Source organism: Lemur catta, chromosome 3, assembly GCF_020740605.2.
Source record: "Lemur catta isolate mLemCat1 chromosome 3, mLemCat1.pri, whole genome shotgun sequence".
Classification (NCBI taxonomy): domain Eukaryota; kingdom Metazoa; phylum Chordata; class Mammalia; order Primates; family Lemuridae; genus Lemur; species Lemur catta.
Window position 1 is genome coordinate 17903205 of NC_059130.1, and position 143274 is coordinate 18046478.

The window sequence follows — 143274 nt, forward strand, 5'->3', positions numbered from 1 at the left end:
TTTTGTTTGTATTTTTAGTTGCCCGGCTAATTTTTTCTATTTTGTTAATAGAGATGGGGTCTTGCTCTTGCTCAGGCTGGTCTGGAACTCCTGACCTCAAGCGATCCTCCTGCCTCGGCCTCCCAGAGTGCTAGGATTACAGGCATGAACCACTGCGCCTGGCTGACCCTCTTTCTATAATCCTCTGGCCCACTTGGCTTCTTTTTTCCTCCTCTCTAGTCCCCCCATCTCCTCTCGCCTTCTGAGTCACTTTTTCCCCCTGGTGCCATGCATCTTGTAGCATCAGTCTGAATAGCTTTTACCCTTCTCATTCCACCCATACCCTAATCGAAAAAATAGAGAGTAGGAGAATTTTCCTTAGAAAGCAGAGGGTGGGGGAAAAACTGAATACATTAATATTTATGTCCTTATCTGAAATATAAGGACTTTATTAGTTCTCAGGTTCTTTCAATACAAGTATCCAAAATCAACTCAAGCTAGTTAAAGTCAAAAGGAGAATTTATTGTATATATTCATGGATTAAAAAAATGTGTTGACTAATGAGGTGTCTGAAAGGGTGAGAATCAGGGCAGCTCTAGGGGCTTAACAGGAGATATTTGTGAGTCTTTCCTCTGGGGTCGAGGTCTCAAAATTTTCACTGTGACTCACAGAAGGAGGGCAAAAACCTTTTCAATTATTAAAAAAAGGAATTACCCCTATATTAATGAAACTGCAAGGGGTACTACGCATACATCTGTGCATGTATAAGAGCGTGATGATCCCTATTTGAACTATAATGTATAGTTCCAAAGTCTACTTACTGAAAAATAGTAGGCCCAAAAGATCACTACATAAAACAGCCACAACAAACTAAACTGATAATTCTGAAACTAAATCATCATGAAGCCAAATTCACAGCAATTTATAATTGATGATCAAGGTAATTAAGCTATCAAAACCCATAGTCAATTCCAAGCAACACTGGTGAAGCCCTGACGATAAAGTGCCATTACCCCGAGCTGCAGGGGTCCCAGCTCTCCGTGTGCCTGTGCACCGTGACAGCGCAGCCTCGTTGCTGCTCGGCCTGGCGAGCAGCCTCCGTAGCAGAATGCTGCGTTGGAGTTCTCAGGACACTCTTGTAGCAGTCATTTTAGTTTGTGAATTTCTAAATTTTAGCAACCCATAATGACCATTCAGTAGATTATTAGAAAATAGTCCCTCATGATATATAAAAATGTATGGCTTTATGTATAAAAATCATTTGCATGTAAGGATTTTCACATAGGGACTTGCATTTGGGGTCAGTTTGAGGCTCTCGAGGGAGTGCCTGTGGAAATTTGGGAGTCAGAGCTCTGGAAATCTTCCATGAGCATGTCTGAGCCCTAACAGCTCATCTACCTCGATCAAAACCTCTAAATCCTAAGGCAGAGATTCTGACGGACTAGCTTGAGCCAGATGTCCACTCTGGACCAATCCGTGGAGTTGGGGGAGCAGGGCAGAGAGGTGGCAGGGCCTCTTAGTAGAAAGGTGTTCTGTTTGTTAGGACTGCTCTGTGGGGGGGGAGGGTCATTCCTGAAAAAGGGGAACTCTACAGATGACAGTATCCACTAAGTAACAACAAAAACAAATGCTCTATCCAGGTCATACAATTTATACCATGTCTTGGACATTCAGAGGGAACTGGAATCTTTGTTTTTGTTTCCAGCTTCTGGGTAGCTAGAAGAAAAATCTAGATTTAGTTCAAATTAAGACAATGTAAACAATACCTCTAGGAAATATTCAATCTGTTTGTGTAAAAATACTTGGTCTCCCAGCTTTTGGAGTCTTCTGTCCACTCACCCCACCCCTGCTACCCTCTCGGAATCCTGCGATGGTGTCCCTGGTTCCTGGCGTCTCCAGGGCTCTATCTCTTATCCCTAAGCCAGTCACTGCTTGCACTGCTGAAGCCGGCAGCTAGAGGGATGTGTGAGCTGGTCTCTCAGCCTGGTCAGGGCCCCACCTGACTCCCTGGCTGACTCAGCTGCCCTTAGAGTTCTTGGCTGGGTGCAGATCCCCTGCATTTCTGTCCTGTCCTCCACCTGGCTCCCCTGGAGATCCGCTCATGGTCTTCTCCATGGGAGAACCCAGGAACGCTCTGGGACTGAGAGAAGCACAGGAAAGCACATTAGACCCTTGTTCTGCCTGACAGGCTGCTTGGTCCTCATATCTAGGCGTTGCCTCATGAGGTCTCTGGGTTCTTGGTCCTTTTCGTTTTCTGGGTATTTCAGAAGCTCAGTTCCAACTGTGTGGTGTGTGTGTGTGTGTGTGTGTGTGTGTGTGTCTGTGTGTTGCGGGGAGGTTTGGAGGGTTTGTGGGGTACGTGTATGTGTATTTGTGTTATGTGTGTGGTGTGTGTATGTGTGTATGAGTGTGTGTATGTGGCGTGGTGTGGTGTGTGTGTGATATGTGTTTATGATATCTGTGTGGTATGTGTGTATGTGTGTGGTGTGGTGTGTGTGTGTGATGTATGGTGGGTGATATAGGTGTGATATGTGGTATATGTGTGTGGTATGTGGTATCTGTGGTATGGTGTGTGTGGTATGGTGTGTGTGATATGGTGTGTGTGTGTGGTATGGATGTGTGGTTGTGTGTTTGTTGTGTGTGTGTTTTCTTTTCCTTCTCTTTTTCTCACTTTCTTTCCCCATAATCCCTTAGGACTGAAAGGAAAGGCTTTCCTCACTCTAGGTCCTGTCCCCTGTCTGCCACAGAGAGAGCGTCACGGTTTCATTGGCACTCTAAAAGCTGGTTCTTGGTACACTAAAAAGGAAGATAAGGGAATTTTGATGATGATAGCCTGTGTTTATTTAATACCCACTGTGTTCCAGATACTTCCTAACTACTTCTAGGTGTTATAGCGCTAGATATCTAGAAGGAATTCAATAAATATTTGTTGAATGTATACGTCATAGGTGTTAGCTCATTTTTTTCTCTCTTTTTTCTTTTTTTGAGATGGGGTCATGCTCTGTTGGGCAGGCTGGAGTGCAGTGGCTATTCACAGACACAATCATAGCTCACTGCAGCCTCAAACTCCTGGGCTCAAGTGGTCCTCCCACCTCAGCCTCCCGAGTAGCTGGGACCTCACGCAGGCTCCACTGTACCTGGTCTGTATTAGCTCATTAAATTCTCATAACAATTTCCTGAGGTAGGTACTATTATTACTCCATTTTACAGATAAGGAGACTAAGTCATAAAGAAATTCAGTAACTTACCCAAGGTCATACAACTGGTAAATGGCAGAACCTGGATTGGGCCCAAATATTTTGCCTCCAATTCTATCATTTTATCCTACTAACAATTCTACCTCTCTCAAGACAATACCTTGGATCTAAAAAATTAGTGTCTTGCTGAGAAATCTCCTTTTAAATGTCAGTAGCAAAATATTAGCTCTCTTTATTTCTTTTTGCATTATTCTGTAACACTTTAATCTCTCCCCAGGCAGAAGGATGCTTGGGAACAACCAAGGGAAAAGGTTATATTCTCTGAAAAACAAAAGAGAAAAGCATATTAATCATTTTCCCAAATATTGCCCTCTTTATGATAATAATAACAATAAAAACAATAATAATGATATAGAAGCATAAAAATGGGAATGTGACAGAAGCAAACATGGCGAGAAGCTCTGGGCCAAGCAGACTGACCACTAAGAGCTCCTTGGCAAGGCTACTCCCGATGAGCTGAGAGGCCCTCAAGTGACTTAGCTGAGAGGTGTGTCCTAAGATGACGAGAATGCCCTAGAACTGCTAGGGCCTTCACTGCTCACTGAAGGACTTTCTGACCATGTGGCCTTTCAATTTTCTTGCCTACAGGGAGAAGATGCCCTCGTTGGGTGTACTCAAGACTCTGTTTTGTTTGACAGTTATTAATGTTTTCTATGGTAATGAAATAAACTGGCATTCTGTGGCTTGGGTAATGTGAGCTGCCCTTTTGGTTCTAAAAAAATTTAAGTTTTTGAACCAGCAAGGCTGAGGACAAGACATGGGGGATGGTGAACTAACCAAGACAAACACGCTGTCATGGGACCCAACTGGACAGCCAGGCATATCTAGGGCTCCCCTCTCTGTCTCTGTCTCTGTCTGAGTCTGGGTTCCCTGGACAGAAGAGCCCAAGACAAAGGCATACATGGGAGGATTTTATTGGAGAGTGGGAACCCGACAGCACGAGTGAGAGCCAGAGGGAGGGAAGCAGGGTGGAGAGAGCAAATTCAAAGACGGACTAGCAAGTGGGCTACTTAGTGGTTGCTTGGTCAGGTAGGACAGCCTAAGAAGGCGTTTGACATTCATCTCAGAACAGTCCATCTAGAGAAAAGAAAGAGAAAGCATTTACTTGTCAGTTCCCATCCCATCCCAAACCTTTGGTCAGAGGTTTGTCCCCTCATAAATTAGCCAAAGTTAACTTCTTAGCATTTCTACGTTCCCCTTAACACAGGCCGGAAGCCCTGACTGGGAAGCAGTGGTGCTGGTTTGAGCATGAAGAGGGTCTCAGCTCACTGGCTGCTGCATGAAAGGACAGTGGTGAGGCCAGAAGTGTCCTAAGAGAGGCAAAAGAGGTGTATGGGCCATACTGGCCTTCTTCCAACTGCACAGTGACCAGCCTCGTGAGCACGGCAATGCATTTCAGCCCTCAGGGCGTTAGTTTCCTCACCCACACGGGTGGCGGCCTGGGGAGAAGGGGCAGCAAACTCAGTTTTAAAGCTTCTTTGGGTCCTGACATTCGGCATAGAACAAAACTTCCAAATGTGACCTGAGGAGAAAGGGTGGTCAAATACCAGACCAGCAGACAGGAGAAGACTTCTGGGGGCAGGTGTGTCTTGGGAGTCAGGTGAAGGAGGTGGGCCTGAGGCAGAAGATGTGAGAAGGCTCTCTCGATATGGGGACAGCAAACACGCAGTTTGAGTAGAACGTAGGTGATTTGGGGATTGAGGAGATGACAGCCTTTAAAGGCCAGTTGGTGGAGGTTTGGAAGATGTGTGATGCGATGGAAAGAGTGGACAGAAGTATGGGCCCTGATCCCAGCTCCACCACTGACAAACTGTGTGACCTTGGGCAGGTCATCAACAGCTCCAGGCCCCAGTTCTTCACCTATAAAGTGAGAGGTATTTAGGGCTCTTAGAGGCTTGGGTGTTTACTCACAGCAGAGGGGGAAGAGCAGAGGGGCCTTACTATGTGGAACTGGTGCTTGCAGCTAGCCCAGCCACGGGGGTGGATGTGGCCCTTTTATCCCCTCAGAACAAGACGTGGATGTCTTTACTGGCACGGCAGGCAGATATTCAGTTCTAAGACCCCTGATGAAATAGCAAGGTTTCTACAGATAGTAGAGCTCTGAGGGGAAGCTGAACTGAGTAACAGTGGGCACCAGAGAGGTGAGTCTGTGGTTAGCTGGGCCCAGGTATCTAGTTGAGGTTCATGGTCTGGGGCCCATTCTTCTGGGAGGAGGACTCATGTATACAAACGAGGCAGGTCTTTAGCAGTCAGTCCTTCTGGTGGCTGCTGTGGCAGCAGTGGTAATTGACCACCAACCATGTAAGTTCTCCTTCCACAGATGAGCGGTATTGTTAGGATGCAATTGTCCAGCTAGACACCATAGTTCTCAGTTTTCTGACTTTAGCTGCACCTGTAGGACTAGTTTTGGTCAAAAGAATATAAGCAGAAATGATGTGTGTCATTTTTCAAGCTGAGGGGATTAATTACCACCTGTGGTTCCCCCACTCCTTTCCCCTTCCACAGTGATCTTAGAGACTGCGTGTTAAAGATGGTGGCATTACAACATGGAAGGATCCTGGACCCCTGAGTCATTTTTTGGAGGAGAGCTGCACAGGATCATTCTTGTTGGATTTTTCGTGAGCAAGAAATATACTTGTTTTCTGTTAGCCCAATCATATTTTAGGGTTGTTGTCATAGCAGTTAGCTTATCTTATCTAATAGCTATCCTAGAAACTTCCAGTGACCCAAAGCAGAAGCTCATTATTTGGGGATCTGCAACTTGGGGAACTGAAAGACGAGCCTATTTACCAATCTTGGATGATATTTATTTTAAAATATGTATGGGGTGCCTTCTATACACCAGACCTTCTTCTTGGTTCTGGGGGTACAATGCTAGGATGACAAAGTCCACAGTTTTGTGAGGCTTACCTGCCGGTCAGTGGAGGGAGACAGATAACAAGCTGACGTACTAAGTGCATGATTTACAGGTTCAAAGCATAACTCACTCTTTGTCATCCTCTGCCCATTTGAAGGATTTCCTGTAACGGGAATATTGGCAGAGCCCATGATTGTTCCGTCCACTCGTAGTGACCTGGAAGGACTGACTGCTAAAGGCCTGCCTTGCTTGTATAAATGAGTCCTCCCCCCAGCAAAATGGGCCCGAGACCATGAACCCCAACTAGATACCTGGGCCCAGCTAACCCCAGACTCGCCTCTCTGGTGCCCACTGTTACTCAGTTCGGCTTCCCCTCAGAGCTATACTGTCTGCTGAAACCTTGCTATTTCATCAGGGGTCTTAGAACCAAATACCAGCTTACCACATCAGTATAACTCCTAGGCTATAGACAATCCCTTGGTCACTTTAAGTTATAAAAACAGACTCAATTTAAAAAGTGGACGGCCTGGTAGAAGATAATGATTAAATGCTTCAATTTCATCCAAAGGTTGAATTCGGACTTTGAGTTATGGCCTGTAGTTGATGGCTTCCTGACTCCAGGGAAGGGGATATAGCTTTTGCTGTCTCTTGTTTTATTTTCTCCCACATCTCACTTCTTCCTGGTTGGTATTTTGCTTCTTTTAAAGGGTAGGGGTTGTGGGCGTGTGTGGGAGGTGGTGGCCGTGGTGGTGATAAGGGGATGGGACAGTTCTTACTAGAATGGGAGATTTTGTGTTCTTTCGGCCTGGCAGACGGTTAAAGCTGACTCTTTGGCCCAGGCGGCTGCATCTTAATAGTGATGTTATTTGTTATTCTTTAGCCCCTAGGAAGAATAGACTTCACTTTCAGTTTCTTGTTGGGATACAATGGTATCCTCTAGGTGCCCACACTGGGCAGAATTCAAGATAACCCCTCTCTGATTTTTATCACATGGTCCACATTAGTCCATAGGACATATTCAAACTTCTGTCATCACAACAGGCTCTGGAAGTGCAAGCTGAACCCAATGTAGCACCCTCTGTCCTGTTTTCCCAGGCTCACCACTTTAGTTTTCTCAGGTGAGAGTCAGGCACAAGTTCAATTTCTAACACTCCTCCTCCCATCTTGCCAACTTGAGAGAACACATAGTGTGCTCTCTAAATGGTCCTCTGAAGCCGTCTCTCTCCAGGCTTGAAGGAGGTAGCACTCCCCATCTTGCCCCTGCCCCTTGGGTGGAAGGAGTTGGCTTTCACAGAGCAGCACCAAGTCCTTCCAAAGAAACCTTCTATAACCCCCTCCTTCGTTCTCTTACCTCTTTTTTATACGCTTGATTTGGCCGAGGGGTCCAAGAAGCATCAAAAAGTTCTTGACAATTTCCTTTGTAGATTTTGTATATGGTTATTTAGCTTTTATTGCCTCTTCATGTTTTGTTGAAAACTTGTATTTTCACATCCTGTTACACAGGTAAACAAATAAAGAAGATAATTTCAGATAGTAAAAAACTCCATGAAGCAATGAAAATGGGGTGATGTGAGGAGAACAGCCTGGGGGATGAAGAGGTGATTTAGAATGTGTAATCAGGGAGGGCATCTATCTCTGAGGAGGTGGTGATTTGAGCTGTGACCTGAAGGATGGGAAGACAGTTCTGCCAAGATCTGGCACACATGTGCTGTGGGGGAGGATGAAGCATTTCTGGCAGTGGGACCAGCGGGTGCATAAACTCAGGTGGGAGCACGGTTGGGGTGTTTAAGGCAGGCCACTGGGGCTGGCTGTGTTGAGCTAGTGGTGAGAGAGGATGCTGGAGTGGCGGGCAGGGCCTGCACTGTGCAGGGCCTCAGGCCAAGTCAGAGTTTGGGATTTCATTCTTAACTGCAAGGAGAAGCTGTTGGGGATTTTTAAGCAGGAAATGACCTGATCTGATTTATATTTTAAAGAGAACAATCAATGACATGAAAAGAAAGAAGAAGGGAAGACTATGATGGAATAAAAGAGTCTTAAGGGACATTAACAAAAAGCTGTGTTGGGATCCAGTTTGAATTCTTATTCAAACAAACTAATTGTAAAAAGAAGTCTTTGAGACAACCTAGCAAATTTATATATGAAGTTAGTATTAGATGATATTAAATAATTTTTATTTATTTTGTTAAGTGTGATAACAGCATGATTCTTAGGTTAAAAGAAAGTTTGTATTAGTTTGAGATGCATAACGCAGAAGGGGTTGTGAGAGATGTGTTACCATGTCTACGATTTACCGGGATATTTCAGAAAATAAATAACTGAGGCTTCATTACACTATGCTCTCCACTTTTGTGTATGTTTGAAAAAAATGTATATTACAAGTTACAAAGAAAAAGCCAGGCGTGGTGATGGGCACCTGTAGTCACAGCTGCTCGGGAGGCTGAGGCAGGAGGACTGCTTGAGCCCAGGAGTTTGAGGTTAGCCTGGGCAACATAGTGAGATCCTGTCTTTAAAAAAAAAAGTCACAAAGAAAATAATTTGGCTATTGCATGGAGAATGAATTGCAGGGGAGAAGAGTGAAAGTAAAGAGACCAGTTGGGAGACCTTTGCAGGAATCCAAAGAGAGGTCAGAGGTGAAGGTGACTTAATAATGTAGGGCTGGGGTTAGAGATGGCAGTGTGGAGAGTTTAGAGGTGGAGCCAACAGAGCTTGCTGGTTGGGTGTGAGGGATGTGACAGTAGCTCAGGTAGGACTAACATGAAAGTGACTATGGGGACAATGTGGGGCCCATTTTTCCACACCGGGGCTTGCATTTTCAAATTAGTACCCACCAGATTGAGGATGAGAAAATGGGGAACTAACACTCCTCAATTATTTATATCTCCAGTCAAATTTACATTTTTGGAATAGGGGCTAGGCTGAGCTCAAGGTAGCAGGGCAATGGCTAAGAAGTTTGGAATAGCTGGAAATTCTGTAATTCTACATGGCAAACAACTGGAAGAAATCCCTTCCTGTTAGAAATTATAGTTCTCAATCTTCAGGTAAAACCCTTGGTTTATCAGCTCCTGGAATTGTTTTTTTCCCACACTATGCTGTACCATTTCAGCGGTGGGTCCCAGAAACACAGATCTTAAATTTACTCTCTGTCAGGTCAATTATGCAAACACATGAGCTGCTAGAACTACTATGTCAGCATTTAGAGAGCTTTAATTCAGCCACAAGTAGTGGACCCAGCAAAGGAACTCCTGACTGCCTGAGATCTGCCCCGAGGCAAAGCTCTTTGTTGTAGCCATTTGTTTTTGGTGTCACTCCTTTCTTTTCCTTTCTGTACACCTGGTAATACAAATGGAGATGTGCATCTGTCACTGTGGATCTGTCAATGGCTTGGCTTTCCTGGATATATAATCTTATTTAATGAAGACACGTTTTTTTGCTTGAATTTTTCACTACGTGTGAAGCATTTTTTGTTGCTAAAGTGCTCCAGTGTCCTGGCACTAAAATAATAATAAAAATGGCAACAGTAACAAATAGTGCTTTTATTGATCGTCAAGAGAGGAGGCTCTAAATGGTACTTGGAATATAGCTGGAACAGCGCATGTAAGGCAGGCAGACCTCATCTCTCATGGGCAGCAGCTACTTAGCCTGTTCTGTATTCTATTATCCTCCCTGACCCTTGATTTCCTCCCTCTACTTGCCTACCTTGTCATGTTGTTCTCTGGAAAATCAGGTCACCCTGTACCTAACTTTTCCCTGGCCAATGATTTTTAGCAGCTTACTGAGCTTGTTGTGTTACATCTAATCCTTGTTTAGCTCAGCCATGTGCATTGCCATTAGGGAACATCATAAATCATCACTTAGGGACCATAATATCCACTCTAATGGTCAGAACACCAAGTCACCCCCTCCCTTGTGTCCAAGTGGCAATTGCAAACTCCGGGAACAGGTCCCTCATTGTCTTCCTATCAGTTTGAGACCCTAAATTAGGGTCTCAAATCTCACTACACACAGCACATTTTTCTTTAGAACATGCTCATTCTTGTGCTTTCTCTGTTACCAGAGATTGGTACCTGCTCCCCAGGTGTCACTTATGGATGTCCCCAATAGGATTCATACCTAGCCATTTGTCATCAGGCAAGTCACTTAATATATTTGAATCATATTTCCTTCTTAGGGAAATAAAAGTAACATTCCTCCATTTCTGCTTTCTTGGCATTGTGCCAGGGCTGGGAAGACTGTGTTATGGAGTTTATTGGGATGATCCAATGAGATAAGACTTGTGAATACCCTTTAAAAAATAGAAGACCCTCTACAAAAGCAAGCAATTATTGTAATAACAAAAAAGTGCCTACAGGTCAATGTGTCTTCTTTATTCAACAAGCCTGTGTTGAGTATGTGTCAAGTGCAATGATCACAAAGACACAGTCCCTGCCTTAAAGGAACTTAAAGTCTTGGGGTGTACGTAGATAAAGAAATTGGCACTTATAATACTTATGCAGTGTATAATACTTATACACTGTATAATACTTATACAGTGATAGGAACTATGGTAATGCTAAATCCCTTATGAGAGTGCATAGAAAACACATCTAATGTGGACTACGAGAGGTCAGGGAAGGCTTCTTACAGAGGTGCGGGGCACAAGCAAAGCTGAGCCAAAAGAAAGACTGGAAAATGTGGCTTCTGGGAGCTGTAAATTGTTTAGACTGGCTCTATCTAAGAGTGAAGTCAAGCGGCAAGGCTGGAGAGGTAGGGAGAAGCTAGATTAGGGAGGGTTTTGAACATTGGAGCACTGTTGAAAGGATTTAAGCAGAGACTGACATGTCTGAATTTGTCTGAATGTAATATGGGGAATGTTTTGGAAGGAGGAAAGATGGAAGGAGGGAGACCAGTTAGAAAGCTAGTGTGGTAAACTAGTGAAGAGACTATAATAGCATGATCTAAGATAATGCTGGAGGGTTGAAGAGAAGTGGATGAATTCAAGAGATTTGGGATGTTTTATATTTAATGACATATGAGGAATAGGGTAGAAGAGATAGTGACAGCCTCATTTCTAGCTTGGAGAACTATATGGATGGTGGTACCGTTCACTGAGATCAGTATCAGGGAAGAAGGAAAATGGTTGGGACATAGAAAGATGATAATTTCAGTTTAGGTTGTGCCTCCTTTTCAGGGACTATGGATTCCATGTAGAGATATATATAGCCCTTGGATATTCTGCTATTTATGTTTCATGATGCTTGGCTGCTCATAACTCCAGTAAGGGATAGAATCACAGATTGCTTGGTTCTCACATGACTGCCTATGCTGACCAGATATGGAATTGATGTCAGACACAACAGCAGTGAACACACTGGTTGGCCAGTAATTTTTCATACATGGCCTGGTTCAAACAAATGAGTTATGCCAATCAAATTCTGTCTCTGGAGAAGTTCAACCAACTAAGCCACCGACTACTTCCAGCCAGTAATGGAGATAGGTGTTGGAAAGTCTTATAGACTTGGGGTAGCCATTGGGCCCAAATGTAAGTTGCTGAGAGGGCAGTATATATATATATACACATATATATATACACATATATACATACACACAAACACATATATTTAATGTTAAATATTTAATTTTTTTTACTTTATTTCTTTTGAGTATCTAACCAGAAAGGCTATAATTAGAATAGAAATTGGTATCAGGAGTGGGGTTTCAAGTGATAGAGCCTTAAAATGTGAGCCTAGCTATATATCATTGGGATGAGATATAATTTTTAAAAATTTATTAAAGGATGGGAAATTTGCAGTCTGTGATTTTTTTTTTTTTTTTTTGTGGGAAAAAACCTAATTAAGTGTTACCTGCAATCCCTTGAGATTCAGATCATATGCATACCAAAGGTGAAGCTTTGGGAAGCTTAATGACTGAATGTAAGAATATTGAAGCAGATTGTTTATTGCTTACAACCTTCAATAAATGTCAGCATCAAAGAGGTCTCTATCCAGAATGCCTGTCCATCAGCAAATAAGAAAAACAGGGTGATTATGTAACTCTAGTGCAGGAAGCTCATTTTGCCTGTAGCTGGAGCTCTCTGATTACTTCGAGCGAGGTCCAGAAACTAATGGAACTTGCCGAACCATGGTCTAGTCCTAATTTTCTGTCTCATTGAGTTTCTACTGCCAAAGCTAACTCTCTGATTGACAAAGATGGATATTTAGGCCATTGGAAAAGGATTATTTAGGAGGAGAAGGAGTTGCTGGGGAACATGATACCCCCACAAGCTCCTCTAATGCATTTCTCACTCTGCATTCCTCACAAAACAAGAAGATATCTTTCCACTGAGAGGCAAGTCTCACAGCTAGGGTTAGATTATGGATAAAGAAAGACAAATATAGAAAGATATCCCTAGTACTTTTCAGCTATATCTCTCTTGTACCCTGTGGCATCAGCCGTTAAGAGAAGGACAGTCAGATTGAAGAAGCTAATCCTGAGTTCTAAACAATAGAACATTTATGGGCCTGGTCCTCAGGATTCATTTTACATATTAAGAATAGGCAGCCTCCCAAGGACACTGGTCTTACAGTGCCAGCCAGGGTCCCCTATAGCTTCAGCATTAAATATAGGCTTGGCAAGGAGCCCCTATATGGTTCTTGTTCTAGAGATTTCTTTTCTTTTCTCTATTTTTCTAAGTACATGATTTTTTAATGCTGTCTCCCTGTTTTTACTCCATTGTTGGATGTTGAGGGTATGGCAGAGGTTAAATTTGTCATTTAGTTCATAGATTGCAGGAAGATGAGAAATCACTTTTGGACAGGATCTCACAGAAAACTAGAAGAGGAATGGATACAACTTGAATATTGTGGATTCTGCGGCAGGCAAGCAACCTTTGAGACGGCCTAATGACACTCACTGCCTTTGAATGAGGAGCAGAATACGCCTTCATGTTGTTTCCTGTGGGAAGAAGAAATATGATTTGTAGTTGTAAATGTGATCAAGTTAGATGAAAGCATCTTTGAAAATGTCTGAATAGGGAAAAAGGTATGTGTGCCAGGCAAGCAATAGAATGAAACTGACAGGCTTTCATTATTTGTCCTATCTACTGATGCTGGCAGGGACAGCTTTATATACCACATGGACCTGGGATGGATACCTAACTCAGGGCAGCCAATCTTATGACTGCTGCTGTCTGGGTTGAATGCACAGTCATCCAAGCAGACTCTTTTGCCCAAAATTTGAACAAAGAGACATGGAGTCTATTGCCATTTGGAGTGGGCTCGTAGGTTGGATCCTATGCATGAGGGGATGATAAGTAGACAGAGGAAGGTGGTGGGGTCCCAGAGGAGAATGGAGCAGACCCTTGGAGAGACCGGTGACTCCTGAGAGGGAGAGACAGAGTTGCTGCTTCTGTTCTTAATGGGTTTCCCTTGATTTCCACATCCTCTCAGATCTGCCAATGTTTTATTTTTCTGTCCTTGGAGTTCATTGAATTTCTTCTTTCTTATAATAAATCCCAAACGGTAGCAGAAATCTAGAGTTTAGGAGAGAGATTTGGATGGAGATGTTTTTCAGATCCATCTACATTTCCATGGAATCAAAACCCTGGGAGTGGATGAAATCACCCAAGGAGGATATAGAGGAAAAGAGAAAATGTTGTTCTGATCATTATAAATACCTTACATTATATAGTACATCATAAGATATTAAATGTTTGCATATATTATTTTACCTGCCCTTATAAACAACTCTGTGAAGTAGCTATTAATTTTACAGATGAGGAAAGCTGATTAAAAAAAGGGTTAAATTACTTTGCCTGCGTCACACAGCCTACAGCAGTAGTGCTGATGGGCGGGGCTTCTGACTGAGTCCATTTTTCAGTTTCCTCCAGGAACAGAAAGGACTCAGAATTCAGAGGGCAGAGCTGTATACCCTCGGTCAGAATTCTCCTCTTGGGGTGGGCACCACTTTATAATTGTAAGGACCGGTATTGCTTGGTATTTGCAGAGAAGTTCGCAAGACAGTAAATGAATGAAACAAAGGATGTTTATCCCAGAGCCCCTTGTCTCCCTTTGAGGGTTTCCTCCTCCCCACACCCTTGACTTGCCCTGCTGCTCCCCCACTTTGGGGGAGATGACTGACCTCCCCCTGCCATGGAGCAGGAAGAGTACTGAGCGCTGAAGTTGTCCCTCAGTATGTCCAATTCCTGGTCCCTGGGGCTGTGTTTAATGCCCCAGATTTTACTACTTGCCGGTGGGGAGTGGAGAGGATGATAAATGGTATTTTGTGGAAAAGAGGTTGCACAGTCAAAGGGTTTGGGAAATGCTCAGTTAAACAAACAAAAAGGTTCTTCTCAGAGCATTAAATGTGTTAATGTGCATCTCCCAGCAAGGCATATTATGGGAAGAATTTCCCAAACTTACTTGACTACAGAACAACTTCCTAATGTGGTAGCATTTTAAGCAGTTAATGGGGAAGGGGAAAAGATTGTGGAGGTGGGCAGTGGGAGGTGGGAAGCACACAAGAACGTCGCAAATCCACCTCAAGGGTTAGCAACCGCCTACTCTCTATTCATGAGCACTGGCCTTGGCTGGAAATCTCAACTGATAAGTGGAGGTTTGTTTGTGTGCCTGTGTGTGTGTGTGTGTGTGTGTGTGTGTGTGTGTGTGTGTGTGTGTGAGCATCTGTGTTTGTGTGTCCGTGTACCCAAGCACACAGGGACAATTCCTGGCTATCAGCTCAAAGGCAGGAACCGGATTGATTTTGATCACTTAGCTCTTAAGGTTTCTTATCCCCTAATATTTGCTCAGGCCTCTTTGGGGACTCCTGGTTAAATAAGGCATAGCCTGCCTCGCAGTGGCTCCGGTTGGCTGTTGTGGGCGGTGGTGAGGGGGAAGCTCATTATCATTTTGAAAAGTCTGGGAAGAAGAAAAGGCAAGTTAAGAGGATCCTTGTGTCTTGACTCCTTGGGGGCTCTCTTTCTCTCTGCCCTGCCCTACCTACCGAGGACTTGATGGAGGAGCCTTTGCAGGGAACTTCTCTCAAATTGACACCCTCTGTTTATTTTTGCACCCCTAATTACCCTTTCAACTTGCCATGGTTTATTTTTAGAGGTTTCTCATCCACCTCATTAACAGCCCATAAAAGCTCCTGTCTCATATTTCTACCATTTATACCCTTAATTAAACACAGTGGCCTTTGTTATCTCAGAATACCGGCCTTGTTAGAATTTAAATGGGATGACTCCAAGCTACTACCTAACTGGTTTTTAAACATTCCTTCCTTTTCCTCCAATCCTTTTGTCTGTCCTGGGGTTGTCTAGAGCCCTGTCCTCAGGGTTCTCTCTGTTCCCTTTTGGTTTTTTTTTTTTTAATAATCAAGGGCTGAGAGCGAAGAAAAACGAGGCTTGGGATTCTGGCCGCTCTGTTTTGTGTTTTGTTTTTGTTTTGTTGATTTGGGCGGGGGGGGCTCCTCCTTGGCCTCCTTCCTCCACCCTCCCCAGGAGGAAAGAGGTTGGTTGGAATTTTTTCAGGTTTTGCCATCCAGTGTGTGAAGAGAACAGTGATACTTAATTAAATGCACACCAGGACTCTGATCCCTAACCTTATACCTACCTGCTAATCCTCCTCCCTCATCAGGAAAGAGCCACCTGATTACCTTTTCCTGCTGGCCCAGTTTATAGTCAAACCTTCTTAGTGAGACTGGCCAAAATATTGAAAGCATCCATCATCAGAGGCGCTTGGCACCAGGTACAGCCTAGCAGAGGGAGGAAGGCTGGTGCGGGGCAGAGGTAGCATGTTCCGTCTGGGGACACTAAGCGGCAGGGCCTCAGGTTTCTAGGGTGGAAAAGATGATGTTCCTGGGCAGTGTTTGGGGACCTGTGGGGGAACCTGCACTTTGGCCAGGACAGGGCAAGCCCAGTCAGCGGCCTGTCCTTTGTGGCCTAGACATGATCTGCCTTGTGGAGCTCACAGGTTCCTGGCAAGGGACAAACCTGTTGTCTGAGGTGTCAGCACAGGCAGGGGAGGTGGCCATGCCCTCCAGAGGCAGGACAGAGCAGGTAGGGTCAGACTCATCCAGGTTTGAGTCTCAGCTCCTCCCCTTGGCCTAGGGCAAGTTACTTTATTTCTCTTGCATGTTTCCTCGTCCATATAAAGAGGTGGTACTAACAGTACCACATCATAATCATTTAACAGATGATGGTTGCTGTGATTAGTATTAGTATTATTGGAAGATAGTGGCCATTCTGGTCCCATGTAGCCACTTGAGACAAGAGGGGCAGTAAAGACTTAGAGACTTTTCCAAAGATGTATTCTTTTTAGCCTGTTTCTCCAGAAATGACCCTGTGGTCTGTGGATGGTACAGGATAATTCTGGGTCATTATGATGATGTAGATTTCATCCTGTAGGAGAAGTCATCTACTCATTCATTCACATTGCTATTTATCCAACAAGCACCAAATATGTGCCAGGTACTATGCAAAGTGGGGACAAAGCAGGGATGTCTCTGGGGACATCAGCTCTCAAGCAGCCTCCACTGTGATAGAGGAGACCTTAATTATAATGTATATCAGAAGGAAATATGTACTAGAAAGATGATACAAGCATTGGACTTACAGGGACAGAGAAAAAGGAGCTACTGAATTTTGATCTGGGAGGTACAGAACTCAGGGAAGATGAAGGGGAGACATTTGAACAGGACTATGACGGGTAAGAAAGGTCTCAAGGAGCAAAGGTGGGATGGAAGAATGTTCTAGCATGAAGGAGCAGCACTAGCAAAGTCATGGGGAAGTGGGCACGCGCGGGTGTTTAGGAAATGCAGCCTGTGTGGAGAGAGAAAGTGAACATGCAGGGCCCAGTGGTGGCGGGACTTGAATGCCACAGGAAGGAGTCGGATGGAACAGGAGTCTTAAGAGAAGTGACATTAGACCTTTGTTTTAGAGAGCGAGCTAACAGGGACTGCGTGAAGTAGGTTGGCAGTGGGTCCCAACATTGCGCTACCAGGAAACACTTTTCATTAATTTACCCCCATAGATCTGAGAGTTTGATTTTTTACATTTAACACGTTACATTTATTAATAGTCCACGAGGCTTCAGTGAGATAAATGTACAGTTTCCAGTAGTTCTTTCAAGTACTGAAGATCCTTCGATATCTGAGAGTGCCAGGTTGGGAACCAAAGGAGGAGGGAGGTAGAAGAGCAGAGATCTGAAGACCCCTTAGGAAATTCCTGTGTCACCTGGGCCAGAAGTTAAGAAGACATGAACTAAGATAGGGTGCAGTTTCTGAAAGGCGGGGGCAGGTCTGAGACATTCTGTCAGTAGAATGGACATTATTGGTGAGTGGTTGGGGCCAGGGTGAGGGAGGAATAGAAAGAAGATGACTCAGAGGCTCTGGGCCTGGGGATGAGAATGTTCATGGTGCCATAACAAGAGAGGGGACACAGGGGGACTGGTGGCTGGGAGGGAGAAGAGTCAGCTGGGAGTGGAAGCATGGAGTGTGAGCTCTTGCAGCCATATACACGGAGTTCTCCAGCAGGGAGTTGGGAGCTTGGGAGAGAGATCACTGCTTTGGGTAACTCAAGACATTTTCTCATGGGCAGAGAACTCAAGGCTCGGTCAACCTCCCATCTTCAGACCCAATGACTAGGAGTGGTGCCCTCCCAGGCCTCCACCTTTTCTCTTGCCTTCTACCCTGTCAGACTCTGGTCATCTAGAGTCTGCTTCCTAACAGTCTTCTAAGGCCCTTTGGAGTTTAGGCCATGTTTGTTGACTACAGGAAATAAAAGATTGCATTAGGGAGAGGGGTGGGTGGAGGGGCTCCTGAGGAGGTGCCCAGGCCAGGGCAGCACTCCACCACCGCCTCCTGTCCCTGCTGTCCCCAGCCTGCAGTCAGCCTGTGTAGGACAGATGCTCTCGGTCTTCATCAGCCTGTCTGCTTCTGCGTTTGCTCCATGGAGACGGAGGTAGGAAAGTGGTCACGGGAAGCAGATGGCTCACCCTGCTGTAGTGGGGACTGAATTGCAGTAGCGTTCGTGGCACTGGGCAGAGCTTTCAGAGCACATGCCTTTGCTAACACCCCTCCTGTGCAAGTTAGCAATGTGCTGCCCACATGCCTGGCAGAGGGCAGTGGGGGGGATAATCACACCCTAAGACTGTCCATGAACAGACCAGGGTAGACATAAGCCCTCTGTGACTGCCCTGTCATGTGGAATTCAGAGCACGATCCCTCTGTGAGCTGGGTCAGGGTCAGGGTCAGGGTCTTGTCTTGGAAACAACCGTCTCACTCCCACTCCAGGTAAAGCCAAATCTCTAGTTCTTGGGACTAAATGTTTCTCTATGTGTGAGCCTGGATTTTACTATGCATCAGAATCACCTGCCAGCTTGTTGAAATACAGATTCCTAGGCTCCAATCTAGTGCATCAGAACTTCTGTGGGTAGCAATTTACTCTTTTCTTTTTTTTAAGAGACAAGGTCTCAAATTCCTGGGCAGAGTAGCTGGGACTGCGGGCATGTACCACCACGTGCAGCTAATTTTTTAGTTTTTTGTAGAGATGGGGTCTCACTATATCCACCAGGCTGGCCTGGAACTCTTGGCCCCAAGTGATCCTCCCAAAGTGCTGGGATTATAAGTGTCCACAATTTGCATTTTAAACAAGCTTTAGGGGTGGTTCACATGCCCAGAAAAGTTTGAAAGTCGCTGCAGGAGATCATCCTCTGCTGAGTTACAAGGAGACTTCACTCCTCTTGCGTTGTCCACCATAGAACACGTTTGTGGAGTTACCGTTAAGCTTGGTTCTCTAGAAACTGTTTTCTGAAGCCCAGTTCGGTATTTCAGTCTGGGTACTTGACTCTGGTCTAGGCTCATCCATCCTACCCCTTCTGGCAGTAAGTGCTTCCTCTCAGGCCGCCTGGCCAGGATGGGGCACTTGGATGTGCAGGGTAGTGGGAAGAAGCCAGTTGAGAAATGGGCGTGAAAGAAATGATCAGACACCAGCATCTACCAAGGGAGCGTGCCCAGTGCTGGCTTCGGATGTGGGAGGTAGAACACTGTTTCTGCAGGGCTCTGAGAGGTTTTTCTGGGACAGGCTTGAGTTATGCCCTAAAGAATGAATGGGATCAGGTATCCTGGGGCTGAGGAGAGGGGGTGCATCCTGGGGGCAGAGAGTCTGCACAAGCAAAGCGTGGTGAGAGGAGGAGGTTACATTTGACCATAGGAACGGCTGGTGAAGACCCATGAAGTGCCCTGAATGCCAGAGTAATGCACTGTCAGTTTCACATAAGGCAAAGTCTTTGGTAATTTTATTTTTTTAATTTTAATTTTTTCCGATTCTCTGAATTGTTTGGAGTTTGGCAATTTTTAAAGCTCTATGCAAACATTAATCATTCTTTTCCCCTCCTGTGGGCAAAAGGGAAGTCAGTAAAATTGTTTGAGTAATGGTGGGATGCATACCAAAGGTATTATAGTGATTAAACTAGCAGGGAAGTGGAGACTGGCTTTTTAGGGATTCAGAAGTAGTTGTTCAGGGACTGAATCTGATTAGTTTGCCCAGCAGTGTTGGTTTTTTTTTTTTTTTTTTAATAATTTGAATTTGAATGTCTTTAGATGGAGCTTTCACCCTCCAGTTCCCATGATCTACCACCCTACCTTTGCCTCACACATTTATGCCACCTGCTTAGTTCTGGAATGTGTTAGAGTTTTCAACCCCTGGGTTGGTATGAAGGATGGTGAGAAGGGGAAATTCCAAGTAGGAGAGACAACAGCAGTAATCCAGGAGGGACATGATGAGGGTCCAGAGAAAGAGTGGGGCAGCAAGATAAGAAAGGAGATGACACAAAAGAAGAATAAATGAATATGACCGAATGAGGGAGAGAGGGAGTCAAGGACTAAGCCAATGGGACAATGCTACTGAAGTCCAGGGAGCTGAGGAGCTGGCTCTGAAAGATGTTTGCTTTGGGGTATGTAGGGTTTGGGTTGGGACGGGACTCCTGGGGCCTTGTCTAACAGCAGCTGGTAAGCTGGTGCCCCAAAGAGTAATGACACTGGGGACACGAATTGCTGGGGACATGGATCAACCATGGTGCCGAGCTGGTATGCAAGGTGGAAGCGGAAGCAGAGGTGGGTAAGAGGGTGCAGGGAGGGGGTGGGGGCTGGGGAGAGGTCATGGACTGGGCCTGGGGCCTTCTCACTTCTAGGAGTTGTGTGTAAGAGCTGGGGTGGCAGCAAAACTGGATCCCCTGAAGGAGGCCAGAGCCGGATGAGAGGACCCCAAGGAAGGACTGCAGGAGGCACTCTGTGAGCCGTGGAGAAAATGGAGTGAGAATGCATCTGTCGATAAGCCGTTGGCTGAGAGCTGCTGAGAAGGCAGTGGGGGTGAGTGTCCATGGGGTCTGGCTTTGCTCCCTAACGAGGGTGTGCTTAGATGGTAGCTCTGGCTTTGCCTGAGGGGCTGGCCTGGACTCCCTGCGCAGCCTGGCTGTGAGCTGCACAGTGGAAGGGCGGCCTCTCCTCTGACCTGTCTCTGTGTGGTCCCTGAGCAGCTGTGCTTGGCCACGGCTGAGCTGTTAACATTTGTCCTGTGCTGGCTCACCCTGACCTTTTCCCCGGGTGGCCTGGAAGACCACTGGCCTCTTTACTCCTCAAGCCAGAAGCTGCACTCCGGTCAGTGAGCTGGGGTTGCTGGGACTTTAAGGTTGCCTAGGCCACGTGAACTTCCAGGTTGGCTGAGCACCAGCCAGTTTTCTAGTTGGGCTTTAGCTGTCCCTCCTCCTCCTCCCTCAGCACCCTGTGAGGTTAAGGGACTGGCTGCTCAGCCGTGGCTGCAAGTGGGGAGCTCACTTCAGGGGGTACGGATTGGAGTTTGGGATGAAAACTGTTTGGTGCTGCTTGGCTTCACGTTTTCCCCAAAAGTGAAAATCCAGCTGGTTTGTTCCCCTGGTTTGTCTCTGAAGCAGTAGCTGGTATTTATAGAAGACCGAACCCAGGGCCAATCAGCTCAGAATGGAAATTCCTGAGCCTGGAGTTCTCTGGAGCAACTGTCTCCTGGCTTTCTCGCTCCCTGGAGTTCAGCTAAGGTTTTCTCTTGAAAACTTTCAAGCTCTGAGAAGTTTGAAGAGGCACAACTGGGGAAATCGACACTAAAACACACTGTCTTTCTCTTGGTGTGGACACCTTGTGTGTTTTTTATAGCTGATGGCAAGAAGGTAGGTGAAGAGCAAGGAGAATGGCCGAGTGGGGGCCCGAGGAACAGCTGCAGCGTCCAGCTCTCTGGGGGTCATGGGCATTGTCTGCTGTTCCTGCAGCCTCGAGGACCTCCTACCTCTGAGACTACGTGCCCGCGCTGACCTACTGGGCAGCAACCACAATTGCTGCTAGCACATACCTTTCCAGCTGCAAGGGAAAGGAACTGTGAGATAGTTGACATTTAAAAAGACAGCTGGAATGAGTGAGATACCGACTGACACATTCATTAAATGTTACCACTTTTGTTTCTCTTCAACGTTCAGTGCTTGAGTTATTCTAAATTAATTACACAGCCACTTGATTTATTGCTTACATCCCCTCCCTGCTCCTTGCCACCCTCTCCGGGCTTAAGAGGAGCACAGTGGCTTCTGACCCCTGTTCCCAGGTTACCCAGCTGAGAACGGTGAGCAGGGCGAGAAAGGGGAGACTGTCCAGGCAGCGGGGCTGCGATGTGTTCTCTGGGGCAGGTCGGAAGCTGAGCCTGACCACTGCCGTCAAAGCTGGCACCGTCCTGCTTTACCGAGGAGCAAAATGGAGCTCGGAGAGGTTAAGTGATCCATGCAGCACAGAATGGGGAGGCTCGAGGAGGCAGAATTTAAGCCAGGTCTTCTGGCTCTAAGCTCCTGAGTTTAGCAAATCTATTAGGGTCCGAGAGAGGAATCCATCTTCATGTGGCAAATCTGGCAGGAAACAGCATTACATGTCAGGTAGCCACTGGGATCAAATAAACCGGAGAATTAAATAAACTCTCGTGCTTCACTGCCAGGGAGAGGGGAGCAGAGCAGGAAGGCAGCGAGAGTCCAGGAGACACGCGGGGACTCTCTCTGCATAATAAATCAGGCATATTTGCATCATTTGGAAAGGAAAGTTATTTCTTTCTTTATTTTAATTTAATTTTAAGGAAGATTGTATCTGAAGCTTGTCTGGTTCTTTGATTTCACAATCCATTTTAACTGCTGCGTGTCATTGTCGGTAATTTCTCCAGGGAGATGAAAGACCGTGGTACAAAGGGCCATAGCCCTTTCAACTGTGATTAGCAAGTCCTCCGTCATCTCAGGGACTCGCATTTCCAAAAACACTTAGAATTTCCAGCCGCAGGTTTTCCATCCCTTTTCACCCTAACCTGAAGAGTTCCCGCAAACCTGGCTCAGGCACAGACTGCCAGGTGAAGCCACAGAGAGGAGAAAGAAATGCTACACGACTCAGCAAAGCCTGAGGCACCACCCACGTCGTGCTCTCTGTCTCTCTGGATAATCCCTGATGTGTCACCAAACTTCCCCAATCTGTGTGGAAAAAAGAGCCACCTCAGGGAAAAGAGTCACATATCCCCTCCGTTCCTGCCCCCAGCACTAATTTACTGCAAGTTAGTCATCCTCAGCTGAGATCCCTGCAGGAAGACTCACAACTGTGGTACAGAAGCCAAAGAGATTCGAGAAGGCAGGAGAGCTGAGCCAGCCTGTGGGCGTGCCTGAGTGTGCAGGGTTCCTCTGAACCCTCTCAGTTCTGTCTGCCCTCTCCCAGGGCAGCTCATCACTGAAGTTCTCTTTTCGTCAAGTCTAATGGCTCAGGTTTGGTTCGGAACTGCCTATTGTAGCCTGATGAGCCCACCTGCCTTCACTGAGCTCAACACTGCTTTTCAGTAGAGCTGCTAAGTTACACGAGACTTGACTTTTCCTTGTGTTGTCTGTCACAGAACATGTTCATGGGGTGACTGGCTGGGGTCTGAAGGGCAGATCCCACAGCTCGTTAGCTGTTCCTGGAATAACTGACGTGGGGGGGTCAAATTAGTGTGCATGCCTGACGGTTCTCAAAGAGGCCGCTGCAGGGCCCTCTCTGGGAAGGGGTGAGGCTGAGATTGCAGAGGGTGCAGATGCTGGTGCTCCATGAGGGAACATGCATAGATGTCTGGGTTAGTTAATTCTTCTCTGGGATGCTTTAAATCTCTGGTATATCTCTAGCTTTGCCCTTACCATATTATAATTCTTCATTTATGTGTCTGTCTCCTCCTCTGGGCTGTGAATTCCTTAAAGAGTTGTGTTTATTAGAAGGCAGCTTAGCGTCATGCTTGAACATGTGAGCTCTGGGATTTACCTGGGTTCAGTTTTGTGACCTTGGGCAAGCTCCTTAACCTCTTAGAGTTGGAGGGAGAATTAAATGACATTATGTATGCACGTAAAGCACTCAGAACAGTGCCTGGCATATAGTAAGTGCTTAGTGTATGTTAGTTATTATTATTATTAATTTGCATGTCCTCAGCCCTAGCATGAGATCGGATATACACTGGATGCTCAACACGTTTGCTGAGTGAATACCTATGTGCCTGCTGAAAAACAGGTGAGCCTGCCATAATGGGAGTAAACCCAGCTGAAGTTCTTGAGCATTCTTGGTCTGAGGTAGGGCAGGAGAGAGAAGTTGGGCTGTGGGTTTGAGCTTGTTGGCAGGTTGAGAATTGGGCCAGGACATTTGCAGTTGTGGGAGATGACTTCCACAGGAAATTGGCAAGAGTTGAGTTTAGTGTAAAAGATCTGGTTAGCTGGGTTTGAACTCCATGTTGTACTTGGCTCCGCACTAAGGATCACAACATGTGTATATTGGTTGGGCCTCCAGAGATGACGTAGACAGAATGTCAGCAAATGGCACCTTGTGGGGTGATTATAGTGTCCTCAAGAGTTGGGTCCCTGTCAATACTACCCAAAGCAATCTGAAGCTTCAGTGTAATCCCTATAAAAATCCCAATGATTTTTTTTAAGAAATAGAAAAATTCATCCTAACATTCACGTGGAATCTCAAGGTACCCCAAATAGCCAAAATAATTTTGAAAAAGAACAAAGCTGAAAGACCCACACTTCCTGATTTTAAAACTTACTATAAAGCTACAGTAATCAAAATAGTGTGTTACTAGCATAAACACAGACATGTGAAACCAATGAAATAGAATAAAAGGCTCAGTAATAAATCCTTGCATATAGAGTTAAGTGATTTTCAACAAGGGTACAAAGACCATTCAATGGGGAAATATCTTTTAACAAATGATACTGGGAAAACTGTATATCCATATGCAAAAGAATAAAGGTAGACCTTTACCTTATAGCACATGCAAAAATTAACTCAAAATGGGTCAAAGACCTAAATGTAAGGAGCTGAAACTATAAAACTCTTTGTTCATCAGCATTTTCATTGATCATCTTTGCGTGGGCACCTCTCCGTTATTATTCACATCACTTTCTTTTTCCTTGACCTCTAAATGTTGATGGTTCCCGAAGAACCTCTTTTTGAAGCTCTCCTTGTCTACTTGTGCTAGCTTAGCCGTGTCGGCCTCCTGCCTTCACATCTCATTCTGGTGTGTACGCATTCCATAAGCTAACGTCTCATGCCTGGCCTCTCTGCTAGCTGCATCTTGAACTGCAGCTGTCTGCTAGACAGCCCTCCAGCATCTCAAACTCAGTATGGCCCAAACTGGACTCATTGTTTTTTCTTGCTCTGCTGAGTTTCTGGTTTCTGTGGAAGGCACAGAACACTCAGCTAAGGCATAGAAACATACGGCGTTTATGAATCTCCCTGCCTTCTCCCTGTCTTCCAGATTAGCTCAGCTGTCAGCCCTGCTGCATTTCCCCTCTGTGACTACCCCATCTCGTGCAGGTGCCCTGTGTCCAGTGCACTGCCTGTGCTGGGCTCAGCCCTCTGCCCCCTCTTGAGTAGATTGCTGCAACCGTCTCCCCATCTCTTTGCCCCCAGTGTTACAGGTTTGCCGATGTGAACCAGCCAGAGGGAAGCTGGGGAGAGGCTGGTCCTGTTCCCTCTACCAGGGAGTCAGACATCTGGGTAGTTCTCACCCTGAAGGGGAGCAGGATGGAGCACAGATCATAGAGCTCTGACTGGCTTCTGGCTGAGAAATCTTGCGGGGGTGGGGGGGGTGCTGGTTAAGTGAACAGGCTGAGGCAGCTAGACGGATTCTCAAAATAGGGCAATTCTTGCAGTTCCAGGTGACAGGTCCATTGGGGAGCAGGCACTAAGCCAGCAATGGAGAGAGGAGCAGCAGCAGGTCCAGCTCCCCATGGAGGTAGTTGGCAAGAACTAGGCAGGGGCCAGGTCTGGAGCTTGGCAGAGTGGGGTCAGGGCAGGGGACAACAGGGCTCGTTGGGCAGAAGTCCTGCAGTCTTCCTGGGCTGGCCAGTGCAAACAAGGTGGCAGTTGGACCCAGGGGCTTCACTGTCTCCCCTGGACTTAGGGTAGTGGCAGCGCTAGGAACTCCTCTGCTCAGGACCTTCACTTGTATGGACCCCTCAGCCTGGAATATGCCCCTCCTCACAAGCTCCACGCCTCCAAATCCCACTCATCCTTAAAGGCCCAGGTCAGATGCCACTTCTTTCTGGAAGCTACCGTTCATTCTGCTGAGCTGTGATGTTCTTTCTTGGACTTCTATAGCCTTTTGTTACACTTCCCTTAGTGCACTTCCACTTTCTCCCTTGAGCTCTTGTTACTTATTGCCATTTTACTAGACAGAAACGTTTGTTGCTTTCCTATATTAGTGTCTCTGGATCTGTGGTTCAGTAGCTGTCAGCCTCCACAGGCCTGTTTAAACTCACTGTGGTCTTCCCAAGTGCTGTGAACTCACTAGTTCCAGTTATTCTTCCCTGGGCACTTGCACCCCTTATGTTTTGGGAGGCCCTATGAGAAGCTCTGGTGATGGGCTGTGAAGGAAAGTGACATGTGCCACTTCCAGGCCAGAGCATTTAGGCCGGTCTGAGACCCTTCCAAGTGCTCTGTTCCTTCAGGTGCGGCAACTAGCAATGTGTGTGGTGTTGGCTGCTCTGAGTCCCCCTGAATCACTATGCTAGCAGAGCCCCCTTGCTGACCTGTGACGGGCACCCAGCGTGAATGAGAAATAAGCCTTTGTTATTTCCAGCCACTGAAATCTGAAGGCTGTGATGGCTGCAGAACCCCGCCCGTGCTGCCGGGCACATTTAGGGGGAGATGACGGGCACATCACCAAGTCCTGCTGGCTGGCCGCTGACCTGATGGGAAGGCACCAGCCAGGGGCAGCTGCCTCCGCAGGCGGCAGAGTGCTCCTCGCAGCAGTGCGTCCCGGCCCGGCCTTGCATGCGGAGTGCCAGTGATTCATGCAGACATGCAGGAACGGATGGCGCCTTCCACTCTCCTCCCTACGGGCTGCCCTCTACCGTAATTAAACGCTGGAGGTGAGCAGAGACGATATTCTGTGTTAAGTTAGAATGTTCTTTTTTTCAATTTTCGAGGCTGCAATGGTTTTTTCCCACGGCTCTGCCAGGCTGTGTTTCACGAGGGTTAGCAGGATCACTGTGCTGCGGGGCGACAGCATCGTACTTTCCAGACAAGAGTGTGTGACCCACTTCCCTGGAGTAGCTTCAGCACCTGCAGGGGCTGCTTGTTGAGATGAACAGCCGAGGGAACAGCCGAGCCCCACGCACCAAAGGCTCTGGGAGCCGTAATCCCGACAAACACAGGTGGATTCCAGCCTGTTGGAGCGCGCAGGTATTCCTTGGGCAGAACAAAACCCAAACAAGCCCTTCCGCTCTGCCTCTGAGAGAAGGGAAGTGGTGATCTACGTGAAGCAAAGATTAAAAATGAAAGCTTTGTGTTGTCATGTGCGTGTGCTGACTGCTAAACCTCAGGAACATAAAATGACAAGAGAAATGGGCAAGAGACAGAGATTTAATTGAATAAAAACTCCAGGCTGTGACAGGGGTGGGAAGACACAAAGCAGTAATTAACAACATAATTTTTTAAATGACGATGCAATTAATTAACATCCTGGGTAAGTGCAGAAGGAGAGGGGGGCATCTTTCAGCCCAGAACCACTGTTAAATAAAGGAGAAGGGAACTTCGAGTTTCTTTTTTTTTTAATCTATGTGCAAATGCCCCTGGTTATCGCAACTTCAACAGAGCTCACAGCAACCCAGGAGGTTTTGCACTCCAAAGGAAGCCAGCAGATGAATCAACTTGGTATTTCATTTGATTTTCATCTGTGAGGGAGAATACTGGGCTAGATAATGAAATTGGCCGATGTTCAGGTTTCATTCATGATTTGGGTTGAGGCCCAGTCTCTCCTGAGGGTGTGAGGCTCCAGGAGCTAAAAGCTTCCTTGGGGTGGGATCCCACGCCTGTAGGAGTTGACTGAGACCACAGGAGCAGGAGTGGGAGCAGTTGGTTAGGGCGGTGCCAGGGCTGGCCATAACCGGTTCAGTAAATGATTTTTCCGAAACCTGTGGGATGTTCACTCATGTGAGATAGCTTCTTGGATATAAGAGGAATCCCTCAGATGAGCAACACTATTCCATGATGCAAACTGACCACACTCCCTTAGTTTAGAATGGGTATCCTCACATGGATTTTGAGTTCATTTCTAGAAAGACCTTCTCACACTAATTTCTGGGCTCCTTGTGACCCAGGAAACTCAACTGTCCCCTTGTTTGTGGCAAGACCCCCAGCTTCTGCTCAATGGCTGAGATGGCCATCGTGATGGGGTCAGTCTAGCAACGAGAAACATAATGAAGTTTGTCACCTGCTGAAAGTCTTGTCATGACCTTAGGTTTTTTTCTTACTCTCAAGAGAACATCCAGGATGGGCATGGTGACTCATGCCTATAATCCTAGCACTCTGGGTGGCCAAGGCAGGAGGATCGCCTGAGTTCAGGAGTTTGAGACCAGCTTGAGCAAGAGCAAGACTCTGTCTCTACTAAAAATAGAAAAATTAACCAGGCATGGTGGCACATGCCTGTAGTCCCAGCTATTTGGGGGGCTATTCGGGAGGAGGATCACTTGAGCCCAGCAGTTTGAGGTTGCTGTGAGCTAGGCTGACACCACTGCACTCTAGCCCGGGCGACAGAGCAAGACTCTGTCTGAAAAAAAAAAAAAAAAAGAGAGAGAGAACATCCAAATGCAGGGATGCCTGACTAGGAAGGCCTGTCAATCACAAGACGTTTGCAGAAGAAAGTGATCTTTATACATTAGTCCCTAGCCTGAGGCTCAGTACAGGGTGGAATTTAGGTTTATCCACATTTACTTTTCTAAGTTGAAAACTTCTTTTGCCACAATATCCTGTTAGCTCATGCCCAATCTGGTCATTTTTAGTGCTAGAAGACATTACCCCAAGTTATATCAGCAAAGAAACCTGATAACTTGGCTTAAAATGAGGGTTACTTTATTGTTGCTGCTTCTACAGCATGTGACAAATATAAAGTATAAGACACAACGTGTGTGAATATTTTTTATGTTCTTGACTTTCTGTTGTTGAAGGAAGGGGTTCTCTAGCAGACTTGCCTTTTGCAAGTCATACACACAGCTCTGGAGACTGGCATTGTAGTCACAAGCTGAAGTAGAAACTCCCCTCCTTGTGCCTACCAGGGCCGTACAGACCGAGACTGAGCAAATCACCCTGTCTGAGGGGTTGGTGGGAAGGCCACTAGTAACAGAAATGTGCTATTACAATACAGAATAGTTCGAATGTTTTTTTCCCCTAACTGAACTTGGCCTAAGGTAGAGATCTAAAGGAAACAAAAAGTCCTCACGACCACTGAAACAAACAACACTGAAGTACTTAGTAATTTATAGAACTAAAGTTTAAGATAAATATTGTCCCAGAGTCAATGGGGCTGGAATAGGCTTCAGCTGACTTGGTTTCAATCAAGAAGATACTCTTCATAGAAAGATGGTCTCAGACGGTTACTTGAATTTCAAAATTCCCCATTCAGAAAAGAACATTTTTATCTAGGTTTTCCTTTGATCTGTTTAGGCATTTTAAAAAGCTGCTTGATACTTCATGGAATTATAAAGCTATGTATAACGCAGAAATCATTCCGGAACATATGTGCCTCTCTTTCCTTACAATGAAGGTTATTTTTGAGAACAAAGATTCTGTTTTCAAACAAATGTGATCATTAACTGTGGCGCGTCAGAAAACATATGGCATGTTTAGTTTCAGCAGAACTGCTCCTAAGGAAAGTGACTAAGTTCCCATGAGGAATCAGGACGTTTTCAATTCACGAAGAAAGCCAAGGGGAACCCTGCACACCAGCTGAAGGCTCACGAACATCTCAGAGGTCTTGTGATTTCAACACGGGACCAGGAGTCCCATCTTAGTTTATGTCCCACCAGCAAAGAACTTCAGAGAATAATAATTAGCCTCATAAAGGCTCTTTGATTGACTTGTGCCGCTCTGTGGGGCACTGAAAATGCAGCCACAGCTCCACCCCACCTCCTCCTTCTCCAGGGTTGCAAAGCTTGGTGGAGACACAAAATTTCAGAAACTCAATCCACCTCTCCCGAAAATACTGCTATTTTACATCGTATTTTATAGAACCAACTTCTGGGCTCTCACCCTTTGTTTTTTCGTACTCTTTTTTTTTCCCCTTCTTTTCTTGACAGCAGACCCATAAAAAGTGAAAACCACAAAAACATCACCTTGGGAGACACAAAAGACTAAGAGATCTGACCACACGACAAGCGGACAAGCGTCTCAGCCTTGACCTACACAGGAGCAGGTAAGACTCTGGAGTGACAGACGGCCGCAGCTGCCGCTGCAGCTGCACAACACTGTGTTGAGACGGTTAACAAGTGTGAAAAGAACATTGCTGGGTCCCGTTTGTGTTGCTCGGCTGTGCAGCTCATGGTGTCGGAGGTGGTTTCGGAGACGGACAGGAGCTCTCGCTGTCAAAGCTGGCAGCTCGGCCCTGCCACTGCGAGGAGGAGAAAAATCCGGTTATTGATTGCCAAGGGAATTTACATTTCAACTTGCAAAACTGAACTGGCCCATGCACTGATTTAACTTTTCCCAGCTTCTTATAAAGCTTTCTCAAATTTTGCTGTCAGCCATGCAAAACCAAGGAAAACAGCTTAGAGCTTCTAGTTTGGAATACCTGATTTTCAAAAAGACCTACTACAGAGATAATTAAAGCTTTCTTTGTTGTGTGTATGTGTATGTGTGTGTGTTTTGTGTGTGTGTGTGTGTGTGTGTGTTTTAATGAAGAGCTATGACTGGACCATTTCTGAGTGCTTTACCCATTTTTCACACTGAAAATTGTATTGCGTTAGCAGTGAAAGAGGCAGTCTGCAGAGTATGCCCTTACTGCCAAGAGCCCACGATCATGAATTATTAGCAATTTGTCTGGGAGCTGTTAGTGAAGCTAAAACCCTGATATTGCTGTAGCTTCGGGCTTTCTTCTTTGGTCTTAATTCTTTCTATGGGCATTTGCACCCCACTTGTGAAGAAGTAGGAGGTGTGAGGAGACCCTCTGGGCTTCTCTAACCCCTTCTCCTCCCCAGCTCTCCTCACAGATTGCCTCCTCTCAGCCCGACTCCAACCCTTCTGTGAAAGTGGGTGATGCAATGAGGAGCAACGGAGGGGAGGAGAGGGCTGAGGATGGATGCACTCGAGCCATTCAACTCCCATTTAAATGGAAAATCAGCCTTAGGTTCAGCAATGTTTCCTCGGCAAGGATCTTAGCCTGTGAATGTTCTTGACCTGTCTGGGGGCTGCATAATTTCAAAGTGAGTCAGCATCCACTGCTCACTCTAGCCTCATGTGGCCAGAATACTGAGGAGACCCAGTATTCTCCTAGGTGCCTGCAGGACAGGGCTCCAAAGAGAGAGGTTAGGCAGGTGGTCAAGATGACCTTCCTGAACCTGAAGTGCAGCCTATTCTGCTTCTCATGAGCATGGCAGGTCCCCACTGTGGACAGATGGGGCTGAGTAGAAGCCGCAACTATAGACTTGTGCATGTAAGGGGTGGGATGGGGGAGGATGTGGTTCCCTTCTCAACACAGCTATTTCTAGACAGGGCTGAGCCACCTAAGGAATAGACCATTTGTCATTCAGCATCACCTATGGAGTAGATGGAAAACCCATAAGGTTGAGGAGCAACCCAGACCTACTGAACAACTTTAATGCTCCCAATTTTAAGGAAAGCTTCTGTTATCCTTCTCTGGGCTGAATTCTTCGTGGGCTCTTTATAACGCCTGTGCAGGCCAACTAACCAAGGCCTGGACGATTGGGTATCGACAACCACCATTGCATGACCTAGACCTGAGCAATCTTAGCATGGCAGGCTTGGGAGACCATCCAGTCTAGCCCTCCTGTTCTTGCAAAGAAGAAAACAGAGACACAGAGAAGTCATACAGCTAGTTGGGTGCAGAGCCAGGACCCGAAACCAGGTCTTCTGACTCCCAACGAGGTGATCTTTCCACTTCATCCTGCTGCTATCTTAGCATTTGGCCACAGTAGGAGAAGAAAGAGACATAAAATGTAATAAGAAACCTAACCTCTTGGGGACCACACCAGGTACTTACTCCTAACTCCGGGTGGCAGTCTCTCTGCTTGCAGCATCCACGTGAATGCAATCACAACCGAGGGGTTCCCTGGTGAAATATTTCAGATAAATAAATGCCTGGTTGTTGAGCCCATTGTGGCTTCTGACTCCAGTGTTTCTTAACCAGAAGGTGACATGAGATGATTGCTAATGCTTTCATTTAACAGACCTTCATTTTAGGAGTTCCACTTTTTCCATTACAACTTTTAATGTCGGTGGAAGGTACATTGTAATTACTGGCTTCCTCCCTGGGTAAGCGTGCCACTTAAACAACCTGATTGATAGGCCAGGTCAGAGGAGAAAACATAAAATGGCTACACAGAGTACCTTTTTTCCTTTACATAACAGCCCAAAGAGTAGTCACAGGGAGCCTAATTGTTTATCCGGAACAAATGAAGAAGGAACACTGGCTCCCCTGTTAGTCCCTGATTTTTCCTATGAAGATGAACAAAGGGACGAGATGGGGTTCATGAACAGTGGGAAGGTAAATGATTCCAGGAGGCTTATGGTAGCTCTAAAATAGCAGAGAACCTGCCCCCAGCCTGCAGGAAGATTATTGTTCCAGGATGGCTGTGTTCCAGTAAGGTCCTTTATTGTTCTGAAATGGGTCATGTTCCAGCAGAGATCTAAAATCTCTGGCAGATGATCTGAACTTGGCCCTCTGTAATCAAATGCCTTAGACAAGAGTGCTGGTCAACCGGGGCCCTGTGTGTGGTGCCAACAATGACACACGGCCCTGGCAGGAGTGCTGAGAGGAAAGAGGGCTGGTGCCGCGGCTGGGGAAGGGTGCTTGTGATGGCTCAATACAGTTTATTCATGAAAAAATCCCAGAAAGGAAAGATACCTTTTCCGTTAATTTGTTCCCTTGAACCTTATTTTAAACCCCAAGCAAGCAAGCAAGCATGATGCCCTCTGTTCTTATTAATAAAAAAGAAATGATCAGAGCACTTGAAACTCCTCTAAGAAGGGTACAAGATAAATGCTGAGTCCTTTACAGATACGATGCCATGTATTTTCCTGGGAGCTGGAGAAGATTTCTTTATGTATTATACAGATGGGAGATACAAGTTTCAGGAGCAAGGCTCTTATTCGACGTCCAGAACAGGAGTAAAAAGAAGGCAGGATGTGAGCTCCAAGTATGATTGGGAGGATGTATATTCAAGTACAATTCATCGCACGAACACAAAGTGTTTACTTAACGTTAGCCTGGTGGGTTTTTGAGTGCATTTTTATAAAGATATTTAAACTGTGGGTGCTAAAAGTGTCAGGAAAAATGTTAAGCAAACGGTTGAAATCCTAAGTTGCCAAGACAAATGTCATTTTCGGCTTCTTCATACGGAGAAATGATCAGCTGAGCAGAAAAGGGGGGACAGCGGGTTGGGGAGGGGTGGTCTCAGGAGCTCAATGCGCAAGGTCAAGAAAAAAGAAAACCCGAAGGACATCAATTTATTCTCTTTTCGTTTCCCATATACCGTTACTTTCCCTTTACTGTCTCATCAAATATTCATTTTCAAGGGCTCAATTCTACTTTATCTTTCTTTTGTAGTCTGGACTAGTGAGCCAGAATTCTCAAAGAAACAGGGACCTGGAATCAATTATTTGGCTTAATTAGGTTGTATTCATCATGAAGGAGAGGGATTCGGGGCCAAGTCCTGCCCCCCCCGTGGTACCTGCACCCTGCTCCCTGGCCGCGGCCGCTGCTCTCTTGGTTACTTCCCATTTTCCACGGGTGGCCCTAGCCTGTCAACAGTGATGGGTTGCTGCAGGTTCAAGATTAGAAAGGCAGTCACTGCGCAAGATGCGGGCTCGTGGGCCATCATTTAGGGTCAGAGTTTCCTAGAGAAGCAGAGGTGGGAGGGGCTGACCCCTCATTCTACCAACGAGGAAACCAAAGTCTAGAGTGGGACAGTGAGTTGCCTGAGACCTAGGGGTCCCTTAGCTTTCATTCCGTGCCCTGCCCCTAAACCCTCCTAAACAGTTTAGCATACTTATTCTATTCTTAAATATCTCAAACGATTAAAAAAGGGGGGTGCTGTCATGATCCCTCCTTGGGTTGAGTCAACATAGCATTCAGTGCTGCCCCAGATTGTCCAGCACTTTGCCCAAGAGCAGCCTCCTGAACAGGTGGGGGGGTGCTGGTGGGTGCCTCACCCACACTCTGCAGAAGGGGGGTCAGGGGCTCCCCGGGGGGAGCCGGAGAGCTGAGGGACTGGTCTCCCTCATTAAGGCTCCACAGCAGTGGTAAAATTAAGGCAACCACAGGACAGAAACATGAGGCCTCAACTGACAGGAACTTTGCATCTTTTTACTCCTTAATGCTGCTTCAGAGGCCACAGGGCAGGAGCTCACAAAGCACACGCTTCCCTGGGGAGGTAAATCCAGCGGCCTGGCTCTCGGAGGTCTCTATCCCCTCAGCCCTCCTCCTCTCTGGAGGCTCCACACACTGCTGGAGATGGGTGGAAATGGGCTTGTTCCCGCTGAGAAGGAAAAGGATCCACCAGGTGCTCCGGGTTTGTCGCCCTGACGCTGGGGCATCACAGAGTAGGGGGAGGGGATTGCTCTGTTTTCAAGGGGACTCTGAGGGGCCACATGGTAGAGGGATAAAGCCTTATTTTTGTATTAGTAGATATTTCAACTTTCTAGACTTGCTGGGTTTGAAGGCTATTAAGATGAGGGAATGATCACCCAGCTTTCTAGGATTTGGACTGGGGTGCGAGATATTGAAAATGAGGTGTAAGTCTTTCCTGGTCACCCCACATCCCAACCCATTTGAGCAAAAGCAGGGCTGGGGACCACGGAGGTGAGAGATCACAGAATCTTACATTGGTGGGGTTCAGTGGAGGGTGGGGCAGACTGTGAATATCCATCTAAGAAACATGTCTCTGCAGTTGAGAGAGAAGTGGCAGGGTCAAGATTACACAGCAAGTCAGGAGGGGCCAAGATTGCAGCCCAAGTCTCAGGACTCCCAGCCCAGTGCTCTCTCCACTACGTTTCTGGTAGAACCGGGCCCCAATCCAGCCCCACACAGTTAGCCAGAAAGCATGGCACCCTGAGTCCACTCCCAACAGTGGTGAGAACCAACATTCATAAGAGGAAGAATTTGCTCTTTGGCAATCTCTATCCAAGCAGTGAAAACTGCCAAGTGATGGCCTGGCTTGAGCCTCAGGGAACTTACTGTTCCAACAGGGGTAGAATTTCTTGCCAAGCTCTGATCTCACCCCCTTGGGGCTTTCTCCTAAAGGACTGACTTGGCCAGGGCCTTTGTAAAAGCATTTCAGGCCTGGCACAGTGGTCTGCTGGGAAGGCTTCTTCAAAGTTCTCGTTTCCATTAGGAACTCAGTGTTGCTTTCAAAATGCCCAACTCAGGGGCTTTTTGTCAAGCAGCCTCCACCTCCCTCCTCCATTTCCTTCCGGGCTGTCACACACCAGGTGAGAAGCATGTGGCCCATGCCCACGATCCCACAAGGGGCCGAGGGTCTTTAGCAGCCGACTGCCATTCTCCAGCCCACACTGCCATGCAGCAAACATGCCGAGGGCCAGGCGACCTCACCCACCTCTTTGAAGGATTTCTTTACCTCCACCAAGGAGTGCCAGTGTGCAATGGGCTTCCGCGGGTACGCCAGCATCTCGTTCCAGTGGTCCCTGCCCAGGCCTTCGGCATTGATCCCCACACGACAGACTCCTATGATCTCATTGTGGCCCACTCTGAGGGAGGAAGAAAGGTCCCAGTGTTGACTACCAGACATGCTCTCGGATAGGGAGGTCCCCGGGGCAAGACTCTGCCCAGTGGGTCCAACTCAGAACTCTGAGCTCTGAAAACAGTTGCTGGGCAGGGCCTTGATGTCAGTGGCAGTGAAGCTTTGCCCAGCCTCTTTGGGTGGAAACTAGACATAGACAGATGAGCAAAAGGTTATAAACTTCTTTAGAATCTCAGGAAATGGTGGGCAAATGGCCTGAGTTTGGGAAGTGCGAGAGTTTAAGTCTTTCCACTTGTTTGACTCGGCCAGCACATTACAATCTCACCTGAGACATCAGCATTTGCAAATAAATCACCCTGCTCTGAGCACCATTTCTCCATACCCCTAGAGGCTGGTATGTGATTTATTCACTCAGCAAGAACATCAATCATCACTCAATATGTTCGTCAAGCACCTACTATGCCCGAGAACTTGTGCTAAAAATCCTGCACTGAGGATTTTTTGCATGGTTTCTTTTCCCTTTAGCTAAAGTGACAACTGGAGGATGGAGTCATGGGGGCTGGAGTAGTTGAAAAATGTTTTGGGGCTGGCCTTGATGGAAGAGCAGGATACGCGGAAAAACAAAAATATATCTGAGGAAGTAGGTTGGATGGATGTGCTGGGCCAGATTACGGAACGCCTTGAGAGTCCAGGGAAAAATCCTGGACAACAGGAGCCATTGATGGTTCTTGAGAAAAGCAGGTCCAGGAAAAAAGTAGTTGTTAGGAAGGTGTGTCCTTAGTAAGTGATGGAGGCAGGGGTCAGCTAAGCGGCTGCACAGCCATCCAGAGTAAGAGTGGGAGCAGCAGCAGCAATGGAGAGGACAAAGATGCATTTCAAGAACAGATAATAGGACTCAGTGCCAGATGGAAGAACGGGAATACTTGGGGGTGAGCTCAGGAAAAGTGCTGGGGAGAGCTGCCCCTGATGGACATAGGTCAGCTGGGAGGAGAAGCTTGAGCCCTTTGTTAAAGTGGAATCCATGTTCTTCCTCAAACACCTGTGCCCTTCTTGGGTGGAGCCAGGTTGGAGGCCAATGGGCGCCTGAGCCCTGAAGCACAAGGTCTAAGGCCGCAGAGCTCTGCGCTGCACTGGAGTCGGGGTGAGGGGTGGGATCACGACCCTCTGGGATGTGCACCTACCGATCATAATCCATAACCGAGATGAGCAGGCTGACTTGATCCATGTTTTCTGGGGGAATGTCAAAGATGATGGCCTCATTGTAGACAGGATTGAGAGTGTTCTTCTTTATGGTTGTCTTCTTCTTCTTCAGCCTCCGCCCGTCACAGAGCAGGGACACTTTGACATACGGATCTGTGCCAATGGGGGCATGGGAAGGGAAGGAAATGTGTCAAACAGATGTTCTCGAACAGCATTTTCAGCAAGGGACTGAAGCCCTGGGCTGCCTGCTGCTCGTCAGATGGTATCAGTGGGTTGTTAAAATAATTAAACCACCTTGAATCTATGTAGCACACCTGTCTCTGAGGACACTCTGTGCTTAATAAACACAGTCTTTAGCTACCTCAGTATTCTTGGGAGAGCGCTTAACGGACTTTCACTAACGGGCAAGCTGGCCCCAAATCTGACATGGCACCTGCCCGTGGGTGTGCAGTTCACAGCCCCAAATCTCAGCCTCCCCATGGCCGGCTGGCTCCAAAGCGTGGTGAAGCTGAACAATGACGCTCTATTTCTTTCACCTACACAAAGTCCTTTTCTCTGTTTTGTTTTGTTTTTGTTTTTGTTTTTTTGCCAACATTATTAACCAGAGGATAAGGGGGGTAAAAATAGAACTCAATGATGCCCGAGGAGTAGCAACGTGTCAGAGTGGAATGAACAGTGACAATCACTGAACAATGCTGTTCATGTCCTCCCCACCTCACAACACGATTTTGGGTCCCATTGTGCCAATAATCTCATTTTCATTTGGCATCAAGGAGGGGCAAGTGGCCCTGCTCTCTGCTTCCCTGGAAGCCATTCCTTGCCCGCTTGTGAGCAGGGGAGGAGGAGGCGCTGTGGCCAGGGGAGTGAGGGAGGCGATCTCCCGAGACTCAGGGCAGCTGGTTGACATTTCCCTTCTCAGTGGGATCTTGGATTCTCTCCATCCTGCAAAGAGATGTCTTTTTGTTGAACTGCCATCCTTGTCTCTTCTTCAGTTTTCTGAATGGGTATTTCATGGTCATTTTTCTACCCTGAAATTTTCTACTCATCCAACTGAAGTGACACCTATTGTATCTCGTAGCACAGGTGTCTTGGTCACCATCATAATTGTTATTTATGCCGCACAGCTCAAGAAACAGGAGGGCAACTCACAGGTAATAATAGCTTTTGAGACGCTGATGTGCTGCGACACCCTTTTGCCAAGAAGCCAGGGCTCCTGTGAATCTGGCAGGAAGTGTGGGCCAAAGCAGCCGCTGCCCTGGCTCTGCGATTCACAGGCGTGTGGCTCTATCTCCTGGGCATCGAGCACACGCCAGGCCCTCTGGCACCGTCCAGGTGGCAGATGAGGCACACACCTATGGTGGAAACTAGAGAGAACTGCAACATCTGATCAGAAACTCCGAGCCTAAAGGCCTTTCCGTAGACATCTAAATGAGCCGCTGACTAATCAATGTGACAGTGACAGCTATGCCTTAACCATGGGGACCCTTGGGTTTATGGGGAGACCATGAGGTGTTTGATCAACCTGCTACCTCTGACTACCCACTTGCAGGAGCGCTCCCTCAGGGGATGTGCAGTGGAAAGGAAGGACACGTTTTGAGAAGGCACGAGGCAGCCCTCCACAGGCTCCGTTTTCTAGCCCCAGACGCTGAACACGGCAGCTCTGGACCGCCTTGGGGTGGCTGAGGTTGCTCACGTGCCACCTCATTCCCCTGCTCTGCCTATTTCCATACGCTCCCATCAGAGCAAATTTCCACATCACGAGGCTTGGAAATGTACAGGCAGAGCCACTTGTCCCATGGGCCACTGAGCAAATGCCTTAGCACCGTTCCGCAACTCTGTTCACCCCTATGAGACATATCCAATTTGTACAATTCAGTGGACATATTTCCCTCGCAGGAACCAACACTCTCACCATTATTCCTGAGGCTGAGCAGATAGACTGTTCGCCAGGGTTCTCTGGGGCCAAAGAGAACTCTGCCTAGTGGAATGCTGGCCCCAGCTGATCTTGGAAGTCCTTTCCTCTCAGCCTGTGATGCTCTGTGCAGCTGAGGGAGGGGACACGAAGACCAGCTGTGTATTTCAGCCTCATTGTCATGGGAGCCATCAAAATTCAGCATTTAGTGTGCCAGGCACTGTGTTAAGAGATTTGTATACATCATGTGATTTAAACTCCATATCAGCCCTATAAAATATTTATCCTCATCATCCCCATTTCATAGACAGGGGAATTGAGGGTTAGAGAGATTTCAGAATGTACCTAGGATTTGAACCCATGTTTGTCTGACTCCCACACTCACATTTTTGACCACTAGACTGAGAGCGGGGCAGAGCAGATGTGGTAGCGATGAGTGGGTTTACTCAGCGCCCCTTTGTAGAATACTGTCCCTATTATTATTTTGTACTATTTTTATCATCATGGTTTCAGCAGATAAGCTTAGAGGATTGATCTGGGGCTAGTTTAGATCAAGGAGAATAGGCAGATCCTTGGTTTTAGAGGTCAATGCCATATGATTCAAGAACTAGCAATTAACAAGCTCTAGTCACTCCCCAGCTTAGTCCAACGTCAAACCAGTCTGGCCTGAAGGCAACCTCAAGCTTATCCGCAAGAGCAGGAGATGTAGTTTGAGGGGCCGCTGGCATGTACGCCTGCGCTGCCCCACCCTCAGGTCAGCCCCCTCATGCTATAAATGAATAATAAGCAAATAAATTCATTCATTCAATACACATTTTTTGGAAACTTCTCATGTTCCGTACACTGTTCCAGACACTTGCAGTGAACAAAATAGACAGAAACTGATGGACAGAGGACCCCTGACTCTTCAGAATCGAGCTGAGATTTAATATCAGCTTCCAGACCCAGGTAGAAAAGGGGGCACATTGTGAGAGGGAGGTTAGAACTCAGCATGAAAAAAACTCTCACCCCGAACCCTCTCATTTGGAACAGCCTTTGCAATGACCTCAGTGGCTTCACCGTACACTCCCTCTCTAGCACATCAGTTTAATTACACCGGAGAAGATAGTGTGGGGACTTAGGCAGCGAAATCCTATTTCCCTCAGCAGCTTCGAAAGTCCTCAGTGAATTTCTGTCCCCGGCACGCACGTATTTTGGTATTAAAATGAAATGTGCATTGGCTGTATTTGGGGGAAGCTGACTTGCTGCTGCCTAAGAGCTTTTCCCAGGTCAGCAGAGGTCCCTTAATCTCTCCCCTTCATCTTGACATGTGCTGGAGGCTTCGGTGGAAGGAGAAGCGTGACGGTGGGCGCTATCTGGGGGTGGGGGGGCTCGGCCTGGAAGGCAGGAGCACTGCAGGGAGCTGGCTGCAGGCTGGAGCACAGGCTCTGAGGGATTCAAAGCTTCCACGAATATATATGACCTCAGGGTTTCCTGACAACCTCTCCCTGAAACCTCTGTTTTCAAAGCTTGTTGCCTCCTCTTCTTCCAACTGCACCAGTTTGCATCTGGGCCCAGATGTGTTTAGCTGAGCCGTCACTTCTTCACAGCCACTGTGATTTACTAAGGAGTTTTCCAGGACATAAATAATTAATGAATATAAAGGAAATATGAGGAAAAATCTTCAATATGTTCCCAGCCAAGTTCAGAGGCACCTCCTGAGTGGTTCTACATTGATAATCTGAGTCATCAGCACAGCCTTTTGGGCTGGGTGGGGAGGTGTCTGCGGAAACAAACCCAGCCTCTTCCTACACTTGCTATTCGAGTGCAGCCCAGACTTTTCTATGTGGTCTTTCCTTGGGCGGCTTCAGCCCATCTCACTCCTCACAGCAGTTTGAGCCAAAGGGGGAAGGAGGCTCCCAGGACTCAAGCTACTCCTCTGTTATTTCCAAACTCAAACACCTTTTCCTACAACGACTTGCAGAATTATGGGAGAGGCTCAAAGCTCTGATGCCATGTCCCTCCTGCAGGTCTCTGCAGCTGCCCCCAAGTAAGCATTTCCTCGTTGCTAGAGAGCACCGTGTTTCTGTGCTCCTGCTATTCCCAGCGGCTCTCTTGGAGCTGAGGCTGAGGCTGCGGGTCCTGCAGGAGAAACTCAAATACAAATGCTCTTTGCTTTTCAGCAGACTGTCTTCTTCGACTCCGTACTCAGGGCTGCTGCCACAGGCCTGTGTGGACCCACAAACATCTACACACTCGAACTTGACACAACCCTTCTGGAAGTCCTGAGGCCTCATATGAACTAGAGAGGTTGTCCTTAATTTTTTTCTCCTATATTTTTACTTCTTATTCTCTCTCTCCCTCCGCTAAGAGAAAGAATGATAGTAATAGGTAATATCTACTGAGTGCTTATCATGTGTCAGCCACAATTCTCAACATTTACACGAATTAACTCGTTTATCCTGAAAGCAACCCATGTAAGGTGTTACTATTCCCACTTTGCAGATTAGAAAACCAAGGCATGTACACAGCAAGGGAGAACTGGAATCCAATCCAGTTTGCTTCCAGAGCCGGTGCTTCTAAGAATACCGACAATTCTTTTCCCTTCTCCTTGAGCACCATTCTAGATGCTAATGTCTGGGCTGCTGGCAGGCCACTGGGGTAGGAGAGGTACCTGAATAGCCTGTGATGTCCATCGCCTTGAGGTTCCGGCACTTAATCACCGTGAGGGTGAGCCTGCCTGCTGTGGGCAGGTAGCAGAGGGAGAACATGATCTCTCCCAAGTCCACGCTTTCCTGCAAAGAAGCAGACAAGAGAGAGATGAGGCGCATGCAGGCCGTGGGCCTCACTCCCTGTGCTGCATCTGTGCGCACACTCTGGAGCCCAGGGAAGGCTCTTAGCACCACAGGGCTGTGTCTTTAAGACTCAAGGGACCGGCCTCTGGGAGTAACTGGGTATAAAAGGCAATGATAACAATATTGCCTCTTCAGTAGAATCGGCCCCTTTCAATATTCCCTCTTGATTTTGACCAGATTCTGGTCCTGGTCCTTGCCATTCTGCTTTGGCCTGCCCTGCCCTGTGTGTACCCCTCTGCTGCAGCCTCTGACCACCAACCCCTTTGTGGTCCATTTCTGTTCTCCTCCAGCTCACCTTTCTCAGTCTCTGACCCCCCGACTTCCCACCCCGTCCAGGCATGTGGTCATGACCGTGTCCCAGACAAGATACATGCTCTAGCCCTCAGGCGGCCCCTTTCCTGGCAGATCTGCAATTCTTTTCTTCTTGTGCCCCTCAGCTCAGTCATTCGTTGTCAATCCCTCTGCATTAGTAGCTTCCTTGCCTCTCCCAAAACATACCCAGCACTCTAACTTCCAGTCTCGGGATGGAAGTACAAGGAATTGATACCCAACTCAGGACATGCTGCCAACCAAGGAGACATACACTTGGCATCCCATGTTTGATGCCAGGCCTTGGATCACTTGGTCCTTTTTCCTTAAATATAGTCATCTTTCAAAAATAAACCCAACACAGAGCACACTCTCTGCTGTCTCTCCTGTCCCCAGAATCATTCATCGTGGCCAGGATCCCTGGAAGTTTTTGAGAGAATAGGAAAACTTCAAGATGGTATGAACGCCCTTCTGCTGCAGTAAGTGGTGCCTTGCCAGAGTGCTTCCTCCACTTGGTGAATGGGGAGCTGTCGTGGTGAAGCCTCCGCCTGTAGGTGTGAGGCTGGCCTGGGCTCCAAGACATGGAGATATTCCCTCCCTTAGGGGTCCCGAAGCCAGGTTTGAGGAGGTTTGAGTCTGAGGAGGTCAGGGTTTGGGGCGGCTCTGATTTCAGGTGGGCCATCCATCCATCCATTCATTCAGTCAACAAATATTTATTGAGCACCTGCTATGTGCTAGGTGTTGATCTGCGTGCTCTAGATATCAAAGAGAACAAAGTAGACAAAAATCCCTGCTTCATGGAGCTTACAATTTATTAGGGCAAAGAACAATAAAAAAGGTAAATAAATAAGCTAGATAGTCAAAAGTATCAAGGAGAAAAAAGTAAAGCAGAGAAGGGGGATATAAAATATGACCACGGGGGAGACTATAGTTGCTGCATTTTTAGCCAGGGAAGGCCTCCCTGAGGAGGTGAGGAGTTCTGGGAAAGAGAGAAGTCAAGGGTGACAGCAAGGTTTTTGTCTATTCTCCTCTCAAAGAGCAACCGTCTACTGGAGACTGCTAGAGTCTTGGCCCACCTGGAGAATAATCCAAGATTCCCTCCTCCCCCACGCCCCCCACCGCCCATAGGGTCCCAACATTCTCCTCTACGTGGCCCTTGACACCTCCCTTTCTCTCCCCCAGATTTGTGTTTTTGTCCACCCTTTCCCCCCCAAATCAAATCCCAGGAGTAGCAGAAGGTGAATATACCCCGCTTGCCAGGAAGGGGCGTGGCTGAGGCCAGAGCTGGGCACCCTGCGGAGACAGCCACCCACTGCAGCACACAGAGCCCTGTGGCCTCCACAGAGCCGGCGATCCAAGCCCAGCACCCGTGGAGCACTTGCACGGACGGCACGTCCACCTCTGAGGCCCAGAGCAGCTCTGGGAGGCCGGGATTGCTATCATTATCCCTCCATCTCACAGACAAGAACTTGAGATTCAGTGTAAAAGCCTTGTGCAGCCAGCAGGATGCCTGACTCTTGGGAGTGCGCCCCTTGCAGTCCACCTGGAGCAGGGCCCCTTCCAGCTCACCTAGGAAGCATCTCATGGTGACCTGCCCTCTGTACCTTGGACCACACTTCAGCCAGTTGTTCATTTGCTTGTCCACTCGTATTTACCAGTGTCTGCCAGGGGCACTGTGCTTTGTGGGGAGTATTCAGTCCCCACCCCCAACACACAGATGGTCTAGTGGGCGTAGCCGGTTAAAAGGTTCTGGGATTAGGATATCCATCTCCCTCAGGAGCATCTCCTGTCCCCTAGTCCCCGGGTCAAGAGAGGGACACACAGCAACTGCCCTGTGCCCTGGCATTGATCTTGCGGCAGGGATCAGATCAGTGTGCATCTGGCTAAGCGCTCCATCTCTGACAGAGGCACCAAAGTATAAGGAGAAGCCTCAACTCCCTTTATTTCCCTTAATAACCCTTTGAGGTCCGATCCTGCTCAGAGTTACAGAGACCCTTCCAGACTCCCCAAGCACAGCAATAGGAACCAACTCCTACCGCACGCTGACCGTGTGCCAAGCACTCTGCTAAGTACTGCGCTCAGTTACCCTGGTGAGTCTCACACCAGCCCTACGAGGTAGGTGCTCTTACTGTTCCCATTGCGCACAGGACAAAGATGCATGTTTTCTGAAGTTAAGTAACTCGCTCAAGGTTGCATGACTGGTGAGTGCTTTGGTGCCAGACTTTCATATATCGATGCCATGGCTCAAACCCTCAGTGGTTCCCCTTGTTTGGTTGCTGGAATTAAGGTTGATCTTGGCTTGCATTTGGGGCTCTCAAGAGTTGAGCCCTGTCTTACTTCCTCAACTGATTCTCTCCCTTTCTGCTCCTCTGCGCCAACCCTATGCTCCACATGGCTTTGGTCCCTTTTGCCAAAATGCCTCCCCTCCTGCTCTGTGCTTGGATGCTCCCATTTCTGCATCACATCCCGCCGGGGACCCTTGCCCAAGGCCCAGCCCACAGTGAGCATCTCTCCCCTGCACCCCTGCAGTGCTTCCTGCCCCTGAACTGCTCACAGGAGTCACCGAGAGCCCCTTGGCCCTGCAGCTGTGCCCCCCTGGCACCTGATGAGAGGCCTTTTGGGGCATGTTCCTTGCCTTACACCTACAGGTGCCTCGGAGTGTCCAGCAGCACACAAGCGGAGCTACACAAATGCCTGCAGAACGGGATGGTTACATTTTAGCAAAAAGGACCCTGGAAGAGGGACTCTCCACATCAATGTTACAATCAAGTTAGGGCCCTGGGAAGAATTCTGGAAACTCCTCGGGCCCCTGTGAGAGGGAGTGAACAAAGGCTACTGCCACCATGTCCCCCCTACTGTCCTACGGCTGCAGAGCTGTGCTTTCACAGGCTGTCTCTTTTCGGGGCGTCTGAGTTGATTTGTTTATGGACTTGGGAGACTTGCTGGGGATATGAGGATCACCCAGGGCTCTGTGAACTGCTCTTAAGGAGGTCTCCCTCCGGGGCAGCACTGAGCTGCAGGGACCCCTCCTTTTTGCAGGACCCCTGCCCTGTTCACAGCACGTGGCAGCTGGGAGCATGCAGTGCTGAGCCTGCCGTGTGATGAGGCTTCCCCCCACACCAGTAAACCCCACTCTCCATCCATGGGCCCAGACAGGCTGGCCCAAGATCCCACTGTGAGCTGGAGGCAGAGAGGAAACGGGCTGGGGGTGCAAAGCCCAGTTCCAGGGCTTTTGCTGTGGGTGGTTGGGCCTGATGGTAAGTTGGCAGCTCTTGGCTTAGTGGATTGGGGGGGGATATTGTTCCCCTGCACACGCAAGCAGCAGAGGACTGACTTATTTGATAAAGAAAAATAAATAGGTTAATTCTAAGTAAATAGAGAGACGGGAGCTAAGCAAACACAGAGTCAGCACCTCCTGCTAGCCACCCTCCCTCTCTGGAAAGCCAGGCCCCAGCTTGGCCCTGTGGCCGCCTTTATCTCGTCCTCTCTCTGCGCTGCCCTTTTTCAGGAGGCTTCAGCCCCTGATTCCACACATCTTACCGGCCTTTTATCCTCATTAGGGATGTTTGAGACTTCGGACTTTAATAAAAGCAGGGGTGAGCAGGGGCTGCAGAACAGCCAGCGTGTTATTGCTTTCGTCTTCACCTGCTGCCAGGAGAGGCTGCCTTCGGGCCCCTGGCTGGTAAGAGCTCCCTGGCGCAGGAGAGATCACTGCTGTCCAGAAAGCAGCAGGAACCAGCATGGCCCTCTGGACTCCTGACCTAGGGGCTGACAGGGTGGATCCGAGCTCAGTGGCGCTGGCTGAAAGACTTAGCTAGTGCTTGGAGCAGCTGGACCTGCTGCCAGGGGAGGGGAAGTCAGGATGTTGACTCCTGGAGAAATCTGTCCTTAAGTGCCACCTGTCCACCTGCCCTCGCTGCCCGTAATAGCAGCGTTCCCCTAGCTACGGTGCCCAGGGCATCGGCCAGGAAGATTCTTAAGGGCCGTCCACTGCACGGCTTTGCTCTTGCCGGCTCTCCAGTGGCCCATCAGCAGCAACTTGTTAAAGAGCTTCTCTCTCCTTGATGCGCTCACACAGCCCTAGGCATAGAAAAAAAATCCTATCTGTGGGCTGCCCAGGAAAGAGCAGTGACTCACAAGTCAAGAGACTTGGGGGGCTTCATCCCTCTGCCCCCATCTAGCTGTGAGACCTTGAGCAAGTCATTTTACATCTCTGGGCCTCAGGCTGTAAAATGAAGGGGTTGTACTAGATGAGATGGTCTATCCTTAAGGTCCCTGCCAGTCATGAGAAACGAGTATTCAAACTGGAAAACCAGCCGTCACCCTCAGAGAGGGCCCTGGGATGCTTAGCTGGTGTCCACTGCCTGCCTCAAGGAATCTAGCAATTCTGGTTTGGAATCCAAATGCTCTCATTTCTTCAGTCCTCACTGCCCCCAGATGTTTTGTTCTTCTCCAGGGCTAGTCACGCTTCCCCCTAAAGAGGCGATGAGTGGCCTCGATGCCTCTGAGTCTGTCTTGGGAATCCAGGCTGAGCAAAGCAAGAAAATGCTTCCCCGTTTCTTAGAGAACACTTCTGGTCTCTTAATCATTAAGTAGCTTCTCTGACTCTCTCAGCAGCAGCAGAGAAGCATCCGCTACGCTTTCAGAAAAGCCACAGGAGACCTAAAAAGGATCTCAGAAACACCGGACAGGAAGTGCTGTTAAGTCACCCTGGGGCAGGGGGCCTGCAAAAGAGACGGGGTGGAAGCCAATTTGGCTCCGATGGTTAAAGAAACATCCAGTGAGCAACGCCTCTGTGTAGGCCTGGGGCTCCACGTTGGGGGGATAGAGAAGAGTTAGACGTGGAAGACAGACACTTGGAGCTGGGCCGACTCCCCCGGTATCTGCCGCCATAGCAACACTGACCTCCTCTTCGTAGCACAGGTTACAACTGTAACTTTCACGTTGATTTGGGGATTATGTGGTGGATGTCTGTGTCTCTCATCAGACTGTAGGTTCTTTGAGGGCAGGGATGGGTCTGCATTTATTCATCATTATACCTTCTATATTTAGGCCAGGGCCTGATATATAGTAAGTGCTCAGTAAATCCCGGCTGATGAATGAATGGTTGAGTATATGGATTTGGGATCAAGTACCAGCTCTGACTCTTAGGGGTAGTGTGACTTTCTTAACCTTCCATAGTTTCGGTTTCCTAACCTGTAAAATGGGGCAAATATAGGACCCACCTCCTACGGTTGTCACAAAGATTAAACAAGGTAATTTGTGTGAAGTACTTAGCATAGTACCTGGCACAGATTAGGAGCTCAGTAAGTATTAGCTGCTGTTATGATTATTGCTACTATTATAAAGAGCTCACGGTCCTAGGGCAGGGGCAGGGGAGAGAAAGGCACGTATATGACTAAGTAACACTCTTTTGACTGGTGCAATAATGGAGGTGTGGATAAGAGGTGCGGGAGAGTTGAGGAGGGAACAATGAACTCTGCCATGGATTTAAGGTGAGTAAAGGAGTTTGCTGGCAGAGAAAAGCAAGCAAGGGCATTCTAGGGAGAGGCACCTACCATTCATCAAGACATGAAGGGGGCGAGGCGTGACGGGGAGCCTGAGAGGTTCCATGTGGCTGGAGGGCGTGATGGGGAACGGGGGCAGAGAGCAGCCTAGATGACGTTGGAAACAGGGCCGGGGCCCAGCCTTGCCTGCCTCGTGGCCCATACTTGGGAATTTGCCCTCGATTCTGCAGGTGACTGCAGACTGTCTCTACACCTGCTTGCTCTTCTCTATTTCCTACCCAGCCCACCGTGTCACCTTCCACCCAGACACCCACGCCAGAGACCATTTGCATGCGTGCCATTCATTTGTCACGCGCCTACTCAACGTTCGAGAATCTGGAGAGACAGTGACGATAAGACAGACAAAGTCCCAGCTCTCCAGGAGCTTGTATTCTAGGGGAGGGAGACAAAAATAAACTAAGCAAGATAGTATCTGAGGGCGGCGAGGGAGCCAGTGACATGACAGAGGGTAATGGTGGGGTGAGGAGTGGCTTTAGACAGAACGGTCCTGAAAGGTAGGGAGGAGCCCACCAGCTGGGCAGGGGCCGGCTCTGGGGACGTGGAAGTCACGGTGGCTGTGGCCCTGGAATGAGCAGGAGTGGGAATGGAGGGGGCGCAAGAGGAGTTCAGGGAAGGCCTTGAAGGTGCTTGGATTTTGTTCCCTGGGAAGAGCAGAGCCCTCAGAGGACTCTGCCCTCAGCAGCTTGCAGAGAAGGGGCAGTGAGAGGGAGCGCAGGTGCCTCACCCTCCTGCAGCCTCTGTCCCTGAGCCCCCTTTCCAGTGTCCCCAGACTCTGAGGCCCCTTATCCCCTCCCCCTTGCCTTGCTCAGCTCTGGTCGGCAACACCTCTGCCCGGCCGGCCTCTGCGGTTGTCTAATTCGCCCTGCCACCCCCCACCCACCCTCCTTGCTTTACCAGGAGGTTGCTCTCCTGCTCAAAATTCTTCAATGGCTCCCCATTTCACACTTGTTTTGTAGTTGGAAAATCTCTTCTTCAAGTGAAATATTATCCAAAAACCCAAATCGATACAACAGATAAACAGTGGCTCAGAGATAGCTCCTTCCTTCAACGCCTCAGGCTACCTCCTTGGAGCTTCTAGCAGACAGCATGAAAATCATTTATCCGCAGAATCAAACAGCATGCAGGCTTCTTCAGGACTTGGCCCTTGCTTTCTAGCTGGCCTCATCTGCCACTGTTCTGCCCCAGGTAACCTACAATGCAGCCAGAATGACTAGTGACTTCTATTGCTGGCTAACTATGTGTCATCCTGTCCTAAGTGCTTATAAGTATTAAGCCATATAAACTTCACAAAAGCCTTATGAAATGGGCACTGTTATTATCATCCCCACTTTTCACCTGGAGACATTGAAGTGCAGAGAGGTTACGCAACTGGCCCAAGGACACACAGCTACCAAATGGCACAGCCAGGATGTGAACTGAGGCTTGAGAGCCCATGTGTTTAGCCACTACACTTACGACTCCTCCTCCCCAACCTGCCCGAGATCTTCCCACCTCCATGCCTTTGTCCTCTTCCTTCCACCACCTGAAGTAACCTCTCAGTACCTCTGACTATCCTGGACAACTCTCGTCTTTCCAGGCCAGCTGTCCTGTCACCTCCTCTTGGTCGTCTCCCCTGACTCCCTTGGTCTGACTTGGGGGTGTGCTCCCACTGTCCCTGGGTGCTGAAGGCTGAGGGACAGATGTTACGAACACCCTAAAGCAAAGGCAGGACGTGTCTGAGACAGAACGGCAGGATGTGGTGTCCTGCTGCAGGAGAGGAGGGTGGAGGCTGACACTCTGCCCGCCCTGAGTCGCCATGGCTGGCTCAGCCCCCTGCTGGGAGAGAGGAGCTGTGGGGTGGGTGTTCCCCCTGGGGTGCCGAGAGGGACACCTGCTGTGAGCACCTGGCCCTGGTGACGTGAGTTGGCTCTCTGCTCCTCCTCAGGCCTGGGCTCCCAGGGCTCTGGCAAGAATGCTGGGGGTGGCCGGGGTGGAAGGGCGGATGACACTCAAGGCTTCCCGCTGGGTGCTGGGGCGGGTTCTGTTTGTTCTGTGTTCCACGTCTGCCTTTGCTCTCAAGCGCTCCTCTGCCCCAAAGGCCGTGCAGTGATATGAATAAATGAGGCTGCTTAAACGAACTCAGTACAGTCCAGTCTCAGCCTGTGGTGTGGACACAGAGCTCAGACCGGCCCAGGGAGGAGAGGGAGCCCCGCAGCTGGTGTGGAGCTTGGGAGGGAGTGGCTGTGACCCTCTGGGCCGGGGTGGCTTAGGGACCCGCTGAGACTAAAGCACAGCAGTGGGAGGCAAATGCTGCTGTATCCCAGCATCTTTAGGGAAGCAGAGGGTTTTATTTAGCAAACTTTTTCTCGGCCTCTCCTTTGTCAACCCGCCCTTGGAAAGAGGTTTAGTGTCTCACACGCACCATTACTTTTGGGCAGATTATCTGTGAGTCAGAATCACACTGGGGGTGCAGACCTCTTCCTAATGACTTTTGCAAAGGTGGGCGGAGAAGGAGAGAGGCACGAGAGGGCGGAAAGGAGCCGGAGGGGAGCAGGGTTTGGGGAAGTTCTAGAGAAGATGGAGGCAACGCCTGGTCAAGAGAGAAAGTCTGCGCCATGGGCGCTTGTCCATGAGAGCCAGAACCCAGGACCTCACCTCGGAGCTGGGCCTTCCGCCGTCATCGTCATTAACGACAGGGGCGGGGGGTGGGGAGGTGGTAAATGGCACAGTAATGAAGTTAGTGAAGAGAATCCGTCCTCATTTCTTGCCGCAAGTTGTCCTGCCGTGTGGCTGTCAAACAGCTGCCGGTTTCCCCTGGGAGGGGGGCAGGCATCGCAGCTCGCTGCCCCTCAAGGGTCTGTGGTGGCAGGGGCTCTCCGCACGAGGGAGGTGCCCTGGTCCCGGTGGGTGGTCTCCCGGGGCAGCTGAGGAAGGTTTCTTGCCAACAGGTGCCGGGGGAGGGGGGTGCCAAACAGGCAGGGCTTTGGTCTCCGCGGAAGGTACACGCTTGAGCCGACAATGACACTGGCTTTAGTTTCATCATCTCTTTGGAGATGATTGAGGTCTCAACCCACCGGCTGCCCACACTCCAGGATCTCTCGGTCTTGCCATGGCAGGCTGCTCTGTGACGGGCTCTTTCCAGCCCTCCACGGAGTCGACCGCCCTGCTCCTGAGACGTCCTTTTCCTTTGGGTTCTCTTCCCGCCTCTCCAGCTGCCCCTTCCCGGCCTTCTCTGCTGGTCCCTCCTCATGTCCCTGTCTCTAGACTGCAGGGTTCGTCAGGACTCAGGCCTGGGCCCTCTTCTCTCCTTGTTCAAACACCTGTCCACGCTCATGACTCCTGGATGTATGGCCCCTCCACAGGCCTCCTGTCCAGGTGCCAGACTCATCTGTCCACCATGTGGTCATCACAGAAATCCAAAACTTCTCAGGGGCTCCAAGATGACTTTTTCATCTTCAATTTTCATTCTCCTCTCATTTTCCCTGACTCGGTAAGGGGCCGTTCCATCCACCCAGTCACTCAAGCCAGAAATGACACGTCATCATGGACACCTGTCCCCTGTCTCCTTTGCATTTAGTGCATCACCAAGCCCTGCTAATTCTTTCTCCAAATTCAGAGCCCACCCACCTCTCTCCATCTCCAGTGCCACACGGAGGTCAAATCCTGCCCACCTGCCCGCATATGGCTGCCTCCCAGCTGCCCCCGGCCCACGCGGCAGCCAGAGTGTTCTTCCCGAAATGTAAGATGCATCTCCTCACGCCTGTGCTAACCCTCCGATGGCTTCCCCTTGCACTAGGAACAAAACCCAAGGCCTTACCAAGACCTGCAGGGCCCTCCACGGGTGGCGCTAACTCTTTGGCACCCCCATGCCAAGCTCTCCTCACTTCAGCCTCATGGGCTTTCTTAAACATCACAGGTTCCTCTGCCCCCTCGACTTTGCACATTCTGTCCCTCTGATTGACCATTCTTTCCCCAACTCTTCACATGGCAGATGCCCACCCGTCCTTCCGGCCACTTCCTCTGACAACCCTGCCCAACTGTGGGTTCCCAAAGGGGACTGGGGCTGTTTCCCCAGGGCCGGGCGAGGTGAGGCAAAGCGATGCCAGGTCCGAAGGGAAGGAGGCACTCCCTCTCTGGGCCAGGCACGCCCCCAGGAGCCCCGAGGCTCCTCACTTGCCTCCCCCTATTCCCTACCCTATATTTAACCCACCATTTTATTCCCAGCACTGAGCACAATGCCTGGTATATAACACAGCTGACAAAGTCTTTGTTGAAATAATGAGCTACTCAGCTTTGAGGGGTTTGCCTGGTTAAGAAGGTGGTAAAAAGAACTGGTGGCAGGAGTGGGCTCTTGCTTAACTTTGGCCTCTGGTCTCCCCAGGAATGTCGCTGTGGGTAACGAGATGGTTTTAGGGTGGAGCCTCATAAATGTTCCTCAGGGCTGGTCTGAAGATCTCCTGCATTAGCGTCACTTTGGGAGATGGGGACTTGATTCTGAGCTGCACCTAAGATCTACTGAATCAGAATCTCTGCAGGTGGGGCCTAGATGTTTGCTAGTGACAAGCTCCTCAGGTGAGTCTTACACATCCTCAAACTGTAACATAAAGCAAGAGAGGAGATTCTGAGGCTGCCCTGGGTCAGACCCTATTAGAATCTCTGTCCTAGACAGGAACATGTCCTAGTGCAACAGAAGTCATTAAATGTCAGGGATGCCAAGCAAAAGTTAGAATCATAAAAGGGCCCTTCACTTTTGTTAGGCATGATCAAGGGTTCCAAGGATGGAAGCCATGTGGGATCCCGGGCTGGTCCTGGCCATGGTGGAGTGTCTTGCTCACTACCACCTTTTGCCTTTTTCCTGTGCACCACAAGGTACACTGGATGGCCAAATTTTAGCAAGAAGGTGCCTCACCCAAATTTAGAGGGTTTAAGAGAACTAGACAGCTTCAAAGATACCTGAGAGCATTCTGTAATATTCCTCATTGCATTAGCTCTCCAAGTGTGGTTGCCTGACCGAGAGCATCAACATCACTTGGAACTTAACGGAAACTCAAATTATTGGGCCCTACCCTCACCAGGGGACAGGGCCTAATAATCTGTATTTTAACCAGCTCTAGGGAAGTCTCAGGAACTGACAACCATTGTTGTTATCTAGTGAGAAGAACCAATGGAACACACACACTCTGGCCAGAATTGTGAAGTTTCTTCCACTTCTTTTAACCCACTGATTTTGGTGATCAAAGCCAAAGTCAAGAGAGGAGAAAGAGGCTAACAGTTACGGAGCATCCACTAGTGTGTAAGGACTATGCTGGGTACTTAGTATATATTGAATTCATTTCACTCATACTGCATTCCTCAGAGGAACCAGTAATTATCGCCCCACTGTACTGAAATTCACGGAGGTTAAGTGGCTTGCCCGCGGTCCCGGGGCCTCAGTGCACTGACTCTGGAGGCATTGCTCTTCTCCTCCCTCCCGCCCAGCCTCCTCTGGGCTTTTCCGTGCTACGCTCCTCTCCAGCCCACCTTCTGCCCCTGCTTATTAAGGATCAGGGGTGCTGAGGACCTGTGTAAGTTTTGAAGGCAAAATTTCTTGGTGTTCTGGAAGTGAGAAGCACAAGAGGGGAACCTCTGAGACTTACAGTATTTACCTCCCTTCTGCTTGACCCTGCCTGCCTCTTCCAGCAAGGAGACGAATGGATGGTGTTGCCGTGCACTGCGATCGCGAGAGGATCCATCTCCTGCATACTTAAACCAGCTAGTGCAGCGCTCTGGCCTCGGTTTGTCATTTCTCACAAAAAGCGCCTGTTATGTTATTGTCTGACTAAGAGCTAAACTGCTCCAGCAGACACTGGCTGGTGGGGGCTGGGGGGAGAGGAGGAGGCTGGGCTGGCAGGGGGCAGAACCCCTGGGCCGGAGCTCTTGTCCCCAGGCAGTGGGTCAGCAGAACCCTGGCCCCTCTCTGCACAGATCTTTCCACCCGAGGTCTCCAGGTGCAGCCTGTGGGGCTGGAAGGAGGAAACCCATAGATGAAAAAGTTTTGAGCAAGTCAGGTGTTTCCCTGTCTCCTGCAGAGCTGTAGTTATTTTTCTCACTTTTATTTTCTTGCTTTTTTTCGGACTTGAGGAGGGGTGAGGAGATGGTCTGTGGTCTCTACAAGCTTCTTGGGAGAGCTGAAAATGTCAAATCTCAAAATTCATTGCCTTGGTGTGGGATTTAAGAATGTGTAACAAGGCAACACAAGGCCACTCGTGATTGGTCAACTCGTCCTGTCTCAGCTTCCAAGCAGGACCACACTAGCCTTAACAAGCAATGCTTCTTGCCCAGTGTTTGCCATCCTGGAGCTCAGGAAGTTCTCCTTGACGTCTGACCAGAGCTCCTGGGCACTCAGCCCTTCCCTGCTGGTCCCTACCTACTCTTCCATCATAGCTTAGACATTATGCCCTCAAAGGCTCTATCAGATTTTACTCCATCTTCTCTTCTCCAAAATCAAGAAACTCAGTTTCCTTGGCCTTCCAATTTTTTTTAGGCATTTTAGTGGCCTTCATCTTCATCAACAAAGAACTCCTGATTGGGGGTCTGGCGGGAAGCTGGGGTCTTGGCTCTTCTTCCTACCAGAGGGAGGGATCATGAGTGTGCTACAGGGGAGTTAGCACAAACAGCCCCAGTGGGGGATGCGTGGGGTTTGGGGCAGAACCTGGGGTTCTAATCCGTGTCCTACTGCTTTTCTGCTGTGTAACTGTAAAGGTCACTGACCTCTGACCTCTCTGACAATGGGCAGCATTGTCACTCTTGTACTCCCTATGGGATAGGTGCTTTAAGTCTCTGATTAGAGACATGTGAGGAAAACATAGGGAGGGTGTGGCCAACTGCTAGTAGAAAAACCAAGACTCATGGGTAGCAAGGATGCACTCTGTTTGTAAACCTCTCATTCCCCTGCCGTGTTGGGACACACTGGGTGTGCCGTCCCATCTGCTTGCCTGGAGGGCCGAGGGGTCAGGCATGCCCTGCGGGTGTCTGAGTCAGCAAGAGGAGGAGAAAGGGCAGCTGCCTTGGGGTTGGCCCTGGGTGGAGGGTGGGAATGAGAATATCCTCTAGCCTGGGTTTCAGAGGCCGCCACTCCAGGCGCCAGGGCCCGACCGAAACTGTGCTGCTTTGCAGACTGCCTCTTTCGCCCCTCCCAGCCCTGAGCTTCCCTACCCATCAGCGCCTTCAACAAGGGGACTAGAGAGGGCATCTTGTGGGTCTTCTCAGGCTCCAGCCTCCAGTTCAAGTGTTCCCAGCAAGAGAATGAACTTTAAACATTAAACTGAGAGCCAGGGGCCTGGGTTCAAATCCCGGTTCTGTTGCTAACCAGCAGAGTGAGGTAGGGCAGGTCACTGTGCCTCCCTGAGCTGCAGTTTCCTCAGCTGTACAATGGAAGCATTGTGCCAAATGACCTCGCCTCCTCATCAATAAAACAGTTAGCCATGAGGATAAATGAATGTATGCCCTTAAGACAACCGGCATTGGGTCTAGTACAGAGCAAACTTCGTACATTTCATCTGATTTCCATGCCCTCCCTGCCCCGTCCTGCTGTGGAGCCGCATCTGGGGGCTGGCTGAGCTGGCCTCAGCCGTCCCCGAGCTGCATCCCGGCAACGCGTCATGGCAAGGACAAGCAGGGTGCAGAGCACAGGGCAAGCGAGGAGGGAGCATCGGGCCGGGATGCCAAAGGTGCCCAAGGGGGTTCCGAGCTCTTTGCCGGGAGGTCATTCTGAACCAGGCCCCAGGCTCCCTTCCCCCTCTGCTCACCCAGGAGCATGATGACAAAATGCCAAACTAGCTCCATTGTTGTAACTCCTCCAAGAATCATAGGCCGCGTGTTCTGCCAGAGCCAGCTAATGTCTCCCATTGGTGAGCAGGTGACACTAATGGTTGTTTCCTCCCTTCCGGGCACCAAGTGCAGAGCGGCAGAAGCAGAGAGTGAGGCTCAGGCTGGGAGGCAGCCCGGGGGCGGGCAGGAGGGGGACCCATGGAGAAACTGAGGCTCTGGCCTGCCCTGGTCCTAAAGCATGGCTAGCGGGTGCCTGAGCTCCGTAGCAGAAGTTTTCAGATCCTTCCTTCCCTCCCTTAGAGAAACTGCCTCTTGTACTGAATGAGCCTGGAGAAGCTCCCTACTCAGGAACAGCCTGCCCGGCATCAAGGAGGGGCCATACCCCGCAGGCCACAGCCCTGGCCCTTAGGCTGGGCGTCCCTGGGGTTCCTGCTGCTGCTGCTGAGGGGCCTGTGTCCCCTGGCTGTCCCCACGGCTCAGGTTCCTTCTCCAAGGATGCTCAGCTTTCCCTGCCCTCCCACACGGCAGCCAGCATTTCCTCTCTCATCTCTTCCATCCTCCCCCGCCCCCATCTGCCTCTACCCTCACGCCAGACAGAGCGATCTCCTGTCTGTGTCGGCTGAGGCAACTCTTCCTCAATGGGGCAGGGCCCCAAACAGGAGTGGAAATAGCCCATTCCCGGGCAGACTTAGCCCCTTCCTGCTGGGCCCAGCAACGGGAAATGACAGATTCCCGGACCCAGGCTGGCTCCTGCAGACCTGTGACCACCGCCTTCCATGCACCCCGTGGTTCTGCAAAGCACCCAGCAACTCCTCTCCAGCCCGTCCTCGAGACAAGGGTGGGAACCAAGTCTGCCAAAACCTCTCTTTAAAGAATTCCCAACCAAGCCCCTTCTGCAGGTAGTAGCTGCAGAGAAAAGACCTCTCTGTGATAATCCATGTGAGAACTTAAGAGTCCTCAGAGATTACAAAGATCCCTTCTCATTTTACAAATCAGAAAACTGAAGCTTCAGAGGGCTGTGTGGCCCAGTTGATTCTAGATGGAGCTTTCCAAATCCCAGACTATGCTGGAATCCCTTTCTCTTACTTTCCAATTCCATCCCACATGTATAAATTGAGCACCTAGGAGATGCAAGGCCAGGGGTCAGGGCTGTAGGGGACGTACAACTAAACAAGACTGGTGGGTGGCAGTGGAAAGCGAGAACCCTGCATTCCAGGGACTGCCTACCTCTAACACAGTATGGATAAAGAGAAACAAGAACCCTAAAGACACTACTCACAGCTAGCATTCATCGAGCACTTGCTGTGTACTGGGGAACTTGGCTAAGAGTTGTGTGTGGATTCTCTCCTTTAATCCTCACAACAACGTTATGGAATAGGGACTATTCTTACCCACAATTTACAGATGAGCAAACAAGAACAGAGATATTAAGTTAACCAGCCTGCTTAGCTAGAGAGGAGGGAGATGAGGCTCGAACCCAGGCAGACAGACCCCAGGGTCTCCCCTCTTAGCCACCATGCCAAGCCAGCTTGATTCTCTGAAAGGTGGTCACTGAGAACCATACTCACCACACTCATACCCTAATGCTTTGATGTCCCCTGGTGCTTCTGGAGCCCTGGCTGAGCAGGGTGTGACAGGGCTTTACACATTCTCTCAATAACTTGATTCTAAAAATCTCTTTAAGAGAGTCTCATTTATTGGTCACAACAAATTTATGTGCTAGGTTTTATGATTACCCCGCTTTACTGATGAAGAAGCTGAGGCTTGCAGGTGTTAATAAGGTCTCAGGATTCAAAGACCATGCTCTGAACTGGCCCCACGATGTTGTCCATTATGTGATGCTTTTTCTCTGCACGGCTCTCAGTAGAAAATTCCTCCTCTCCTGGAACCAGGCACAGCTTTGTTTTTCCTAAGCATCTGGTTGGTTATTACTTAATGGACACTGAATTCTGTGGCTATATTTCCCTTTTTGTGTTAGCTGCTGGAATGACTCAAGTCAAATGTGTGGCCTGCCTGTCGGCAGCGTTTGCACGGCCTGGCTCGCCCGTTACGTAGTGGCCTCCCCGGACTCCATTTTATATTCTCTCACTTATCCTTTTGCTACTTTTGTATGATGTTTTAAACTTATTTTTAATCTTGTTATATATCTTGTGAGCTAGTTAAGTCCTTTCTGGAACAATACAAGGTGATGGACAAAATCAACGAAAGTTTTTGTTACTTGCTGTGCAACCTCAGACAATTCACTTAGTCTCTCTTAGCTTAATTTTCTCTGTCTGCAGAATTAGGATGATTCCTCCTACAAAGATCTGCTGAGGATTAAATTAAGACAATGTGTGCACAAAGGCTCTGTAAATTCAATAGCGCTATACAAAGGCAAGGTGGACTTGTTATTAATATGGTTATTATTAACATTAATAACAAGATGGAGTCCCTGCCCCTGGGGCACGTGCACCATGAGTGGTCTGGACCCGGGGATTGGTGAAGAGGGCCTGGCTGGCTGGGACCCACTCCTGTGTGACGGGGAAGACACTCAGCTGTGTGGCCTAATGGAGCAGCCACTGCTGCCCTGGTGGGGGCAAGAGGGCTGTGTCAGATCTCAGACTGCCTGTGCCTTAGCTGAAGCTGTCCCCGCTGCTCTGCCCACTGGGGAGCCGACTGGCCACAGAGGGACAGGTGATGTTTCCAGGGCCACCGTAGCTTCCCAGGGGAAGGTCTGCAGTTCCCCGTGAGGCCGTGGGGCTCTCCAGAGTCTTCCAGGATGTCTCAACCTCATCACCTGCGGCCACTCCCACTCCTAACATCTCGGAGAACTCGGGGACTTGCTGATGATAGATGAGCAATGGCCTTGGTCCACAGGAGGAGGCTGGCCTGGGGCCTGCCAGATCCATGAGCCCATCCTCACTGTGTCACCTCGGGCCCGTACATACGACAATCTCCTTCCTCCTGTTCTCCATACCACATCCTTCCCTTCTTTCCAGCATTCTTCCAGAATCACTTAATCCCAGAAACTCCCCGGCCCGGCCCGGCCACACACCAACCCCTCACAGTCTCGGGGGTGCTCCTTGCCCTGGCTGCATTCACAGGGCTCTCTGAGCAACAGGAGGATTCTGGGCTTTGTCCAAATGTTAATTCTCTTTCTTGAGAGAATGGGCTTATGGTGAATTGTATTTTTTGCGGCTTTCTGTGTTTTTCAAAGTATCTAAAACAAGAACGTGATACTTTGGCTTGAGGCAAAGAAGGGTAAAATGTATTATAGTTAGGCAGCGTGTAAAGAAAATGGTCTCCATTTTTGATTCTCTCATCTGTGACTTTAAACTGTATGACTTCAGGGAATTTCCTCAGTTTTTCTCATCTATAAAATAGAAATACTGATTTCTTCCTGTATTGAAGAGGTTAAATGAGTTAATGTCCCTGGAAATGTCTTTATAAGCATATTGGGTGTTATTGGTGTTAGATTCAGGAGCGAAAACTGTGGCAAGAACCTAGGAAGGCCCTTTGTCTCAATGAAATTTTATTGCATCCTAATCACAACCCTGTGACAGAGATTATTTTCCACGTCTTACTGAGGAGGGAATGGAGAGGTGACGCGGTGTGCACACGGCTGCCAGCCGCGGTCCCCAGCTTCCCGCCCTGCGTACCTGCAGGCAAAGGGCTGGCATCGCGTCTGCCCTTGGACCCACATGCCTTGCACAATTCTTGGGACCCTGAATGACAGCCCCAAGCTGAGTGTGTGGCCTTGAACAGTTCTACTCCCTTATCAGTGCCTCAGCTTCCCCCCTGAGGAAATGAAGGGACAAATCTTCATCCTCCTTTCTCAGTGCCTGAAGTGGAGGGACTTCGGGTTATAACCATCCATGTGGGCATTAATAAGCTGTATAATCGTCAGGACACGAAATCTCCTCAAAAGCTTTTCCAAGTGCAGTTTGTTAGGGGAGCCAAAGAGTGGCCCTCTCTGGGTGGGGGAGGGGTGGGGAGGTGGAGTCCTTTAGGGGGAAGGAGGAGTGACAAAAAGCCAATCAAGTAAGATTGAACGGGAACAAGCCCCACACTGCCTCCCCAGTGTGCAGTGGATCCAATGTGTGGGCATGTATGTGCACATGTGTGTGTGTGTGCATGTGTGTGTACATGTGTGCACGCGTGTGTGAGTGTGAGAGTGTGTGTGCATGTGTGCATGTGTGTGGGTGTGTGTGTGGGTGTGTGCATGTGTGTGTGTGTTCATGGGTGTGTGTGTGCGTGTGTGCACGTGTGTGTGAGTGCGAGTGTGTGTGCACACGTGTGTGCGTGTGTGCACGCGTGTGTGAGTGCGAGTGTGTGCACACATGTGTGAGTGCAAGTGTGTGTGTGCACACGTGTGTGCGTGTGTGCACGCACACACGCACAGGGCTGCCTGGGGTCCGGCCCAGGGACGCCCGGGCTGGCTCCAGCTTGCCAGACTCGAGGTGGGCAGCAGGGCCTCTGCTGAGATTCTCCTTTCCTATCTCACGCAAGAGAAAACAGGAGTTCAGCCAGAGTTTCTCTGGTAAAAATTCCCCAAATGGGGTTGGGGGAATATTTTTCCTTAGGGAACACTCACTCTCTAAAGAGAGCTGGGTGACTGCCCAGTCTTGGATTGGATTTACTAAAAAAAAAAGCCCTGTCAGCAGGACTCGGGATTACAGAGGCATCCACCGCCTGCCTTTTCCCCTGGCCTCTTTTTCTCCCCAAACCTGCCAAGAAGGCCCAGAAGCAACAAGAAAGGTTGGTCCTCATGATTCCCCCCATAAAATCACCTTGGAGCCCTAACCCCTCACTGTCAAAATGCCCACCCAGGGCCTGCCCTCCCAGAACAGCCGGCCAGCTCCAGAGTCCCCCGAGCCGCACTCCCCTTCCTCCCGGGCCCTCTAGGCTCGCTCGGCTTGGCCGTCCCGGGGACGCTCCTGCCCACTCCCAGCCACCCCTCGGCTGATTCATCCGGGGTGCTGATCCTGGGGAGGGCAGGGCCCCTCGCAGAGTCACTCTGACGGGGCCCACAGCAGTGACTCAGCTGGAGACGGTGCTGACAATGTGGGGGAGGCATTTTCAAGCAGGTGCCTCAAGTCACAAAGCTAGCTCTGTCCCCAACTTCTCAAGGGAAATGCTTATCATGCTGTCATGACACACCACCAGAGCTGTTTTTCTCTCTGGAAGTTGGACTGTTCCTAGCACATGGTCCAATGTGTCACTACAGAGATATGAGTCAGCCAAAGGCTTGCGGAGGGATGGACTCACTCAGCCCCGCAGGGAAGGAGCCCCAAGCCAGCGCTGTTCTAGAGAGTAAGCAGGGGTGGCATGGGGACAGCCTCTGACTCTACTCCTCACGAACAGGGGACCTCCCTTATTCAAACAAATACAGAGCCTTTCTGGGGGCAGCAGAGAGGGGCTCTGAGAAGGCTGGACAGCGGGGCAGGGTGGCTGAAGCAGGAGCCCCCTGTCTCTCTCTGAAGTCTCTCCTTTTTTCTTTTTGGGTTTTCTTTTTGGTTCTAGCTGCCCCTTCATGTTCTGTCCCTGTACTCTCTTTAAAGCTCCAACCCAAGTATAAACCTGAACCCTACTCCTGGTTCCCACAGCGTTTATGAACTAGCCTGACAATGTAAAAAAGGACTTCTCTAAATGCTAAGGGTGAGCAAAAGGAAATAACCGCAGACGATGCAAATGACAATGCCTTCCGAGTCTTCAGTGACTGGGCTCCAACCCCAAAGGGCAGGGACACTTGCACAGGCCCGTGCCTGGGTTCTTCCCTGGCAGCTCCCTGCCCATTTCCGTGGAGTGGCAACCTCTCTTTCCTTGACATTTGTCTGTGGTCTCTTCACAGCCCGTCTCCTTCCTGGCTGGGGCCTCCCTGTCTCCTCCTCCCAGCCAACCCTCCTACCTGGCTGGGGCCTCTCTCGCAGGCCTCATTTCGGGGGGAAGGACTAGCTTGTTCTCAGCCGACTGGCAGACCCGGGGGGGCTGAGATGGAGAGTGGCTTCCCCGGCTCTGTCTCAGGTGGCAACTCCACCAGCCCCCGAGGAGGGGCCTCTTTGCCCTTTGGCCACTCTTCGGTAACGGCAGAAAACAAATGTCATTTAAAACCATAATTGCCTTTTATGGAGGGTGGAGCCTTGCAGATGCAACATAGCAATCTCGGGGTCCCGCTGCTCCTGGAGAAGTGGCCAGTTATCCAACTAAAAACCTTTGGAATGTGGGAAGATTGGGCTGGAACTGAGCCCCCTGGGGCTGGAGGGAACTAAATTGCCCAAGGGCAACTTAAAGAGTGGCATCGTGTGTGTGTGTGTGTGTGTGTGTGTGTGTGTGTGTGTGTGTGTTTAGTTTTGAGGCCTGGAATTTGGGGGGCAGGTGGAGAGGAGCCAGTAGGATGAAGGGAGCAGGGAGGAGCGGGGCAGGTGCCCCCAGCGTCTGCTGCACCCCGGGCGGTGGGCGTGGGAGCAGCACCTCCCCTCACGGCAGCCCTTCAGTTAAGTGCTGCTGCTCACTCTGTGTTGCTTGGGGTGTGGCAAGTGAGGCTTCTGTCCTGAGAGTGGGTCACAAAGAAAAAGCCATCAGAGGCCAAGAGGGGGACAGCATTTCAGAAGAGGCAGAAAGCTGGTGCCAGAAGGGACTGTGAGCACATACGCCTTCCCTGTCCCAGGAGGAGGCAAGAATCTTGGGAGCCCTGCTAACCGGCTCTTGAGAGGCAGGATGGAGGAGGGCTGGTGTGACTCCTGCCACTCACAGGCCTTGTGACCCGTGAGCAGGCTGCCTGAGTTGCGGCATGTGGAAATGGGATAATGCCAGGCCCCACCTGCGGGGTTGGGGTGACACACTTAGAGCCTGGCACACAGGAGGCCAACAGGCCCCAGCAGACGCCCTGCTTGACCTGCAATCAGAATTCTGCACACAGGCAGTCCTCTGAGTCTTGTTCTCTCACCCCTTCCTGACCTCACTCCCACTCGCTCCCACCCCAAATACCCTCAGACACATGCTTTGTGAAGAAAATACAAAATAGCTCCTAGAGAAACCAGTCTCATGTTAAGGATGTTGGTTAAGTCCAAGCTGTGTCAAGGCCAGACCATCAGCAGGGTAGAACTCTAAAACGATAGTCTTCCGAAGCAATCACTGGTGTTTCTCAGGCTGTCAAGATTGCGGGCAAGGCCATCCTGTGCCGGCCCGAGAGGAGTGAACGTTTGAACATCTTGCCCCATCCCCTCCCATCCCAGGGGCTGTCTCCCTACCCTAATTCCCTCATCCCAAGGCCACGTGGACTCCATGGAAAGCTCTCCATCCCAGGTTTCAACATGGCCCTAGAGAGATCCTCAAGGTCTCGGAGACTTTGTCCAGAAAGGAAGATATTAAATATTCACAGAGAATGAGTAGGTATCAATTCAAATATGAGAGGAAAATGTGGCTACAGGGGACAACTGATGAGGATGAATGAGGACCAGATGGCCATAGGGTTGGCAGGGGAGAAGGGTTGAGGGGAGGGGAGGCTGGCTGCTGTAGGGACTATATTTTTCCATATTGTTGCTGACACTGAAACACCATAAAAATATGCTAGCAACTGGACAAGGTTGACCTAGACTCTACAGACTGCCTTCTCTCCATCCTCCTCTAAGATATGAATATTGATGTACCATGGGTGGTTTAGGGTGAGGGGTTAGTTGGCTGACGGTTGAGGCATTTTGATAAATGTCCTCTTTCCACCTTGGTTTTCCTGCTGATGTTGCCTCTTGGTTTGCCTATGTCTAGTCTCAGTGGAGCTTCCTCGCAGGGAAGAGACTAACTTTTGGCAGAGGGGTTGTAGTCTTTGCTCTGGGCCCTTTGATACTTCAAGCCTTGGACTCCAAGTTCTCCTTTTCACCTCTGCCCTGCAGGACGGAGAGGCTCCCGAGCCCAGAGTGAAGGCAGTGAGTGGGCAGGGGCTTGGGAAGGAAAGGTGAGAGGAGTGATTGAAAAACAGGGCCAGAGAATCCCCTATAAAAAGCTGGAGACAAGGAAGGCTGCAGGAAGGGCACCTACTGGCTCTCATGAGACCGGGCTTCAGGGTCCAGATTTGCATTAACTCACTGAGCCACCCCGAGCAAGCTGTATGACTTCTCTGGTCTCAACTTGCTCATCCGTGGCAGGGGGAGGTTGGGCCAGATCATCTCCAAGGCTCTTGCCAGCCCTGACCTTCCCCAAGTCCATGAACACATGGAGGCACAACACTGTGGTCTGCAGAAAAACAAGAAACCTCTCAGGCACTGCTCCAGTCCTCTGGAGTCGGTGCTATTCTGGTCATAGTCACACCCCATGACGCTAGTCTCCCTGCATTGCTGCTGACCCAGGGAACTCGGTGCAGTCCCTTCCTCCTGAATGAGTCCTGGAGTTCAAACATCCATGACAATGCCCAGGGGGGATGTTTGGCTGTTGCTTCCCTTGTGACCAAATAATCTTTCTCCAGGAGAAAATGTCACTGTGTGTTATTAGGTGATGGAAGCAACAAGACAAGTGCATACGCCTTTTGCAGCAAGGTTGGGGGAAGCACAGGAAGTGCATTGTTCCTGGAGGAGCAGATTTTTGTTGATGCACAAAGCTTGTTGCCTAATGATTTCCCATTCATTCCCTTGTAAGAAAATCACTGAGAGACACAGCATACTAATGAGGGACATGTTGGGCCGGGGGCAGGTCAGGGTCGGCTTGCCCACAGTCTCTGCGCTGCAGCAAGCTGCGAGCGGAGGAGGGAGGGAGGACGGGGCCGTGGTCTGTCTGCCAGAGGGACACAGGCCCTGCAGGAAGCTAGCCTGAGTGGGCAGGGGGGCTGTCTGGAAGCTAGGGAGCTTGTCAAGGCTGAGGGTGGAACTGTCTCCACTGTCTGGGCCTCTGGCAGCTCCGTAAGGCCGTTTCCTCTGAGGCTGCAGGGAAAGACCTATTGTGAAAGGCCAAGTTTAGAAATGACTTAAATAAGAACACCTGAGGCTAGTAGAGCTGAGCAACTCTGCTCACAGCCAGGTCAGAGCCCTGTCTGGACCGATCAGCTTTGTTTTCCAGCACCACATGGGACACTTTTAAGAACAGCTACTGGTCCCAACTGGCCCGAGTGAGAGGGTGTGGAAGGGTTGGTGCACACCCATCACAGCTGCAGAAGGAAAAGCTTGTGGCCTTGGAGTCCTTACCTATGGTTGAGGGGACTGGCTGTCGCTCAACTCTAGGAGTGTGCGGCCCGACTCCTGGACCGACCACGGAGGGCCCTGGGGAAGGCTGCCCGTGGGACAGAGCTCGGACCCCACATCTCTGCTCTTTCCCTTTCTGGGTTCTTGATGGATTTTCAGCAGTCCTTTTCTAGAGGTGGCTTGGCCCATTGGGCAGTCCCAGAAAAGTCAAAAGTCCTGTTGGTTTTAGAACTTGGGGCCAGACACAGTGAGCCACATTCTCAGAATCTGAGCTTTGAGCATGGAGGGACCTCTCAGTGCCTGCCCCCCGCCCCCCAGATTTCCTCCTGGTCACTGTAGGATGTGAGCTCTGAGGTCAGGGCTGCCATTTGTATTACTGTGGAGCAGGAGAAGCTGCTCCGGGCTTGATGTCCCCATCTGACCAGGACGTCCTCCCAGGGCGGCAACCAGCCTCTTCTCCTGCTCCCCTCTGCAGTGAGGGAGCAAAGGGAAGGTCCCACCCAGGTACCCTCTGCATTGACAGGGGTGGGAGGCATAAACTGGGGGGGAATGGACATTTCCACCTACCGGCCTGAGGGAGGGGGTGCTAGAGGAGGACAGGCAATGCAGAGAATAACGAGCATAATGAGGCCGGGCCTGAGGGAGTGGCGGCAAATGAACTTCTAGCAAAGACAATCAGGCACAGCTCAGGCAGCCTTGCTCCCTTCACACCTACTGGGGCTTCCAGGTGACCCTGATTTGCCTTGCTGCCCTTTTTTGGAAAGCTCTCCCTCTCTGCTTCAATCCTGGCCGGACCTGGATGCAAGAGTCCAGACACTCGGGAATTTAAGGCAGAATTCTAGGGATACTGGAGCTTGCTGCAAATTCCTGATGGAATGCATGGTCTTGGCCCAAGTTTCTCTCCGAGGTGCTGCTCACTCCACTCCCTGCCCCGACCTCTGCTTTTCCCTAAGGTACGGCCCATAGCTGGCACACTGCCAAACCCATCTTCCTAGGCCTTTAAATCTCATCTCAAGAGCTACCCCTTCCCTAAAATATCACAACCCACGTCCTAATCTTCCACAACTGATCTTCCCTAATCAGGCTCCACCAAAATGGCTCTTGTCAAGGCCAATGATGATCTCCTTGATGCTGAACAAAATAGTCACTTCTCAGTCTTCATTTTACTTGATTTGTCACAGTATCTAACACAGTAGATCCTTCCCTCCGTCTTCCTGGAAACACTTTCTTTGTTTCCTGAGACACGTACCCTCCTGGCTTTCCTCCTATTTCACTGTTGCTAGTTGTCAGTCTCCTTTGCTGGTTTTCCCTCAAGGCCACCACATCAAATATTAGAGTAGCCCGGAGGTCATTCCTGTGTCTTCTTCTCTTTTCTCTCTAAACTTATTCCCATTGGGATCGCACCTGGTCTCATGGCTTTTAACACCATTTATATGCTGACATCACCTAAATTTGCTTTTTTAGCCAAGGCCTCTCTCTTGGACTCTAGACTCTATGTCCAGCTTCCCACTCAACATCTCCACTTGGATGTCCAAAAGATGTCTCAATACAACTGTCCAAATCTGAGCTCCTGATCTTCGTCCTCTAAGGTTCCCCAGCTCAGTGAATGGTGATTCCACCTTGAGTTGCTCAGGCTGAAAATCTTGATTCGTCCCGTCTTTCTTTACACTGTATGCCCTCCACCCAATCTGTCAGTGAATACCGCTGGTTCTACTCTCAAAACGTATTTAGAAATTAGCCACATCTTACCTCTCCGCCACCATCCTTTTTCAAGCCACTGTGGTCTCTTTTTTTATGACAAAGGTCTCCCACGGACTCCCCTGCCTTTGCTCTGGTTGGATCCAGGAGTCTCACCCCGGTCTGTCAGCTAGAGGAATCTTGTTCAACTTTTGGTTGTAGAGCCTTGTTAACCTCTCCCGACCCTTTGCCTCTCTCACTGCTTCTTCTGCCCTTTCCCCTCCCCTGCCCCATTTCTTTTGCTTCAGCCACACAGTCCCCTGCTGTTCTGTGATCAAGCCAGGTGCCCTCCCACCTCAAGCTCTTTGCATTTGTCCTTTTCTCTGCCTGGACCTCTCTTCCTCCAGATACCCACATGGTTCTCTCCTTCCTACCTTTCAGTCTTACTCAAATGGCGCCACTCAGGGAGGTCTCTCTGAGAGACTGTGTTACCCTGCAGTGTCCTTCAACCCCCTCCCCACCCCCAACACTCCTATCACACCTCCCTGCCTTATTTTCTCCCTGCCATTTATCACTCTCAGACCCACTGTTTATCTTAGTCACTTGCCCTCCTCCACGAGAGCATAAGCTCCACAAGAGCAGGGACTGTGTTTACTTTTGCATCTCCAGTGCCCAGGACTGTGCTTGGCACCTAGCCCATGCTCAAACAGATAACTGCTGACTGAATAGCTCCCAAACTATTCCTCCTTTAACTTCCTCAGTTCCCTTTCTCTTGAATCTCCTCCTGTTTGGTACTCTCTGCTGGCCACCCCTCCTCTTCCTTCACCCCGGCTGTGGGTGCTCCCCCAAAGCTCAGTTCTGGTTCCTGAATTCTCCTTCCATCACCTGTATCCCTCATCCCATTCACTCACTCTCTTAGCTTCAATAATCAGTTCTATCTCCCCCTTTTCCTCTTAATGCAATTCAAATAATTGTGTTCCTTTCATTACATTTTTACTTGCTCTGAAACCTCTGTTCCACTGTAAGCTCCTGGAAAGCAAGGACTGTATCTGTCTCTTCAAGATACAGTTGTTCTAGGACCCAAGTATGTTCTTGGTAGGCTCACTGAAGACATATTAGTGGATGAAGATTCAGTACACTTCCCTCTTGCTCCTGCCTCCCGGGTCTCCCAGGATAGACCTGGGAGACTGACATCCAAGGTGAACACTTAGAAGCCGTTGTGTCAGCTGCTGGTCAATGTGCTTTTGGGAGGCTTCATCCCTGAGTGATGTAATGAGTCACAGTGGATCAATAAGCTGATTCTTTGGCTCTACTTGAAAAAGCCTTTTGTGGCTACTCTTAGATCTCATTTAACTTAAGTATGTGGGTGTGAGAAGAGGACGTGGCTGAAATTTTTGCTGGCAAGGAGGGCAATTTCATTCCAGGAGCCCTGCCTTCCCTCAACATGCAGGGCCAGTGAGGTCCTGTGTGTCCCCAGGACAACTGAGCTGCTTTTCTGCCTCCCCCGTCAGACTCTGCGGCCTTGAGGACTGAACTGGAGTTGAAGTCGTTGTACTTCAGCCTGGTGCCTAGTACGTAGTAACCACAGTGCAAGTAGTTATTACACATAGAAAAGAGAAGTTCTCTCTAGATCCTTCCCCCAATCCAAAGAAGATAGAGAAACATACTCCCATACCTCTGAATCCCTCTTCCTGTCATCAAAGCCTGGCCTGAAACTTTCCTTTTCTAGAAAGTTTTCCAAGGCAATCTCATCTGACTCTGATTTCTTTTCTTCATTTTTCCTTAACACTTCGGCACATGGCTCATCGTACGGCAGCTTGCATGATCGTATTGTTTTTTTTTTTTTTTTTTTTTTTGAGACAGAGTCTCGCTCTCTTGCCCGGGCTAGAGTGAGTGCCGTGGCGTCAGCCTAGCTCACAGCAACCTCAAACTCCTGGGCTTAAGTAATCCTACTGCCTCAGCCTCCCGAGTAGCTGGGACTACAGGCATGTGCCACCATGCCTGGCTAATTTTTTGTATATATATTTTTAGTTGTCCAGATAATTTTTATTTCTATTTTTAGTAGAGACGGGGTCTCGCTCAGGCTGGTCTCGAACTCCTGACCTCGAGCGATCCACCCGCCTCGGCCTCCCAGAGTGCTAGGATTACAGGCGTGAGCCACCGCGCCCAGCCTATATTGTAAGCACCTGAGCCAGTCTGCCCCTGAGTGTGTGCCCTGTGTATGAGGGCTTGGGGGCTTGGGGGCTTGTGCACTCTGATGTGGGGGGCTCTTTCTTTGCCATCCTTTCCACAGCCCAGCCCAGGGCTCTGTATTCAACAAGTGCTCAATGATGCACTGACTAGGACATAGTTGGCACTCAACAAGTATCTGTTAAATGATTTAATTTAGTTGCTGCTTAATCCTGAATCCTCTTAAGTTAAAAAAAAAAGGTTATAATTAACTATTAACGTTAATGAATCGAAACCTTCCAGAAAGCACGAATCCAAAAGGAAATGTCCAACAGGTGATATGACCAGATATTTTATGGCCTTCCCTGTTTCAGTCTCAAACATTCTAAACATCAATGGAAAAAAATTCTCTTTTTTCTTGAGTTTTTCAGTTTTATTCTTCTAGAGCACAATTTTCTGTGCCTGTTACTGAGTATGATCTTCTAACAGGTAAACCTTCCAGAAAGCACGAATCCAAAAGGAAATGTCCAACAGGTGATATGACCAGATATGAACAGAATGAACATCAAACCCAATGTTCGCAGAAAGGTACTGGGTAAAAGGTAAAGGAATCCAAGTGTCAGCACAAAACCTGCTCCCTGAAATGACCACCTTTGGGACGAACAAGAGAATGTAAACAGCCCATAAAGAAAAACAAAACAAAACACTCTTCTGAATCCCTTGGAGAGCTGCAAATTTCAGGACCTATTTTCTGTCCCAAAGAGCAATGCAACTATGTCCTCTGGCCGTGCAAGGATCATGTGTTCTGTTGAAGATTGGGGTTTTGAATCTTGGCTCTTCTACTTTCTCTCTGGGTGACACTGGGTAAGTTGCTTAACCTTGAACCTTCCTTTCTTTATTTACATCTAGTGGATGACCATAGAGTTGTGGTGAGGATGAAACATGATCGAGGAGATTGTGCTCTGGGACCCTAGTAGGAGCTCAGTAAGTAACAACCTGCACATGTCCAGTGATCTGAAAGGAGCCAGCCGGGAAGGCGCTGAGTGTCGGCGTAGGAATGTGGCTTCCCGGAATGGGAGGAAGAAGGGTTGCTGGTGGGGCCTCCCCTGTGGCAGAAACCTCCTAGAGGACAGTCCCCAGGGACTTGAAGAGAGGACTGAGTCTCACTGGCATTTAAGGGAGGAGAGGGCATGTCTGGACATTCTCCCCAGTGGCCTGTCATGCCTCTGCCATGGTGACCCCAGGGACTGCGTAGCTCTGTTCTGTGAAAGCCAAGAACTTCTCCATGGGAGAAGCTGAGAAGATGAGGCTCTCAGAATTTTGGAGATGGTTTAACACTGAGGAAAATGTAGCCCAGAGAAGGGAAGTCACTTTTCCAAGGTCACCCAGAGAACACATGGCATGACTAAGACAAGAAATAAAGTAAGAATAATAATATCCAACAACAAGTCAGACTACGTGGCCTGGAGAGAAGGGGGAGGCCAGGCCTGGGAGTGGCACGAAGGTGACCACGGGCTGAGCCAGCAGTGGAGGCACCAGGGGGACGGGGCTCAGCGGGCTGCTCTGTGGCAGTGCTGTCCCAGGTAGCTCGAGTGTTTAGTTCAGTTTCATTTACTATATATGATACCACTAGGAGCTAGATGACATTATTCTCCCCATTTTGATGATATTAAAACTGAGGCACAGTTAGGATAATGTCCCATGTTCTCAAAGCTAGAAAGTACGGAAACTAGAATGCAACGCAGGTTTGTTTGGCACCAAAGCCTGAGCTCTTTCTGCACAGCTCTGCTCATTGCCAGGCTATTTCACCACAGAAGTCCTCCCTTCTTCCCTGCAGACCCCGAGTCAGGCTCCCTGGAAGTACACAGTACACCCCATCACCCCCCAACACACACACACGCACACACATAGATGTACACACACACATGCACACTCCAAGCTGGTGGGGACCCAGTGAGGCAGGAAGATGGCGAGTCCATTAGTGCACCAAACACAGCACATATTTATGGCCCCAATTACAGCCTTCACCTCCCGCCGCAGCGGAGGAGCGGGCACAGCCACAGGAATAGTTGTGTGCACTGGGGTCTGAGGCCTCTGTAGCAATAACTACAAGATTACAGAGATGTTAGCAAACCCCGGTGACGGCGGCTCTATTATAATGATAAATCTACAGCTTTATATAGAAATAATGAGACTGGGGGCAGAGGAGGGGGAAGGGAAGAGCACAGTGATTTTAGCCAGTTGAAGCTCTGCTTGGAGACACAGTGGCAAATCCCTGGGAATGCCTGGGACACCCCCAGGGGCCCTTCGGTAAGCCCGGCAGCAGGAAGGGCAGCAGGAGCGTGGGGCAGCCCTGCCCGGGGCTAGAATGGATGCGATGAACTCCCAGGATTTCCTTCCTAGGCCTGTGTTTCTTGATTCAGTAGAATACCAGCGGCCACTGCCCTCCAGGCCTGGTGTGCCTGCCCCTGGCCCTCCAGCAGTGGGGCATACTAGCTGCTGTGCTGCCCGACGTCCGTACAGAGTGACCTGGGGTGGGGGACACTCTGCTTCAGGCTTTGCTCCTTCCAACCAACGGGGGCACCATTGATGGCACTTGTGCGACCACAGAGCAGCCTCCCGAGGCCCCTTTCTCACGGTGCCTTTCCTTCTGCTCAGCCTGTGGGCTACCGACCTTCTGCTTTGGTCCAGACTACCTGATCCGACTGGTTACCCCTTGCCACCCCAGACACAAACCAGCTGCGTGAACCATACCCCTGAATGAATGCACAGGCTGGGTCTCTTCCCACCAAGCCTGGCTCTACCCATTTTCAAAATATTACTTGAGCTTCTCCTCCAGGAAGCCCTCCCAGGTTAACCTTCCCACCAACTGCTTCCTTGGGTACTAACATATAGTTTTAATTGCATTAAGTAAGCAGCTGGTCATTTAACATGAACGTGCTGGGCTCTCACACTCAGCTCTGAGGGAAAATACAGGAGAAAGTCAAATGTGGGCCCAGCCATTTCTGAGCCATTGGGGGGACTTTACAAGAATATGATTCAAGACATAACTGAGGGATCTAGACAGTACATCGGAGGGGCAGTTGCTGTGAGACCGGAAGGCCGCGAGGAGGGTGGCTTTGGGCAGGCAGGCTCTCACACTGGATTGTTTGGGGCTGGGCAGAGAGGTGGGGGCCGAGCCTGCCTGACAGAAGGAACCTCGTGGGCAGAGGCAGGAGGCAGGAAGGTCAGGCATTTCTCAGGGACCAGCCTGCCTGTGCCAGAGGAGCTGCCACGGGTCCTCATCTTGGGTTCAAAGGGCAGCTCTGGGAATGGAATCAGGCACTTGGGAGAAATAGGAGCCCACTGTCAATGCGCTCATCTGTACTGTCGTGTACACTGAGTGCTCTGTCATGCCCGGCGACTGTGACTTGGGCCTCCCTGGCCCCCAAATAGCACTGCAAAACAGGTAAAAGCACCAGCTTTCTTGCATCTCTTCCCCCTCCTCTGCTTGAGTCCTTGGCTGCCAGGGTGATGAGAACCATGCCTGCTGGTGAGGCTGCGGGCTGGAGGGTCCCAGGGGACTCGCTGGAGAGGAACATCTGGCTCAGAATGCAAGTAAGACAGGGTGTCTGAGCACGGTCCCTGGCTCTGCACCTTTGGAAACTTTTGGAAACTTCTGGGCCTGGACTCCCCCTGCTCCTGGCTAGAGTACTGCTTCTCCCTCTGCCTATCAGGTTATTTCTATAAGTCCTTCCCCACCTAGTTTAATTGTCCTCATCCAAGAGACCTTCCCAGTTGTCCTAACTCTCAGGGATCTTGTAACTGCAGACAGTGTGTAGTATTTGTTGCCTTGCGTTGCCAGCGATTGCATGAACATTTCTTGTCTCTGTAATTAGATTAGGTTTCTGTGGGTCGAAGAGGCTATTTTCCCTCCCAGCCCCTCCTACCCTCACCTCCCAGTGCCTGGCTCAGTGTTCTCAGGAGGAGGAGACGGGGAGGACTACGGTGATACTGACTGAGGATGGTGGGGATGATGGAGATTTGTCCAGTGTTCTTGGGTTGATCTGCCTTCTTTGGAAGCTGAGCTAGGGAAGTGGGGATGGGACGGGGGCAGGGCCAGCCACAGCAGTTCTAGGGTATGGGAAGTTTGTGATAGGAAGGTGGGGGCTCTGGCAGGGAGCAGAGAGGCCCCTAGGAGGGCTGAGCTGAGCTCTGCTTCCCTCAGTCCCTGGCCTCACCCACCTACCCTGGGCCGTGGCCTCACTGTGAGGAGAACTGAGTGGCTTTTCTCTACCTGTAGAGTCACTGTGATGAAGCTGCTGCCTTAGGAGACCACAAGAGACAAGCTACACCAGATGCAAACTTCAGAGTGATTTATAGAGTGGAGCTCCCATGCCTGGGGCCGGTGCACAGCTGCTGTTCTGATCCGCCCTGTCTGCCCACCCCGTCTGTCTGCCGCCGGGACAGCATTTCAGGAAAGCAAAGGTGGGGCCAGCACTGAGACGCAGGGCTGGACTGGTCAAAGTCAGCAGCAGCTGTGACAACCGGGTGTCCCAGACACCCTTCCTGGGGCAGAAGCAGAGCCCATCAAGCTTTTTCTCTTTGAACAAATCGAGATTCATACCCTTTGCCCACCCAGAGCAGGGCTAATTCTCCAAGCCTCTCTCCTCAAAAATTCAGCACAGAGACATTGAGTACTAACTGTCCAAAGGGAGGTCTGCGGGCAGAGTGGGGTCACCACTTCCCCGAGATATAGCACAAGGCATATCCAGGAAGACACTCAACCAGTTAGCATTCAAGACAACAGAGGCAAGGCCACTGGAGCTTGAGGGGAACACCCCTGTCAGCACCCAGCTGCCTGGGTGGGCTTAGAGAAAGGGACACCACTACACCTGCAGGGATGCCACGATCTCGTAGCTACACAGCTTCCTCAACCCGGTGGGCCGGACCATGCCATCTATGCCAAACGCAAGGGCTCTGGATGTGCCCTCTCCAGTTGGTTCTCAGTGCCAAACCCCCCCTCCCTTCTCTTAGAAGCCAAACTGAGCCTCAGCTCCTTGAAACTTTCCCTGGTTAATTCCAGTTGCTTGTGAACAGCCCAGCATCCGCCTCTCACGTGTTCATTAGCCACGTCTCCTTTTGGGCCGGCCTCCCTCATCTCCTAGTCTGCACCAAGGAGACAATGCCTAAGAGAAGGGACTCTGCTGTGAGTCGTCGTTAGTGCTGTTCATTAGGTCTTTGCAGATATCCTTCTGGGCACATGGCAGGATTACTTTGCCTCTGACCTCTTGATAGTAGGAGCTGCCATGTGTCTGTCTTGCTTGGCTAATGAAATGTGAGTGGAAGTGACAGGTGTGGCTTCTGCACGGAAGCTCTAAGAAATGGTGCACGATTTGCAATATCCTCTTCCCCCTGATGTTTAACTGTGGGAGCACATGTCGAGATGGAGCCTCTGTTGGCTTGGAGCCCTGGGTAACAAGGTGGAGTGGTGCCCCCAGCCAAGCTGCAAAGCTCATGTAACACGAACAAAACATAAACCTCGGCTGTGTTAAGCCACGAGATCCTACGATTGTTTGTTGCCGCAGCATAGCTTGGTTCATCCTGATTGATTTAGTCTGTTCTCGATTGCCTATTCTAAGCTTCTGATACATGTCAATGCCCTCAGCAGATGCTGCTGTCTGATTCAGTCTATGGGCCTGGCCCAACCCTTACTCATGATCAAAGGGACACAGAACATAATTTTATAGGTGGCAAACATGAGGCTTAGCAAGCAGAAAGAACCACTTCAGAACATGCAATCAGAAGCAATAGATAAAATTCCCTTCCCTTCCCATCTACGTGGAAACTGTGCTGCCCACCACCCCAACCTGGGGCAGAGTGCAAGGACTTCCCCAGGGCAGGCTGGGCCATCGGGAAGTTTCCAGAGTTCCTTTCACATACAGAAGGGCAAAGACCCATTTTTCTCTAGGGGGTGAGGGGGTTGGGGACATGTCCCACCCAACTCAGAACTGCAAATTCTCAGGAAGCCAAGGAAACAGAGCTGTACTCACACTCGTGGCATACTGGATGTCCTTCCAGATGGAGGTTTCCCGGGACAGGTCAGAGGCCTCAAAGAGATTATCCAGGATGACCTCGCCGATCATGTCGTGGCGGGAGAAGCGGTCAAAGTCGAAGACACTGAGATGCAGCTTGCGGTCGGCCAGCTCCTCGTAGGGCACAGGGAAGTGGAAGTTCTCGTCGAAGGTGGGGTTCAGGGTCTTGCGGTGCACCCGGGTCTGCAGCTTGCATTTGCGGTCGGGCAGGAGGTAGATCTTGACATAAGGGTCAGAGCTTCCACAAAAGTCCTTGGCAGGGAGGTCAAAAGCCTTCAGGATGCGCACAATCAGGGTCTCGCTCTCATAGTCGTAGCGTAGGCTGAAGTTGATCTTCCCGCAGCTCTTGGTGGCCTCGGACTTGGCATCGTCCCCATCCACTGACTTCTGCTTGTAGAGCTCGGGCTTGATGCGGCCAATGCTGGTGGGCTGCTCTGCTGCTAGCGGCAGCTCGTTGCCGTAGTCTACGCTGGAGACGTGCATCTGCCGTGGCAGGTGGCGCTTGAAGGACGTGTGCCTGGCGGAGGGCAGGAGGGGGCAGATAGAGTGTGGTCAGGGCTCAGGGGAGGGCAGTGCTGGCAGCCCTGGCTCATCTTATCCCTTGTTGGCCCCGCTTTTCCTCTGTGCAAACTTTGTGTGCAAGGTTGGGAGTGTTATATGTCTTAATATATGTAAAGTAGTTGGAATGGTGCCTGGTATAGAGTAAGCGCAATAAATGTTAGCCATTGCTATCATCATTCTTCCTGCTTTTCTGTTGCTTGCTTTCTAGGTTTCTTTCCTGGTAGACGTGACTCTGATTCCCCCATTAAACCGTGAGATCCCTTAGGGAAAGGACCATCCTTTCTTACCCTCAATGTGGCACTCTTGTCACCATCATCACCACTACCACCGTTTATGGAACACTTACTATACGGCAGGCAATGGAGTAGTCAAAAGCCGGGGCTTTGGAGTCAGGATGCATAGGTTAATTTTGGCTCTGCAACTTCCTGACTATATGATCTTGGGCAGGTTATTTAAACTCCCTGTGCTATAAAAACGAAGATAATAAGAGTAGCAATTGATAGGACTGCTGTGAGGGTGAAGTGAATTAATATGTATAAAGTACTTAGTACAGGGCCAGGTGTATAATATAATGAGTGATGTATGTGTTGGCTCTCGTTATCACATGGATTCTTTCACTGGCTCCTCACAACACATTATACAAGTCATTAGCCCTATTGTACAGTTGAGAAAAGTGAGGCTCAGGGAAGGTGAGCAACTGGCCCAAGGCCAAACTCTATCAGTGTGAGCCCAGTACTTTCACTCCAGGCTGAAGACCAGGCCTCCTTCCTGTTGGTTGGCCCCCTGGGAGCCTGGAGAGACATTGCAGGGACCCAGGAATCCATAAGAACCCTAAGTTTTAAGTTAATACAAAGCCTCATGCATGCATGCACTGCATCTTTTAAAGTGTTGCTGAATTTAGTGGGTTTTTGTCATTACGTGCTTCTTGTTGCTGCTGTTTTCAGTTGAAGGGTGCCGTATATACAACTGCTGTCATGCAGGGAATTTTTAAAGAATCCTCATCCTTGAACTGTTAGCCTTATCTCCCATGCATTGCAGATGCTAGCTATGCGGCCTCACTGACATATCCCTAAACACACCATGAACTTTTATGCCTCTGGGCCTTTGCATGTTCTCTTCCCTTTGCCTGACGTTCCTTCCAAACACCCAACACACCCCTATCCTACTCTCCCAATGCCCCCACACCCACACACCCACCGAGTGCACACCACATGCATGGCCCCCTGCCTCAAAGTTCTCCTTTTGTGGCGTCTTTCCTGGTGGTCACCTCCCAGTTGACGGCCCATCGAGGATCACAGCATCTGACATATTCCTCAATCAAAGGATATGTGTTATTATCTCTGCCTCTGGCCCTCACAAGCTGAAATCTCAGTAATGTATTCAATAAGGGCGTGTGGATGTGTGGGGGTTAGGGAAGGGAGGAGTCCACCCCTCACCTGGTGGATGACGCTGGCTCTGTGGTTTGTCGCTGCAGCCGCGTGTGACGCATGATGTGCTCCTTGACCGACATCTGTACCTCGGCCGGGATATCTGGGGACGTGTGGCTGATCTTCACGGCGGCCTCCAGGAAGCCCAGGGTGCTTGGGTCCTTCAGCTTGTCTGCCATGTTGCCTCTGGAGCTGGGGCTCTGGAGGGCCTCCAAGGTGGGGTTAGCAGAAGAGGGACTGGAGGCCTCCTTGTTCCTCCAGGGCATCCAGCACAGCTTCCAAAAGAGAAAGAGAAAAACTGCCACCAGGGCCACGCCACACACAATAACTACCACTGCGAGGAGGCTGACAGAGGTGCCTGCCCTCAGCAAGAGCCAGGCAGGGAGGGACAGAGACAGACAGAGGCGGGGAGAAGCAGGTGAGGGTTTTGGAAGAGGGGGCACACAGAAGGGACAAAGACGGAAGAAGAGAAAAGAATGGTCATGAGAAAGCTGCCAGGTCAGAGGAAGAGATGGTTTTAGGGTTGACTCTCGGGTGTCCACTTTGAGAAATACCTGCAATCTTGTGTTCGCCTCAGGTATCACCCCCTACCCCCTGGCCAGCTTAAGGAGCACCTGGGTTGCTTCCCCTACTGCCTATAAAGTAAAGTAATTTAAATATTTAATAGCAGCCTAAGCAAATGTGCAAATTCGTGAAGTGTTCACATTTGGATGCTGTTTGAATTTCTATCAGAGCGGTCACTATGGCCAGACTTAGAGTCATTTCTGTATACAGCTCCCTCTTCCTTAACAGGCTGTGATGCCCTGGGGGCAGAGGCTGGCCAACTCGTCTTCTCTAACTTATCCCACCCCCACTGGGCCCAAGAGGGGAGCTCAATAAACACTGAGCTGACTTCCAGTGAATGAGATTGAGCATAATCTCTTTAAGGGCACGGATTAATTTCTTCTGAACTCCCAGAACTCTGAACATAGTAGGCTCAATAAATACTTCTATTAAGTTAGAATCCAATGCACACAGTGTATGTCAAAGCTAAATACAGGCACACCTTGTTTTATCGTGCTTCACTTTACTGAGCCTTGCAGATACTGCATTGCTTACAAATTGAAGGTTTGTGGCAACCCTGCATCAAGCAAGTCCAGCGGTGCCGTTTTTCTATCAGCACATGCTCATTTCAGGCGTCTGTGTCACGATTTGGTAGTTCTCACAATATTTCAAACTTTATTTTTATTATCATATCTGTTATGGTGATCTGTGATCAGTGGTGATCTTTGATGTTCCTATTGTCATTGTTTCGGGGCGCCATGAACTGCACCAGTCATGGCAAACAGTCGATAAACATGTGTGTGTTTTCACTGTTCCACTGACTGGCTGTTCCCCCTCCGTGGGCCTCCCTATTCCCTGAGACACAACAATATTGAAATTAGGCCAATTTATAACCCTACAATGTCTGGCCTCTAAGTGTTCAGGTGAAAGGAAGAGTCGTACTCTTTCACTTTAAATCAGAAGTTAGAAATGATTAAACTTAGTGAGGAAGTCATGTCAAAGCCGAGACGGGCCTAATGCTAGACCTCTTCTGTCAGTTAGCCAAGTTGTGAATGCAAAGGAAAAGTTCTTGAAGGAAATTAATGGTGCTCCTCCAGAGAACATACAAATGATAAGAAAGCAAAACAGCCTTATTGCTGATATGGAGGAAGTTTTAGTGCTCTGGATAGAAGATCAAACCAGCCACAATGTTCCCTTAAACCAGAGCCTAACCCAGAGCAAGGCCCTAGCTCTCTTCAATTCTTTGAAGTCTGAGAGAAGAACCTGCAGAAGAAAAGTCTGAAGCTAGTGGAAGTTGGTTCATGAGGTTTAAGGAAAGAGGCCATTTGCATAACATAAAAGTGCAAGGTGAAGCAGCAAGTGTTGATGTAGAAGCTGCAGCAAGTTATCCAGAAGGTCTGTCTAGCTAAGATAATTGAGGTAGATACACTAAACAGATTTTCAGTGTGGAAGAAACAGCCTTCTATTGGAAGACGATGACATCTAGGACTTCCCTAGCTAGAGAAGTGCTTGGCTTCAAAGCTTCAAAGGACAGGCTGACTCTCTTGATAAGGGCTAATGCAGCTGGTGACTTTAAGTTGAAGCCTCTGCTCATTTACCATTCTGAAAATCCTAGACCCCTTAAGAATTATGCTAAGTCTACTCTGCCTGTGCTCTGTAAATGGAACAACAAAGCCTAGGTGACAGCACATCTGTTTACAGCATGGTTTACTGAATCTTTTAAGCCCACTGTTGAGACCTACTGCTTAGAAAAATAGATTCCTTTCAAAATATTACTGCTCATTGACAATGCACCTGGTCATCCAAAAGCTCTAATAGAGCTATACAATGAGATGAATGTTGCATTCATGCCTACTAATACAACATCCATTCTGCAGCCTGGGGATCAAGGAGTCATTTCAGCTTCCAAATCTTATTATTTAAGGAACACATTTTTGTAAGGCTATAGCTGCCATAGATAGTGATTCCTCTGATGTATCTGGGCAAAGTAAAATAAAAATTTTCTGGAAAGGATTCACCATTCTAGACGCCATTAAGAACATTTATGATTCATGGGAGAAGGTCATTAACAGGAGTTTGGAAGAAGTTGATTCCAGTTTTCATAGATGATTTTGAGGGGTTCAAGCCTTCAGTGAAGGAAGTAATTGCAGATGTGTTGGAAATAGCAAGAGACTAAAATTATAGGTGGAGCCTGAAGGTGTGACTGAATTGCTGCAATCTCATGATAAAACTTGACTGGATGAGGAGTTGCTTCTTATGAATGAGCAAAGAAAGTGGTTTCTTAAAATGGAAACTACTCCTGGTGAAGATGCTGTGAACATTGTTGAAATGACAACAAAGGACTTAGAATATTACATAAACTTAGTTGATAAAGCAGTGGCAGGGTTTGAGAGAATTGACTCCAATTCGGAAAGAAGTTCTACTCTGGGTAAAATGCTATCAACCAGCATCTCATACTGCAGAGAAATCTCTTGTGAAAGGAAAAGTTAATTGATGCAGGAAACTTCATTATTGTCTAATTTTTAAAAATTGCCAAAACCACCCCATCCTTCAGCATCCACCACCCTGATCCGTCAGCAGCCATCACCATTGAGGCAAGACCCTCCACCAGCAAAAAGATTACGACTTGCTCAAGGCTTAGATGATCATTAGCATTTTTTAGCAATAAAGTATTTTTAAATAAGAGTATGTACATTTTTTGAGACACAATTCTATTGCACATGATAGACTACAGAACTTAACTTTTATATGCACTGAGAAGCCAAAAAATTTGTGTAACTTACTGTATTTTGATATTTGCTTTATTGCAGTAGTCTGTAACAAAGCCTGCAATATCTCTGATGTATGCCTGTACAAACGATTTCTCTAGCTCTCCTTTTCCATTCTTGTGGCTATTCAAGAACTTTGCTGTAAAACTGGTATTTTTGAGTGTTGTGATGGGTTTGGAGGTGGGCACTCACTGCCCAGCCCCCAGCCCACCATGACCCCAGCGGAATGGCCATTATTCCAAGAGAGCGGTGAAGGATGCCTCCCTTCACAGGAAATCATTAAGCAAACCTCTCATCCCACTTCCCTCCCCAAATCTTGGAATGAACGTTTGAGTCCAAGGCCTCTTCTTGCTCTGAGTAGAGAAGGCAGAAGGCTCTGACCCAATGGCACACCTGGCAGGGCTTGCAAACAGGTCACTCCTGGATAAGCTGGCAGAAAAGTTTTTCATTCAGCTTGCATAATAATTGAAAAGTTAAGAAATTCCATCATCTTTACCACCCCAGATATCTGGCTTCTCTGGAAAAGACCAATGACTTGGTGACTGCACCGTGTTCCTGCATGGTGGGGACCCTTTGTAGGGGTGTGTCCTCACCAACTCAACCCTCAACTCCCTGTTCCCTGCCTGTCCCTGCAGGCTTGTGAGTTTGCAGCCCCTGGATCAGCCTGGCCCAATGCCTTAAAAATCTTACCATTTAAGGTGAGAAATGGCCCCACAAGTACTGAGGCCATGCTGTGCTTTTTCAGATGGGAGCAGCGGTCCAAAGAAGGGACTTGCCTGGTGTCACAGGTTGGTCAGACACAGAGCCTGGACCAGAGTCCAGATGTCTACTACCCAGCCTGGCATTCTTTCCTCTGTCCCAGCCTGTTTGTCTCTGATTGAACTGTAGGCTACTGTAGGCTGCTGTGACTTGTGTTTTTCCTGTTTGTTTGACCCAGGGCCTGGCATAGAAACTGGAACATGGGAATGAATGAGTGAATCAATGAATGGCCCACAAAAGGGCTCTGATTATCTCTCATTTCAATTAAGTTCAACCAACATTTCCTGGGTACTTGCCATGTGCCAGGTTCTGAGCTAGGCTTGGGGTGCATAGATGCCCAGGTCCCTTCTGGGGGGATCCAGGGTACTATCACAGCACACAAACTCCAGGAAAAGCTGTCCCACATCCAGAGGGATCTGAGAATGAGGTGAAAGCATCAGCCACTCTCTCTGGGGAACCAGCACCGCCTTCTGAGTCCCTTGCTGCAGTTATTTGCCTGGATCGGACGCCTCCTCCATGCACAGGGAAGAACAGTAGAGAATCCTCAAGTCCTGAGCCACCTATAACCCCCCAACCCTCCCCTCCACCCAGCTCCCTGCACGGAGACATTGGAGCCTTTTCCTGGCCAAAGGAGCTGTAGTTAGTCCTTCACCTAGACACTGCCAGGGACCAAGAAAACTGATTCTAAGTTAACTTCTAGACTAAAGGTCTCCAATGCGGTGACATGCACCCGAGGGGGCACAGGAGGAAAAAAATCGGGTCATTTTAATACTTATTTATTATCTTAAAATAAAAGCAATCAAAACTTTATAGGTAGAAAATAATAATGGCATTTTATTATTTGATTTAGTTCATTTATTCAACATTACTATGTCCAAAGTTCTAAGTATTTTTTACATATTCACTCATTTAATCCTCTCCAATGAAACAGATATGATTATTACCCTCATTTTTCAGGTGTGGAAACTGAGACACAGAGGATTAAATAAATCGCACAGGTCACACAACTAGTAAGGGGTGGAACTGGGCTACAGCCCAGCCAGTCTGGCTCTGCAATGTCACCTTTGCAGAACATGTATATAACTTGGGAAGAAATAAATATATACTGGAGGTACTAAGTCAATTTTTTTTTTTGCTGAATAATTTGGAGACTATTCTTCAGGCCCTTATCCCAGTGGGCTCACCAGGAAAGCCACCACAGATATATGTGTCCTTATTCTACCTATCTGGCCATCTCTAGACCCTTCACATCTATTCTCTGCTACATCTGCTCTGGATGCATTCTCTGCAACATGAGTCACCTAAAACAAAAGGTATTTCTAGAGCTTTGCTTTCCTTTGATCATACATCTTACTTGTTCTGGTAATAATTAGAATTTTAATGAGAAGGGGGTGTAGGGGGAATCCAGAGAGCACAGAGTGCATTTAAATGTTCAGCCTCACAAAAAAACTGAATTCGTAAATGAATAGAGAGGTGGGGGAAAGGGTGGGCCAGGAGAATCAGTTTTTCCTCAGCGTGGTTGCTATTTAGATTGCTTCTCCACGTGACCTCCAGCTGTTGTTCCCTTGGAGCTTCGATCAGGGAAGGCAGAGGGTAAGAATTGTTGGGAATCGGCGCCCAGCACTCAAGACTGGTTACAGAAAACCAGGAGACCCTTCCCATGCCTGTAGAATCTCCTTCCAGGACTAGGAAAGCCTGGGCTTTTGACATCTCATTGGCAGGCAATGAAAGGGGAATTAAGTCCCGAATACTGAGTGGATTCATCCTCATAGGGGATGCAAGGTGGTGAACAAGGCTGGCAAGAACAGAATCGGGCTGGTGGGAAGAGGTGAATGTAGAGGATTTAGCCCCTTTATTTATTTATTTATTTATTTTTTATTTTTATTTTTATTTTTTTTTGAGACAGAGTCTCGCTCTGTTGCCCGGGCAAGTGTCATGGTATCAGCCTAGCTCACAGCAACCTCAAACTCCTGGGCTCAAGCAATCCTCATGCCTCAGCCTCCCAAGCAGCTGTGACTACAGGCATGCACCACCACACCTAGCTCATTTTTTCTATTTTTTTTTTTTTTTTTTTTAGTGGAGATAGGGGCTCACTCTTGCTCAGGCTGGTCTCAAACTCCTTAGCTCAAGCTATCCTCCTGCCTCGGCCTCCTAGAGTGCTAGGATTATAGTCATGAGCCACCATGCCCAGCCCTTATCCTCTTTAAAATCACTGTATGTGGCCTTGAATTCAGGTAGTCCTGATCCCCTGGCTAAAGGTACATTGAGGTTAGGAAGGGATATAGGCTCCTGCAGTAGCCGAAGGGGTGTGCAAAGGCCCAGGTGACCTAAGACACGTGATTACTCTGGGCTGGCTGAGGCCAGCTCACTGGGACATGTTACCTCCTAGGAAATCATAAGGGCACAGCCTTCACAACCCCTTTCCCACTCACATCTTGTTTGAACCTTGACCCTGTGAGGCAGGTAGAACTTTGATGCGCAACTCTGCCACCTTTCTGAGCACTGATCCAGTGTTCTTCCTACGCACACCATGCGTTAGCTTCAGGACACGACAGGGGGAAGCCTCTAGTAAGGGAGAAAGTGCTTAGCACAACCCTCAGTATCTGCATTCTTCTTCCCTCTCTTCTTCCTTCTTTATTTCCCCTTCAGCCTAGAGAGAAAGAAACCTTGCTCTGGAGTCAGACTGGGCTCATGCAATGTCCAGCTCCACTGGTTTTAAACTGTGTGACTTTGGCAAACTATGTAACATTTCTCAGCCTCAGTTCCCTCCTCTATAAAATGGGAGTAATAATGGTACTACCTCATAAGGTCATTGTGAGGTTTAAAGGAGATCAAAAGTGTATCAAAAGTGCTGAGAATAGGGCCTAGAATGTAGTAAGAAATATAATAAATATTAGCTATTTTTATTAGCTATGCCCAGTCTAGTTTTGAATATCCCTTAGCTTCGAAATGTGTTTAATGGGCAGAATACCTGCAAGCCATGAACACTAATAAGTAGAGATAGATTTAACCTTACCATCATAAACCAAGAAACAATATTACTAGCAGAAATAATAACTACTTCATACATAAATCATATAACCCTCTTTATCTCTAGATATAATACACACTATATTAAAGATCAAACATCTCCAAGTTTTTCTATTAATATTTATTTGCTTGCTACTTTCCCAGTTGTTTTGTTGTTACTATCAGGTGGTGAATAGTAATGAATTCCAATAGTAAGAAGAGGATCATGGAAGAAAAATCAATTGAGAATATCCCATGCTCCTGCAAAGTTTTCTTGGAAATTGGAAAAAAGACGTCCATTACTCAATATTTGTTGTTAAACATCTTCATGCAGGTATCGGAGGAGCTCCAGTAGTCCATGGGCACCTGGTCTGGTAAACATGGCAGCCCCAATACTATCCAACAGCCTCTGGCAGAGAAGAGAACTGTGGAACCAGGTTTTGGAAACATACGCAGTGACATGGCTTTGTGCCGGGGAACACAGCTTCTAGGACTGGCTGGGAAAGTGGACTTTACCAGGTGCTCAGACACAGCGTGGGCAACTCGGGCTGGCACCAGTACCAGAATGACCACAGAGCACGTACCATCTACCCTGCTTTCTAACCGTGTGACCTTGAACAAGTTACCTAACTCCTCCAAATCTTGGTTTCCTCTTTTGTTTGGTGAGGATTCTGGTTACTCTACCTCGCAGAAAATCATTGTGAATATTGAATAAGCTAAGACTTTGAGCACAGTCCTTGGTACATGGTGAATGCCCCCCAAATGTAAGCTGCTAGTATTCTTCATGTTTTGGTTTTTGGAGGAAGATAACAGTTTACTGTGTACAAAACAAAGCTAGGTCTCCAAGGCAGGGAAGGGAGACAGCCGATGAGAGGGCAAAGCATCTGTGGGAACTCGGTCCCCTCTCCTCTCCTGGGAGGTTAAGAGCCCCTGAAGGCCATCAGGGCAGGACCTGCTTGTCCCCTTAAATGAGACTTAAATGGCCAAGGTAATGACCCATGCTCTCCCTTCTCTTCCAGAAGTGCTGGGTTATTAATTAGCAGCCCAGGGCTTTCTTATCTTACCACTGACACTTCTTTCTCCGCAGACAGCCCTGGTGCCCCCTCCCCTCGTCTCCACCCATGGTGTTAGGATTCATCAGCAGTTCTCATCGCTTGCTATTGTTCCCATTTTTCTAATGGGCTCCCACGTCAGGAAAATCCATTTTGTAACAGTAACAGGCATTCTCGCTAACAGATTGTAATTGGAAAGATAAACTAGGGAGATGAAGCAAAAAGAAAAGACTATTTTCCCTGCACACCCCAAAGCCAGAGAAGGCTGGCTCCAGGGCCGGGGGTTGCTGGTGGACCCTCAGAAACGTCCAGGGCTCAGGCTGTGGACAGCAGGAGCTGCCTCGGCTGAGGACACAGACACAGAGGGAGACATAGACAAAACACAGCCCAGAGACTGGAGAGCAAGTGACGCAGAGGCTCAAGAGCCTGGAAGGCAGCGTTTAGTCTGGGAAGGGATGAGATTCTGGGCAGAACCATTAATATTAATACTAATAATATCACTTGCTATTTATTTCTCCATGGTAAGCACTATGTCTTTTACATGATCTAATTTAACCTTTACAGGCTATCTAAGACATTGGGATTCACCTCTCAAAGATAAATAAACTAATGTAGAGATGTTAACTGAGTAAGTTGTTCCAGGGCACAGTGCATTAAGCGGAAGAGCTGAGATTTGAACATAGGACTTTGTGATGCCAAATGCTGGGCTCTTGAACCAGGCATTAAGGAGACCGAAGGCTGAGCTGTAGAGCCCCACGCTGGACAGAGAAGCTGGGGAGGCATTTCTTAGTTGTCCTCAGGAGAGGATGGGGGGCCTCTTGCACTCTTTGGCCTGACTGGGATTATGAGCAGCCTCCTCAAGACCCCCCTGCCCGCATCTCTGTCCTTCCCTAGAAATTAGACATTGTGAGCTGCCCACCAGCCACCAGGCAAACAACCAGTGGCCTCTGGAACAGTCCCATGCAGAGATGTGCTTGAGGAATACCTGAGCGTGTGAATGTGTGTCGGGAGAACAGGGCTATTGTGTACCGAGGCTCACAGATGAGGTCCATTAATAATAAGCCCTGCTGGGGCTTGTAAGTTTATTAGGAGAACCCGGTGTAATTAAAATTCAGGGTTGGGGGATGGGGAGCAGAGGGCCTTTGCTTCCTTTCCTTCTTTCAGAGATCCAGGCTGAGCTACCAATGGGGATAATTAGCAGAGTCCAAACAGAGTAGGAATTAATGCTCCTGAAAAAGCTGTGATGAGGAGAGACAATGCTGGGCTAATTAGGGCCGCGCCAAGCTTTATGATTGGGTGCCCGCTTCCACCATTATTAGGGGATTCAGAGATAAATCGGAGACTAATGTGGAGTGTTACAGCTAACAGAGCGTTGGCACTAATTTAGCAATTATTAATATTAGTATTTTGGCAGATGGCAACTGTACCTTTCTGCCTGATGGGTCAGGGCGTGTGGCCCCTCTGCATGTGGGATCAAGGCTGGAGTGATGGGGGAGGGGCAGAGGGAAAGCCAGAAATTCTCTTCCCTCTCTGCTCCCCTCCCTGTTTATATGTGCAATTAGTGAGAGGAGAGGTCTGGGTGGGTCCTCGGGGGGCAAGAAAAAGAGTTCAGCACCCTAAAAGAGAGAAGGGAGGGACGAGGTAGTGTCATCATTGTACTTCTCCCTTGTTTGCTTCTACTTTCAAAGGCCCCTCTGTTTTCAGTTCCTAAGTGTGGCCCAGTCCTTAGAGGCTTCTTTTCCTAAGCAAGGCTAGCAGGGTGCTACCTGGCTGAGTCAGGACTCGTTCTTACCATGCTTTCCCACACTGTAGACAACCCTACACAGACCCTAAAGAAACCCAGCTTGATCCAGATGCCTCAGTGCCAGTCCTAATTATTTGCTGCCACATGTTGTACCCCCAACTCTGTGGACAGGGAAGACAAAGTAAAGTTAGAACAATTAGAAGAGAATACACCTTTAGTACAGAGCTTGCAGAGATGGCGCATACTGAAACTGCCATCCCCACTCGAAGTTCCCACAGTCAGAGAGAACTTTTAGAACCATAAATCTAGAGAACTTCTAGAACTATAAATCTAAGGGCTCTACAACTCCTAGGTACTAGACCCTGCTTCTAGAATTCCAAATCTCAAAACACACTAGAGTCCTCTCCATGGGTTCCAAAGGATCATGCATGGCACCTTTCCTCAAAAAAGGCAACATCTGCAGAATTCCTTCCTTCCAGTGAGGAATAAGGGAGTGGCTGATTATTCAGTTATAGAAACAAGACTTTGTGTTTTAATGAAATGTTGTGCATTTCATTTGTCATCACAGGCAGGAAAAAAAATTCTGTGTTGCAAAAGGCCACTTCAAAGCCAGGTGGCTGAATCACAGAACATCTGCAGGGTCAGTAGCGGAGTGAACAAACACCACATATATCTCATGGCCACAGGTGAGCTGGAGAATAACCACTCCTGACTGCAGCCTGGGAGGGAGAGAGCGGCTCAGGATCTTTTTGTCAGGCCTGCATTTTCTGGAACACTTCTGGACCTCTGCTTACTACCTTGAGTCCAGAACCCATGTTAATCATACCTAATCCTCTGGAATTTGGCCTACGGAAAAAGTTCATTCAGCTCCACAAGGCAAATGACACAAGGAGAACTGCCTGTTAGTGTACACTTGGGGTGTATTAAGGAGGAAAGCAGACCCTGTGCCTTTAGAGTTTTTAAAGGCAAAGGGGAACTTGCTTGTAGTTGGGACAGTTTGTGCACAGGTGTTTCCAAGTCAGGGTCTGATTAACTGAGATTCCCATGCAATTCCTATCACAGACCCTGGCATACGAGAGACTCTCCATAAATGACAGTGCAGTCTGAATCTCAATTGCGGAATCTCAGGGTGTTACTAGAAATCTATAACAGGAGGAAGGGAGAGAAAACATAACATAGTAAAGGGAGCTGGGAATGCTCTAGCAGCCACTTGCATTTTTCATGAAACTGCAAATGAAAAGCATCAGCGTAACTGTGGCCGGAGAATCTGGACCCAGGTAGTAGCTCTGGGACGCAGGGAGCAGGCTGGAAGGTGGGACACCTAGGAGCCTTGTCCTGAGCTCCACAGCGTCTCCCCAGACCCCGTGGTCACCTAAATCCTCAAGATCTCAAAACCACTCTTTCTTTTTCTACGGTCAAGGGCCTCCCTCCTTCTGCCTCCCCTATCCCTGTTAGCCTCTCAGTGTGGCCCCTGGGCTTCCCGGGGCTTGTGACTCAGCAGCCAAAGTTAAAGTTTTCCAGGGCTGACAACTCAGACTCATCTTCAGAGGCAGCCTGCAGGGAAGGCATCCTGATTCATCTGAGCCTGCTGACTCTCACCCCTCAGGCCTCTCTCACTCTCAACCTGGCCATCTAGGCACCTGCCATTCCAGACTACAGTGCATCCCTCTGGAGCGAGAACTCCAGTGCCTCCTCCTATCAGGATGTGCTACACACATGCACCCCCACTGCCCCGCAACCCTCACCCCGACCCCCAGCATTTCTGCCCTGCACAGACAGGAGGGGCAGCTTCCATCCCAGGTGGAACTCGACAGGTGTGTTCTCACCATCTGGCTCTGAGGGGTCAGGACCTGCTTAAAGGCCCCACCGGAGATGGATCATTGGTGGAAAAGATAGAAAGGAGCTGGGGAGTAGGGAGAGGCAGGAAAAGACTCCCTGACTTGGGGCAAATTCTGTGTCTGATGGTGCGGGAGGCATGGCACCAGAGAACTGGAGTCTAATAATGCTTGCTGGGCCTGATCTGTTCTGAGAATCTCCAAGAGGGAGAATCAGCCTCCCCAATCTCCATCACTGTACCACCCTCTAAAAGTTCTTCTTTATGTCTAACCTTAGTCTCTTTTGCTGCAGTAGTCAACCCATTGATTAAACATTTCCAGAGCCAGGGAGAGAGCAGCGCCCCCTACGACCCTTACAGGGCTGAGGTGGGGGCTTCACTGACCCTGAGGCTGGATACAGCCCTCTCCTACACACAGCCGCCCTTGGCCCACCACCCCCTCCCCCAAACAGCTCTGGGGGAGCTCACCCATAATCTACCTCGATTGTGACCCTTAACCTCAAGTGAAAACAAGGCCCTGGAACCTGCGGCCGCTGGGGAGCTTGCCCCACCTGTACCTGCTCCCGGAATCCCTGCTCCTGTCCCTGGCTTCTTGTCCCTGGAGAAGCGTGTGGGGACCAAATTTCCGCCTCTCGCGCCCCCGCCTCCCTTTCCCGCGCCAGCGGTGCGGAAACACGGGGCAACTCCCGCGTATCCCTGGGCCCAGCACTACTGGGGTTGGGGGGACAAGGACGGGTGGAGTCTGCTGAGCCTCAAGGAACCCCGGCGCCTTGGTCCCTGCAGGATCTCCCCACCCCCATTCCGCATTTTCTCCAGGCCTCGAACTCCCCCAGCTGCTGCCCCAAGGAGAGGACGCGACCCGGTACTCCCGCCCCCCTAGGACCCACCAGACGTTGGGACAAAGAAGCCCCACTGCAGGCGGCAAGCGTGGCCGCAAGGCGCTGGTGCGGCAGGTAAATACCCGGTGGCTGGCCACCACGCTGCCGACCCTCCCGCAGCTCCCGCCGCCAGGGCGCGACACGCCATTCCCGCTGTCGCGACTCTCGGGAGGCGCCGCAGCTGCGCCGGGCGCGGGCTCGGGACTCACCCACTCTGGCGAGCTCGACTCGGCTCGGGCTCCCGCCTCGGCCCGGCGGCCGCCGGGGCTGCGTCCGACGCAGAGTCCGCGCGGCCAGGGCGAGGCGCCCTCTCGGCAAAGTCGGCGGGAGGCACCGGCTCAGTAGCGCGCCGGGCGCGAGTCCGGGTCCGAGAGAGACCGAGGCGAGTTATAGGGGCGCGGGAGGTGGGTGGGGGGAGGACGCAGCGACACCCTCCCCCACCCCGCCCCCTGTTCCCCGCCCCCCAGCGGAGGCGCAGAAAGCCACTCGCAGCCCGAGAGACACCCGGACACAAAGACCTCGTGCCAGCTGCAGACCCAAGTTTCTTCCAGAGAGACCCGGGGAGCTCGGCCCGCTTTCACCGAGAGAACAGACCAGCGGACAGACAGACCGACTGATGGACCCTGGGACCTAGACACTCCCTAGGGGACCGGCTTTCTTCCTTGGCCGATGTCCCTCGTCTCCCGCTTTATCCACGGACCCCTCTTCTGGCAGATCGCCCGCAGGGCGAGCCAGAGACGCGAGGGAAACTGATGCTCGGAGGGTGCCGCGCCGGGGAGCCAGGCTTTCCGCTGGGGCCCCCCGCAGCAGTCACACGGGAGGGGACGGGGGGTTCTTTCCATCCCCTGTCCCCTTCGGATCCCTCCTTGCTCTGTGGGCGGTGGGCCAGGAGGCTGGCTGAGGCTGGCACCCCATCCAGAATCCCGATCCGGAGTTCTCTCTGTAGGTTCCGGGGCTCCCGGGACCGGTGCTTTGGGTAGGGGGCCCCGCTAGGACAAGAATCCAGGAAGGGACGGGGCCCTGGGTCTCCCGTTACCTGCTTCGGCCGCGCTCGGACTCCGCTCTGGGGGCTGCTGCTCGAAGCTCCGACAAGTCTCCACGTCCAGCCCGAGAGGGGGCGGCCGGCCCCGGCACAGCGAGGCAAGGACCGCGAGCGCCGCCTGGCACCGAGGCCCCCCGTCCCCCCACACCCCGCTCATGCCCCAGACACCCCGGCCTGCGGAGCAGCCGCTCGAACCCGCACCGCGGCGGGGCTGGGGCGGGGCAAGGCGGCCCCGAGAAGACCCTCCCCGCAGCGGCCCCCTGCGGCTCCGCTCTGCTTTTAATCACTTCCCCGCAGGGTCCCCGCCCCTCACGTGGCATCCCGCGGCAGCTGGCAAGTCTGGCGCCTCACGGCCGCCCCCTTAGACTCAGGGACCAGCCTGGGTCCGGGCGGGTTCGAGGCGGCAGAGCCCGGCTGTCCCGGATCTTGCAGGGTGCAAGGCCGGGTTCCTGCTCTGCGTGCACTGCCTGGTGTGTGTGACCTTGGGCCTCTCTGAGCCTCAGTTTTCCTCTCGGTAAAAGAGGTATAATGATTTCGAGAGCTTCACGGGTTCCCTGGGGATATAAAGGTAGCGTTTGTGAAAACATTGGGTAAACTGCCACATGCCACACGAGTGGCAGCGAAATAGATAACCCCGCAGCAGAAAGAGGGATGCCTAGGCTGGGGGTGGGAGGACCTTCGCCGAGATCCCAGATGGGAGAAGTTAGTCACACTTGCCCTAAGTCCCACCTTCGGAGGTAGAAGACCCCAAGACAGCGGGGCGATGCGAACTGCAAGAAGACTTTCTGAGCCCTGCAATCCTGCGGTCCGCGGTCCCGCACGTTGCTATGGCGACGGGAGGCAGCGGCCGTCTCTCTCCATGGCAACGGGAGGGGAAAGTTTCTGGCGAATAGGAATGGGGGGACATTTCAAGAGGGCTCTCAGTTGCCGCCGACCCACCTCCCCGCTTCGGTGCGGTACCAGCAGACATAATGTATCTTTCTATTAAGCACAGAAAGGGCCAGAAAGGCAGAAAACTAAACCGGAGGATTGAGGCTAGACTTAAAGTAGGGCTCCCCTCAGAAAGTGTGGAGGCCCAGGAGCAGATTGGATGAGGGGTGTCGAGATGCCTCACTCGGGCCTGGAAACTATGGGCTATCCTCTGGAAGGCCAGGGAACCTGGGCCCTGCAGGGACCCAGGAATCTTCTGTCTTTCACCTGTCGGTGGTGGGGCCCCTTCTGGGGGGGCTCACTCGAGCTGCAGACTCGGCTCCCTTGGCTTTCCTGGCCCTGGGAAGGAGATTTTAGCTGGAGCCTCCGGAACCCGCGGGACTGGTGTCTGCCCGGGTGGTTGGTGGGGGAGGAGGGTCTTTCCTCCTAATTAACACGTTAATTAGAAGTGGCTCGGGCAGTGACTCACTTTCCGGAGGGGGGAGATTCGGAGCCCCAGCTCCAGGCGGTCTCTACTGCGTGCCATCTGCTCCAGCCGCACCAGCCGGCCCCTGGACCGGAGATCTCCGGGCAGCCAGCGCCCTGGGCACCAAGGGCCAAGCCGAGGCCTGCTAGCCGGGCGGGTTTTCCGCCCCAGACACAAGCCTTGGCTCTGTCCACGGTGCTGAAGGCCCCGTTGGTGCTACAATCCAGTGGGCCCAAGGTGGGAGGTGGGGGGAGGGGACAATTGAGGCAGGTTCGCAGCTTCCACCCTGACCCATGGCGCCTGCAATTGGAGCAAGCTAGGAACTCAGGCGGGAGGGACCGAGCAGGCATGATCCCAGCAACACTATACAATCCAGGCTGCCTTCCTGCGGTAGGTGTTCGGTTGCTGTTCCAAGAACAGGTGAGGCTCCGGCGTCCCCATTCGCCCTCCTGGTGCTTCTGAAAACCCACCTGAGGAGCCCAGAGGCCCCATCACCTCCTCCACTACCGATGCAGACCTCAGCACCCGGGAGAGACAGGAGCTTGGAGGCCCCCGACTAGATGCTCATTAGCAGTTTCCAAAGCCGCGGGTTTGTGTTTATGTAAAATACAAATGGAGGACTGCTCTCTGCCCGTGTTTATGGCAACTCTGTCACTCCGCGGCGATTTCTCCCTCCCCTTCTCAAGTTCCTGGGGAAATTCGCAGAACAAAGCGCCTTGTTTTGCCTTTGCAGAGAGTGAAAAAACACAAGACTGTTCCAAGGGCCCAGCCTGTGATGCAGGGAAATCAATATTTTGCTTACATCGAGTGGGGGAATTTGCATCTAAACTGAAGGCAAAGGAGCCTGTTCTGAGCAAAGAGGTGGCAGAAGCTGAGAATTAACAGATAATTTCTCATTGTTCCCAGGTTCAGCCTCCACAGTCAGCAGGCGGTTCTGCAGCGTCTCTGAGCCCCGGCAGCAACTCCGGACCTGGCATTTCTCAACCTAACAGTGCGAGGGAAGTTCTTCCCTCACGGGGTGCAGGAAGTGGCCAGGGCTCCCCAGTCAGCCAGGAACTGTTGAATTTGGAGTACGGGAGTGAGGATGTGTGAGAGAGACGGAGAGAAAGAAACAGAGACAGAGATAGAGACAAGAGACAAAGATAGATACAGAGACAGAGGCATAGGATGAGACAGAGATACATAAACAGAGTTACAGGGGATCCAGAGAACAGAGACAGATGCACATATAAAGGGACACACATTCAGAAAAAGATATTCAAAAAGTATTTATTAACACTAAGATAAAACCTCACCCCAGTTGTCCTCTGTGTGCCCCCCTGCCCCTAGTTCAATGGCTGATGCCATTGTGGTCACATAACTAGCCACAAAGTAGAAAAAAAAATCCTCCAAAGATGGAAACTTTTACTCTCCAAAACCCCTTTCCTTCACAAGCCTACCCCTAAACACACCTATGCTTCTTCCCATATGAAGAGACCAAATCCAGTCTCCCAGGGTCCCACCCAGACCTGGGAGGAAGGAGCCACAGTTCCACTCAAACCCAGGGAGAGGAGGAGACAGAAAGAAGGGGAATTGTTGCCCCTCAACCCTGTCTCTCAGAGAAAGACCATTCTGAGTTTAGGTTGAGGGGTGGGGAGGAGCGAAGGAGGAGAACAGGCAGCATGTCACGGTGGCAGACAAGGGCATGGGGCGGGGCCCCAGGAGCCTGGGTTCTAGAACTGTGCACCAAACCAGTCCCTATCTAGTGCTCCTGTTGGATTAGGAGCTCACTGAGACTCCTTCCAGCAACAACATTCTAGGATTTTACATGAAAGGAAAGGAGGAGCCTGGAGGTGAGGAGGAGGGAGGCAACTAAATAGCAGCCCTTCCTGGCTGTGATGAAGGGGGTGGTTTTACAGATGTCCAACTCACTTTGGGCTTCCCCTCCCCCATTGCTCTCATCTCATCTACAGCCATGGCTGGAGCATCCTGAGTCTGCGCACCCCGCGTCACTCCCCCACACCCCCACCCCGAGCCAGACTGCTCGGAAGCAGGGAAAGGGGCTGGGGGTGGGTGGGAGGCAGAATCAGAGGAGGTTTGAGACAGAAACCAGAGGCCTCCCACTCCTATGCCCTCCTTTCCTCAGAAAGAACCAAAGTGCCTGTCCCCTGCCCCCACCCCAAGTCTCTGCCCTTGGGCAGGCTCCCACCCTGCTCTGAACAGCAATGTCCTCTTGAGTTATGCTAGAAATAAAATGAATTAAAATCAAACAATAATTTTTTTAAAAATTGAACCTTGGTAGGAAATTGCTAATGCTGTAGGCGGGAAGAATGAGTTCCTTTGACATAAGCCGATGTGTCATATTGTCTTTCCATCTCAATGCAATTTCTAAATAGGGAGCCCTTTCCCCACTCCCTCCTCCCTGCCAAGCCCCCAGCAGAAATGTAAAGGGAGCAGTCTGACGATCACAGCTGGGTTGTCTGACATGAAGGGAGAGACACAGAGAAATAGACACAAGTGGATCCACTGCTTTACCAAGTGGACAGAAGCCAAGGGGGCTCTGAACCAACCTTGAGAGCCCCTGATCTTCTCTTTCCACCCCCCCTCTCTGCTTACTGAGGCACGTGGCCACTTTCTGCAAAGGTGTTAAATTTACTGGAAGAAAGAGACATCAGTTGAACCTGGTCTACGGTTGGTGGAGAATTAAGTTGATGTCCTATATTTGGAGACTGAGAGTAACTTTCTTTCATGATTTGGAACAAACTTTGCTATGGATTCCCTGTGGAGTTTCAGCCAGAACAGCTTTATCAGTATTTCCAGCAGATTTCACCCTCTACCCCCCACCCTTCATACCAACATAGCAACTCTAGCCAAAGCCAAATGACTTCTGCAAACCATGCCATTCCAAGCCATCATCAGAATTTTCAGGGATTTCTCCTTGTCTGAGAAGATGCAGAAGACACTTCAGAGCCCCAACACAATGCCCAGATGATTTTTCAAAGAGTCTAGTCTTGCTTTTATTCCAGGAAAGATGCCTGGCAGTTCAAACACCCTGAACAAAGGGTATATTTGTCTCTCTCCCATTCCTCCCCCATTTCAGAGTTCTCAGAGTTCTGTGCTCTCTGCTCAAGCACGCAATGTTCCAGATCAGACTTGGGAAGACTGGAAAAGGTTTGCTGCTTCCAGCCTAGCTTTGTGGGCAAAATCAGGCTGGAGTCTGGGTCAGAAGGCAACATCACCTCTGAAACAGTCTTAGAGCCAGACCTAACCATGGTGGGTCCAGGGCTTTCTCTGCACTATTGAGGAGTGAAAATGATGTTGGAGGGAAAGGGGTAGGAAGGAAGCCAAGTACTCCTGTTCTCGCTGACCTCGTGTAGAAGAAAGAACACAGGTTTTGGAGTCAGAACTGTGTTCAAATCTTGGGTCTGTCATTTACAGGATGTATTGCTTTAGGTGCTGCACGTTAGCTCTTGGGAAATGGGACATATAAGGCCTGCTTTACAGCATGCAAAGCAAGGATTACATGAGTTGGGTTAAATGCTGAATATACGGTGACTGATCCATGGGAGGTGTTAAACAAATGACAGTTCCTATCCCCTTTCTTCCTTTTCTCAGACCATAGACGGATATTTAGCAGGCACTCTGTCCAGCGGTTAACTCATACTCTCCCATGGGGCAAGTCCCTGAAAATTGCCAAGAAGGAATTTAACCCTTATGACAACACTGAGAGGCAGAATGCATGGATGCTAACAGTCTATCTGGCAGATGAGGAAATTAAGTGACTGGTCCCTGGTCACACAAGCTAGGAGGTGGCAAAGAAGTGGAATTCAGGCCTTCTGACACCAGATCAGTGCACCTTCCTTCTTCACCATGCTGGGGGAAGATGGTGGGGCTATGAATAATTTTTCTTCTTTTCTTAAAAAAGTTTGCAATGTTTTAAAATTGGCTTTATAATAAATAAAAAATATTTGGAAGTAAATTATAAAGCAGTGAAGGATTTATTCCTGCGCCTCTTTGCAGAGTGTTTGGCTTTCTGACCTTAGCCATTCCAATTGCCTCTCGGACCCAGTTGCTGGTCTAGAGGAAAGACAGTCTCATTGATAAAACACAGGGCTAGGCCAGACAGCTGCGTGGCTCAGGATGTGCTTTGTTGTTTCACTATTTTTTTAAAAATTAATTTTTTAATTTCAGAATATTACAGGGGTACAGACACTTTGGTTACATGTATTGCCTTTGCTCTGCCCGAGTCAGAGCTGCAAGTGTGCCCGTCCGTGTGCACCACTCTTCGGAGGGCAGCTTGGGGAGTCTCTGTTGCATCTGGATTGTGTCCTGTGGTCAGAGCTCTGCTTCCAGGAAAGAGCCAAGCCAAGATTCTTGTAAGACCAGGACCCCAAAGACTGGAATTCTCCCCAAGGAGCCAGGAGAGAGTTTGCAATCTCAGGACTCTGGCTGTTCCACTAATGAAAAGAAACCAGATAAAATGCCAAAACTAATTAAAGTGACAAATCTGAAAAGGCCCTATCAAAACTAGGAAGTCTTAATCCTTGATTTCAACAGAATTCAGGCAGGAAGAATCAACAGAGCATGCTTTGGGTCAGGAGCCTGACGTCCCCTGTGGAACCGAGGGGTGGATCCCCTGGAGAGATCAAACCTGTTCACCAAATTCTAGTTTCTATCCATTTGCTACAATAAAAATCCTTTTCTGTCCCAGCCCCCAAGGCTTATCTACATTTCTGCTGTTTGTTAGAGGCACAGTAAATGGTTTCAGTGAGTCAGCTCCCCAACTTTTATTAATACTCCTGTACATTTGTAAAGCACAGTCCAGTTTATACAACACTCTCATGTGTGTCATCTCATTTCATACAACAACCCTGGGGGGTGGATGTTACTTATTCTCATTTCACTGGTGAGGTCCCAGCGAGGCTAGAAATAACTGGCTTGGGTTCACAGCTAGCAAGCGGTAGAGCCAGAACTTGAGCCTATCTTTTCACATCATTCATTCACTCATTCACTTATTCTGCATTTACTGAGGTCTAAGACTCAGTCTGTACCAGACACGTGGGACACAGTCCTGTGTCATTCTGTACACACTGGCCTTCAATCACACAGTGTGCAGAGTCCTAAGCACATGTGATCTGTCTTGAGGGAGTGCACGCCATCAGTTGAGGAGAGAGGCCACAAGTGAAATTGATTTTAAATGAGTTCTTTAACCTCTTTGCTGCATAGTTGCCCATGTCTACATGGACTGTGAAATTCTCTTCTAACATGATACTCTCCGGATTTCTCTCCCTTCCTCTTTCACTCTCTGCATCCTCCAACACGGGGTTCAGCTCTCAGCCTCTCTTTCTTGTGTCTCTGCACATTCTCTCTGAGTGATCTCACCCTGTCTTAGGGCTTCAAATACTAAATAATACCAATATTAGTAGTAGTCGTACTAAACATTTACTGAGCACTTACTCTGTTCCAGGCTCCATGGTGCTTGCTTAATATGGATTATATCATTTAATCCCCACAATAACCCTATTGCCGTCTGCAGTTTGCAGGTACCAAGTGATAGAGCCAGAATTTGAACCCATGCAGCTTCACTCCAGAGCCACATGCTGAGGATTTCCAATTCTGTATCTCTGACTCATCACTCTCTCTTTGCTTTTCCATGTGCATTTTAAAATTTGTTTTCTGAACAACTTGACCCCAGACCTGAATCCAACATGTACAAGACAGAAATCATATTTTCCTTTGCAAACCTGCTCCACCTCCTTAAAGAAGGACATAACTAAACCAAACTAGTTGCTTAAACTAGAAATCTCAGATCTCTCCTTGATCCGTCCCTCTTCCTTGGTCCACCTGCATTCAGTCCATGACTGACTCCTTGTTTCTATCTCTAGAATGTTTTGAACCTCTGCCCCCCATCCCTATATCCATGGTCACTGCCCTAGCTCAGGCTCCTAACACCCCTCTTCTGATTGTGGCAGTTGCCATGTAGGGTAATATGATTATGTCACCCTCTCTCTTCAAATCCTTCATAGACTTCTTGGGGCCTTCAGGATGAAGGTGACACTCTCCAGCATGGTGTACAAAGCCCTTACAGACCTGGCCTCTGTCCACCTATGTAGCCTTCCCTCCGGAGACTCCTGGGTGTGCTATGGCCACAGAGTGAAAATTCCTGTCCCATCTCCACCCCACTTTCCATGTTTTTGCTCAGGTTGTTCCTATAGATCCTCTTGCCTATCTGTACCCACTCTAGATTGTGCAACTTGGTAGCTGTTTGTCCCTCTGCCCTGACTGAACACCTTTCCCCTTTTCCTCATCACCCCGCGAGTTCCTATCAGATGCAGTAATGCATACAAGGTAAGAGTGCAGGCTTTGGAGCCAGGCTGCCTGGTTTAAATTTTGGATCTGCCATCCAATTGAATGAATGACATAGTAGCTATGTGACCTCAGGCAAGTTACTAAACCTCTCTGTGCCTCCATTTTCTTGTCCATCAAATGAAGATGATAATAGTAATATCTCTCTCTGTCTCTCTCTTTCTTTTTCTTCTTTTACTAGCAAGTGCGTAGAGCAATGTAGTACCTCTATCATTTGTTTACTGGGAGGTTCAAATGAGCTGATATGCATGAAGCACTCAGACTCAGCCCCTTCCCTGACTCCCAGAGCTGACTCAGATGTCCCCTTTCTTGTCAGCCCATTGCAGTCAGTGCTTTCTTTTGTCACAGAGTTTAGCAAACCATACTGGTGACTGTTGATAGACTATGAGCTCCTTGAGCTGAGGTCTGTCTCTCTTTCCTCTTCATACCCTCAGTGGCTCAGTGCCTAAACCCCACTCAGTGAGTGCGGACCGCTTTGAAGAGAGAGGACTGTGTGAGCGTAATACGGTGAAAGGCAGCGTGTGAGTGCTGGAGGAATCTTGCAGGAGAGTTAAACAGGCCAAATCAGGGACGACTTCTCGGAAGAGTAGAGCTTTGAGGATTTTCGTATTTTGTTTTGTCAAGAGAACTCGAACTGGAAGGAATGGGGAAACACATTCATTCTAGACCGCAGTGACAGCCTGCGACACAGGGGTTTCAGGCAAAAATAAGCACTTCACGTGGAGGAGGAGTGAGCATATTTTCTCGACTGGAGCGGAGTGCAGGACGAGGAGAGAGGACCTGCAGCCCGCATTCCCTGCTCTAACGCTCAGTCTGACTCAGCTGGCTTTTTATCCAGAGCCAGCCTTGTTCTGGCCATGCCACTCAGATGACAAGGCAGGGGGAGACCCAATCCCTGCCCTCAAGGAGATTACGATGAAGCCACAGGAAGCTGGGAGGCACCAGCTCAAAAATCCTCTGCGCACATACCAGAGTTCAGGTCGTGAAAAGTTTCTTTTTGAGAAGACAGTGCTCATTTTTCTCCCGTGTCAAGCCATCGCTGTGAAGCAAGTGTGTGTCTGCTGGGGCAGCTGACTGTTTTCCAGGATAAATTTCTGATAATAACACACAGTCATTACTGTGCAATTAGTGCTGCTAATGAGGAATTCAGAGTTCCCTTCCGACTCCTTCCCTCCCTCCCTTTCTACCTCTCTCTGCTCTTTTCTCTCTCTTCACACACATTCTTCTCAGGTCCCTCCCTCCCAACGGCAGAGCTGGTGGTAGGAGAACAGAGGGCTCAGGGTGCAGCTGTCAGAGATTGGATTTTGACTCTCAAGCCTCCCAGATCGTAGCTAGGAGAGGGGCAGAGAACAAAGGGGTGTGGATGCAGAGGAGGGAGAGGCTGGCCTTGTACAGTTAGAGACCGAGGCAGCCAGTAGCCTGTGGGGGCAACTTGCCCTGCAGGGTATGTGGCAGTGATCTGCCGCCCTGGACACCTTGTCTAAGCCCCTGGGAGGAGGGGGATTTGCTCCAGCCGTGGGGGGACAGCCCAGTGCCAAGGCCAGGTAACCGGGCTGTGGGTGGGTGATGCTGTGTTTGTTTAGGCTGCTGGTAGGATCAGCAGCCAAGCTTGATGGAAACATATTTTGTTTCATTCTGAGTAAATATTTTCCCTACATACACACACGCGCGCGCGCACACACACACACACACACACAGACATGTAGACACACCTGCAGAGACCCCATAAAGGCACAGCCCCTCAGGGGGATTTTTCAGCCGTGCCCCTAAAAACACCTGACAGATTCTCTGACTTGCTACCCCCGGGTGGCTATTGAGCTTGTAGGAAACCTCAGCAGCCTTTGTAAGATGGGGAGTTTAAAAACTGCTGAGAACATCACACAGGGGAGGCCCAGAGCTCACCGAGGCCTCCATCCTGCATCGGCTTCTTCACGGTGGGCCGTGGAGCTGCTCACTGACCTGGCGAGCAGATGTCCGTGCTGGCTGACCCCAGCCCCACCACCCAGGGGAATGGGGCGGGCAGAAGAGGCAGACGGGGGAAGGAGGAAAACAAGGGCCGAGGGGAAATGGCTGAGCCTGGGGCTCAAGGAGGAGGACTGAGGGCCAGGAGGCTGCTGAAGTGGGGCCTGGCTGCAGAGGCCACTTGAAGGGGCCGCAGGCGTGGGGGTGGCAGCCAAAGCCAGGGAGAGCGCAGAGTGTGGGGGTGTCCAGCCCCAGCAGGAGGGGGATTGGATGGCCTGGTTTGTCTCATATCCAATTCTTAATGATTCTTTGTATGAAAATTGCCAAAAACCAATCACTCTCCTCACAGCTGTGCTAACCTAGGGTGGGGGGTGGTAGGGAGGATGGCCAGGACTTTTCATTATTCATTGGATTAAACTGTTAGAGCCAAACAGCACAACACAGTGAAGTCCGTTGATTTCTCTGAAAGGCATTCTAACTGTCAGCTGAGCTGGTGAGGGAGATGTGCTGGAAGGCTCGTGGTGGCTTCATGCTGCCTTCGGGTTTGTGAGAACTTGGGCAGTGCTTCCCTCTGTTGCCCTCAAACCCTAAAAGCACCTCCCATGAGCCTCCTTCGGTTCTGACCACCCTCCCGTTCCCCACAAAGCTAGGCCCAGGGACAAAACATGGCGCCTTTCCTCACTTTGAGCATCTTCTTTGGCAGGAAGGTCCCATCTTCCCAATCTTGCCTGGACTCCACTAGAGCCCTCTGTTTCTGCTCTTTTAACTGTCCCCAGGCTTTATGGTAATCACTAATTTAATTATCCGTCTCCTAGACAAGACATGGACTAGACCACGGCAGCGCAAGGGCAAGTTCTGTTGCTGTTTTGTTGACTTTGGTGTTACCAGCCCTCGCTATAGTGACAGTTACCCAGTAGGTGCTCAGTCAGTTTTAACTGGGTGAGTGAGGTGAGGCAGGAATCTCAAAGTCGGGGGGTGGGGGAGTTATTTTTAGTTAGATCAATTCCTGCTTGCTAGGGAGAGAAGGGAAAACCACCAAGTATCTCAAAAGCGAAGGTTTGCTGACTGCAAAGTAGGAGAGGGACACGTCCTCCTCCTCAACCTGGAATTCCTAAAACACAGGCCATGCGGTGAGAACAACAGCTTTGAAGATCTACCAAGTAGAGCTTTGGAATCTTCCTGTAGAGTAGCTGGGCCAGGGGTCACCCTCCTGGGCCGCCTCGGCCTCCTGTCTCTGACCTCCGGAGACCCTCAGGGAAGGTGCCATCTGGTGGGCTCCATGCCCCAGAAATCCCCTTTCTTGAACCAGTGGCCTCACTCTTCCCACCATTTTGTTTCCCCAAGGAGCTTGAGCTGATTCCTGTCGCCACCTGCCTGTTCCGCTTTCGGGGCAGCTGCCCTGCCTCCTACCGCTCCCCTCCAAGCGAAGACAAAAATCCTCTTCCTTGGTTCTCCTTGCCATGCAATAACAGGCCGGCAAATTGAAAAAGAACCTCAGTGATGACTAAGGAAGGAATTACAGATCATATAAATAATTTTTGGATATCTAAGAGTCGCCAAACTCGAGTCAGAAAGAGCAGATGGCCACATCACGGGCGCCTCACCAGGGTCCTGGCCCAGTGGGGTGGGGCTGGAGCTGGGTTCTCAGAGGCACCAGCTGAGCAGCAGGAATGAGGCTCACTTACCACCAGCTCTGCAGCAGTAGCTTGGTGGTCGCTTGTGCAATACCAGAGACACAGAAGCTCAGGGCCACCCAGACCAGAGGCAGGAGCACACGTCCCAGCTGCAGACCGAGAGTGTCAGAGGCAGGTACATGGGGGGGTCCAACATAGAGCAGATCAAGTCCTAGGGCAATTGCCACAGGCACTTGCAGATGTTCAGCGTTTACCTGTGCAAGGATGTTGGGGGTGCGTTGTGTGGCTGAGTGGTTTGAGCAAGAGTGAAGCATGAGGGGCCGGGCAGAGAGCTTCCTGTCCTTCTAGCCATGACCAGTCTTCACAGGAGTGGGCCAAGCCACACTGACCTCTCTGATAAAAACTTAAAAGAGCTCAGTAAACTCATCCAGAGGGTTAGATGAGCCTCACTTTTAGCCCATGACAATTCGAATTGGCAAGACACAAAGGAAGTTAGGAGCATGGGCCTCGGAGTTAGTCAGAGGAGGACCTAAATCCTGGCTGTGTACTTGTTACATATACATATATATATGTATATAAAAATGAGATTACACACACAACCCTCTCAAACTTACATTTCCTTAACTGTAAAGTGCAGATAATATGATCACCTATTAAAATTGTCAAGAGGCTGGGCATGGTGGCCTATAATCCTAGCACTTTGGGAGGCCAGGAGGGAGGATGACTTGAGGCCAGGAGTTCAAGACCAGCCTGGGCAACATAGTGAGACCCTGAGTCAAAAAAAAATAAAAAAAAATTAACTGGGCATGGTGGCACACACCTGTAGTCCCAGCTACTCAGGAGGTGGAGACAGGAGGATCACTTGAGCCCAAGAGTTTGAGGTTGCTGTGAGCATGATTGGGCCACTGCCTTCTCGCTCACATGACACAGTGAGACCATGTCTCAAAAAAATTTTTACAGGAGAATTAAATGTAATAGTACCTGAGAAGGGCCTAGCATACAATAAGTGCTCAATAAATGGTAGCTCTGTGATTACTATTTTGACTTGGTAAGTGCTTACTGAGTGACCTCAAATCCAAGAGTATGACATTGGTAAAGTCCCCTGTTACAGGTCACCAGCTGAACACCTTAACCGCCTGAGAACAGTAATGCTACACAACAGAAATGGCCTCAGCGCCAGAGAGTGGGCTGCCTCTACGTAAGATAAACAGGTGTCTTTGTTGGCCTGGCAGATGGCCGCTTTCCCTTCGAGGTTGGGGTGGGGACTAGTAGGGGAGGAGGGGCTGATGGTTAAATTGAGCCTTTAGACATAAATTATGAATTGGTGACCTTTCCTGGCTTAATTACCCCCACTGCTGGGTGGTCTGGACTCTGGCACGAGGCCCCGGCAGGCAAATTCTGCTCACAGCCAGCAAAGCCCAGGGCCTGGGGCTTCTGCTTTCATCCCACCTGGCCCATGAGGCTGTTTCTGCGGCAGGAAAATTCTCCCACTGTGATGAAGGTCATGCCCTAGTGCAGGGGCAGGCCCCCTTTGGGCTCTCCGAATCTCTCTGACCTTTGCAGAACCACCTTATTCTTCTTTTAAGCTTGTTGTCATAATCACTAGCTCATTTTTTAAAAGTTGAATCTGAGGGTTTTTAATAAAGCTGTCACACTAATAGATCTGTGAGTTCTCATTGAACTGATGCACAGAAACAAACGCATTTAGACAAAAAGAGCACAGGACACTTCACAAGGGGTGACCCTTTGGGGCCTGAGAGGATACTGTTAGCTTATAGCTCGAGAGGGGAGAGACCAAGGCGTTTACTTATTTTTAGATAAAAATTTTCCAACATGTACAAAAGTAGAGAGGATAATAAAGTGAAATCTCACATCCTGTTACCTAGACTCAAAAATTCTCAGCGTTCTCCCAATCTTGTTTCATCTCTTGCTTCAGCCCCTTTATTTTCCTAAATTACCTTAAAGCAAATTCCAGATATTATATTATTTCACTTGTCAATTCTTCTGTATGGGTTTTTGATAAAAACTTTAAATGTATATATAACTCTAAATATATCTGACCTTACCTGTGTACAAGTACTTATCACCCCTAACAAAACTAATAAAACAACAATTCTCTAATATTACCCTTTCCATACTCAGATTACCCAGTTGTCTGAAAATGTCTTTTTATAATTGGCGTATTTTGATTAGGATCCAGACTGGCTGATTTTTAATAGGAGCTTCTGACTTTTCCCATCCAAGGTTGATGACCCAGGGGAATGACCTGGACAACAGCCAGGTGTGGGCAGTCACTAGTATAGGGGTGGAAATTGGGACATGAGATTTTTCCAAGACAGGACTTGGGCCCCACAAAATTCTGTTTTAAGCTTGGGCTTCTTGGGGATGTGCCTTGGAGCCTCGGGTACAGAGGCATCCCTTCGGTGTATTATAATGGCTGTCCTTTGGGATAGGAATCTCATAATTACTACAAAACTGGGCTTGGGGTTCTGCCAGAGCCTTTACGTTGCCCTTGTCTCAGAAATCGTGGCTGGCTGTTCCATTCTAGGATTTACTGAATGCTTTTTGGGCACCTGTTCTGAGCTGAGAGTTGGGAGAACAGACAAGGGACAGACAGGCCAGATGTTCCAGGAGCTGGCTGTCTGGTACCAGGAGAGTCCAAAGACAGTCTCTTAAGCCCCTTGTCAACTGTGTACAGATTGCTGCAGGAGCCAGAGGAGGAAGCCCCTGAGTCTGCGGAGAGTCAAGGAAGGCTTCAGAAAAGGTGTCATTTTACACTGATTCTGGAGGTGTTGAGGTTTTGGAGGGGGCCGATGAGCCACATGTGCAGATTCTGCAGCAGAAACAGCCCAGAAATCAAAGAGAGATCAAATATCTGCTGTGTTACAGGTGAAGCTGAATTGGAGAAAACAGCTTAGATCCAAGGCCCCAAGGGGCTCCCTGCTCCTCCTCATGAGTGATTTTAAATTAAATGTGATTTGGATGCGTAGAGGATGCAAGCAGCAGAATGAAGCTTTAAACAAATACTGCATAGTTTGTCAAATGTCATTATGAACAGGTCAGAGCGTCATTACAGTGGACTCTGGAGAGGGAGAAGTCTGAGACGTCTGTCTCAGACAGGCTGGGTCAGGGGAAGCCATGCATCAATTTGGGGGTGCTCATGTGTGGACAGAGAGGAAGGCTTCCTTTTCAGCCCGGGGCCTCCACGTCCTTGCTCAAGGTGTTCTCCTGGCCTGGGCCCCTGCTTGAATCTCCTCAGCCAATCACGTCCCTCACACACTGTTCTTCAGAAAGTCTTCTCTCTCATCACTTCCTGTTCTCCACGTCAACCTTTGCAGACCTGCTCAATCATACCATGCTCAAAGACCACCCCAACCCCACACGCACACACCTGGCACTGAGCCCCTCGCCCTCACACAGGCTCTGTCACATGACATGAATTCTTGTTGCCAATGTCAAGTCATCTCTTGTGAACTTCTGGACAACTATCCCCGCCCTGGATTGCTTTTGTATCCCCGTAACACTTTGCAAAGGTGCCCACTCTTGGCAAGAGCCTGTCTCATGAATTAATTCCCTCAGCTAATGACTAAATCACCAACAAAGCACAAGTAGTGAGCAAAAGCAGACTTCTCGCCCTCATGAAGTTTACAAACTAATGGGGGAGGTGGAGGGTGAACAAACAAATAAGTGTGTAATATTATGTCAGCTAGCAATAACTGCCAACATACATTAAGCAAGGGAAAGAAGAGACACAGGTGATGCCTTTATTGGTAGAGTATTCAGAAAAATGTTTATGAAAAGATGACCTTTGACCAGAATAAAGTGAGGGAGTGAGACATTTGACTATCTAGAGGAAGTAAATTCCAGACAAAGAGAAGAAGAACAAGTGCGAAGCCATGAGATGAGAACATGCTTAAAATGTTCAAGGAGCATCAGGAAGGCCAACGTGGCTTGAGCAAGTGACAGAAGGGAGAAGGGACAGGAGGCTGTGTGGGCTGTGCTGCCCAGCGTGGCAGTCACCAGCCACGTGTGGCTATTAGACGTAAATTAATTAGAATAGAATAAAATTGAAAAAGCAGTTTCTCACTTGCTGTAGTCTCATTTCAAATGCTCGATAGCACCTGTGGCCAGTGGCTACCATATTGGACAGCACAGATACAGGACCTTTCCATCCCTGCAGAAAGCTCTACGGGACAGAGCTGATGTAGAGCCTGCAGACCTCAGTGAGGACTTAGGATTTCATCCTAAAAGTGATGGAAAGTTCTGGGAGAGCTTTGGGCAAGAGTGTGCCTGATCTGATTTGCATCTTAAAGGATCCTTTTGATGAGTAGAGAGCATGGTATAGGGGACGGGCGGAAGTGGAGAGACCAGCTGGGAGACTGCTGCAATTTCCAAGACAGAGATGATGGTGGCTTGGACTGGGACACGGTGGTGGAGGGGGTGAGACGTAGTTGGATTTGGGACCTATTTTAAAGGTATAACTGAAAAGAATTTGCAGGTGGATTAGATATGAAAGGGAGGAGTCAGCTATGACTTGCAGGGTTTTGATCTGAGACACTGGATGAATTGTGGTACCATTTATTGAGCTAGAGATTCCTGGGCAAGAGAGGTTTTGGTGGGGCTGAGGGTGGCATGGAAATCATGCATTCATTCTGCACATGTCAAGAGTGAAATGTCTGCTAGACTTCTATACAGAGATATGAGGAAGCAGTTGAATATTCAAGTTTGGAGTTAAGGAAAGAGGTCAGGGCTGGGGATTAGAATCTGGGAGATGATCTGTAAAGCTGTGAGACTTTATGAGGTCATCCAGGGTACTCTGGGCTGAATATTTGTCTTCCCTCCGCCACCAAATTCATATGTTGAAATCCTAACACCCAAGGTGATGGTATGACGAGGTAGGGGCCCTTGAGGAGTGATTAGGTCATGAGTGCTTCTCTGCATGGGATCAGTGCTTTTGTAAAAGAGGCCCCAGAGAGCTGGCCCTGTTTCCCATGTGAGGATGCAATGAGAAGGCACCATCTATGAGGAACAGGCCCTCAACAGATGCTGAATCTACCAGCACCTTGATCTTGGACATCCAGCCTCCAGAACTGTGAGAAGCAAATGTTTGTCCTTTGTAAACTACTTAGTTTATGGTGTTTTGTTATGGCGGCCTGAAAGAATTAAGACACAGGGAGAGAATGAAGGAGCAAGATGAGAAGGTCTAGAAACTGAGCCCTGATGCCCACACAGTTTAGATGCTGGGAAGGAGGGTCCACAAGGAAACTGGGAAGGAGCAGCCGGTGAGGTGGGAGAGCAGGAGAGCGTGGTGCCCTGGAAACCAGGAAGGATCAACCGTGCCAAAGGCAGTGAAGAGGTCCGGTAATGGGACACCTGAGAGCTAACCACTGGATTTGGCAACTGCAGATCCCTGGCAACATGACACCTTGACAGTGGCTGAAGGAGGGGTTGGGAGAAAAATGTGGTTGGAGAGCATGCAAGAGAGAACAGTAGGTGAGGTTGTGGAGATGACAAGTATAGGGTCAAGTTTTTTGTTTTGCTAGAAAGGGGCACAGACAAATGAGGTCATTTCTGGAGAGGATTATGGGGTCAAGGGATAACTTTATTTTTAAGAGGGGAGATATTATGATGTGTTTGTATGCTGAGAAGGATGATCTAGTAGGGAGGAAAGAAAGGGGAGTTAGCGTAGGAGCGATGACCTGGATTAGGGAAGGGATCCATTGCCAAGGCCGGGAGTTTGGCCTTTGACAGAGGCGTGGATACTGCACCCTCGGAACAGGAGGAAGCGGGCTCTGTGGCTTCAGTGTGCAGGCAGGGTGATGGGTATGGCAGTGAGAATTTCTGTTTTCTCGGTGAAATGGCATGTTAGGTCACCAGCTGAGAATGAGGAGGGGATCACGAGTACAGGGAGGTTTAAAGAGAGAGGAGAAAGTAAGCAGCAGTCCAGTCCTCTTGGAGAGCAGGAGAGTGAATTAACTAGGTGAATGTAGGAGCACTGCCCGGCAGCATTGAGGGCCCACTAGAGGTTTGTGGTCATGAATCTAAAATGAGACAAATCAATCCGGGTGTGTATTTTTTCCAGCCATGATTGCAGGTGAAGAGTAGGCAGAGAGTTGAATTTAATCAGAACTGGAATTTTGCCAGGCAAATAGCAAGAATGAAGCAGGGGCAAGACAGTTGATTATAACGATGCAAGGCAGTGATTGTATTGATGGATGTGAGAGTCTGAACCAGGGAAGGAGGGAGGTGGGTGTGAGCAGGGACGGGGGAGGGAAGGGGTGACAGAGTCAAAGGTTCGGAGGTCCTGATTACAGATGTAATGACGTGGCAGGTGACGACAAATGGGAGCGGGATACTGAGGAGGAGGAGGAGAAGATTGGGGCAATGTGCAGCCGAGAAACTGAAGGGTGGGGGTTACATGGTCATGGAAGTCACCAAGATTCATGACAAGCAGATGAGATGATGAAGTAATCACTGAGTGGGGGAGTGTTTCGGAGGACAGTAGACAATTGCAAAAATTGAGGATACTGGGTGGTCTCATCTGATAGCCTGTGCTTCAAAGCAGTTGAGGAATTTTAGGGGGGCAGGAGGAAAGACCAGTCAGAAAGTGGCAAAGGAGAGTGAGAGCGCTGACCCCAGCTCTGTCCAGGGCCAGGGGGAGGCACGTGGTATGTGATTCCCTGTGCTGGGAGTGAGCTATGAACCAGACAAGAACTCTGATTTTTATGGAGATTATATTTCAATTGAGGAAATAAATAAGTAAATATGCCACATAATATCAGATAATGAGAAGTGTTATGAAAAAAATGGAAACATGATGTTATGGACGGTGTCTGGCCTTTGGGAGTTGGGGTGGGGCTGTTTTAGTTTGGGTGGTCTGAACGAGACGGCCGTGGGCACCAGATGTCCCAGGCAGAGGGAAAAGGACGTGCAAAGGCAAGTTCTAAAGCATGACATGCTTGAAGCAAGAATGGAAAAGATCAGGATTCCGAGGGACTAGGCTCCAAGTCTGAAACAGGAACGTTGCTGAACAAAGCCTCCAAGACACAAGGATCCAAACAGGAATTGTTTGTCGACAGTGCCTAATGATGTATTAGAACCGAAAATAACATTCTAGATGAATCCCTTTGTGCAGCTCAGAAAAGTTGCAGTGTTCCCAATACCTGCTTTCTATAAAGTGCTACAATTTTTTTTTTTGCCCTTAACCAAATTCTTCTTCCTTTGTCTCAGATTGAAGAACATTTTTATTCTGTTTGCATTGTTGGCTGAACATTAAAATTACATCATTGGTTTTCTCTCTCACTTGTTCTTGTTTTTTTGTTATATTGTTATTCAGTACAAAACAAAAAGCTGTGATCAGAAAAAGACAATAGAGGGGGATGGCTGGAGGAAGCTTGTCAAAATATCCTCCTGTTTAGTAGTTTTGCTTCTGTTCATGCTTGACTTTCATATGCATAAAAAGGCCAGAAATTTATCATAAATGGCAGAAAATTGCATTCCATTAATTTCAGAGCCTTTGACTCCAACAGCTCAATCTTCAAGAGCGGTTGCTTTAGGATGTTCAAGAAAAAAGAGAATAAAAGCTACTTTGTTTATCTGTTTTATATTTTAGAAGAATATATTTCACTACATTATCCTCAGAATCTCATCAGCTTGTTTAGAGTCAGCTTGCCTACACAAGCCCTTGACTTCAACTTGGAGACAAAAGCTTAGAATCTATGGGTGAGGTTGGTGAAAGGGATCTCTTACAGAAACCAAATTAAGAAAAGTGAAATTGCCTTTAACTGAATTACTTGAGAAGGAGAAACTGAAAACTCAAAACCTTAGAATTGTTACCCACATTACATCCCTGATATTTGTTCATTCAACCTTTGCTTGAATTTCCCCAGTGACAAGGTACTCACTACCTCCTAAGATAGACCATTCCATTTTTAAGCAGTTTAATTTCTACTCTTTCTTGTAAGAATAGAAATTGACTCCCTGAAGCATTCATCTATTGATCCCAGTTCTACCCTCCAGAGCCTCCTGTACACAATTCTTCATGTATCATAAGACAACTTTCCTGTCTGCCTTGGGCTCAACATCCCTGATTGCTTCTCCTTGGGAACTCTGCTTTCAGATGTCTCTTCTGCAGCCAAATCAGCCTTTGAAAATCCAAAATGGTAGGACTCCAAGACTGGTGCTCAAATTCGGACTTACTTTTAGCACGTGTGTTTGGGATACATTGAGCAAAGTGACATATAATCTGCAGAGGCTGAGGGACTAGAAGTGACTGTATACCTCTCGGTAATGCCAGCAGATGGTTGGTGCTGCCCTACAAAACCAGAACTTACTCCTAACCCCTCTCCTCCACTAGGGCCAAGGCTAAACGTTACACAAGTATATGAATTTCTTATGCTTTTGGGGGATCATGGATCATTTTGAAAAGGTGATAAAAGCTGTGGGTGGCCTCTCCAGAAAAATGAACATGCACGTAAAATACTGTGTTCAATTTCATCAAACTTCCCAATCCTATGTATGAACTGCACCTCCCACCACAGGGTGCATAGGCTCCAGGTTGAGAATCTCTGCTATAGACAAAGTCTACGCAGCTCAGCGCTAAGTCCTCCACGATTTTGCAAAAGGTTTTCAAGTGAGGGTTTGAAATGAGTCAGCCAATCCACCTACCCTTTCAATCAAATATACCAAGTATGTGTTACATGTCACACATGGTAGGGGTATGGCACTGAACAAGACACAGTCTCCATTCTCAGGGAGCTCATAGTCTAGGGCAGAGAGCAGGTGAGCAATTGCATTTACACAATTGTGCTATTATAATGACAGTGCTATAATGGACATAAGGACGCAGCATGCATGGAGGTAAGATACTTAACCCAGCCTTCGGGGTTTCCAGGAGGACTTTTAAGAGGAGATTGCTGAGTCCTGGAAAAGTTTCATATTAGATTTAAAAAAATTTTTAAATCCCAGCTGTGCTACTAATTGAATAGGCCAATCTGGCCCCATTTGAGTACAGCACAACTCCTCAAGCAATGACTCCCTTCCTCATCTGTGCAGAGGCTACCACCTCGTAGCCTCACAGTAAGTCCTCCTGGTCCCCAGGCAGGTGAAATTGGGACACATCCCACTGCTAATGAAGAGAGGATGTTGCTGTAACGAAGAGGACGTGGTGCTGGGAGCCCACTACAGGTGAATAATTACATCCTAATTAAACACTGCCTTTTGTTTTCCACTCATTTATTCAGTATTAAATGTGAATGAAATTTGCTTTGTGCAAGACTCAGCTCTGACACATTCCTATGGAGTCACCAAGAAGCTATTTCTCCTATGGTACTTATTATGCCACTTGGCGCTCTTTTTAAAAAGCAGAGTGTATGTGTAACCTTCGTAAGTGGAAAATATTCCCTGTAACTCTGCATTCTCTTCAGATGTATGATGTGCACTGAGATTTTTTCTGAATAAGCTTTGCTTTCAGGTTCTCGTGTTTCAGGTTCTCCTCGGCATAATCCTCTCCACTGATGGACTCCTTCAGTGCCACAGAGGCCGACTTTGTCGACTCTTCAAGCCCACTGCAGCCAGGAGGGAAGGATGAGAAAACATTTCCTTAGCTCAGTTCTTGGCATAAGGCTAACAGCGGGTGTTGCATTTCCTAGCACAGAACAGGGCTGACTTGGGAGAGGTAGGCAATTTTTCAAGTGCTTGTACGTTATTTCTTCATAGTTTTGCTTTATCTCCTGTTCAGAAGCTTTGCAATTTCTCTGAACATTAGAAATCTTCATATTCAAATGCATTTCAAAGCCCGGACAGAATTTATCTGGGCTAAACAGGGTTGTCTGGGCAGCTTCCTCTGGTGTGGAGAATCAAGGGCTGTCTGCATTTTGCAATGATCATGACCCCAAATGGGCAGAAGACAGCATGACTGGTGGAAAAAGAGGCCCCATCTGCCAGGATGGCAGTGCCTGGTCTCCGTGTATTTGCGCCCATGGGGGTAGTTTGGGGCAATGAGTTGTGAATAAAAGAAACGTGTGACACTTTCACACTAAAGCATTTAATTGCTGGTGTGAGAGCCTCTGGAACATTCGAACTGGTGGCAGTTCCATCAGTCTGGGCCCTCCAGGTAAATACAGTGAGCAGACCTGTTCCCCCCAAGCATGTGTGCTTATTTATTTATAAATCACATACACACACTACCATCATTAACTTATACCTCGAGGTCCTAGGGTGACATTCATTCTTAATAAAAATAAATGTAAATTCACATTTCAAAAAGTGTTTCTGATAATTTCTAATTTTTTTTTTTGGCCAATATCGTGTCAGATCTGATTAGATCATCATTGTTTTATGGCGTAATAAAATAACTGAGAACTTGTCTCGGGGTAGAAATGTCAGTTCTACCGCTTTCTTATTGTTCACTCAGGCTTATTATTAGTGTTAACTTCAAACCACAGAGATGCTTTCAAGCCATTTGTCTATTTTATGAGGACTAGTGTAGTTAAAGCTAGATTACATAATCTCTAACTCAATAAAAATTAAAAATTATGAGAATACAAAAAAAGTGCACTGACAAGTGAGGGCATCCTGTTAACCCCTCTGGGTGCTGGACTCCTACTTTTGTCTCTGTGTCTCTCTGAAGCACACATGGCTCAGAACCACCCAACACATGAACCAAATAAAGGCTCCAGGGTCAGCCCATATATTAAATATTGGTAAGTGTAATTTTTTCTTATTTTTGAATAAAAAAATATTGCATTTTATTTATATAAAGACAATTCATTTTCAGATTTTAATATCCAAATTAGTATGCATCTTATTATCATAGCATGTCTTAGTTTAATTGGTAGCTTTTAAAGAATTTTCATAATGTACATAAAGTAATGGTAATCAGTGGCATCTTCAGTAGATAAAATATGGTAAATAGGAGTTCTAGAATTTTCTTCTCTTGAGCCAAAGGAATTGTTTTGTGATCACTTTTAGAGACCAGTGCTCTACAGCCTTGTTACTCAAGGTGTGTTTTTGGACCAACATCATGGGCATCACCTGGGAGTTCGTTAGAAAAGCAGATTCTCGGGCCCTGCCCCAGACCTCCTGAATCAGACCTGCAGGGCATCACCTGGGAGTTCGTTAGAAAAGCAGATTCTCGGGCCCTGCCCCAGACCTCCTGAATCAGACCTGCATTTTCACGAGCTCGCCAGGTAATTCACGTCCACATTAAGGTCTGAAAAGCCCTGCTCCAGAGACGTTGAAATTTGGAGCTTTTCCGGTGGGTGCTTACACTGTATTTGGCGCTAGCAGACAGACTTGAAAAGTGAGTGCCTCATTCACCTGCCTAATGTCCACTCTTTTAAGACTTAGCTCTGGGGGTACCTCATCCATCGGTGGTGTGCTAATAAATGTTTAACAACTGGCTCTCTGGGAAAGGGGAAAAAAAAACCCTGATCTGTCACATTTGCCAGTTTCCATGTATAAATCTTCCTCCCGTGGCTGATTTCAAGCCACAAATGGTTGTTTTGAGTAGCATTCCTAGAAATTTGACAACCAGCTCCCTAGAGCGAGTATGCAATCGCTGCACGTCCTCTAGAAAGTCCTTCCTGAGCCCTCCTCCTCCCCTTTTTCCAAGGCTGGGTAAGAAGCACATCACCTGTGCATATCTTCTTCAAGGCAGAACCACATTGTGCTACTTCTTCAGTGTTTGGCAGGCAGAATAGTGCCCCCCACAAAACTTGTCCTTGTCCTAATCCCCAGAATGTGTAAATATGCTCTGCTACATTACTAATCAGCTGCCCTTCAGGTGGGGAGATTATTCTGAATTATCTGGGTGGGCAAATGTAATCGCCACGGTCCTTATAAATCAAAAAGAAAGGCCGGAGAATCAGAGTGACGCAATGTGAGAAAGACTCTATCAGACTCGATGGAAGGGGCCACAAGCCAAGGATGTGGCAGATTCTAGAAGCTGAAAAAGGCAAAAGAATAGATTTTCCCTTAGAGCCTCCAGCAAGGAATGCAGCCCTGCCAACACTTTGATTTTAGTGAGATTGAATTAGTGAGACCCATTTTGAACTTCCCATCTCCAAAATTATAAAGTAATAACTTTGTGTCATTTTAAGTAAACAAGTTTGTGGCAACTTGTTACTTCATCCCTAGAAAACTAAGATGGTCTGTCTTTCTCTATAGGTCAATCATTCTTAATCTTGGCTGCACATCGGAATCATTAGGAATATATAAAAATTACAGATGTTTGGATCCCTCCAGGAGAGATTCTGATGTCACGATGGCCTAGGCATTGGGATTTTTTAGAGCTGGGGCAGAGGGAGCCTGGGGCTCCAGACTCCTTTGAGAATGAGGACTATAAAACCGCGCAACAGCATCATCTAAGAGCCTGCTAGAGATGCAGGGTTTCAGGCCCTCACTCAGATCTACAGAATCAAAACCTGCATTTTGCAAAGGTCCCTGGGTGGTCTGTATGCACGGCCAAATTTGAGGAGCATTTCACTAGCTCCTGGGCACAACAGCACAGTGCCTGGCACAGGGTAGGCACTAAGGAAATATTAAGTACATGGATAACTGATTTCTGAACAAACTGGAATGCTCGAATGCTAGAGGGATAGAGAAATAGACTAATGGTTGCAGAAAGTTCTAAGATGATGGTTTTGAAATTTGTTCTTTTAAGTAGGGCAGCTTTTTATCTTTTAACTTATATTTTCTTTGAATATACAAGGTAGATAAAAGTGGCACCAACAGTTTCCCTGCTCAGCCTCTCCTCTGGCCCCCAGGGCCCCTCCAAGGGTGTACCCCTGAATGCAGAGAACACAGCAGGACACTCTTTCTGGAAGAGAGGACAGGGAGGGCCTAGAAAACAAAGTGCTGGGTACAGGAGATCTGGAGCAAGGAAAGGTGGGAGGAGGGGACCCACAGCAAGGGTCACTCCTGAGGGTGCTTGTATGGGTAGAAAGCAGAACAAGTTCACTGGAGTCCAAGGTGACCAAATAGGCCCAGTGCAGAGGAGGCTGGGGTCAGGGTCCAGAGGGATTACTGGACAGGGAGAGGAAGCAGATGCAGAGTCCCGACATCCAGATGGCTTAGACAAGACAAATGGAAACAGGCTGGCCTTAGTGCCTTCCATCTGCTGGTTGTTTCCATACATGTGTCACTTGATTCCAGATTCAGAGTCCAGGAGAAGAGAGTCCCATCGGCCTAACTTGGGGTCCACGCCACCCTTAGCAGGAGGAGGACTGCTCACCCCCATTTACAATCATGACAAAAATGTATCCAACAGGAAAGAAGAAATTCCCCCCCAAAAAATCAAAGTGCTGATAGGAATGGGCAGTCAAAAACCAGCACCTGGCCTTTACGAGCAGGTAGAGTTATGCCCAGATAAGAAATTGAGGCTCAGGCTGGTTAGAAAGCTTGCCCCATGCTGGGGCAGGTAGTAAGTGCCAGCCCTGGAGTTGAGCCCAGGTGGTCTGACCCAGACGCTGGTGGTCTTTGTGGGGCAACACGTGTGCTGAGAGTCTAGTGCCTGTGATTGAGGCACGTGGACACGGCAAGACCAGCAGCAGCACCACTGCTGGGGCAGCTCAGGAGCCCCTGGGCCCCTCTGCCCAGGACAGGATTGGGCTGAGCCTGCAGGTGGGTGCTTGCAGGAGCAGCAGGGGGGAGCTGGGCTGGTCGGCACAAGACGGGGGGCACGGTCTTTCCTCATCACCAGGTAACCCCGCTGATCCTAACCTGCAGGGTGCTGTGGCCCCTCTGCCCATTCTAAGCCCCTGTATTAGCCTGCCAGGGCCGCAGTAACAAAGTGCCATGCAGGCTGGGTGGCATAAACCACAGAAATGCACTGTCTCGTAGATCTGGAGGCTCGATGTCCAGAATCAAGCTGTGGGGAGGTCCCTTTAGGGGCCAGTGGGGACAGGGTCTGTGCTGGGCCTCTCTCTTGGCTTGTGGGTGGCTGTCTTCTCTTTGTGTCTCCTCACATCCTGCTCCCTCTATACGTGGCTGTCTCTGAGTCCAAACTTTCCCTTTTAATAAAGTCAAGTTGTGTTTAATTAGGGCCTACCACAATGAACTCATTTTAACTTGACTATCTTTATAAAAACTTTATCTTCAAGTAAGGGCACATTTTAAGATACTGGGGGTTAGAATTTCAGCATGTGAATTTGGTGTGGGGAGGTAGATATAATTCAACCCATAACAACCCCCTTCTTGGTGCCAAGAGAAAATGACCGGCTGGTGGACATTCCTTCCTGACTTGGCAGGAGTGGACGTGGGCTATGTCATTCCCAGAAGCTTTGGAGCACCCACTGTGGACGACGTGGCACTGAACCCCCAGCCCTCACACAGCTCACGGGCTGGTGAGGGAGGAAAACTTGCAAATGGGCAATATGACAAGGCCTTAGGTGCCATGGTAGATGTGCTTTAGCATATTGGCTAAGAGTTCACAATCAGTGACCATATTGCTGAGTGTGACTTTTGGCCTTGCCATTTACAAGCTGTGTGACCTAGGACAAGTTTCCCAGCTTCTCTGTGCCTTTGTTTTCTCATTTATAAAATAGGCATAATAATAGCAACCAACTCATTGGTTGTTATGAGGATTCAATGAGTGAATATTGCTAAAAGTGCTTAGCAAGTGCTATACAGTATGAGCATTTATTAAATAAAACCATTAAAAGTGGACACAGTTGCTAGGGAAACACAACAAAGAGATGGGCCTTGCTCCTGTTAAATGCACAAGTTGGTTCTGCAAGATTTGAATCCAAGTCCAGCTACTGCCCTTACCAAGCGCATACCTGAGTTGCCTCCCTTATGAGTCTGTGTACATCCAAAGGAATTTTTTAAAAAATTAAGCTAATACTGATTAGAAACCCAACCCTTCCCTAAACCTGTCTCAATGCTACTTTCATTACCAAATTTTTTTTTATTAATAATCACCCACAGGCTTCTATAGTCATACGGTCATTGCTAGATAAAATGCAGTTTTAAAAATTGTCCATGTCCAAAGACCCACACCAGCTGGCACGGATAATTAAAGGCAACCTGATTCCTACAAATTGCAACTAGAGCCACCTTTGATGTGAGCCTCTAAAGCAAGCCCTAATGAGCTCTTTTGCTGACAGGTGGGGAGAGGGCCACAGGCAGGAGTCAAAGGCTCTGCCTGCAAAATGGGGGGAACAGAAGGGGCAGACGCTATTTGAAAGACCTCTCTGAGGTCTTTAATCAGAAACCAAAACTGGGGGTCCACCTATGACCGAGCTATGCCCCAGTCCCCTGGTCTCATCGCAGGGCCATTGTTCCCTCTCTCTTCCCAAGTGCTTTGAGGAGTATCGCTCTGATATTGAGATCTCTCGTCATTTCTTTTTCTCGGCTGGTTTGGAATTTGTTTCTTCACTGTACTGGGAGTGACATTGAGGAGTAGGTTAATAAGGACAGTGGCCCCCAGGCCTCCACCCATTGTTTATGAGGAGTTTACACACTGAGAGAGGCCTCAGCCTGGGGGCTGTTTCCTCTAGAGATGTCACATGTACCACAGGCCCTAATGAGGCCGATGTGCAGTAGAGGAGAAAACTCGCATCTCGCGGCATGTTGTTATTGACGAATGCTTGCCTATCAATATACTGAAACTACAAAAGAGCCGCCCATTAGGTGGCTTAGATTGGGAGCTGACCACACTCTGCAGTAAGAAGTGGGGATGGGGGAAAGAGGAGTTTTCCTGGGAATCAAACTTGCCAATCCCTGGAATCTCCAAACATGCTGCTGGACTTGCTGTCTCTGCATCCATCCCAGAGAGGAGCCGGCAACATCCCAGGCAGTGACATGGAATTGCATTAAAGTAGTGATGCCCGAATGACTGGGCTCAGCACCCCTGCTCCCCTTTGCCCGCCAGCTTCCCTGGGCCAGGAGCTGGCCTCCACCCGGCGCCCTGCCCTGCCGGTGTTCCCACTAGAGTGGATTCAGGCCTGGGGGAAACTGCTGTGGTGGAAGAGGGGAACAGAAGAGAGGATGCCAGCTTCTGCAGCGGCACTGAAGGCCGCTGAGGGAAGGCGAGAGGTGGTATTAATAAAAGATCGCAGTGACTGGGAATAACATTGCAACTTCTGTTTACTGAGCCCTTACTCAGGGGTAGGCGCTGCACTGTGTTCAGCACAGACCCCTGGGAATGTGGTTCCTCCTTTCCAGGATCCCAGCAGCAGGAGAGCTGAGGACCCCTACCCGTTAATTTTGTTCCAATATGCATGCATTAGGGTGTTTTAATTTAGTCATCATAGCAACCCTAAGGGGTAGGATATATTATTCCCAGCTTACACATGAGGAAACTGAAATGGAGAGAAGTCAAGGGATTTGATGAACAGCTTGTAAATGGCAGAGCCTGGATCCAAACGCAGATGTTCCTGTCTCCAAAGCTGGTGTGCTCATGTCTCTCCCCGCAGATATTCATTAGGGGAGGCCTGAACATAAAGGCAGGGTCAGGTCACTGGTGAGACGCATTTACAGGTGCATGCCTGAGGCTTGGCTGCAGCTCAGTAACTTTCTCTACTGGCCCAGGAAGCTAATCGTTATGGAAGTGTGTGAGAGCCATGCTATTGTACCTGTTCTATTCAAAAAGTAATTCCCAGAATTGGGTACGTAAGTATTATTGGCAACAAATTTTTTTCAACACCCCTCACCACTGATTGTGACATATGCCTCAGTGGTTCTCAAAGGAAGTGGCACATAGGAGCAGTTTCCTGAGCCCCCACCCCACCGATTCTGAGCTAATCGGTCTGGGATGGGCCTCAGAAACCTGAATTCTAAGCAGTTTCCCGGGGGATTCTGAAGCCAATTGGCCCACGGGCCCTGCGCCGAGGAACCGTGCCTAGAGTGTGCTGTGTCTTCTCCATCAAGGCCTGGGGTGGGCAGGGAAGGGCACTAGGGCTGGGGTCGTGAGTCCTGGGTTCTGAGCTCGGCCCAGCTGCTCCCCAGCTGTGTGGCTTTAGACTGCCCTCCCTGGGCCTCAGCAGCCTCCCAGGCCACGTGACTGGATGACCTCTGAGGTTCCCTGAAGCTCTAGGAGTGGACGCTCTTGAAGCAGGGCCCTGGCCTTGCCCATCAGGAGTGGAGCTGCATGCTGTCTTAAAGGCACAGAGGAGGGGAGGGAGCCGGGGAAGAAGGGAGGAGAGCGGAGGGTTAATAGACAGGTGTGGTCCTGCCAGCCCGTGAGAAAGGCCGGTGGACAGGGCTCCACCCAAGATGCTTCAGAACAGTCCAGTCCCCTGGACCTGGTTTCCTGGAATTTGCAGCCCAGCCGGAGGAAGAGCTGACACATTGGGCTCCATCTCTTCTATAGACAGATTTCAGTAAAAAGGTTCTAGACACAACAGGTGCTGAGAGGGGATTCTGGTGCAAGGCAAAGCACTTGGGTGAGAGTCAGAAAGTGTGGATTCTCCTTGCTCTCGTGCTAACCGTGCATGCCCTTTCCTCTACCTTTGGGTTTCAGGGCCACACCATAAAACAAGGCTCTGGGATAGACCTATATCCAAAGCCTCTTCTGGGCCTGTGATTTGATGATTCGGAGACATCATTCCCACCCTGCTGTACCCCACGTCTCATGGAGCCTGTCACAGTTGCTAGGCTGTTGCAGACAGCCCCACGTTGCTGCTGCACACATCAAAGGTGAATGAAGAGTGACGGAGGGAGGAAGCTGTCACAAGCCTCAATTCTATACAAATAAAACATCTCAGCTCAGAATTGCCACCTTGTACCTCTGCACATGCTCAAAATTAATGTGCCATTACTACTCGACAGCCTGTTTCGAATCCCGCAGCCGAAATCACTTTGCTCCTGAAGCCACGTTAGGAGGGGGCCAAGCGCAGCACCAGCTGTGCCAGTGCCAGCAGCTTTGTGTTGGAGGCAAGATCCTCCTGTGCTGCCATTAATCTGAGCTGCAGAGAAACCAAGGGGACAGAGACAGTGCAGGGGGGAGAGAGAAGAGTGGGAAGAGTGGGAAGAGGGCAGGAGGGCAGGAGCAGCCGTCCCCAGGCTCTTTAGCCAGCTGTGGAGGGGCTGGAGAGGACAGTGGGAGCTGTGCTGTGGCAGGTCCCCACAGCCTGTCCTAGCCCTGACGGTGAGTCCCGCAGCTCCGGGAGCAAGAGCCACGGTGAGGCAGGCGATTGAGCCTGTCTACTTAGCATGGACCCAGCAAGCCTCGTGGGGAGGAAAAAGGCAGGTGCTAAGTGTGAGGGACCCAGAAGTAAATAAGATCCCCATCCCTACCTACCACCACCTGGAACCACGACTAAGCCTGATTCCTGCCACTGGGAGCTGCCTGCAAGGCCTGGGTGGAGGAAGCCAAGCCCGAGGGAAGCCCTGGATAAAGAGGAGCAGTGCAGGCTGGTGGGCTGATGTCAGGGATAGCTTTCTCTGCTCTCCCATTCTCCTGCTGCTGCCCTAATTCAGATCCTTATAAACCTTACCAGGACATCATGATGGACTCCTCACAGCGATGGGACCATGTTCTAACAGCAGGGTAAAAGAGATGGGGGCTGGGGCCGTGCTGTAAGTTGGTGGATCAGTGTCTCAGGGTCTTGCATTCACTCCAAGATCACTTTTATTTTTTTTAAATCATACTCTTAAGAGCATTCTTGTTAACATACTATTTTATTTATTTATTTATTTAGAGACAGAGTCTTGCTTCATCAGCCAGGCTGGAGTACAGCGGCACGATCATAGCTCACTGCAGCCTAGAACTCCTGGGTTCAAGCGATCTTCCTGCCTCAGCCTCCTAAGTCACTCGGACTACAGGAATGAGCCACTGCACCTGGCTAATTTTTTAAATTTTTTGTAGAGGCAGAGGTCTCACTATATTGCCCAGCCTGGTCTTGAACTCCTGGTCTCAGGTGATCCTCCTGCCTTGGCCTCCCAAAGTGCTGGAAATTATGGAAAAGGCCCTATACTGAGGAGCTTTGCTGGGAAAGGGCACCACTCCTCTGCTCCCTCATTTTTTCTCCAACGAACTGGCCTCCCGACTTCCAGGTTCCGTGCCCCATTTGTACTTCTTAGCCCTGCTGGGTAAGCCTTTCTGAAGCCAATTTGACAGCTTCAGGTTGACTGATAACAGTGCTTACAAGGACAGCCGCTACCACACCTATTCACTATCTGCTACCTTCCACAGGCTGTTCTCGATGCTTTGCATGTGTCACCTCATGTAATCTTCATGCAATCCTAGTAGGTATTATTACCAGCCTTGTTTTATAGATAGAAATCTGAGCTTCAGAGAAGCTAGGTTGCTAAGTTGTGGTCACAGTGTAAAAGTCACAGAGCCAGGACTTGAACCCTCAGCCTGTGTCCTCGCCACTATACTGCAGCATCTCTCTGTCCTTCCAGGTGTCCGTTAGATACTGTCATGCACTGGTCCATGCTGAGAGGCAAAGGCCAGAGCTAGACGTTCACAGCCATCTTCTAATGCAGTTTCCAAGGTATGTTCTGTGGGACAAATCCTTGAGATGCTGGGCAGAGAAGGGGTCCCCAGGTCAGATACTCACGGGAGAGCTTTATTTTTTGGCCGCCGCCTGGATGTTCGCGATGCACAGCAGCTCCTAGAAGTTCTCTGAGAAGGGACCAGTCTCTCTTTGCATGACCGGGCAAATCACTGAGATGATACTTTGCATTTCGTTCTCACATTAGTGTTCCTCCCCCAACCCTTTCTCCCCGAGGAAGTTCCCAGGCTTTTGTGCCCTCCGACTGAGGGGAGATTTGTTTTGTAGGATCGCAGTAGCCCTTGTTGATTTCTGCCTTTGGGGAAATCCTGCTAGGTCCTCCCAGAGTGGGAGGCAGTAGGCAAGTGCTTTTGCCCCTAGAGGGTAGATGGGGAGGCAAAAGCAGAGAGAGGAGCTAGAAATTCTTCAAGATGAAAAGGGAGCATAGTTTGGGGGTTCCAGGGGCAGCTGGGACCAGGCAGGGCCCCTCGGGGGCTGTGAGGACCTGGAGGATGTGAGGACCTGGGGCCCCAGGTCCCAAGGCTCTGGCCTCAGCAAAGCTCCCTGAGCCCAAACCTGGCACCTGCTCAGCAGAACCATGCCTCTCATGTGGCCACGCAAGCCTGGGTCAAGAGTCCATTGCTGATGCCACTGCATCCTGAGCTCTGCTCTGTCTCATGCCTCAGGACGTTGTCATAACCCTGGAGGGCGGAAGGCAGGATCAGGAGGAGCTCTCTACGACAACTGAGGGTGAATTTTTCATTCACCCAGTGGGTTGGAGGCTCAGGTTCAGAGTCAACTTGCTTTTAGGAAAATAAGGTAACATGTCAGTTCTTACATATCCAAGTTTGTATTTGAATTCTTACCCATCACATTTGATAACTCATGATTTGTAATCTTTTTAAACACGTAAAACCCATATTAGCAGCCATTAAAATCGTTGGTCATTAGATTACCTTTTGAGAAATTCTGACTTCGGAACATTTCCTCCATGTCTGTGACTTAACCCCCAGGAATAATGGGGTCGACCAGCCCAGGCAGAAGAACAAGAGAAGTGAGAGCAGGAGGGGAGAGTGGGAGAGGCAGAAGGCAAACGAGTCACAGGGACTGAGCTAGAGAACAGTGGGAGAAAGGGACAGAGAGGAGAGGAGAGGAACAGACTGAAGGAGGGGAGGAGGGGAGAAGCCACTGTGCAGGCAGGTGGGAGCTTGGCCACACTGCCCAGAACACCTGGGACAGGGCAGCACCCCACCTGACCCGTAAGTAAAGCAGACCCTGGGTGTTGCGGTGCCAGATGGGCGCTCTGTGAGAGAGAGGCTGAGAAGAGGCCCAGCTGGCTTTCAGAAAGGTGCCGTGGTGCGGATGACATTCCATGCGGAACAGACAGATTCCTGGCTAGAGCAGAGCAGCTACAGCTCGAGGCTCAGTGCCTGGGCTCTCCCTGCCTGTCCCTCTATGAGCCCCTCCCTCATTGCTCTCCTCCTTCTTCAGAATCCCTCCTCCCGCCTCCTGTCCAGGCATCTTCAGGGAGGACGCCTAATAATCCTGCCCTCACTGAGCGTCTTCATCTGTTCTCTCTCCCAAAGTATGAGAAGGGGGGAAGGGCAAGGAAACTATCTTTAATCATGGAATTTTCACAGACAGTACCTAGATCATGGGAAAGATGCTTTGGAAGGAAGGGGATCAAGAATTTTGGCCAGATTCTCTCAGTTTTTCTTAGAGGGAGACAGATGACTAAGCTAAAAATGCAAACTCTGGCCGTGGAACTGAGTGGCGAGGCGAACTGGAAGACCTGCCCTGGCGGGTTGGCTGAGGGACCTGGAGCAGGTCATTAGCCCAGTGCCCCTTCTGTCCACAGGGGGATGGAACTGAAGGGTTTGATCCTCTGCAGGGCACCTCCCAGCTCTAATATTCTATAGCTCCATAAGTGGAGTTTAATGTAAAAATCAAGTAAAACTTAGAACCAAATTAACCCAGTACAGATTTGGGATGTCCACAGTTGTTACTGAGCTATGTAAATAAATAGTGGGCAGTTCATTCAAATTGCTGTACTTAGTGGTACTTTGGGGTCACACGCACATTGATGGAGCAAGGAGAGGTAGGGAAAGAGAGTCTGTGGGCTCTGCCTTTCCCTCTCTCCTGGCCCAGCCCCCCGAAGGAGAAGTTTCCACCACTTTAGGTCGCATGCCTGAGGCCCAGCTGCCCCAACCTTGTCTCAGGGGAGGAAGATGAAGCACCATGACCCAACCTTAAAACCCCTTACAAGCCTTATTCCCCCAACAACCTTGAGGCAGTATACTCATCAAGACTTTGGGAGATGAAGGGCAGAAGCCCAACTCAACTAATTTAAACAAAAAAAAAGAAGGGAATTTATTAAGTTAGATTACTGGGAAATTCAGAAATGGTTCTGCTTTCAGACATGGCTGGAACCAGGAGATCAAATGATTTCCTAAGGACTCTCTCTTACTATCTTCTGCTTATTTCTGCTCGGCTCCATTTGTCAGACGGCCTCTTCTCATGTGGTGAGACAGATGGGTAACCGCACCCCAGACCCCTCTCTTCATTTCAGCAGCTCCAGCAGAAAGAACCTGTCTTTCTTACCAGCCCCACCAGAAAGGTCTGATGGACTAGTTTGGGCCACATGCTCCTTCTGGAATCAAACTCTGTGGTCAGGAGGATGAGATGCTCTGACTGGACGTAACCTGAACCACTTACCTCCCCGGTCACTAGGAGGATGGAGTGGAGGTCAGCTGCATTTGGGCCCCATGGAATGGGTTACCTACAAGAAAGAAGCGGGTAGAGAAGGGATAGAATGTTTTAAAGCCCATTACACAGATGAGAAAATTGAGGATCACACTGGTTAAATAACTCACCCAAGTTCACAAAACTAGGAAGTCACAGAGCTTGCACTTGAAGCCACATTTGTCTGGCCCTAAAGTGCATGTTTTAACCACCACACTCTGGTAGTTAAACTGTCCCAGCATCCCCAGAATCCCCATTGTCCCAACTCTGAATGCCTGGGCTTGTTACCCAGGGTTCCCAAGATAACTGAAGTTGCGGGGAGCCGCACAGTGCTGCAAGGCTCCTGGACCCTCAGGGAGCTTGCTGCTCTGCTCTGCTCTGCTCCTCTTCTTCTGCCTTTGCCCAGTTGGATGGAAGGAGCTGGGGGAACCACAATCATGGCTCTCTTTACCCTGTCCAAGGCCAGATACTCAAGTATGTGGAAAAGGCTGAATGTCACCATGTAAGTCAAGCATTCTCAACCACATCGTGCTCACACTGGTGCGGCAAATCATTTGTGAGGTGTGTTTCAAGTGATTTGCTTTAGTAGTAGTTGAAATACTGGAGTTTGCAAACTATTTATCTTTTACAAAAATAAACCAGAGAAAATTCAACGTTATTCCCTATAACAATACCCACTGTGTTTGCTTGGATTTTTATGCTTTCTTGAGTGGGAGAGAGAGACATGGAGTTAAAGCAAGCAGGCACGAATCTATCATTGCCGTGGGTATAGCCATGCGAGATTTTCTTGCTTGTGTGCCCAACTGGAAAAAGGGTTGGGAGTTATTGATTTAAGGAAGGACTTCTGCCCCCAAATCCCTCCTCAATACCTACTTTCAATTCCACCAGGTAAAGATATATTGGTTTTAAAAGCTACAGCTGGGTAGAGAGAGTGTTCAACAGTCACTCACATATTAGTGTGAATTATAGGATACCCTTGTTCGAGAATAAAGTATTCTAGAAATCTCAGATGAATGGAGACATTTCTGAATACTTTCAGATAATAAAAACTTCTGAAGAACTAAAAAAAAAAAGTCAAACTTTAAAGTGAAGCTTTAAATAGAGTTGAAAGCTTTGAGTTAATAGACAATTTTATGCAAAATAACTTTCACACTAGCAAGCAACTTCCAAAGTGAGTGACAAAGTAGGCAGCTGATTTTTTTTTTTTTTGCCATTATGGTAAAGTGGAGCTTTATGCTCTCCATTCTTTTTGCCTTTTGGATATTTTTAATGCAGTTGTAGTATGAGAGAGCCAGATTTCACACCCATGTTTACGGCAGCATCATTCACAATAGCCAAGAGGTGGGAGCAACTGAAATGTTTATCAATGGGAGAATGGGTGAAGAAAACGTGTATAAATACAATGGAATATTATCCAGCCTTAAAAAGGAAGGAAATTCTGACACAAACTACAATATGAATGAACCTTGAAAACATTATACTCAATGAAATAATCCAGTCACAGGCAGGCAGATACTATATGATTCCACTTCTAGAGGTACCTAGATTAGTCAAACTCTTAGAAACAGGGGCTGGAAATAGGAGGAAAGGAAAGGCAAAGAAGAATTACTGTTCAATGGGTATTGAATTATAGTTTTGCATGATGAAAAAGTCCTAGAGATCCATTGCACCACAGTGTAAATATAGTTGACACTACTGAATTGTGCACTTAAAAATGGTTAAGATGGTAAATTTTATTTTACACATTTTTTTACCACAATTTTTTAAAATATTTTAAAAAAAGAAAGAATGGAAAGAAAGAAGAAAAAGAAAGAGCCAAAAAACGAGGGCTGTTCAGTCATTTGAGTTATTCAGTGATTTGAGACAGAAGCAAAAAAAGGAGGAGAGGACTGGGCATGGTGGCTCACGCCTTGTAATCTCAGCACTTTGGGAAGCTGAAGCTGGAGGATACCTTGAGGCCAGAAATTTGAGACCAGCCTGAGCAACACAGCAAGACTCCATCTCTACAAAAAATAATAAGCTGTGGTCCCAGCTACTCAGGAGGCCAAGACCTCCAGCCTGGGCAGCAGAGAGAGACCCTGTCTCTAAAAAAAGAAAGGGGAAAGGGGATGAGGAAGCAGTAATTGGTCCCAGACCCTAATTTTAGAAATATCTGGAACTCAAAAGTGGATCCCTCTCTTGTGGGCTAAAGAAAAGCATACATGGAATGACTTATTCCAAAAAAGGGACACTCAGAAGAGGGAAAAGGAGGGAGGAAGGGAAGAAGAGAGAGTGAGGAGCAAGTTGAAGTTACAGTCTAAAGAAATAATTATTTTCAGTAATACACAAAAAAGAAAACAATGCAGCGATGCCACACCCAGCACTGTACAAAGCGTGGAAGTTTCGCCACAGCAGTCACAGAGGCCCTCGTGCTGCTGGCAGAGGGAGTGCTTATGACTTAGCAAAGCAAGATCTCACCAATCTCAATAGTGAGGGCTTTGGAGTGTACTCAGATTGCTTTTCCCACACCCCACGTAAGAAAATGGAGGGAAGTTAAGTGTATTAGTCCATTTTGCGCTGCTATAAAAGAATACCTGAGGCTGGGTAATTAAGAAAAGAGGTCTATTTGGCTCGCAGTTCTGCAGGCTGTACAAGAAGCATGGTGCCAGCATCTGCTTCTGGTGAGGGCTTTGGGGAGCTTCCAGTCAAGGTGGAAGGTGAAGGGGGAGCAGGTGTGTCACATGGCGAGAGAGGGAGCAAGAGAGGGAGGAGGTGGTGCCAGGGTCTTTTAAACAACCAGCTCTCCCGTGAGCTAATAAAGCAAGAATCTACTCATTATCATAGACAGGGCACCAAGCCATTCATGAGGGATCCACCCCCATGACCCAAACACCTCCCACCAGGCCCCACCTCCAACACTGGCGATTAAATTTCAACATGAGATTTGGAGGGAACATCCAAACCATATCAATAAGGAATAATTTGGAAGCATGGAATCCTGTGAAGATAAACAGGCCAGAGCCAGGGGTCGTGGGTAGTCAAAGGGTGGTTCACGGAGGTGAGAGGGAAAGAGACCATTACTGGCAGACTAGAGGAAGTGGGGCAGGCCCATGAAAAGAGGGGAGGAAACAGACAAAGACAGATTTTATCAGTTTAAACAATTGCTAAAAATTGGTTCTCCCTTCTCCCTTCCTAGAAACAAAATAGCTTTTACTTAAGTGTATTAGTCCATGCTTTCTGTCACCCCAGCTGCCGTGGACACTAGGGGTTTGAGACAAGACTCGGTGGCAGTGAGAGAACTCTCAGGGAGTCCCCCAGGCCCACTGCAGGAGGAAAGGAGGAATGTGTTACTGATGCCATGGGGCGATGTACGCAAAGGCCACTTGGTAGAAACTGTCACACAGATGGCTACAAGAAAGCCGGGCTGGCCAGCAGCCATGCGTAGTGTCACCGTGGTGTGCAGGGCTTCTGGACCAGGAGGAGGCGGTGTGACTCCTTCCCTCCTTCCCTGAGGGAGGCTGTGTGACTTGCCCTGCCCACTCTGGACAAGTGGATCCCGTCGGTGTCAGCAGTAGTTAGGCGGGGCTCTTTGCTCAGTCAGATTCCATTTATGAAAGTCCTGGGAAGTGTTCTTTAATTTAGACTTCAATAAAGATAAGACAAAGGTTAATTGAGAATGACTGAGTCTCACATTATGTAATAAGAACTACCTAAAATTTACTGTGCTGTTAACGTGGAAAATGGCAGCTGGATTCTGCTGCTGACTTCCACGCCTTCCAAGCTAAGGAGCTGGTGAGTCTGCTGATTTTATCTCATCCAGGTCTAGCTGCTCTTTTCTACCTAATTCTTGGCTCATACCGGTCTGGGTTCAGATGGATTTTTCCTTGTATCAAGGCTCTTGTTACTAATTATAGAAAATTCTCAATCTCAACATCTGTAATTTCTCAAAGTTCAGATTTTAAATAACAAAGGCCACATCAATTGCTGTCTAGGGAGTTTGCCTCTTCCAGTGTGTTCTGCAAAATGCCTGCTGTCAGTTATTTATAACCCAAAGATGGCTCCTGTCTCTACTTGGAACATGCCGTTTCCCTCCATCATCGGCGGCTGCTTGCCTCCGCGCAGTGGCCTGCATGGTGGGCTGGGCTGGGAACTGGGCCCTTTTAGTAGCCAGACTTACTTCCAGGCTGAACCCCATCTTTCCCCTTTAGAAAGAGATACAGATTCTAGAACACTTCTTGAACAACACCATATAACATCTCCCTTTGGCTTCAGCTGGTTTTAGGGCTTTACTCTTTACGTATTTCATGTTTATAGATGGTGGCAAGAAAGAGCTTGAGGACCAGGCCACTGCGTGCAGACGTGAGTCTATATGCTGTGCAAAGGTGCCCATCTGAGGAGGCAAGCAGAGCTGGATTCTAGTCCTGCAGGAAGGATGCCTTTCCTTTGCACAAAGGCAGTAGCCTTCTACCAAACCCTGTGCTGGTGAAGCTGTGTCCACACAGAAGGGGTATCCTTCTGGAATTTACACACTCTCTAGGCTGGCAGCAGCCTTCCCTGGCACAGATGCTGTGGGATGGGGAAATCAGGTTTGTAAAGGGCCTAACGAAAAGTTTACCAGGAATAGTCAGCATGATCATCCCCAAAGTGGAAGCCAGCGATGATCAATCAAAAGACCAAAGACTAAGAGCCTAAGGCTCTGCTCCCACTGACTCTCCATGCGGATATGCTTCAGTTTCCCAGTCTAGCTCTTTTTTCCTATCCCCCTACTTTATTTCTAAAACAGTAAGAGCTGAGTTTTTCTGTGTGGAAATGGGAGGAAGAGGGCTTAGATGATGCAACAAATACCACAGAGCACAGCAGCCAGTTCAAAGATGCGTTAGATGGCGTAACACCAGTGACATACTCACCTACCCAGCGGAGTAACTGCTAGGACTGATTACGCTCAGCCACAGCGAAGGTGGCTAGGGGGCCACGTGCAGGCCGGCACACATCAGAGGGCGGCTTTGTTCAAATATTGCTTCTCCAGGCTTCCCTTTCATTCTCTCATCTCTTGCACATCCTCTCTTGCTGCTTGTATTCTGTGTCCTGGAATTCTCACTGCCTCCCAGACACTGGGGTTCGCTTTGATTGATGCTCTTTGTTCTTGTGTGAGCAGAGTACTGCTGAACAGAATAATGCAGTCCTTAGCCAACTCCAGTCACCCCTTTTGTTCCTCCCTTCACTGCTTGGCACAGCAGTAAATGTGGGAACAAATGTTTCCAAGCACCTACTATGTGAGACATGATGGTAGGCACTAGGAATACAGTGGTGATCAAAACAGTATAACATCCCTGCTCACATGGAACTTACTGGAGGGAGAGATAGACAATAAACAAAGCATATAAGATGTATGTTATGTCAGATGGTGACAAGTGTTAAAGAGAAAAATAAAGCAGGAGACCGTAGAGGTGGGGGAGGGAGGTAGTTTATTACTTTATAAAGGGCGGCCAAGAAAGCAATCAATGAGAAGATGAATTTTGACTAAAGATCTGAAGGAGGTAGGTGAGCCTAGACATATGTGAGGGAAGAAATCAGTGATCCTTTTGTAATTCTCAAGCTTCTGATTGGCTACACTGGGTTTATATTTTACTAACTCTTACCAAGTGTGTTAGTTATCAGTTGCTATGGAACAAATCACCCCACAATTTAGTGGCTTAAAACAACCTCCTTTTATTTTCTCATAGTGAGTTAAGAATCCAAGCGTGGTTTAGCTGCATCCCTCTGGCCCAGGGTCTCTCACCTGTAATAAAGGTGTGGGCCCAGACAGCAGTCATCCCCAGGCTCAACTGGAAGAGGATCCACTTCCAAAATCACTCAGGTGGCTGGGAATAACAGTTTCTTGCCATTTGGACCTCACCGTAGGGCAGCTCACAGCAGAGCAAGCCAGCAAGAGAGTGAGCAAGACAGAAGTCACAGACTTTTAATAACCTGATCTTAGAAGTGACATCCTATCATTTTGCCATATTATAATCTGATAGAAGCAATTCATCAGGTTCAGCCCACACTCAAGCTGAGGGGATTACACAAGGACGTGAATTCCAGGAGGTGAGGATGATGAGGCCATCTTAGAGGTTACCTGCTACCCCAAGAGGAGAACAAGGATGTGCACATTCTTTAACAGGCACCTGGACGACACCTCCCAATTTTCCCCATAGCAGCCAGAGCGGTCCTTATAAAACATAGGTGACAGCATATCACTCACCTCTGCAAGCCCTCTCTCACACCTCAGAGCCACTCTGCAGCTCACCCGTGCCTCACTCCCCTCCCTCTTATTCTATCCTACTTCCCTCATACCACCAGGCTACCTGAAATTGCCTACTGTTTGTTTATTGTCTGTCTGCCTGACTAGAAGGTAAGATCCACGAGGGCAGAGATTTTTGTCTATTTTGTTCACTGCCATGGTCCCAGTGCCTGGCACTTAGAAGAGCCTCAGTGAAGGTTGCCAGAATAAGGTAATGAATGAATGCATTTGAATATGCAAAGATGAAGCATCTCTAACACAGTGATAACAATATTTTCCATCTGGGGGTTTCTCATATCCTAGGCAATTTACAAAGATAATTGCATTTAATCCTTACAGAGATCCCACAAAATATGTATTGTCATCATCCTCATTATACAGAGGAGGAAAATGAGGCTTGGCAAGACCAGGACACCTACACAAGGTCAAACTGTAAATGGAGGAATTGAGATTTAAATCCAGGGCTCTCTGACCCCAGCCCACACTCTTACCCACTGAGAGATATTCTCTCCCCAGCAATAAAGCAACGAGGACAGTGGCTCTCGGGCTGGCCAGGCACAGGAGCACATGCAGGGCGTGGGCCTCATCCCCATAGAATCTTAGTCACTATAAGACCATTTCTAAAACTGCTCCCTAGGAAACCCTGATGTACAGCCCAGGATAAGGATCTTTTCTCTAAAGAATCATATCTCACACTTCAAGATCTGGTAAAAAATATTAATGTGGTTCCTACCTCACCCTGTAATTTAACAGAGCCTTTAATCTTAAGCCAGCCTTAGGCAAAACTGTGACATTTAGCTTGGGGCTATCCAAAGAACCTGCTGAGACGTATGCAGCCCCAGGTTTCTGCCCTCCTCACCCACATTTACCCACGCTGTGTCCTCCTCCCTCAGAGTTCTGTGCTGTCCCTCAGGGACAGTGAGGGGACAAGCCAGGGCTGCCCCCAGTCAGAGAGCGTTCAGCCTCCACTGCCACTCCTGCAGCCTATGAACGAATGAGGCTCCCACCTCTCCATTTATCCTCCCCTCCCTTCTCAGTACAGTTGAGGCAATGTCACCTGCACCTGGAGCACTTTGCCTCCCGGGAATCCTTGCTCCTGCCATGCTGAATTTCCTTCAGTCCCTGAACTTGTCATGTTTTCTCACCTACTGCCTTAGCTCATGCTTGTGCTTCTACCGAGAACATCCTTTCCCTTTTATCACCTGGTTAAACCCTATTTATGTTCAGGTCTCCGTGCATATGTCACTTCCTCCAGGAAGACTTCCCTAACCACATCACTCCCTGTCTGGGTTAAATACTTCCTCGCTCCACTAGCACGCAGAACTTCCTCTGTGACGGGGGACTATCTCCTTGGATTGCTAACTACCTGGTACTTCCATAGAGGCTCCCCGAGATCGGGAACCCTACCTGCTGGACATCTGCTTGCAGCCCAGCATTTATTTACCCTCCTCTGAGAAACAGTTTACCAAATTTCACTTGGGAAACCTTGCTCCCTCCCCATTTTGGCCTTGTGATTTGTGTAGGATTGATGCCAACGCCCCACTCCAGTTGCAGAGCTTAACTTAACCGGCGTACCCTACCTCGTTCTCCCTGTCACGGTGATTGGCTCGGGGTTGACATGTGACTTGGGCCGGGCCAATCAGACTGAGCCTGGAAGTGATACGCCCTGGACTTTCTCCCCAGCTGGACGTGGGAGACTGGAAGAAACCCAGGACGTATGGAAGTGAGGGCTGGGGTGGTAGAGGCCCGCCAGCAATAGAGCGAAGCAGAGCTAATAAATGGAGAGGAAGAAATGAAGTTCAGGTCACTTTATTTGAGGCACTGATAGATCAGTCATTGCTTGAAACTAGAGCTACCCCAGACTTGTCAGTTACACAGACCAATACATTACCTTTATAGTTAAACCAGTTTGAGGTTTTGCTTTGAGCTGCTGTTACGTAGAAGCAAGAAACATTTTAATTTCAAATCCTGCCTTATTCACCACTGTATCCTCAGCCCTCAGCACAGTGCCTTGCACTTAGTCATGGGTGAATGAAGAAGTTTCTTTGCTCTGGGTGAGAAATCTGGGGACTAGCAACTCTACCAGGGCTGGCGCAGCACAGGCACTGGAAGCACTCAGCTCTTTCTAGTCGGGACCTCTGATGCTTGTTCTACTTCTTTCTCCCCTGTTCCTACACAGGGCAGGTCAGAAATCCCTCTCGCAGCTCCTCTGGGTGCTGAAGACCCAGGAGCTCTTCTTTCTGGATGCTGAGACACAATCCCTAACACCTGGTACCGTTTAGAGGATCACCCCTGACTAGTTCCCGTCAAGTCCCCAGCCTGCCTTAGCAGGCCATGGTAACCCAGAGCTGGTTGTGGACAATGAGGTCACTCAAAGCACAGATTTAGGGCACTATGTGTTTGCCTTTTCAAAAAATCCAGGCTGCGACTGGTTCTTCCACCCACACGCTGAATAAATTCTGGGCCCTGTCTTATGTCAACAATCTCTTTCTATTCCTGTTGTTGGAATCACAGAATTTAAGAAAGAAACACAGAGGTCATCTAGTTCAACTCCATTCCCAGGGAAGATGCCACCACCACTACATCTCTGACTGGGGTCTAGCCTGCCTTGGCTTGAATGTGACTAGGGACCGGCTGCTCCATCCTTTGCAAGGCAGGCATATTGTCAGACAGCTCAGATTGTTAGAAAGTTTTTCCTGAAATTGAGCTGGAACCTGCTTCCTTGTCATTCCACCTAGTCCTGGATCTGCCATCTGGAGTCCCTGGCATCAGCCTGATCCCTCCCCCACATGGCAGCCACTGGGATATATGAGGACAGCTCATATGTCCCTAATGTCTGCTTGACTCCAGGCAAAGCATCCCTTGTGCCCTCACGCAGTCGTCATATGATTTAGTTTCCCAGGATTGCACTGGCATGTCATCCTCTGAATGTGCTTCAGTTGTGGTTGTCCACCCCTCTGAAAATATGGCTCCTTGAAAGCGTCTGGACAGTCTAGATATGGCCTGTCCAGCACCAAGTACAATAGAACCATCTTGTACCTTGTTCTGGATTTGCCACAGCTATTAATAATGTGTAAGTTTCCAGTGCCATTTTACAGCCTCATTATACTACTGGCTCAATGTAATCTTAGAGAAAATGAAACTCCTCCATTGGGTTTTCCCATATTTGAATGTTTGATGTATGGGGCTCTACAATGACTTCTTTTAAATTTTACCTTGCCAGTTTTAGACTGGGCAGAATCATTAAGGTGATCATATAATTTATCATCCAAATTGTGACAGTTTTAAGATTGAAAGAGGGTGCTATTATTAGTATTAATAATTACACTGAGCTAGCAGGCACAGACAGGACTTGTCCAACAAACCTGGGCCCAGGGCTACCCTAAGCAATGTGGTTAGGACCACAGAGTCTGGATTCAAATCCCAGTGCTATCATTTACCAGTTCTGAACGTAATCTCTCAATGTTTCTGTTTTCCCACCTTGGAAAAGGAGATAATATTCCTACATCGCAGGATTGTCATAAGTATTAAACAAGATCATGTATGGAAAGCATTTAACCCAGAGACTGGCTTACATTAAGTGCTTAGAAAATATCACCTGTTATTTTTAGCTTGTTGAGATCTTTTTGAATTTGACCAGCTATCCCTCTCAGCATCGTGCCAATTTTAAATCTGATAAGTACAGCTTCCATGGCTTTGTCTGAGTTATTGCTTAAGATAATCTGGGTCAGCATGAAAGACAGAGCCCTGTGGTGTACCATTGGTGTTCTCCTTCCAAGTTGAGGTTGAAGCTTGGGTCACTATTCCTCGGATATGGCTGTTACACCAACTAACTCTATGAGTTAAAGGAAAGTAAGTTCAGTAACAAGAGACACCATGACAATTCAGAGGCTTAACAGGTATACAAGTTTATTTTTCTCTCATGTAATAGTCTAGAGAGGTTCCACTTTGGCAGGAGGCCATCCTCTCACCATCAGTCAGGGACCCAGGCTGATGGCAGCTCTTCTGTCTTCAGCATGTAGCTTCCTAAGTCGCTCTGCTGGTCACCCTTCCCACCAGCAGGATGGGGGAGAAGAGCATGGAGGAGCAAGAATAGGAGATTTATGGGCCAGGCCTAAAAGGTACATTCATCGTTTCTGCTCACAGGCCAGTGGAGAGAACTCAGACACAAAGGTGCACCTACTATATGCCAGGTGGGCAGTGCAGTGCAGCTGGTCTGCAAGGGGAAGCTCCACTCCTGTTCCTGGGGAAGAAGGGAGGTGAGATTTTGGTGGGCAGCTAGCATCTCCACCTCTCCCATCCACCTAATGCATTATCATTCAGGCCACATTTTCTATCCCATCCTTGAGGAAATAAGGTGAGACTCTACCAAATACCTTATGAAATCAAAGGCCTCCAGCATCCTTCTCTGCTACTAGTGAAGAACCCTATCACAAAAGGAAATCACTTCCAGGGCCTCATGAGGATATGGCACAGGGCGGCCTGTGCTGTCTCTGAGAAATGGTTTCACATATTGGGCAGTGAAATTCATTTAATCCTTCCGTTAAACTGTGTGGGAAGAAACAAAAAAGAAAGCAGGAACATAGTGGTGTTTAAAAAATGAAATGAAATGAAATGAAATTCCAAGTCTAAGAGCTTTATGGAAAAGTCAAGCGGAAAAGGAATTTTACATAAAAATTAAAATAATCTTATGGATTTCTCAATATTCCTCTTTGAACAGTCCTGAGCTCCTTGAAAAAAGTTGCAGGACTCAGATTTCTGACACGTGCAATATAAAAGCATTATGTCCAGCCTGTAGCTATTAAAATCAAGCATGCAGATAATCAGCCTCCTCCAAGAGAACTCATGTGTTTATTCAACAAACATTATAGAGAAGTCTCAGTGCCATGCACTGTGTGGGCAATAAAGGAATAAACATGCTGTGGCCCTTGTTCTTGAAGGTCTTTCCAGACTAAAAGGTTCCTAGTTGCAAAAATCAGAAACTAACTTTGGATACTTTAAGCAGAAAGCAAATTTGTTAAAGAATATTCATTAGATCACAAAATCTCTAGGAGGCTATGCATCTAGGAATAATACCCAAAACACTTTGCAGAACTAGTCTAGAGGAGGCAATGCTGGTCCCCACTGTTGGCACAGAAACATTGCTTGAACTGGTGACCCTGCCAGTGCAGGACGTGGCTACTCTCATCAGAATCTTCTGAGATGGCGGTGGATGAAAGCCACCTCCATGAGAACATACTCTTCCAGCTCTCACTGCTTCATTTCAGCAGCTTCTGACTCAGAGTCCTGTCCGGGCAGGTGTGGTGCCTGTACATGCTGCATCCTAGCTGCAAGGGAGGCTGGCAGAGTGAGTATCTGCCTTCTAAGGTAGGATGTGGGGATTTGTAAACAGAATTCCCCAAACATAGGTAGGATCTGAAAAGGCCTGGGTGGCCAAAAAATTGATAAGTGTCCATGATGAGGTGAAAAATACATGTAAATGCATTTATTAAAATGAAATATGTGCTTTATGAACTTTACGAACAGAGAGTTGTGGCAACAAACAGGACAGAGATATAAAATCTGACTAGGTAGGTCAGCTAAGACTTCACCAAGGCAATCATTTGACACATATTTTCTATCTTGTCTTCTGGGTCATAAAGGACATGTAAGAACTTTCTGGAAAAAGTTTCTGAGGAGGAGAACTGCACACAGAGGAAAAGCACGTGAGAAGGCATGACAGTGGGAAAGGCTTGGTATGTCCACTGAGAGTTTCCAGGTGACAAAGGCAAAGCCGTGTGTCAGAGGGCCAGATGGGCTGAGAGGGACAGGTCAGGATCAGATCACAAAAAGCCTTGTATGGCACGTAGGTGGTGGGGACTTTATTTTGAGGAAAAAGGGGGAGTTATTGGATGACATTTAAGGATGGGAGTGATGTGATCTGCTTTTAAGAAGTAGGCTGGTGCAATGTAGAGGGTGGATTGGATGGGAAAGAAAATGAGAATGGAGAAAGAAAGAGTATAGAGTCGGGTGCAAAAGACAAAGTGAGAATATGAATTAAGGCGGGGGCAGCAGGAATGCAGGGAAAGTTGGATCTGAGAAGTGCTTCCAAAGTGGATGCGTCCAATGGGAAACTCATACTGTGGGTCTGGAGACATAGAGTTGAGAAGCATTAGCTTTTAGATGGTAGCTGATACAGTAAGAGAGGGCACAGGGGTGAATCCTCACAGTTAAGCACTACAAAGCTCGTCAGCTTTCCCAGTCAAGCACTAAGCCAAGGGCAGCTAGCGTAAGGCTTTGCACTGGATATCGGGGGAAGAGGGAGCAGAGCCTGATCCAAGCTTCCTGGAGCTCATTGTTGTGTCAAAGTACACAGAGGCCATTGTAGTCTTTTGGTTACCGGGCATCAGTCTCCTCTTCTCATTGTAATGCAGCCAGATGTCTTTTGGGGGAATTATGTCTCACCCATTCTGTGCCGTCTTGCAGTGTCACTCAAGGTGCCCTGTCCACCCCTGCCTGAGAGGCAGACACGGGGCCCAACAGCATTCAGACTCTCTTCAAGGACTTCTTATTTTGAGCCTAGTGAAGCAAGGCTGGAAAGAAGAGTTTGAAGCCAGTTCAACCCAGCAGCATCTCCCTGAGGAGTCCATCCTTTAGCTTCTGCTCCACGGAATCCTGAGCTAGCCTAGCTCAATCCTTTAAGCCTAGTTTTCAATCTTCTTTTCTACTCTGTGAACTCAATGAGACCCTTCAGTTGGATTTCTTTTCTGCTTAGGGGAGTCAGAATCTGTGACTTGCAATCAAAAGACCCCAACTGACTCACAGAATTATAGATCCTTTGTCAACTATATATACGAATTCTTCCACACCAACCTGCCGACGGGCACAAAGCATTCATGAGAAAGGAATGGGGCTTTCATGCACATAGACAGGGATCATTCTAGCTGTGACTCCATCCTCACTTGTCACAAGACCCTGGACAGGTCCCTTCACCTCTCTGGGCCTTGGTGCTCTCCTCTGCAAATCACAGTCCTCGGCTGGATGATACTTGGTGTCCCGTGGTGTGCTGGTAAACTGGTTCTTAAAAAAAAGCCTTGATTTATAGTGTTTGATGATTTCTGTGGTATAAGTATTCCTCCCATGGCTAACTTTCAAGCTACCACTTTAACAACCAGCTTGCAAATTTCCTCCAAATTTTGCTTTTGCCATCAGGTACAAGCCAGCTCTGACACATCACTGTTGGTGTCCTTTCTAGGGCTTGCTTCCGGTCTGTACCTCTCTAAATCGGGAAGCTGGAAGACTAAGTCTTTGGCTGTTGTTGGAAGGAAAGAGCATAAGGCAGCATCTCTCAAACTCTGTGGCAGGGAACTTGTTAAAATGCAAATGTCCATGGACCACCATTAGGCACCCTGAATTAGCATGGGGGTGGGGTGGGAGTTCCCAGAAATCTGCACCATTAACACAGCCCCTGATGATTCTGATGCAGGGGGTGTGAGGGCTACGCTTTGAGAGACACCAGCTTGGAAAGTGGAAGGGAACATGAAGATGGAACGGGGTGAGAGTGATGGTAGGAATGGAGTGAGGCAAGGGGGCAGAGAAGGATTGTGAAGGAAACGACGACCCAGACCAGAGACACAACTGGGACGTGGAGGCTGAGGTGGGGGAAAAGGGGAGGGAGGCAGGAGATATTCTGCAGAACACCATGTACCAGAGGGCTTTTAATAAGATATAATGGGATGATGATGATGAAGAAGAAGGAGGGCAATAGGCTTTGTTAACCAGCTTTACAGGGCTGGTAGGAAGCAGAGCCATCTGGTGCATATTCGGTACATTACAGAATCTATTTTACTTTCACCAGGGCTGCTCAGCCAAATTTATATCTGTTTCTGGCTGCAGAACTTGCCTGGTATTAGACTAAGTCCTGAGCTCTGAGCCGGAAGAATTCCATGCCAAGGACGTGATCAGTTTTTGCTGATCCTGGGGCAAGGCTGGATTTCTGAGCCTTCCTAGAATTTGAGCCCTTGTTCCAGAGGGTGGGAACCCAGGAATGTTCCAAATGAATGACTGAAAGCCCCGAAGGAATCTGTGCTCACGTCACCCAACCCTGTGTCTCCTCCTGCAGGAAGGGGCAGCTTTGGCCCCAACCTCCCTGCATTTTCACATCCTCATTCCCACTCCTCTACTGCTTCAGAGGGGCAGGGAACTTACTGATCTTTTCAGACCAAGGCCTGATCCGTGAGAGCTTCTCATGCAATCTGGTAGGTGCGTGGATGGACAACGCAGGCAGGTGCTGAGACTGGAGCCACACAGACCACATGGAGCCTGGGGGCACCACAGGGCTGACCTGGCTGAGGCAGACACAGACAGAGGAAGAGAAAGTGCCCAGTGTCAAGGGGTGACTGAATATTAGCGGTTCAAAAAGCCTGAAAATTACCCTTCTGGAGGAGGAAAATGAGTCTGCTTAAAGCTACACAGGGAATTAATAATAACAATGATGATGATAGTACATTTTTTAAAAAACTGACTAATGCATCTCCCTGCCTCCATCTCTCCCCCACTCAGAACAAAACAAAGCAACTTTAAGAAATTTGGGGAGGGGGAGGTATGTGCTTGTGTAAAAGTGTCTTGGGGCCATCAGAGCATTTGTCATCTCTTCCTAGTCTTTGGCCTGTTCTTCCCTCACCTGTTCGAAGGCATATGGGCAGGATTCGTCTTCCCTGGGTTGAAACATAGGATATCACTAAACCTCCTCTGGGTCCTGGAGTGATGCTTCAAATTACATGCACCTGCTCCAACTTTCCCCGTTTAAAATTCCTCATCAGAAATCCTTCCTTCCACTCTGACGTCCCAGACATCGCTCTCAGATCGTCAGCCCTGCTTGCCTTGCGTCCCCACAACTCAGCTCAGACAGATGAAATGCTCGCTAAAGCCTCTCAGTCCACGGGGCAGGGACCTTGTCTTTGTTTCTCACAAAATGCATGTACACCTGCAGTGCTTTGTAAATAATAAATGGCCATAATAAAGAAGCTGCCTCTTTGGGGTCAGGGACGCATGTTTGCAGAAAAACAGCTCCCTGACAACACACACACATCAGGTCTGGCTCTGCCTGGCAAAGCTGTCACCAGAGCCTGAGGATGCACTGAACAGAGATTTCCAAAGGGACATGTGATCTGAAAACTTAGAGTTCCAAACAGAATAAAAGGCACAACGCCAGGATTTCTTGGCCGAGGGAGGTCAGAGAGCAGCCTGCTGACATACTATGTACTTGAAAAATAAATGCACCATGGAAATGCAAGATGCCATTATTACTTCAAATTTTATTGGTATGCTTAATCTGGCCGTTACAAATTACAACAGCACAGGCCTTTGTAGCCAAGTATATAATAACAGTTTACTATTGAAAGAGAAATTGGCTGGTAATAACAGGTATTATTATTATAGTAATGACTTGCCAATTTAGTTTAGAAGAGAAGAGAGACCTCTTTCCAAGTGAGTGAACAAGCTGAAATAGACAAGGCGGATTTCATTAGGGAAACTGTGGCAAGGGCAAGGACACGATTACCACACGGTCACTCGCTATGACGACCTCGTGCCACTGATGCTGAGAACAGGTAGAGTAAAACCCTGAGACAGCCCACTGATCTCTCACTACAACTAAGAGACCATATTTCTCATCTTTTTGAAAATATACTGCTAAATATTCCCTCCTTGTTTCTTGTTGCTATGCGCTATCAGGGCAAGACAAGCTCTGCAATGACGAGCCCATCCATCAGATATTTCTGGGGCAGAAACTTAGAGCATCTTCATAGTATAGTAGCTGCCATTTACTGCAACCTTGCTATGTGCCAGGCACTGTGCATCATCTCATTTAATCCTCTCCACCTACTTACCAAGAGAATCCTGTGATTATCTGTTATACATATGAGAGACCTTAGGCTCTGGGTCTGTGGCCCAGGGGTGTAGCCAGGATGCAAACATAGACTGTTTGAATTCAGAGCCCAAGATTTTAACCACTACAATCTACCTCTTCTGCCATTTGGCAGAGTTTCCGTGGTTGAATGAACTCAGTATTAGTAACTCAAACTTGACAGCTCTAGGCAAGAGGGAATACTTTCCAGCCATCCAAGCTGATGGAAGGACAGCACGGCACGGATAACACCAGTGCACGGATACTCAGGGAGTCATTTAGACTTGGCTCTGGACTGCCTAACTGGGATAGTTTGCAGCAGATTTGCTTTCTGACGATGTTTTTCCAGGGCAGGTATTAAAAATAGCCCGTGGTCTCTGAGCATACTCTGGCTAGGTGGGAGAGGGGGGTGGCAATGGAGGAACCACTCTGGCATAAGAGCTTTACCACAGATAAATCGTAAAGCTGATATCAATGTTGATTAGATTTGCTCTTTCTAATTAGCAGAGCTATATGGTTGTAGCTCTTTCGTACCTCTGAGACCTTATTTATTTTTTAAATCTCTCTTTCTTTAAATGAGGAATGTGGAGGGAAATTAGAAGGGTGGATGCTTCAGGATTCTTATTATCCAGCTCTGACCATCTGCCCTAGACTCAATTTATTCCAGATTGCAAGTTCCATGAGCCATGTTAATGAGCAACAGGGAGAAGGTCTCAGTCCAAGGCTTGCTCTGGATGAACGTTATTGCCTCACAAACGACTCACTCATTTTTAATTAATCCTCTGATCCATCCCAGAGCCCTGGCTTCAGTGTATTCTGCCCCTTCCCGCCCCCTTCATGGGCAGGAAGATGACCGGGCTGCTTCAGGGCTCGTCGGGACAGGAAATGTGGCCAGGGCAGCGCATATGCCTTCCGTCTTCCTCAAGTCGGGAACCACATATGTTTTTAAAGGGGGGGGGGGGCTGGGATTAGGGAGAGGCTGGGGGGAGACGGGATGTGAACATACAGTGGGGGGGGGCTACCAAGCGATGGTAGTGATGGTCAGGGATGTGTGTCCCTGTGCAATAGTGTGTGTGTGTGATGTCATGTGAGCGTCTCGTTCACGTCAAGTGTGTGTATAGTATGTGTGTGTACATGTGTGGTGTGGTGCGTGTGATGTGCATATGGTGATAGTGTGTGTGTGGTGTTTGTGTGCTATGGTGTGTGTGTGATGGGGTATAAATGTGTGCACGTGTTGTGCAGGCTGAGTGTGTTTTGTGTGTGTTTTGTGTGTGTGCACGTGCAGTGGAGTCTGTGATACGTGGTATGAGCCCATGTCTGTCGTGTAGTGTGTGTGTGCAGTGCCACGTGGTGTGTGTGGTGTGGTGTGAGTGTGGGGCGTGGATGTGGTACTGGAGAGGGGTGTGTGTGTGTGTGTGTGTGTGTGTGTGCAAAAGAGGCAGAGTGAGAATGAAGGCATCTCTAACAAAATAAGCTGCTTGAAAAGGGAATTTTTCTGTTCCCTAGAAATTTGCCAGAATATCTTCCTTTTTGGCGAAAGCCTCTGTTCAGAGGGTCTCTGATGCCCTGGATAAAAAAGGACAAGCTGGGTCTCGACCAAATAAGAGAGTGTTAAAGATACTATGGGGAGAGGCACTGAAAAAACAACCCAGTGCGAACAATGCAGTGGTTTCAGTTTCCTTGCATTGGGTGAGAAAGAATATTTAATTTTAAAACAAGTCGAGTCTCTGGCACGATGCAGCGAGGAAAATGAAACGAGTGCACACCGCCCTCTTTGTAGATTCGTCTCTGCTCCCCTGATGGCTCCTGTTTGCCAGGGCGCGGATGTGATGAAATTCTCTCTTTGTGGAATATTAAAAACGACTTTTGGTCTACCAGGGTCTGGAATGAATCCTGCAGAAGCAGCCGATATGGAGGTGCCACCTAGGGGCAGGAAGGGGCTGGAGGAGCCTTCCCCAAGAACTAGGAAGTGAGTGATCACAGCTGAAGGGTTTGTCACAATCCTTCACACAGCTTCCTTGTGCAGGGAAGTGACATAGCAAGGGATCAGCCCAGACAACTCCAGCAGCTTCCAGAGTATTTCCACTGAGAGGCTTTTCTTCAAGCCCAACGAAATGCAAACAAAGTAAACATATGAAAAGAAGTTTACATTCACAAGTCATCAAGGAAATGCAAATTAAAGAAATAATTCAACACTGACTTGGCAAAAGTTTTAAAAATGATCACGCTCGGGCAGTCTCATACGCGGCTGGAAGAAGTGTGCATCGGTATGACCTTTCTGGAAGGCAGTCTGGCAATACATATCAAGAGCCTTAAAAACATTCCCACCCTTTGGCCTAATAATTCCATTTCTAAGAGTTTTTTCCAAAAAACTCATCAGAGTGTAAAGATTTCTTCTGCAAGGACACCTGCTGCAGTGTTAGCTGTAAGTGTGAAAAATTGGTATTAACTTTAATGTCCAAAGTAGGGAAGTCTTCAAGTAAATGACATCTACCTGATGAAATACTGTGTTGACATTAAAAAGCATATTTTGGGGCACTACCTAATGACATGGGAAAATGATCAAATACAATGTAAAGTGAAAAAAGCAGCATATAAAAAATTATATATATAATATATGTCTTCACGGAAAAAAGAGCTGGAAGGATATACATCAAACTGATAATAGCTGTTTCCTTTCGGGAAAGACTACAAGTGATTTTTCTTTATACTTTTTTGTATTTTCCATAATTTCCTAGGCTGAGTGTGAAATATTATTACAATAATAAAAACAACGTATATAATTTAAAAAAAATTGTTGCTATGAACAATGATGACAAAGGCCACACAGGAATTCCTCTCACTTAGAGGGAAAGGCACTAACATTTCTAAGTAGCTCCTCCCGTGTGCCAGGCCCCGTGCTGTCATCTCATTTGCTACTCACCATAGCCTTGGGAGGGTTGTCTCTTCTCACACTTCCAACACCTCTCCCCTCCCTGCACTTTCAGCCCATGGTCTTGCTTTCTGTTTTATTTCTGTTTTATGCAATGAAAGCAATCAGAAGACATCTTCCACCACCATGTCTACCTCACACCTGCTTCTATGCCCATATATTTGGCCTCCCTCCTGTTGTTACAGGTGACTCTCACCTGTGCTCCTGTCTACGGCCAGCCTCTATACTTGTGCTCCAAATCCAATCTCCTTTATTTATTTATTTAAAAAAATTTTTTTAGGATGGGTGCTCAGTTGCCTTTTTTGTTTTTGTTGAGACAGAGGTTCTCACTCTGTCTGCCTGGGTAAAGTGCAGCGGCATCATTGTACTCACTGCAACCTCCAACTCCCGGGCTCAAGTGATCCTTCTGCCTCAGCCTCTGGGGTAGCTAGGACTACAGATGTGCATCACAACACCTGGCTGGGTTTTTTTTCCCCCTTTCTTTTTGGTAGAGATGGGATCTCACTCTTTCTCAGGCTGGTCTTGAACTTCTGAGCTCAAGGGATCCTCCCACCTTGGCCTCCCAGAGCGCTAGGATTATAGGCTTGAGCCACTGCCCCCAGCCCGAATCCAATCTCCTTTTGCCTACTCAACATTTCTCCCGCAATTCTTCCTTCTCTATCTCGCATCATCAATTTTCCCTCTCTCTTGGATCATCCCATCAGCACAGAAACATGTTGTAATAATATTGCCCGCATTAAAAGAAAAAACCAAATCCCTTCTTGACTGACAGCTCCTCCAGCTACACTTCTACCTTTCTACTCTCGTTTTTTGCAACAAAACTGAGTTGTTTATACTCGCTGATTATATTTCCTCCTATTTTTTCTTAAACCTCAAAAGTCAAGCTGTTGCCCTACCCAAGTCCATTGGAATTGTTCTTATCAAGCTCACCACTGACCACTGACCTCCATGCTACCAAGTGCAATGGTCAGTTCTCAGTCCTCACCTTGCACAACCTCAGCAGCCTTTGACACAGCAGAAACAACTGACATTTCTTGA

The 143274-nt window shown here is 48.7% G+C and overlaps 1 protein-coding gene across 2 annotated transcripts; it reads right to left on the reverse strand.

The window, feature by feature from the left end:
• Positions 1-28470: 28470 nt before the first annotated feature.
• On the reverse strand, positions 28471-89795 carry SYT6 (synaptotagmin 6). 2 transcript variants are annotated; one of them, XM_045546871.1, is made up of 7 exons: positions 89633-89795; positions 76019-76367; positions 73980-74538; positions 41111-41231; positions 36527-36698; positions 35202-35352; positions 28471-30019 (listed from the first exon to the last, which is right to left on the reverse strand). In XM_045546871.1, the coding sequence occupies exons 1-7, from the start codon at positions 89793-89795 to the stop codon at positions 29948-29950; spliced, it is 1587 nt and encodes a 528-aa protein (XP_045402827.1). In that variant the 3' UTR covers positions 28471-29947. The 2 variants fall into 2 exon arrangements, with proteins under 2 accessions (XP_045402827.1, XP_045402828.1); XM_045546872.1 differs by lacking the exon at positions 28471-30019 and adding an exon at positions 31679-31696.
• Between the last annotated feature and the right edge of the window lie 53479 nt (positions 89796-143274).

Coding starts and splice junctions, on each gene's coding strand:
- SYT6 (XM_045546871.1), bottom strand. CDS start 89,795: ATGAGCGGGGTGTGGGGGGACGGGGGGCCTCGGTGCCAGGCGGCGCTC. Junction 76,368..89,632: donor TCCGAGCGCGGCCGAAGCAG/GTAACGGGAGAC, acceptor TGCTGAGGGCAG/GCACCTCTGTCAGCCTCCTC. Junction 36,699..41,110: donor GGACATCACAGGCTATTCAG/GTACCTCTCCTA, acceptor CCATTGGCACAG/ATCCGTATGTCAAAGTGTCC.